The sequence below is a fragment of the Haemorhous mexicanus genome, chromosome 2 (assembly GCF_027477595.1).
Source record: "Haemorhous mexicanus isolate bHaeMex1 chromosome 2, bHaeMex1.pri, whole genome shotgun sequence".
Classification (NCBI taxonomy): Eukaryota; Metazoa; Chordata; class Aves; order Passeriformes; family Fringillidae; genus Haemorhous; species Haemorhous mexicanus.
This window is the reverse complement of record NC_082342.1, coordinates 28,906,813-29,037,579: the sequence shown is the minus strand read 5'-3', so window position 1 is coordinate 29,037,579 and position 130,767 is coordinate 28,906,813. Positions and strand designations below refer to the sequence as shown.

General features: G+C 45.6%; 2 protein-coding genes and 2 long non-coding RNA genes across 6 annotated transcripts; 1 reads left to right on the top strand and 3 right to left on the bottom strand.

Moving 5' to 3' along the window:
* The first annotated feature begins 33,674 nt into the window (after nucleotides 1–33,674).
* Nucleotides 33,675–94,290, top strand: ARHGAP31 (Rho GTPase activating protein 31). Its single transcript, XM_059838040.1, has 12 exons — nucleotides 33,675–34,545; nucleotides 70,090–70,192; nucleotides 70,681–70,825; nucleotides 75,304–75,386; nucleotides 76,001–76,108; nucleotides 77,822–77,967; nucleotides 79,255–79,453; nucleotides 81,211–81,335; nucleotides 83,749–83,808; nucleotides 84,643–85,263; nucleotides 85,589–85,899; nucleotides 86,787–94,290. The coding sequence occupies exons 1-12, from the start codon at nucleotides 34,446–34,448 to the stop codon at nucleotides 89,244–89,246; spliced, it is 4,461 nt and encodes a 1,486-aa protein (XP_059694023.1). The 5' UTR covers nucleotides 33,675–34,445; the 3' UTR covers nucleotides 89,247–94,290.
* Nucleotides 94,291–99,976: 5,686 nt separating this feature from the next.
* Nucleotides 99,977–106,534, bottom strand: UPK1B (uroplakin 1B). Its single transcript, XM_059838039.1, has 7 exons — nucleotides 106,370–106,534; nucleotides 105,638–105,838; nucleotides 104,055–104,129; nucleotides 103,235–103,345; nucleotides 102,771–102,950; nucleotides 101,940–102,023; nucleotides 99,977–101,313 (listed from the first exon to the last, which is right to left on the bottom strand). The coding sequence occupies exons 1-7, from the start codon at nucleotides 106,436–106,438 to the stop codon at nucleotides 101,263–101,265; spliced, it is 771 nt and encodes a 256-aa protein (XP_059694022.1). The 5' UTR covers nucleotides 106,439–106,534; the 3' UTR covers nucleotides 99,977–101,262.
* A 4,850-nt stretch (nucleotides 106,535–111,384) lies between these two features.
* On the bottom strand, nucleotides 111,385–111,962 carry LOC132324252 (uncharacterized). Its single transcript, XR_009485554.1, has 2 exons — nucleotides 111,709–111,962; nucleotides 111,385–111,455 (listed from the first exon to the last, which is right to left on the bottom strand). It is a non-coding gene; the product is annotated as an uncharacterized LOC132324252 (long non-coding RNA).
* Nucleotides 111,963–123,229: 11,267 nt separating this feature from the next.
* On the bottom strand, nucleotides 123,230–126,892 carry LOC132323136 (uncharacterized). 3 transcript variants are annotated; one of them, XR_009485265.1, is made up of 4 exons: nucleotides 126,434–126,892; nucleotides 125,308–125,757; nucleotides 124,969–125,031; nucleotides 123,230–124,299 (listed from the first exon to the last, which is right to left on the bottom strand). It is a non-coding gene; the product is annotated as an uncharacterized LOC132323136 (long non-coding RNA). The 3 variants fall into 3 exon arrangements; XR_009485267.1 differs by having other exon boundaries at nucleotides 126,575–126,892; XR_009485266.1 differs by having other exon boundaries at nucleotides 126,670–126,892.
* Nucleotides 126,893–130,767: the final 3,875 nt, after the last annotated feature.

Genomic DNA, 130,767 nt, shown 5'->3' with positions numbered 1-130,767 from the left:
ATTGCTAATCAAACCTCTAAAGGCAACAATAAAGAAGACAGCTGAAGAAGCAGCACAGTGTTAAGTTTCCCTCTTTAAGGTCCCCATCTGCTTCCACAGTGGATGGCTAGTAGAGGGGAATAACACATTTGCAGGTAGCAGAAAAAGACTCTCTTTTCATTTTCCTGGAGATTAGATTTTTACAGTGTGGCTCATTTGACCAATTGAACGCAAATGCAGTTCCTGGGCCTGCCACGTTTCAGGCTAAAAGGATTCACAGTTTGATCAAACAGTCTGACCTTTTGTGCACTGTGGGTCTTTCATATTCTTATTCCATTGCCACTATAATGGCAGGAAGAACTTGTGTTTCATGAAAGCATCTTTTTTTTAGATGAATGTTTAGTCTTCATTTAAGGAGAGCAGGGGATGTGACGTCCACATCTTATGTCAGTGCTGTTTCCTGGCTGACCATCTTTGTTGAAATTCATGCTTTTCCTCCAGCCCAAATTTGTCCAGCTTTCAGTCAGTGACTCCTGCACTATTTCTTTTCTGCTAGATTAGAGAGACCCCTTTAGTAGCTGGCATTTTCTTCCCATGAAGGTACTTGTAAATTGCAACCAAATCACTTCTTTGTCCTGGTTTTGATAAACGAAACAAACTCAATCCTGAGATCTCATAGAAAAGCACTTTCTCAAGGTCTCGAAAGATTTTAGTTGCTGTTTGTTTTTCTCTTTCATTTTTCAGCATCCTTTAAAGGATGGACACCAGAGCTGAACACAGTATTCTCCACTTTGATTAATGAGGGGAGACCCCATTGTATTATATGGCTTCTGTGTGAGGGGAAGTGGAGGGACAGGCACTGATCTCTCATAGCTGGCAACCAGGACCTGAGGCAACGGCCTGAAGTTGTGTCAGGGGAGGTTTAGTTTGGATACTAGAAGAAGGTTCTTCCCCCAGAGGGAGGCTGAGCACTGGAATAGGCTCCCCAGGGAAGCAGTCACAGCACCGAGCCTGACAGAGTTCAAGAGGCGTTTGCACAGCGCTCTCAGGGACATGGTGTGGCTCTTGGGGTGTCCTGTGCAGGGCAGGAGCCAGACTCCATGATCCTTGTGGGATCCTTCCAACTCAGCATATCCTGTGATTCTGTAATACTCTCATGTAAACATAAAAGAACCCTTCTACAACAGAGAAGTAAGAAACACTTATTTCTTCAGCATTGAAAACTCTCATTATCTCTCTTTGTTAAACAGTGGTACAAGATGATCATTGCTTGTCTGGCTTTGCCACTAGATCTTCTTCAGAGCTGACGTGTCACAAGACACTTGTGGTAGGAATAGCTTGTGCTCTTTCTTCTTAGGTTTTCATTGAACCATGTCAAAATGCATTGTGTCTGTAAGCATCCACTTGCTATTGAATACAGTTCAGGGTCCATGATGGCTTTTTTCTCATATTTACTACTCTGCCAGACTTTATCTCTCTATAAACTTTACTGGCCGTGATTTTTTTATTTACTTCCAGATCATTAGGCATCGGGCCCATTTCTGATTGTGGAGCTGTGTGAGACGCCATCCCCATTTGAAGAGTTGTTCTTCCCAATAACTCTCTTTAAAGGCCTTACAGCTGTTTACTCTTAACCCATTTATGATGTGCTTTATTGATGTTGTAAAATCATCACAGGTCTGTTTTTAAATCAGATTATCATGCACTACTAAGTGAACAGAAATTTGTGTGGTTAACTTCTTCAGCTAAACTTTCAAGTCCAAGAAAATCACAACAGATTTGACATGTTGATTGTCATTAATTATATTTGTGCTCATTACTTTGTCAGCAGTGGACATCTGGCCATCTGACCTACCACTGGAACAAGCTGCTTGCCTTTTTTGGCTACATTAACACAGCATCAGAGTTCTCTTGGTCTTCTGAGATTTTGCCTCCATGCCAAGATTTGTTTACTGTAGATTACTGACTCTAATCAATAGGTGACACAATGAACTCCTTTGGACTCTTGGGTGAAAGTCATTCAGATCTGGAAACATTAAAATATCTAACCTTAGTGGGTGATGTGTAACAGATTAAGACACTAATGGACTGGCAAGCACTTCTTCCCCCTCTTAAAATGTTGCTATTTTTTTTTTTTTTTTAATACAGACCAGAAGCACTTAAGTCAGTCTCCTTTTTTCCAATGTATGAAAAAATATTATCTCCACTATTCCTGAGCCTTGATAGAATTTATTATGTCCCTTAGACACTTAAAGTTCTTATTGTCCTTAACCTTACCACGTACTTGTTTTCAGCTTATGTTTAGTTTCCCTTATCAATTTTCTATATTCATGACTTCTAATTTGTATTGACTGTCATCTGTTTTCTGATACAGTATAACTCATTTATCGTACATGTCTTCCCAGTTTCTGATTTCTGCTTTGACTTTGCAGTTGAATAAGGATGATGAGCTCTCAAGGCAAAGCATCCCTTTTGTTGATTGAAAAGATGTACTTTTTTTCTAGCAAACTTTTCTGTAAGACCTGCCAATTTTCATTTATCTTTCATGCCTAATTTTTCCCCATCGATTTCACTCGTATTTTTCTTCTGCTGTTGAGAAATTAGCTCTTTGCAACTGCCCTCTGTTTGCCCACATTTAATGTAATCATCTCACAGTCATTATCATCTGTAATTTTAGAAACCTTTAAACTCTGTCAGCCCCAGCATATATCCTTATAATCAAAGCTCATTAAAACAGTGCTTTCATTTTTTCCCTTCTGCATTAGGTATGAAGAAGAGACAGGTGCTTGAAGAATAACTCACCTTATTTTCTGCTTTGATTTAGCACTCTGGAACATCCCGGTACCTGCATGCCTCCTGAGTTTTATTAGGGAACATATGCATTCAACATCCTTTGGTTCTGGATTATCAATAACTCTAAATCAAGTAATGACATCTTTAATGCAGACTGTCACCTCCACTTCTTTTTTCTGCTCACTTATTCCTAAACCAATTAAACCCATGGATTTCAACATTCCAGACATGTGAATTGTCCCACTAGGTTTCAGCAATGCCAATTATATCAATGAGAATTTCTAATCCTTTTTCTTGTTACAGAGTCTCTTTGCACTGCAACGTGAGCAGCTGAAACATTTCGTTCCCTATATGCTGCCATCTCAGTGCAGTTTGTCTGTGATGAGCGGAGTTCAATGTCACTTTTTCACTCCTGCACTCGTGGCTTGTCTCACAGGGTGTGGAGTATGTGATGTGGTGTCAGGATTGTATCAACATCCATGTTTTATAACAGTGCTAGAGCTAACTTTTAAGATGGCTTGCTCTTTTGCCTATAAGAACCATAAAAATTACTGCATTGGATCTTGGCACCTGTCAAGTCTGTCTGTCTTCAGTAAGCTCACAATAACATATTTAATGCCAAGACATGCTACATAAAGGAAGGAAAAGATGTCTTTGTTTGTCATATTTACAGCAGCAGGGTTTTGTGGGAGTTAGTGGGAAAGGCACTTCTTGTGCTTTGGTCCACAGATGATGAAATAGAGTCCAGGACACAGCTGGATCTGTGAAACTGTTCTGGAGGGAGGAAGTCCCTTAGATAGTAGCCATAAGGCAAGACAGAATATTTCTCTATCTGCGTTTCACCTAAATGTCTTTCTTGTCTCATTGCTCTCCCTCTAGCTAATTATCACAGGGTTTGTTGAAATGGGGCCAGTGGTGCTGGCCATGTCACATGCTCAGTTGTTTGGCAATAGCCTGGGAATCAGTGGCATCTCTCCATCTTCCCAAGGGTTTTCAGAGGGCAGTGTTTTGAGTTGTGCAGGCAGGAGTTTCCGAGGCAGATGAGCAACTCTCCATCATAACAGGATGCCTCGTTGCAGCCTCCCTGGGCCTGGGTTACAGGGACTGTTTGCTGAACAGGGGACAGAAAGATGGGAGAAAGTCTTCACAGCAGAGGACATCAAACATTTGTAATAAATGTGAGAGTGGAGGTTTGGAAGTACTGATACTCATTCACATATAGATAGAGTGATAATATAGATGAAAATTTCTTTATAATCCCATGAAAAAATTCTTGTTTTCTATAAATGGCCTATTCCACAGGTGTTGTAATCTCACTCATCAGTTTCAAATCCTTGGGATCACCAGGAAAGAGAAGTTGGCCCAATTGACAAGCGGTTTCCCAGTCCATTGCTGGCTTGTTGGGGTCTCCAGGAGCAGGCCAAAGGGAGACAGACAACACTGGTTCTTCCTGAAGCAAGATAAGCATCTACTCAACCAGCATCCTCTTCTGAAAGGGAGAGACTCTAGGGTTACACTCCAGCAATGGCTGATAGGGAACCAACCTAAGCAAGGAAAAACAACTCTCCCTAGCAAAACACACGCCTTTATCAGAAATTTGCTAGTGGTCCACACTTATCATTAGACTCTCAGCCACACTCTTTTATCACTAAGTGCAACACCAGACAGAGATGCTTTTTGCTCATATGCCTCAGCCTGAGCATAAACAAACAAACAGTAAACACCCACGAGGGCAATGAGAGGTTTATCTGGGAAATGCAGTGTGTAAAATGGCAATTACTCTGAAAACTGCTTCTGGTGTGTGTTCACAACACAACTTCTGTGCAAAAGCACCTGGGATATTATTGTCCAGCTTTCTGCAAACCATGGTTTCCATTGCCATTGGACATGGGTCAGGATGGGTATCTTATTCCTTTTCCCCAGCCAGAAAACATTTTCTCTGCCTGCCTTCATCTCTTCCCCTGCCACATTCAATACATTGTGAGTGTCAAGTCACCAAGTGCCAGCACTTGTGTCACTCCGGGCTAAGGAAAAGGCCAGGTGCCTGCTGCAATGCAAATCATTCAGGAGATGCTTGGTCACCTCTCTGCTGAGTCAAGTGTTTAAAAGAGAATACATCACAGGAAGGGGAAAATCAGCTGTTCCCTCAGCCTTTCATCTGTGTCTGAATGATAAAATGGGAGAGGAGCTCAGTTCCATCTGGGCAGTATTAATCGTGGCTGGATTGTCACCGGCGTTACAGGCGAAAGGGTTTAGCAGTAGTGTGGGTGAAGAGAAGCATATTTGTCACAACAGCTTAGGGCTCCTCTGTGCTTTCAGGGGGGTCTGGGTTGAAACCCTGGGATGATGAGGGTGTCAGGTTGCTGTTACCTTTCCTGGAACCCTAACATCCCAGTGAAGACTACAGACAAAAAAAAAAAAAATCACAGCACTGCATTGCAATGTGCCTTGATGGTGTTAAAAGAGCGCTCTTGGAAGGAGCCAGCTTTAGACATGGGCACCAGAATTCCTAGTGCCTGAGCTCTGAGCAAAGCATGATTTACACCCCAAGCCCTCCTGTGCAAATGTGCTCCATGCCTTCAGATCTGAAGTGTCAGGATTTATTCTACCAGTCTCTGAGATAATATGACAAATTTGCATCTTCAACCAGATCTCACAAATTTCACCAATCCCCCCAGAATGTAGTTCTACTTCTTTCCATCACTAGCAGCTCTCTTTCTTCCAGCAGGAATAAGAAATTCATGGTAAATAAAAGAAATAGCAGATAACACTTGTGTGTGTAAACTGTCCAATGGGTGATATATTCAGCCTGCCGTGGGAAGAACCAAGAGTATGACCAGAAGTTTAGCTTGCAATGGACAGAAAATCCTACAGGCTTTTATAATGGACACACTACTATCCTTCTGCTACAATGTGCAGTGATTTGGGAACATTTGTAGGCAAGAATTTTCCAAGGTGATACAGTCCAGTCCCTGCTAACAAAAGCAACTGTACCACAAGGCTTCTTGTAAACTGATCAAGAGTAGCCCCATGTGGCTTGACCCCTTTCTCCCTTGGATTCCCCATAAGGCCAAGGGCTATGAAAGACTTCAAAGCATATAAACAAAGAGAAGATACTTGCCATAGTGGCAGAGAAAGTTCAGCAGCTGAACATTGATACATTCAAGGGAATCATCTCACAGAGCCCTAAATGTTACAGAACCCAAATTAGCTGTCCCTAACAATCAGGCTATTGAAAACTTGTGCTTCATTCCAATGTTAATCCAAACCAAACAGATGGAGGAAAAGGAAGAACAGTACAGCACTCCTATATGTGTTGGTAGAAATATTTATTGAAACTTATGTTTGTAAATGTAGAATTTTCATTCTGTGGTGGCTTGTGCTGACTGAGAGTGGTTACAGCTGTTCCACAGGATGGTGAAACTGAATGCTGAGTGAGTGCTTTTTGTCTTTAAGACTGTCTATAAAGCTCACAGTTTTAAAAGATGCTGTATTAAACACTAGTTATTATAATAGTGTACAGATGCAAAAATGCTCCAGGCCCAGAATTTTCACAGTGTTTGTGTTATTGAGAAGAGTTTCAAGAAATGCTAACCCTACTTTTGGTCTTCCATTTGCTGATTTATATTTCCCTAACCTTACTCTTCTTATGTGCATCTTCTTTAAACTAAGAGATCACATCCTTCTCAATCTTTCTTTAACAGGAGCGTCCCAAGCGGATAATCATTCATGTCACCCATTCCTGAGCTACTTCCATTTCTACTGCTACCACTTGAAGGCTGGTGACTAGGAATGAACACAATATGCCACATGAAAGCACACTATTGATTTATTGAATGGCTTTATTTTTCAGTAATCTCTTTCACACACACTTTATGTCTATGGATGCTGGAAGAGTAAATGGATAAAAAATGTCTCTCAAATGCACTAAAATGGAAAATCTCAAGTATAATCTCTTCTCTCCCCTGGAAAAGTAACACATCTGACACCCTTTGTGTTGCAGAAAGTGCATATCCATCTTGGATTTTTAGAGAGATGAACTTTTGACTTTCAGTGTGACTTACAAGAAAGCTGGTATTTATTGTGTCACTGCCCATTTGCAAAGTACCTGAGAACTGGGATTCAGTTAGCTGAAAATGTGAATAGCTTTTGTTGGGCTGGGGTATGTTAAAGAAGGGAATGTTAAAGGACTTTTCTGTGCCAGTAACCATTTCTGTAAGTGGATTTTAGCAGTAGGTATCTGTAACTGTTTTAACAAAGTATTCTTCTTTCAATATAAAATATATGGGTCATTCATAACAGTTTTAAATATGATAGCATAAAAACATATAGCTAAGCTGAATTCCTGAAATCCAGAATATTTACAGATGCTCTCAGACTAGGTAATACATTCCTCTTTTTCTTTATGTCTTTTATTCTGAAATTTCCCCTATGAATATACCATACCCTGGAATGCAACACATTAGCAAAGTTTATCATACCTAAAAAAATAATTTTAAGAGGAGATCCTCTTTTACACCATATCCTGTGGAAAATAAATATCAAGAACTTTTAGGCAGTCAACAGTCACTCCTTCTGGCCACCCCTGGCCTGCTCTTTGCAGCCATATCATGGATCCCTAATTAGGTGCACTTGGACTTTAAGTGTAAAGGAACATTTTCCTTGTGTCCCTAAAGCAGCAGTGTGGACACACTCACAGGCAGCTGTGGACTGAATGCTGGCAGCCTTCCTGCTGACTCCCAGGTTTTTCTGCTCCTGTAAGGACTTAAGGCTGAAGGCTGTAGTCGTACAGGCACTTTGACTCCATCGATCTTGGCATATGCCAGTGTAGATAAAAGAGCGTATGGCCACGTGCTGGGGCTGTCTGCTAGAGCCAATTGACAAGAAATAAATAAAAGCATAACAGTTGCCATTATCACCAAGTGTCTCCTAGACACCCTCACTGACCAGGAGCCCTGTCTCACAGAACACGTAACGAAACAGGCAGTAAGATGACTTTGCACCCATCTTGTTGTCTGTTGTCTTCTCCAGAGTCCAATACTGGAGATGCACAGCCACACTGCATGGTCCAAATGGCTCAGGAGTTAGCCCTGATAAAAACAGGCAGCTGTGTGAGTAATGACAAGTAATTTACTCTATTTTTGGCATTGAAAGTCAGCTGAAGTTATCATTATTGGTGTAGAACTAATCCAGTCCTGGAGAGCAACCTCAGTTTCCATTATAGCCGTGACTACAGAAATGAACATGAGAAATTTGCAGATCTTGATTATTTAGTCAGGACACCACTTTTTTTAGCAGGTCTCCTGTACATGAAGATCTTTCCTGCGTGCTTATAACAAGCCCTGAGCCATTAGTATGGACTTGCAAGTACCAAGTATGAATCCTTAACTCTGCGTGTATCTTGGGGATTAAGAACAGTTGTGCCTCTGAATTTTAGCCAACGTGTGTTTGATGTCAGCCTACCTATCAGCAGGCAGCACAGGAGTTAACAGACAGGGATGTGAGAAATAACGTCCAAGGAAGTTAGGGCTCCATGCAAACACCTCTGGATTGAGAGTTTGCTAGACATGACACATTTCAAAGCAACGTGGAGAACTTCTCAGTCTGTTATTTGACCTTGCTCGTGTTTATCACCAAAGAATCTGAATGTTTAACAGTGAATGCATCCAAATCCTAGAGTAAGGCAGCAGGGCTAGAGACAGTTCTTCTCTAAACAGCTCCTTTAGCACCACACTCTGCTGCTATGACCAGAGATAGTGCTGTGGTGGGAGCATGAGGAGATAAACAGATGCATAAAATAGATTAAATGGTTCAGGATGAAAAGGTTCAGGTCACCAACCATTAGTTTGATGGGTCAAGTGCAGTCCCCATCCGTGTATGTTTCCAAGACCAGAACAGACAAAGCCCTGAGCAACTCAATCTGATCTCATAGCTGACCCTGCTTAGAGTGGGGGATCAGACCACATGATATCCTGAAGTCCTCCCTTTCAATCTGAATTCAATTGCTCTGTGATCCTGTTGCCAGGGTCCCAGATCAGTGTTCTGATGCCAGAGCTTCTTCAATCTGTCATGCTTTCTTAGCTTGACTCCAATCCTGCTATTAGTTTCACTCCTTGCAATGAACACTTTAAAAACCTGCATTCAATGAAGCCAAAGGTCTCGAAAGAGAATATCAACAGGGAATCTGTGGCTGTGAAATTCACAGCCAGAGCTCTGACTGAAATTGATGAACAGTAGCTAGAAACTACCACCAACTTTCCCCAAACACATTTATGTTTCATTAGAAATAGCAAAATATGGTGCCTGTTTTCCACGCATGACATCACCTTACAAATATATAGCTTTCAATCTTTTTCAAAGTTTCCCCCACCCCTACCTTTGCTTTATTTAGATATGATCACTGAATCCTAAGTTCTGTTTCATTTCATGTGGACCATCTCTCATCAGTCATATTAAGCAATTTTATCCTATTTGATTTCTAATACAAAAATGTTTGTTTGTTTTAATACACCTTCCTCAGGCTAAACAAACAAAAAATTAGAGAAGAATCAAGTGCTTCTTTTATTCTGAAGAATTAAAATCTCTAAGGGAACAAGCATTTCTCATGAGCATTTGTTGCTTTGAAAACTCAGTATTTGTTCAGGAAAAAAAAAAAAGAAAATAAAAGAAAGGCAAGCCTTTGATGAATGTATTAGCAGTTCATTCTAACCAGGATAATAAATGAAATGCCCTCAAAGCAGAAAGAGCCCAATAGCCTCTTAAAACAGATAACTGCATGTGATAGCTTTTTATGGACTGATGGACTTGGCACAGCATGCTCCTACCCTGCTTCCTCAAGACACTTTCCCACCTCCAGCTTAAGGCTACTGTGCTATAGAAATCCCTGCACCATGGCAGGAATCTCTGTGAATGTCTGCAGTGCATATAGGGGCTATATATAGTCTGAAATCAGGTTAATTGCATATAATAGTGCCCTTCACTCTCTTTGTCAAGTTTATCATTGCTGAAAGACGTCAGCCTGACAGCTGCTCAGGCTGAAATCCCCCATCTTCCACAGGAGAGTGGAATATTCTCCAAATGTAAGACTCCAGCAACTTTTCATGCCTTCTGACGAGTTTGGGTGTAAGGGGGACAACTATGGTGACAGCTTTAACCTTGACCATTCCTCAAGAGCAGCAGGAGAGGATTGTCCACAAGAGGCAGCCATTGGTAGCCACAGGTAGCCACTTATGGTTATTTTGAGTGGAGGAGATTTGAGGTAGTCACATTATTTCAAAGTCAGAAGTTTCACACATTTTTATGTGCATGCATTTTGATGTATATGTATCTCTGCCACTCTGTGAGCTCCTGGTAAAGCAACCAGGAGGAATTATTATCACAGAGGTGATCACAGCCCAGGTGGTGCTCTCATTGACCAGGCACAGTCCCACAGCACCAGGCAAGGTACTGATTGAGGCAGAGCCCACTGACAGCCCCAGGCAAGGCAAGGTGATGAGTAAAGTCCTGGCTCCCATCAGGGAACGAGACCCAGCCTTTCTACAAGGTGGACCCAGTATATCTCCAGAAAAAGGATTAATTAAACCAGGACAGCACTGAGCACAGGTACACAGGCAGCATAACCCAGGAGATTTATTGAAGCTCAGGTCTGGGCTAATGGGCAGAGGTAAGCCAGCCAGGGCACTTCAGGTCTGTTAGAGCCCTCAAGGCATGGCAGATAAAAAGTTGTAAATAAAGGGGAGAACCATTAAACAGAAAACATGAACACTGAACCACAGGGAGCTGGCTCAGAGCATCTTGTGAACAATTGCCTTAGGGCTCTGAGGGCTGTGTGTGTACTGATTATTCCAAGGTATTTTTGGTGGTGGTTTTGTTTGGGGTTTTTTTTTTTCTGTTGTTGTTTTGTTTTTTGTTTGCTTGGGTTTTTTTGGGGTAAAGGGTGGAAAGTATTTTCTTTTTGCTTTGGGATACAGGCAGTAATACACAGACACAAAGGATACACATCACTCAGCAGAACAGATTCAACACAGTATGGCAAGGGACATTAGGGAGAAATTCGGGGTGGGGGGTGGGCAAAAGGAATAGTTTAGCCTGTGCAAAACAACAGAATTCGCGCAACAACCCAGCAGGTGAAAACAACCACCACTGCCAATTGTTGTGTGTCAAGGCCTAAATGGATCACAGTCAGGAATTAATTTCTTTCCAAAATATACATGAAAACATGGTGCGTGCCATCAGCGTGTCATACATCTTAGAACACATCTCTGAGATCATTTTTTGGGAGAGTGTACTGTGATGAACAGAGCTCTTCCAGCATGAAAACTTCTGCTATTCCTCTGGCTCCTTTGGATATGCCCCCAGGAGATGGGGCCTAGGAGCCTGAAGCATAAGGTGTGAGGATGAGGCAGCAATGGGGATTATACTAATCAGAAAGATCTTTATTTCTGTCTGGAGACATGATTAGGATTTGCCAACTTCTTTGGGCCAGTCCCTAGAAAAATGTGGCATACCACTGTCTCTGAGCTCTCTCTGCACACACTTCATGTGTTATTTGCACAAGAGGAGGAGACTTAGACAGCAGATGCTGCAGAAAGGGAATCAGTGAATATTTATTCAGATTCTGCACAGCTGCTCATCTCCACTCCTCCCCCACTGTCTTTTGTTTCTTATTCATGAGGATGGGTCTGAGTGGGGTTCTGTCTGACATGTACGTTTGGGACACAGCTGTGGCGGGAGGGTTTCTGCATTAGGAAGCAGAAATCTTGTAATTAAAAGCATTCTGACATGTAGTTCAAGAGCTGTAAAGCATGGCACATCAGTGAGGGAGCCACTTACACGGCCTGAATGGGAGAAGGGAGCAAACTGCAGACACCCCCCACTGAATGAAGTCTATTTGCATGAACCACTCATGAAATAATTACCAAGAGCAACAAAAAGCGAAGTCTGTTTGCTAATGATTCATGAGCTGGATAAAGGCTTGAATTAGTTGGATAATTTATTTGTAAAAATAATCTAGCCAGCTGTAATTAGAAGGCTGGATAGAGTGATCTAGAAAGAGAAGGCAATCATTCCCAACAGCACATGACCTTCCAGAGGATATTACTGTTTTTGAACAGAAGCATTCCTAAGAGCCTGTGAGCTCGCCTGGGTGCAGGATGGATCTGGTGGAGGCCTAAGAACCAGGATGCTCTTTTTGTAATTTTAAGTGTAGAGATCCTTTCCTTTCTTGGCTTTGGCCTATTTGAGCAGTTGGTACTATTCCCAGTGGCTTTTGGGTGTAGATCAAAGCATTGCTGAAATCACTTTCAAGTCAAGCAGAGAGCATTTGGAATTAGATCAGCAACTAGCTTCATTTTAAAAGAGTCAGAGATTTTCTGTTGAGAGAAAAAAGTCAGCTTGGTTTTTTTTTAAACATAGTAGGGCATTAACTTTCCTACAAGTTTCTCCAAATAGTTCAGGTCTTCTCCCCAGCCCCAGCTCTTACAGAGGCTGAGACAGGGATGCCCCTTGTGTGATGCACCATCCTCTGGGGACAGCACCCCTAACCCACAACGAATATCTGCAGCACTGCTCGTTTTGCCTGCCAAAGCCTTGAGCTCAAATGGCTCCTTGTCTGTCAGCTGGCCTGACCCTCACACCGGTGGCAGAGGCTGACAATTGTGCCTTGTCCTCGTCTTTGCTGCAGGGCTGTTCCCTTCTCTGCTGGGAGGGGAACATGGAGGTGAAAGAACTTGGCTGGGCAGCGGGGAGAGAGGAAAGGGGCCACAGGCAGGTAGGAAGCTCTTTCTGGGGTGATGCTACCAGGAGGAGTAACCCACCTATTGCTTTGTGCAGAGCATTGTCCCGTCATCCTCACCGAGAAACAAGCCGGCTTTTGCTATGGACCTTCCTCTCAGCCCTCACCTCCAGCCACACACGCATGCTGACAGCATCAAAATGGTGAGGCAGCCCCTTAGGAAGTTATCTGCCTCCCCTGGGCCAGTGAGAAGTTCCTGTCTGACCTCAGTCTCCCTGCTTCAGCCTAGCAAGCTGTGTGACTGGACCCTCCTCTGTTCAAAAGGAAAATCCTCTGGACAGAAAACAAGCACTGGCTGACCCAAACATCAGCAGTTGTGTCAAACTCACCTCTGCTGGTCTGTAATTTAATCATTCCTGTCTGCTGGCCTGACCCTGCAGGTTATTGTTGACCTGCTCTGAAGCCTTTGGAACAACACTTAAAGGGGCCTTTCCTTGAAATTTCCCTGCAATGAAATGTTAAAGGGACTGTTGCAACTCTCAATTGCATGAGGAAGCAACAAAAGAAAATATGCTAACCATGCCCTTGGTTTTCTAACACAGGGCTCTTCAAAGTGTCCTCCCTCTAAACTATAAGACTGTTCCCGTACACAGAAGAGGTGACAAAACACTCTTTCCTACTCATGGGGTGCTGCAGTTCAAGCCAAGCCCTTCCCAGCCTTCCCATTGCTGGAGTGAGCTCCATCCTCCTGCCAGGGAGGGCCAAGGCTCAGCTGGTGCCAACCAAAATTGGCTGAAAGCTTCATATAGGGGTTAAAAGGACCTCACATGGGGAGAAGTCTATTTTTAATTAGCTTTGTAAATTGGTGTAATCATTTTAATGATTTGGAGATTGCTCCTCTAAGGTATATCTGGGAGCTACAGTGGATTTTTTATCTCTCCCAGGGGAAAATCAGTAACATCCAAAGAGATGCAAGTCCCTTAGATACTGAAAAGCAACTGTTTGTTGCTATCTATGTAACAGTCCTGTGCAGAGGGGTTTGAGAAAAGGGTGGGTGGGAAGGGTTTCCACCAGATCAAAATAAGGCTGTGAATCATCAATGTCACACTGCTGTGAAAATGTGTAAGACCATACTAAGATGTATGGCTAGACTCCTGCGAAGAGCCTGGGCAGCAATCCTTCAGCACTGGTGATTGCTATGAGCTCATCCAGACAGCTGGCATCACACTTCAAAATGTTTGTGCATCAGCTGGGCAGAGCCTGGGAGGAGGGTGCCAGCAAAGGTCAGTGGTCGAGAAAACAAGACATGTGAGAAAAGACAGAGAGTACTGCCTAAGCTAGAGAAAATTACATTGCTTGAGGAGGGGGATGTCATGCAGTCTTCAACACATAAAAGGCCACTGCAAAAAGTATGGGGTTTTTTTTTTTCTTCATATTTTTGCCGGGGAAAGGAAATGTAATGAACTGCAGCAAGAAGAATTTAGGGCTACAGATGCACTGAAGTAGATTGTCTTGGATGGGTGAGTTTCCATCATGGTAACATTAGATAAGTATCTGCTAGGAATGGCCCAGATATAGGTAATTCTCTTTTGGGCAGAAGATTGGTAAATAAATGTTTGAGGTCCCTTTTAATCCATATTTTTTTACTAGTCAACATTCAATATGATAAAGCCTCCCACTAGTCACACACAGGGGGATAGATTTCTGAAACTGGAATGCAGGGATAAGGAATGGACATTTGTTCCAAAGGTTGCTGAGCCTTGAAAAGAGAATCTGAGAGTTTCAAAGTCAGAATATGGCATCAAAAAGGATTAATTTCATGCATTATAATGCCAAGCAGGATGCTGTCCACACATCATTAGGAGTCAAGGCTTTTAAGAGCTGCTCTACACTGGCACAGAAAGCAAAATTTGCCCCAATGGCCTGTGTAAAAGCCATAAAAATTAAATTCTCCCTCATGCCCCCTTGCAATGCACTGGCTACCGAAGAAGATTTGTTTGTCACCCTCCAGCCCAGGTGATGGTCGCCTTCCAGCGGTGCTGCCAGAACGGCAGAAAGGTGCACAGAATGCTTTGGGATGGAAGTTTCTCCCCACAGAGCCATATGGCCACAAGCAGATAACGCTGTGAGCAGCATTCATTAACAATTTCCAAATCTGCAGCAGCTGGAGCGTGGGATCATTTAAAACATGACTGATTTACTTCCTGCAGCCTTGAAAAGGAGGGATCGGTGGGAACCCAAACGCACAACGCATTTCTCTGAACTTATCAAACGAAGCCACATGCATCTCATTAGCATCACACACACACGCTCACAAAGTTACCTCTTGGGGAGGGGACTGGAGAGGCTCACAGGACAGCTGCTCGATGGAGCATTGGCAGGAGACCAGGTATCCCAGTTGCTGGAGTGGCTCCAGAAATCGAGCAGAATGGAGAAAGTGGGAAGAATATTTATAATAATCCTGATGAAAACAAGCGTTGAGCTACTATTTTATTTGAGCTGCAGCAAGAACAACAATAAAAGCTCTGAGGTAAGGACCATTCTTTAGGCAAAACTGTTCTGTGGAGGTTTGTAATGAGCTTCACTTACCTAAAAATAGCGTTTAAGTTAACACAGTGTACCCTTATTTGTGGGACAGTGATCCATCTTTGTGCCCACCAGATGTTGCTTCATTAATTATTGACAACAACATGGCATTTCTATCGCACTTCATAGCGTTAAGAGAGTTTTATAAATAGACAGATAAAAAATTAATCAATCAATTTTGTTAGACAATTAACTAGCATCCACCATTTCAGTCTGAGGTGATGCCAAGATTTTCCTTTTTTCAAAGCGTGCAAGAAGAGAGAGACTGAGCTTGCCAGAAAAAAGAGAGAAATGCTTCCAGCCTAAAAAATGTGAAATAATTTCTGAATGTTAAGCAATGGGGTTAAATGTTTAGAGCTTCCAAAAATTTTGGGCACTGGGATGGAATTCATCTCCCTCCCTTGATTGAATGCAGATGTTTGCATCTAGGCTGATCATTGTGGACCTCCTTTATAGTCAGCAAAAAGAAATGAACCATGCCCTTCAAGAGCCTGTTAGTTGTGGCTGATTATAGAAAGAGATATTGTAGATGTCAAGGTCTGACGTAGGCATTGCACAGCTGGGGGAGACGAATCCTCCCCTGACATCTCCTTTGAAAATCTGTCAGGGAAAATATTTTGAGCTCCAGCCCTGGAGCTGCTGCAGTTTAGAGGATGCAGGATGGTACCTCAGGGGAAGGATGGCCAGGCACGTGGCGGGCACAGGTCCCAGCTAGCGCAAGAATGGCACTCGCTCTGCAAAGGCATTGCGTAAGGAGGGCACCTGCCAGAGGGCAGGGAAAGAAAGTTCTGCTCCTCCAGTGCCTCTGCATGGCCTCTGCCTCTGAGCTGCACTGCTGCAAAGAACAAGTGTCTGAGAGCTGGGTTGTGAAGGAAACTGCTGCCCAGGAATACATGGGCAGCTCTATCCTGGCTGCTTGTTTTGTGTTGAAGTTGTGGCGATGCTGGGGCTCCTGCTGGTTGCTGTAAGCGCAGTGGGTCGTGGTCACTGGCTGCTGTGTACCCTGCCAGCCTGGCTCTGTGCCTTGCTTGGCCTCTGTGGGCTCAGAGGGACTGAGGCAGTAACAGGAAGAGTCATTCCTGATAAATAGGAACAGTACTCAGAAAGAGATTGCAGAAATCCTTGCTCCGTTGTGTCTGCAAAAGGGCGTCAGAGCTGCTGATACACTGAGATCTGTGGCTTCTTCCAGCCATTTCTCCACAGCGAATGAACTGGCGTTTGTTTAAATGTGCAGGAACGGGAGCAGAGAGAGCAAGGTGCTGAGGAACAAGAGAACAGAAAGCTGATATTGTGCAGGGAATACAGCATGCCCTTAAGGCTGAGAGATTTGTGGTGTAAAGCACCAGGCTCAGGATCCTCTCTCTGCACAGCAGAAATCAGCACTCACCTGAGTTTTCAGAATTTCACCTTCCAGCCGACAGGACTGCAGAACTGTTAGAGGAGACATAATGGGAGGAGAAAGGGGAAGGAAGAACTCCCATACACAGGGACAAAAATCCTATTTCTTCCTCTTGTTTTGAAGACCAAGACCACAACAGTTCTTACCTTGGGGACAGCAGCATAGATCCCACCAGTATTTCATAAATTTCACAAAAGACTTTCCCTGTCATTTTGTTTTAATATAATGTACAGTCACAGCAAAATGCAACAAATGTTTAAGGGAACAATACCATACAAAGCAAGAGCAGCACTGTTTATCATTATCAAGATCATATTAACAAGATAAGAAGATTTACCTGTTGTGTGTTGGGAGACCAAAGACATGGCCATTGTCTTTTCAACTTTCTCCTTTATAGGGCTTTTTTTCTGTTCGTCTGAGTTGCCACTCTCCAAAATATTCATGTGTTATTTAAAAAAAGTATATTAATGGAAACTTGTTAAGAGTACTTGTAATGGGTTAACATAGATTTATACACTTTCTAAAGAATGCTTAAAAATTTTGGAGTTTGTACTCCTGTGCAGTAGTCCTTAGTGGGGATTTCACTGGCTGTTCCCAGGCTTGGAGATGGACATGCAGCTCCACAGGCTGATGGCAAAGATGGGGTATGTAGGAGAAGGCTACAAGCTCTTTTATGAAGTAATGGCCATATTTCTTTTGTATTTCACTCTCTCCTTTCAAAAGAACTCTATATACTTTCACATTGATAGTAGTATCTTGATTATGAATGATCGTTCACCATTCTTTTGATAGTCTTCCTTTAAACCTCTGTCACATTACAGATGTGTTAGCTTATCAGCCACGAAATTTTCTTTCACAATCACCACCAACTAGAAAACACTAGAGATGCCACTGGCCAAGCTCCTGTTTCTGCTGGATTTTCTCCTCTTTCTGTGGTTGCACTTGGTTTCTAGAAGAAACTGTACCCTGTTTGTTTTGTGCCACAAATGTTTGTGGCACCCTCCTAGCAGACAGAGACAATTCCTGTCTGGAGGAGCTCTTGACTGCAGTTAGGAGAAAAAAAATGCTTCAGAACCCTTATATATTTAGATCTATGTTTAAATATATACAATGTATATACATAATATATTTTCTAATTAAATTTTATTCTTTTTGTTTCAGCAGATATACACAGGGGTTCAAATTAATCCCTGGTAAATTGTGACTAATCCCTGTATACATGTTAATCTAATGTTTCCAGGCGGACGGAGAAACTGCCTGGCCACTGTCTGCACAGGTTGCTTACAGTGGGAAGGACCAGATTTTGCAAGATCAAAGGAGCTGCTCCTTGCAATTCAAGCTGAGAAACTGGCCAAACTTTTGACAGCATGCAATTTCCCCACTACATTTTGAGTATCAGTTAGGCTAAAATCATGTTTCTGAAGAGATTATGATTCTTCCCCATTCTGATTGTAGGAAATGTGGAGAAGGAAAAAAAAAAGTACATTTCAATTTTTTGTAACCCTCCAGGAGTGTTACTTAGGGCTGCTGCTCAAATCACCTGAATAATTTTGCTCTTCCCTATGTTTTCTTTTAATAAAGATGCTTCTATCAGTGCATCATTATTCAGTTCCCAGCAGCAGAACAGCTAAGAAGACTCTCCTGGTTGCAATCATTAATGGCACCAATCAAACCTGAAGCTGAAATACCCTACATTTATTTAAATTCAGCCTCCTGCCAGACTTGAGAATTAACTATTTGCACATCTTCTGCTGTTTTACTTGCATTAAGACCTTCCTGCTATTGCATCATGGACTAAGGGATCATAAGCAAAGAGATCAAAACACAAATCTTAAAAGATGTTTCTTTTCTGGATGAAATGTGACCTGGGTCTTCTCTTAGCTGTTTTTCTGCCTTTGTCAAAAGTGAGTGCAGGATAAGAAGACGCAGCACACAAGCATATACCTCACCTTTGCCGATGCAGGACGGTGACCCTTGCACAGCTCTGGGATTATACCACACGTTACCACTAGATGTCAAACTGGGTCCCAAATCTCACAAATGCCTCCAGCGTCAAGGGATGGAGGGCCCTACGTGCTGCTCCTGCTGCACCAACCGTGTCAGAGCAGATTTTAATGTTATTTCAGAGGAAAATGGTAGACAAGTGATTGAATTAAGGGGCTTTAGTTACTGCAGACACAGGGATTTCTAAACGGGTACTTTGCCCAAAGGGGCAGGATCAGGTGTTACTAACAGCTACGAACTATGATTTTGTTCAAAAATTAAATCTACCTGCTTGCACCGTTTATGAAAGAAAAAAACTAAGACAGCTCCGTAGGGGAAAAAGTTAATTTACTAGAAAGTGAGGCTATACTATTCCTTTGTTCCCTCTTGGCAAGTTTTAGTTGCTTTAAAACCAAAATCAGTAAGAAAAGCTGAGTCCTTAGCTTAGGACTGCAGCTCTAGCAGCATTGGTACACAAAGCACAAAAATCATGATCAGCATTTGGATCAAGGATTCCCCTGCATGCAACAAAACCCACAAGAGCAGCTAATTCCTTCAAGCAGCCTAATCTGGAAGTGATGGAGGTGCTGCCTTGCAGATGAGCTGCACACTGAAGCCCTCATGAAGAGTGTTAGCTACAAGCCCTGAGTTTCCTTCCTCAGGAGAGCCCTGTGGCGCTGTTACCCTGGACAGCTTTGGACTCCTACCTACCATAAGTTTGATTTCTCAGATGTGTGCTTCTTTTTGTTACCTTCAGGTTTAAATGACAGCTCTTTTACCATCCAGATAGGGTTGATTCTCAACAGGAGGTGAAGAAATTCCCATCTAACTGAATGCTTTCTCTATGAAAGATGTCACGTAAAGGATGAGCTCTTGCCCTTACCATGTGTTGGAAAATACATTTGGTTAGGTGTAGGCTTCTGGAAGGACATGGCTTGGGCTCTTTTTAACCTCACCAGCATCCTTCCTGTTTCTACCAAAAATAAACACAGCAAAGCTTTTCTTCTTTAGCCCTTTTAAACTTTCTTGGCTTTGTCACAGGTTGTGTCACAGGATGTCCCACATCACCACAACACACCACATCACCACAGCATGACATGGGCTGAGATCAGCCGTGTGTGGGGAAGTGTCTGGGCCTCTCCTGCCTTCAGTTCCTTGTCATCATCTCCCACTGGATCAAGAATGATCAAGTACACTGTGTGTAGAGCCTCCCTCCACAGCCTAGTCAGGAGGATTTAATCATCTGGCTCTGACCTTCTCATTTAGCAGTGGCACTTCTGAAAGCCGTAAGGCACCCAAGCTGCCCCCTGAGTACAGCCTCATCTCTTTCCCTGTCCATTTGCCACGCACACTGGCATGCAAAGTTTAGTCATGGCTCATGTCCCTAACTGGGTCCTCCTCAATTCCCTCCTCCTGTGCTCCTCTTTTGTGGCTGGCAAGCTGCTGAGAGGCCCCGAGGCACAGCTCTGTGAGTGAGGACAGAGGTCTGGTCCAACCTGGCATGGTGGCTGCCTGCCTCCCACATGGGAATGGAGGCTGTGGGACAGCCACAGAGCTGTGTGGGAAGGAAAGGCTGTCTGGCCCCAAGTCCTCATCCCAAGACACTGTGTCAAGGCCCAGAGCAGGTCTTGTCTGGCAGTCCTGCTTTACTACATGGAGCCGCAGGTCTGGGAGAGGAGGGTCTCCTGGACACAACAGGCTGCAGAACAAGCATGCTTAAGGAAGCTGCTGGCTCTGGTTACCCGTCCCCAAAGCTGTCTCTCCAGCCAGAAAATTTCATCTTGACACATGAGGAGGGCCTCCTCAGCAAGTGTGCTCTATCCAAACCAGCAAAGAAAGGGCCTTGTGCCAACAAAACCAGGCCAAAACTATGCAATCAGACCTCCAGCATGTTTAAAAATATCTCTGGGTCCCTGTACATCCCACTTCTCCTGGCTCCCTTTCTGTTTCTCAGCGTGAGGAAGGAATCTCTAGCTAGCTGAGGTTTGGGATGTGGTTGAGATGTTTCAGTGGAAAAAGGGCGGAACTCCTTTGTTTTTCTCTTTTTCCACAAAGTGCTCTGGCTCTTGGACAGTGCCTGTCCAAAGAAACCATGTTGCTTTTCCTCTCCACCCCCTGCCTCTCCTTCCCTCACTCAGAAGGCAAACAAAGGAGCTGAGGGATGACAGGAGCGAGCAGCAAGCTGGAGCTTTGCCGCAAAGCTCTCATCAGAGCAAGGTGTGGCCAGCACACCACAGCAGAGGCCAGCCAGGGAAGCACTTCCCTTCAAAGAGCTCTCCTTCCTACTACACCAACACCAGGACACCCTTTCGTGGGATTTCCTTACTGTGGCAACCCACACTCACACAGTATTAAAAGAAGGATCATTCTGGGGTTATCCCTGCGTCACTACCTGCTCCACTTGCCTCCAGCAACCACACAACAGATTATTGGGGCAGGGATGGGGACATGGAGAACAGGAGTGTGCCCCAGGATAGCAATGAAATGAAGTGGCTTTTGGCAGCTTGACAACGTAATTTCTCTGTCATCATTGCTCTCTCTGAATTTCAGATCTGAGGCTGTTTCCTGTTCTGAATATAATAAAAAAGTTATTCCCCTTCAATGGCAGGCAGTCTTACACTTAAATCTTTCTCCCTTCAGCATCCTCCTTAAGTGAAGGATACAGGTCTAAAGGTTACCAGCACCTGAATTAATCATGATGATCTTTTTACAATCAAGCATTAGCATGAGACTGTGCTCTTGATTTTTCTCAGGCCACGTGGTCTCACTCATCACAGCTGGCCCAAATGCCTGAAACCACAACTAGTCAAAGTTCACAGTCAGTCCATGGACAAGAGGAAGAAACTGCAGAAAACTTGCCAGATAGCCTAAGATAATAAAGAATCTGAGGAAATTTCAATCTGCTCTGGGATACTCCAAAAGTAGAAAAAGAAGTGAGATTTTCTGAATAGACAATTCACGGCAAAATTATTCACTGAGATTAGAAGCCAAATAAAAGGAGGGAGAAAGATCCAGAATGCTTTATGGTGATAGAAGGTATGATGGTATTGGCACAGGAGGAATGTACTTCCTAGGAGAGATGACAAAGAGGATCTGTCTCCTTATTGGCATTTTTCAGAAGCACAACAAGAGGTAAGACTCCAGAAGAAAAATAGAAGCCGTTTTTATCCACAACCTATAGATCCTGGGGCCCCAGAGCTGAGCTGTCACATCTTATTTTTATATCCTACTCCCAGCGTGTGAGTGTTTTACCAAGATGGTTTTTTTCTCTCGTTTCATATTTTCAGCAATTGCTATTGTTCTGCAGTCTCCAAACGGATCTGGGAACCCAAGGACGGCACGAAAAGCTGAACTCTGGGAACCACTGTACCCGGAAAGGGCAGAGCAGGAGGACTCAGAGGGGTGACAGAGACTCCAAGGTCCCCTGGAAACGTGGCGCCTAACTGATGCAAGAGTTGGGCTCAGGTGCTGTGGCATTTCACAGTGAGTTCAAAGAGGGTTCACAACCCTCAGGTATCGAGTGGCTGTGCTTTCACATGCCTGTAATCAGCAGGAGCTAGTGTTAGCCCAGAGTGAACAGAAAAAATGATGTTTGTAATTTTTTTTTTCCTTTGTTTGGAGGCTGCTAAGCACATAGTGAGTGTTGGGGGTCTCCGTTGCTATCTACTTCTTCTCTGGCCATAAAGAATGAGCAGAGCCAGCAAACATGCGAGAAATCATGTTACTTACTGCAAAGCTTAACCTGAAAGGAGATGATCTGGCTCATGCTAATTTGTGGGTAGCCTAGATAGTTTAAAAGGGAGACAACTGTGAGTTAGCACAAATTGGGGTATCTTAGAAAAGCATTTGTAGTTTCCACAAGACTGATATATGATTGTCTGAGATGGTGTGCTTTAAAAATATCAGATAGCAAAAAAAAGGATGATTGGTGTAATCTATTTTAATTATGCTTCATATTTGTAATTATTTCTAAAACTCCATAAAAATTACCAGAAAACAAAACTAAACTGCACTAAAAATGTTGCTTCCTGTTGGCTGGTAATTAAAACATCCTGATTTGAAACTAAATATAGCCCTTCCTCTAAATTTGGTAATTTTTTGCTAGACTGGGCTCTCTACACATGTAAATAGAACAATCTAATCACTCACTTTTATTCAAATCCACAATTTGCATTTACTTATGTTAGAAAATAGCAAATTGCTTTGCTTATTTATGTGATAATTATTTTTTTTACTTTGACTTGTGTCAAGCTATTTTTAGATAAAAATTGGAATTCAATTAAGATGCAGAAAGACAGCATTTAAATTCTACTTTTTATTTGATAATGGAGCTACCCAATACTTGTGCAGGACATAGAAGCTGATAACAATGATTTAGTAAGGAAAGGAAATAGTATCTGTAGGTGTGAATTTGTTTCTTTTTGGTTCATATGTCTTACAAGGTTTTAGAGCGAATAGATCTCAGTCTTTCCAGCCTCACTTATGGTGAGACGAAAGAAGAAAATCTAGTCTTGGTTCTCCAGCATGCTATGAACTTTGTAGTTCTGATTAGAGCAGTAGTTCTTGAATAAAAATAATAATGAATAATGAATAAACTTAAGAAAACCTCCCAGAACTTCCAGAAAAAGTCTGCAAATTGTAGGGAAAGGTGCTCTTGGACTTCGACAGATTTTTCTAGTTTTTTCACTGGTGACTTACCTCACATTGCTGGTGCCAGATTAAACCTTTAATACACAAAATTTCCCATTGATTTCTTAAACAGCTTCATTTTCTAAAAGGAAGGGCCATTTAATTTAAAAGCTAAAAACACAATTAAAAAACCCCAAACCACCTATGATTACACTTCTAGCAGTCCCCCCATTGTTCCTACTCGTTTCACATCTAAACAGAAGTTTCTGCAAGAGGCTTCTCCCAGAACAGGACCCATTCTGCAATCACTAAATACAGGTATTTGTTGCATCTTCCTCCAACAATTAGCACCACCTCCGCAGACATTTCATTGCTATCCCTGAGCTTCTCAGGATATCATTAATACACGTTCTGATTCTCCCTGCTGGCAACCTTTTCCATTTCATGTTCAGCTGGAGCTCAGGACTTCCTCCACCTGACTGTGCTGCCACAGCAGGTCACAAAAGGACCCCAAGCACAAAATCTCCCTGGTAGTTCAAGCGGTTTCCCAGCAGCTTTCTTATAGGTAAGGGGCTGGAGCGCTGTCTTGGAGAGTCAGAAAAGGATGTGGCTGCAGACCAATCCCTGTCACATCTCCTAAGCAACCACTGAAATAGATGAACAGTCTTTTCAAAATGGCATAATGATAAAGTGATTTGGCAAAATGCGAATATAATTTCCTGTTGACTGCTAAGGCTCCATAAATGATCTTTAGTCACTGAGCACAGAGGATCTGTGTTCTGCAATAAACAGCAAGTACGAAATAACCTCCTTCTCTATTGCAACACAAACCAAGATCACAGATTTCTTGTCCAGCCTGTGTGCACTAAATCAGGAGCTGCTACAGAGACAGGCCTTTTTTTCTCAGCTTGATATTTAAAATTTTCCAAGTTTTTTGGGCTTGTATCTTTAAAATTTCTCTATGCACTAATAATTGCTGTAGCTTTTTTGGTAGTTGTTTATCCTGAAATCTGAGAGTCTTACAAGAAACCCCCTGACACCAGGAGCTGGGAATTTACAGCAGTTGCTGTTTGACACTAATATTACAATCCAGAAAACCCAACACATACCGGGTTTTCTAATAACTCCCTTATCTCCTATGACAAAGGCAATTCCCAATTCATTCAGTTTTATTGGAGGCCTTTGAATTACTCAAATTATCTTCTGTGGTATGTTGAAGTGCAACACTGTAGGGTCTTGCATGCTGTATCCTATAGACCCTGTCTGCTAGGGGTCAGTCTGAAATGCAGATGCATTTCTCTCCTTGATACATGAATTTCTCCCTTTTACTGATTTACCTGTAAAACATGGATTGTAGCATTGGGTAGTTCCTTGTACCCTCCATTCATATACAGTTTCTCCATGAGACAGCTCTCCTACAAAGCCCATGAATCAGTGTTGTGTGCCCACAGTCTCAAAACATTATTATCTACTTATTTTTGCCCCAGCTGCATTTTTCCTGACAGCATGAGTTCTCCTAAGCTGTTCTTAAAAGTTGGTTCCATTTTCAAGTTGGAAATACTTGGTATTGTTACAAAAAGATGCTATATAACTCAAACCATTGGATTTGTCCCAGCATCTCTTAAATTGGCCAGAGAACTGTGTGTATGGGGTGATCAGTGGACTGGGAGTATGACACTGGCACTGGGGTCACATGCACTCCTGCCTTCTTCCTCTCAAGAGATTTACACCCCTCTTCTCAGGCAGGACTAGCAGTTGTCTGTGTGGTTTAGGCAGATACTTTTCTAGCTAGTCTTTCTCTGTAAATTTTGCTATCATTCTGGTACTCAGCACCTTTTTACACTGTTGAAAATGTTGGCAGCTTTTTTTTTTTTCCCCCCCAAGAAAACCTCTCTAGTGCTTATGGGTTTAAAGGAAGACCCAAACCTGAACCAGCTGAAGGATGTTCCTGGAATCTCCGTCAGGGATACACATGTCCTTTTCTGGCTAGAGATATTTTGGCTCAGAGGGCCATAAGAAGCAGCAAAGTTGGAACTCCAGGTAATGGAACAAATCCATTTTGGAAACAAATCTTTGATTTCCAGGTTCTCATAGTTTAGACTGCTGTAGATTAGGCAGACCTCTCAATCTTAAAAAATACATGAATTCTCTCTTCTCACTTTATGGCTTTTTTTGTTTGCTTGTTTGTTTCTCCCCCTCTTTGTTTTTTACTTTGGCTCCATTTGTTTAAAACAAGCAGAAATAATCTTGTTCTTGCTCTGCACACCAGTAGGGCTGGGGCTGCTTTTTCTCTCCCCTTCCAGTGCTGCTGTAGCAGAGAACGGTGGCCAAACACCACAAGAGCCCAGAAAAGAACAATGGGGTGAGGGAGAAGGGCATCTGACCACACCTGTAACCCTATATGTACGTGAGCAGCTCCTACTACAATCAGGGCAGAGATAGCAAAAGCTTTCCAGGAACAACCTGCGGCTAAAATGCGCTCTGGCAGGAATACAGGATTAGGGGTGAGGGAGAACGCAGAGCAGATCTGACACTGCTCCTTGCCATCCTGATCTGCTGTCTCTTGGCATTGCCCCCGTGTCCTCTGACACCTCCTCAAAGACAGTCCCTGGGGCAGGGCCACAGCACAGAGCTCTTAGCAAGGGGAAAAAGCCCATGGTGGAGGTTGGAGCGAAGAGGCACAATTGCTTCCCATTTCTCAGTACAGTGTGTTACAAGGGGCCCGTTGCAAAGCTTGGCCGCCTGACAGTTTCGTTTGCAAGAGCCTTGGCCCCTTTCCAAGCAATTCTTTCAGGTCTCATTGTTTGGTAGGAAACAAACAAGGGGAACAGCACTGGGTGGGCACACCAGAAGAGGGTCTAAATATAGCGGGGCAGCACGAGGGAGCCAGGCTTCCTAGCCAAAGCTTACTCTAAAGATGACAAAGCCGCTCTGCTAGTCTACAGAAAGGACACCAGTTCTGCTGTAGGCACCCCAGTTACACAGGAGAGGGCTCTCTAGATGTCCCTTGGCCAGCTACAACAATTCTACACTAGCCATAAAAGTTGAAAGCAGCCTGTTAAGCTGAGTAAGTAATTGCAAAGCACAAAGAGAATATAACCAGTTTCAGCCTGAAGTCTTCTGAGTAGTTTCTGCTATAATTTACACCCAGTCTAACTTCAGCAGGAGTCAGGAAATAATCTGAGCTACAGATTTAGGCAATGAAGTGTCAGAATGAAGGCAAGGCAAGCCCTTTTGACCTGTGATGGAAAGAAGAGAAATTTGTGCCACCTTTGATTGGAGGTGTTGAGACTCAGTAGGATTCAAACTAAATAATTTTGCTGACAGCACTGCAGAGCTGGTGACATTTCTGAAAGCAAAGGAAAAGAGAAAACAAGTGTGCTAAAGAAGTTTAAAAACATCCTCCTTAACTTGGCATATCCCCACAGAAAACACATCCCGCTAGAACAGCCAGGGCACAGGTAAGGAAATGTCAAAGGAGAAATGTGGCTTTTCCTGAGGTAGTACATGGGGGGATTTAATTTTACACATCCTGAGCGAGGGACACTCAGGCAGAAGGACTCTCCCCACAGAGATGATTTTCCTGCCCAGTACCTTCAGCATTTGAGAGCACAGTAGAAAGGCAAGTTGTTTTTCCACTTAACCCAGGGGCATGCCTGACCATGAAGAGAGATGTGGTGTGAGGCAGGAAGAAAAAACATGAGGGAAGAGGGAATATGATCAGCCTTGCAGAGAAGACAATAGGAGATCATTTGTGCAGACCCACCAGAGCATTTCCTACAGGGATGTAGCTCAGCAAGCAGAAATAAGAAACAACAAATGTGCCAGAGCCTGCCACATGCAGGAACACCTGGCCTTGCCTGACGCAGCTGCCAGCACTCTCTACCCCTCACAGCTGCCAGCCCTCGTTAGAGGTGCCTGCAAAGACAACTTTGTGTGGCTTTTGCAAACTTGGATTTCCTCTCTTCCCCCTTCCTGCCACCAGATCATGCTTTGCCCTGTTAGAGACAGAGAGAAGGGGTGAAGCAGCAGACTATCCCAGCTGAAGACCACCATCATAGCTGGTAATTCTTCATAGGAACTCATCCTTGTGCTGGATGTTCAGGCACAATAGAAGGAACCTTAGTTGAAAGCTTGTGCTAAAACAAGATATAAGTCTCTCACACAAAAGATGATTCATGCAAGTGATCAAGAGAAGACCTCAGAATAAAAGAAGTCAGGTTTTAAGTGACCTTTAAAAATAGCACGGAACAGGCTAGCTTTTATCCCTAAAATAGTAAGCGTCCCCTAAGCTATTTGTTGGGGTCTTTATTTCCAACAACAACAACAAGATTATTATGAGACAGCCCTTATCTTCTACAGAAAGTGACCAAAATGGGTGATTGCTGGAATGAACCCCTAAACCTACTTCTTTTCTCCCTTCCAGCTTAGTCCTTATAATATAGATTAATTCTCAGCCCTTAGCCTTGAATCACCATTAAAATAATGCAAGGCTGCTGTTTTTTGCAGTCATGTTAACCCACAACTTCCTTCTCCAGTGGGAACATGATTAGCAGAAAGGATGATAAGAGAGGTACATCTGAAAGTGGAAATACAGGCAGTGAAGTGGGGGCTGGTTTCAGTGTCCTCTGCGTGATGGTGAGCTGGGCTAATCAGAATTTATGCATGTGGGGTTTTTTTACAAAGTCCTACCAATGCTATTGTTTAGAACTGAGGACAGGAGAGACAAATTTTTTTTAAATTTTTTTAAAATTTTTTATTTTATTATAGGCCTCTGGCTCAACAGATTTTTCATGACTGTTAGAACAGTGTTTACAGGCTAAAGGGCTGGGGAAACTGCCACAAAACCAGTGAGTTGCAAATGGAGGAAGAGATTGATACTTGAAACTCTACTTCTATCTCTTAGGCTGTGCTAGTAAAGCTGCCAAAAAGTGACAAAGCAAGTGGTGTCTGAAGGGAGAGCTAGATAGATCTCCTCAGGATTTTCTTCCCCAGTTGAGTTTTCTCAGCTCCTAGAGACTCCATCTGTGCTCGAAAATTCTGATAATCACTTGTATTCACAGACTGGTAAGACATGAGAAGAAATGGCCTTATGGTTAAGACATTCCCCATGTTCACAGGTGCAGCTGATTGGGCTTTTTGTTGTGCTATGGAGTCACAATATCTTTTTAAGCAAGTTTTTCTATTTCTGTGGGCCTCTTTGGTTAGCTGATTGGGCGGAAAAAAATCAGGCAAAAACATTTCCTGGTTTGGTGGGAATCCTTATGGTTGATATTTGCAGTGAGGCAATGTGTTAAAGGAATCACCCTCTGTGACACACTACCTTGCTTGTACTCAGCATTAAGTTGCCAGCTGTCTCCTCAAAGTTTTTCAAAAATTCGCTGGCAGGATGCTCTCAGAAAGGCCTGTGTGACTTTGGAATGTCTCCATGGTGGAAGTTTTGTGGTCTTCTGCCTCACCAAATGGGTCATCCTGCTGGTAAGATGCTGGGAGGAGGCTCAGACCATACCTCTGAGATGAAGGAAGCTTTTGCTAGCTGTGTGGCTTGTCTGATGGATTTCTTCTCCCTGAATGTTTGTTTCACAATACTGTCATACATTACTGAGCTATCAATAGAGTATTACACAGGGAGACATAAAGCCTTTCTATAATGGTCTTCATGCTGTTTAAATAATGAACAGTTGGAGTCCCCAGTCAAGATTTAGAGATGCTCTGTGCTAGATGCTGGACAAACACAGAATTAGGCAAATGTCATGGTTCAAACAAGTTTGTGCTCTGAGTTAGGGAATGGAGATGTGTTCCTCATCCTATTTTCTGTATCCAAGACATCTCTGAAAGGACTGTGAACAGTGAGAGAAGGCAATCTGGCTAAAAACATAGTTGCATGTTTTGTAGCTGTGCTCTGTGTGGTCAGTACTGAATTATCATGTTATATTGGGGTACTTAGAACCATGTAGATTGGAAAAGACCTTTAAGATGGTTGAGTCCAAGTGTTAACCCAGCACTGCCAAGTCCACCACCAAACCTCCAGCCCCTGGTTACACTGTCATGTCATGGACAGGCAGCCAGCAGCAAGGAGACTCAGTAGCATGTGTGGGGTGCCTCCATTTGCTCCTGAGGTGCTGGGGTCGGAAAAGTAGCTGAGCAAACAGTTGCATAGGGCAGAGAGACACACAGAACAAGGTATGTCAGGGTGTGGGTCAAGAGGGTGGAAAGCAGAAAGGGAGCTGGGAGCTGAGGAGACAGGGGGGCTTGTGTGGCTGGGAATGGGTGGAATTAGGAACCAAGAGTGGTAGATGCCCTGTGACAAGGATCAACCCATAGTTTGTGGTCCAAAATGTACTCAGAGAAACAAAAGACTCCCCACCAGCCTTCAGCTTCACAATACACTCCAGCTTTGGCCACAGAGATGGGAGTAGACAGGAAACTGCTCTGGAGAGGGGCAGGAGAGGAAAGAGAGTATGCTGAGGGGTGGGGAGGGAGGGTGAACTGGCGTGTCAGAGTCTAACAATGAACAGTCTGTGTCAGGAAAACAGACGTACTCGGCAGGGCTATTTTTAGGGGTTCAGATCTCCCCCTCTCTGAGTCTGCCTCCCCCCCTCCTCTGTGCTGAGTGGCGCCTGGCAGATCGGTGGAGATTTAAAGGCCACAGATAGGAAAGAGCTCAAACACAATGAAGGAAATGCAGCAGGGAGGGGAGAGATGGATGCCCAGAAATAGCCTGTGCAACACCTCAGCCACGACCCCCAGCTCTTAGTGGAAGGGGAAGAAACACTTAGACCTAATGGCCAAAGCTTCTTCCCCAGGCCCTTGGAGCGCTCCTGGTGTCACCAATAGCTTGTCTGTGAGAACAGAGAGAACTGTAAAGAACTGTAAAGACATCATCCATGCTGTGCTCATTCACACACGAGGCTGGCTCACCACATCTGTTCTCAGGCTGAAGGGCGGGTGAGGCATGGCAGATCAGCAGTGCCCCACCTTCCTGAGTGAGCCTGTGGCCCTCAGTGATAGGAGGGCCTTTGTAACTGACTTAAAATCCTGACCCATATTTATAGGTACAAAGGGAAGGAATTAAAGCCTTTGTCCCGGCTTTCAGACTTGGGCTGTGGCACTGTGGGGCCCCTGGCCATCACACTTTGCATATGTTGGCAGAGATGAGGAAGGAATCTCTACGGAGAGATAGCTGCTATGAGAACCCTGATTTGGCTTGGTGTTGCTCCTATTCTACATTCACCTTTTTCTTTTTCTATTTCTTTTAGGAGGGAGAGAATTTCCCCCTTCTTTTCCAGTTGTTTCAACCTTGAATTCTGTTTTGCTTTCCATACTTCTTGCCTGAGAACTTTTCCTCTCCAGGTTTGCCCGATCTTCCCTGTGAAAGCTTTCACAGGAGGGACCCTGGCTCACTCCTTAGCCCTGCTCACTCAAGCTAGCTCAGAGCCCTGCCTCCTGGGTTGCGCAAATCCAGATTTCGTATTTTTTCCTCTCCGGAGAACATCGGCCCTTTCCCTCAGAAAAATCCCTTGGCTCAGCACTGATTTCAGGCTCCGATATGAAGTGCTTTATTTGTAAAGCCTCCCTTGTTTGGTTCCGGCTCACCTTACCTGACCTTCTCCTCCTCCTCCTTCTTCTCCTCCTCCTCCTCCCTCTCCTCCTCTTGGCCACAGGCTCTCTGGGCACTCCTGTAGCAACCTCCCCTCCGTCCCCTTGCTGAACCTTATCCTGGCATGGGAAGAGCCACCCCTGTAGCCCAGCCTGCCTGGCAAGAGCTCTCCTGGAGCTCCTCATGGTTTCTTTCTCTCATTGCAGCACACATCTCTTTCACCCAGCTTGCCATGCCATTTCCTTCCTCCAGCTCTCTTCCCTCCATGGGAACGAGGAGCTGGGCAGCAAATCTACAGCATCTGAAAGAGCTTCTTTGAATAAAGTGGGAACATTCCCTGTTTTGTTTCTAGCTTCTCTTCCCTCTACTTGTGCTTCAAATACTGTTTTTTCTTGTCATGGGGGTGGCAGTCTCTCTGCTTTCCCCACCAGGGTATCATGGTGGTGATGGCTGCTGGTGTGTCCTGCAACCTGGCGCTGGGCACTCAGGGTCCAGGGTCCTGCCTGGGATCAGGGCAGCAGACCACAGACCCCAAATAACCAAGATGAGATGGCAGCACCTAATTTCTGCAGTGTTCATCAGCCAGCAGGACCCACCACCACGGCTTTCAAAGATGGCACCAAGAAATGGTGCATCCAGCTGAAAATGCCTGCTGGCCTGTAATAAACACTGTGAGGTGAGGGTGTTTTGCTGACCCAGCAGTGCTGCTGAGTGCCCATGCCCTGGGACTGTGAGCCTTGGAGCAGGGCTGTACAAGGAAGGGGAGGGGATCCATGCTGCACAGGGTTCTCCCCTAACCCCTGGGGCCAAAACTCCCTTGCTGGTGACATAAGGAAGCTTTACTCATGAATGATTTTATTTATTGAATCTATTTATTTATTTATTTATTTTAAAATGAAGGCATTCTCTTCTGAAGACATTCTATTTGGATAGACTTGCAAGAGAGGAGTAGAGAAACCATATCTAAGATGAGGGAGGGCAATGGAGATGGGGCAGGAGTGTGATATAGGGGTCAGGTGAACACAGACCCTGTTAGAGGTGTGATCTCCATCTGATGTAGAGCAGTGGAGCAGACCAGCACAGTGAGATTAAACATCTTGTTTAGCTGAGGAAGGGAGTGGTCTGCAGAGGGGAGTTCAGGACTTCAAGGAAGATGGTGTGGTTACTTGCCATGGTGAACCTTTTCTCTTACCACTCGTCCTGTGTGGGGACTCAGCCGTGTGGGAAAGGGCTGGTGAGTGCAGCAGGACATGCCTCCTCCTTGAGGGGACTAGGACAGGGCTTCATCTTGCAGCCACGCAGACAGTGGGAGGATGGGCTGGCAAGGCAGGCAGGTCTGAGCGTCCTGCTGTCTGCGCGAGCTGTGTGAAGCGAGCCCTTGGCAGGCAGGCAGGATGCGCCGTGGCACGCGATGGCTTTGGTGGCGCGCCGGTGCGGGGAGGGATCCCATGCTCTGACTCAACATCAAGGTGCTGTGAGAAGCTCAGAATAAATTCAAGGAAGCTCTAAGTGTTTCATGAGGACTGAGGGTTCCTGAGAACAACCACTGGTCTGGTGGTGAGAGCTGAGTTTTCCTCCATAGCTTGTGAGGGGGAGCAGAAGGCAGGGAGGTGACAGGCCAGATATCTCTATGACACATTCTGCAAATCACTTTCCCCTCAACCCGTCAGGCATCAAGCTGTAAAATGGGGATAATGATGTTAATTGCAGTGATAAACTGCACAATCAGAGCTATAATTGGGCAAGGTCCCTCACCAGGTCCCTTGGTGTTTTTTCTTATGTGTGAAGTAGTAACATCCAACACTTCTAAAGGAAAAAAATCTGTCACCGTACCAACTGAACCTGAACTGATTTTGGCAGAGGCCAGATCTCAGACAGAGGCTTGATTTCCCTGAAAAATTACTCTCAAGTGAGTGAGGTGATGAGTTTGCAGAGGGGTTCCTCTGCCCTGTGAGAATGTAGAACAGAGCCTTGTGAAGGGAGGTGGGTTAAGGGTGTCCTTTGCCCCATTTCCTGGCCAGTTTTCCTCCAAAACAAAACTACCTTCCTTGTCTTTGGCCTGATTTTTAGTGAAAAGCTGTAATAATCTGTTTTTCATTTGTTTGTTCATTTTTTTTAACCCAGACCCATACAGCTACATTTGGCACAGAGTAAGAGGGGTCAGTGAAGCCTTAGGAGAGGTAATTTTGCCTCCCTGGGTACGCTAGTGGGCATACCCAGTCCTGTAAATAAATCTGAATTTCTGCGATAAAATGTGAAGTAAGTGCAAGGAACTGCTCTAATGAGCTGACATCTGTGTGTACTGAAAACTGGACCAGAAAAGCGTTTGTGGGGTGAAGGGATGATGACACAGACAAGGCTCAGGGCCTGAAGGCAGACCTGTCCCATTTCCCTTCTTGCTGTACTGAGTCATTTCAGCTCCTTATCTAAATCCCTTTGTTGGTCAGGGGGACCCTTTTTTGGGAGCTGACTCGAAAGTATGTGGACTCAGATGCCCGGACAGCATCTGTTTTGGCTTGCCGGGGGGGGAGGGAGCTGCAGGCTTCCCTCCTTCCCCCTCTCTTTAATTCCCCAACTCTCGGTCCCCTTCTTGCACTTCAGCTGCTCCAGCCCGCGCCTCTGGAGAGGAAGGGAGATCCTGCAGTGACAGAGTCATGTTGGAGGGCAGGAAGGCGCCTAGCAGCGAAGGACTCGGCGAGCAGAGGCAGAGATTTATTGCAGAGGCTCCCGGTCTCCCCGCTGCCCGCCGGAGCCTGCTCGGCCCTTGCCGGGCTGCGGGCTGGTAGAGCAGGGAGCGCCCGGCCCGCCGGGGGCTGCGGAGCCCCGCAGGGATTTCCTCCCGGGCAGTCCGCTATCTGCCGAGCGCCGGGGCAAATCTTCCCTCTTCCTGCCCCCAGCCCCATCCCTGTTCCCCTAACTCCTCTCCCCGCCTTCCCTCAGCCTCTCGCTCACACACTCACACTCACACACACACACACACACACACACACACACACACACACACACACGCACTTTACTGCCAAAAGGCGTCCTCCGCCCCACTCCTCAGCTAACTTCCTTTCAGTATTTTTTTGAGCTGGATTATCCTAGGATTTGTAAAACGGGGGAAAGGAGAGAGCGACTGAGCGGGAGTCGGGACAGGAAGCTGGTTTCTCATTCCTCCAACTGTCCAAAGCAGGAGGAGGGGAAGGGGGGGGAGCCAAAGAGGAGCCTTGTGCAGACTCTTCCCCAGTCCCTTTTCATTAGTCCGTTTGAACTTCCAGTCTCCTCCGAAAGCCAAGAGGAGGACGACCAGGCTGGGACGCCTTCTGCTGGAAGTGGCGACCGCGCGACTGACGAAACCCAGAAGGTGGCTGTGGAGGGTCCCGGGATTGCGCTGAGGCAAAAGACGTCCCCCCACCATCTCCTGCCCCCAACTTGCCAGCCCTGATGCGGGCACCCATTCACCACCCACTTGCCTCTGATGAGAACCCTTCTGGGCTCAGGCTATGATCACTGCTGCTGCGGGCTGCGGAGCCTCCTCTCGCCCTGACCTTCTTCTGCCACAGGAGCAGCCCAACATCTGGTGGGGATTAATGTTTACTTCTCTGGCTGGACGCTGTACGGGACCCCCGATGTTGCTCCCTGGGAGCGGGACACGGGCGGTGGTCTGAGGAGAAGAGCAAGAATTTTGTCGCCCAGCGTGAGGCCGGGGGGAGGGGGGCAAGGCAGGAGGGGGGTGAACCTCTTTTGGGACTAACCTCATGAAGAACAAGGGAGCCAAACAGAAACTCAAGAGGAAGGGAGCCGCGAGCGCGTTCGGCTGCGACCTGACGGAGTATCTCGAGAGCTCTGGGCAGGATGGTAAATGCTTCTTTATTCTCACTCTGGTTGCAGAAAAGCCAAGCGTGTGTCCCCCTGTTCTTACTGGCAGGACTGCAAACCAGACCTTTCCAAAAGCTAAGGGTTAGACAACCTGGAGCTGATTTATCCCCGGGAAGTGCAGTCACTGCCCTGTTACTCACAATGAATGAACGATCGGAAGATTGCTTTGGTGATGCATCTGCATGACCCTTGCATGAGTAGTGCTGTGTGTGTGGAAAGGACTGGGCTGGGGCTCTCGGGCTGTCTAAGTGTGTACAGAGACAGCCCGACATCAGTCGTGGTGCCCTCTCCCTTCTGCCTGGCAGTGGAAGGGAGTAACAGGCTTTTAGCGAGTTAGGTTTGGAAACCTGAACTGTGCTTCGTGTTGCCTCCTCCAGGATTTCAAAATCCACCTTAAGTCCATGAGACTAGAATTTTGGAGGACTCTGGGGAGGAACTGGACTCCAGTACAGTTCCTGTGTTGTCCTTGGACTGCTGGATGGAGACAAGACAGAGACTGTGTTATGGGGTGGAGTACAGTGTGTGGTGTAGGAGACATCTGAGCTAACACTTTCACCACCCTGCCTGTTGGCTTTCACTCCTTCTCCCCTTGACCTTCATGCTCCCAGGTATTGAATGAGAACACAGTAGCTCAGACAAGAGGAAACTCCAATAAAATAAGGGGGTCCTGAATTTGAAATGGTCAGTCCTTGATGAGGGAAGAAGCAGAATGTTTTTTCCTAAAGTGGGTTGAATGACAAGAGGAGTGGTTGTGAGTTTGGCCTGCAGAAGGACCTGCAGTTTAGCAAGAGGAAAAAATGAATACATGCCTGTTACCATCCGTGATGTTAGCATTATGATCCCGATTTAGCATTATGTTCCAATTTGAATTGACCAATTTTACCAATGTCAGGTTATTTCAAGGAAAAAAAAAAGACTTCCAGCAGCAATGTCAGCTTTGTACAGGGAGAGCTGTACAATCAGGTCTTTCATTTGCTGATGAGCATGGCTGATGAAGTGCAGTGTGGAACCGCACTGGCAGAGGGATGGGCTACATAACAGGAGTACTTTCCATTGCACAGTGAAGAGGGCAGTAAATGCATCACTAAGATGAACTGTTATATATGTGAATTTATTTAGGTATGGGGGAAAACCAGCCATTCAATTGCATTGTGGGCTGTCTGCAACAGGTACCAGATCTTTTAACTTATATAGTTCTTAACAGCAATTGAATTAAGTGTCAAAAAAATAACAGACTTAATGAGCTGATATCCCTTTGCCAGTGTGAGGTGCAGACAGATAAATTCCATTCAGTGCTACTATGGATCTCTGTGGTGGAGGAACTATTTACAGCTGTTTACAGAAGCACTGGAAAACAAAACAGGGAAGGTGGGCAAAGGCAGTATATTCGCTTGAAGCAGTAAGGGGAATTTTAAAGGCAAAAACATACTTACTGCAGTTGAAATTAGGCCAGACGAGCAAAATCTATTACCTAAAATCCCATCATTTTTTTGGTTGTGGTTTTTTATTTTTTTAAAATAGTCTTTTGAGAGCAAGAAGGAAGGACATTTCTCAAATCTCGTTTGTGGCATGGTTCACGGTTCCAATGTATTTATGTCTCCATGCTGAGGAGCAGTGGGGAGAATAGAAAGTTCCTTTCCTTTATGCAGTACTGCTGTTTGCTCAGTAGCACATCCCATTGCACAGTGCTGTGGGATCCAGAAATGAAAGACTCAGTTGTTGTAGGTTTATTGGTAAGGGTGGAAGTTGGATTGGAAGTTCCAATTCATCAGGGCAAGGGGAAAAGAAATTAAAGTATTAGAGATATTAATTTTCTTGGTAGTAGGACTCTCAGGATAAATAGGAATGACCAAGAATGCTGAAGTGATGTCCTGGGGAAAAAAGGAAGGTTGAGATGTCACCAGGACATCGCAAACTTGCACCTAAATTAGAAGAGCATTCAGGGTATGAGAGATGGTTGATTTGGGGAGAGTTGAATTGTCCTGCTAAGAATTATTTCCAGTGACAAGTCAGTGCTCCTGTAAGCAGCAGGTTTTATAGGGACATGAAGCTGTAGCTTTCTCTCTGCTTTGTTTCCTTCCCAGTGCTGTGTGTCTAACTGGTGGGATGCAGGCTCAGGCTGTTGCCTACTAAGAAGCAATGAAGTTCTAAGACTGTTCCTGGTACCTGAGAGTGGTGAGGAGCAGGAGAGCTCTTTGGCTGCTGTCCAGCAAACATTTTGTTGTGGGCCTTTCTGAAAGCAGGTTTTGAAGTGTACCCAGAAGGGTTAACTGGGAAAGAAGATGCTGTGGGCCCGGCAGGACGTGAGTCATATTGGTTGTGCTTTCCGTGCTCAGGTTTGCTTTAGGCCATCCTGCAGCGCTGTTGAGTGTGACTGGAGCTGCCACAGCAAGGAGAGGCTGAGACCTGCTTTGCTGGTGCTGGCCAGGGGAGCACAGGGGATGGCCTGTGGCTAGTGAAGACGATTCAATTTGGAATTTTCCCCTCAGGGTTAGTACATGACCTTTACAATTAGGGGGTGCTGCACTACTTGTGCGATGCTTTGTGGAGGAGAGGCACGGCTTAAGTCCCTACATGCTTGTGGTTGTTGATGAGCAGCTTGTGCTTTCTGTAAGGACCTTAGTCCCTGTGTTGTTGCCAAATTCCAGTGGAGAGAATTATATTCTGCTAAAGGTATCAGCATTTCCTCTCTTCCCATGTAACTCTTTGATGACTTGCTATGGTTCTCTTCAGAGACAGCCAAAGACCCTGCTGTCTCCCTTACCAGATCCATGTACTAAGACTCTCTTAGAAAGAACTTTATGATAATACAATAAAAGCTGCAGCAGAACTACAAAGTATTTAAAAAAAATCAAATAGGAAGACTTTAGCAGGTACAGTGAAGCCTCTCAGGAGCCAAAAACATGATACAAAGCCTTTAGCCGTAAGTTGATTCTTTCAGATTTGACACAGGCCAGTGGCAATGGGCAGATGTGGATGTCTGGTGGCTGGTTGGACACTCAGATGTGTTGAATTTACTGTGTTTCAAGTCAGTTCCTGTCAGTACCACATTTGACCCTACTTGGCCTTTTCCTGCTGGCAGTTTTTGCAGAGACACTGGTCACACTTCTTATGGGGGCAGACTGCTATCAGTGCACACAAGCATTTAAAATCATGACTCAGGCCACAAAAACCACGACACAAAATTTATGCTGGGCTCTTTGTCCTCTTTTTGTTTTCCAAAACTTCAGTGTGCATCTGGGTTATGTTTTCAAGTCTTTCTTTGGTAAGAGGGCTAGAAACTTGGGGAAAAATAAACTTCTCTTCCTCCTCACCATAATTATCAAACAATGGCTTAAATAGCGGTGTGTATGAGGACAAGCTCACATCAGACATAAAGGAATGATGGCTGGCAATACCAATGAGGAAAAGTTGTCTAATTTTACATAGTCCCTCCTGTGTCACTTCCAGCACTGAATCCACACTTGAAGGCAAGTGATCTTTTGAAACATAAAAGCTTCACTAGAAAGCAGTGTCCATGCCCAGACTTTGGACATGGATAGGAGTCCATGCAGAAGGAAGTGAATACTAATGGCCCTTTACTAAAACTTTTTACTGTGCCAAACTTTATTGAGATGTATCAGTGTAATGGGGCTAACAGAAAATAGTCTTGAAGGATTAACATTAGAGTCATGTTCTGGCCTCTTGATAACCAGTTTGGTTTCCAGAGGAGAAAAACGCATTGTGCCTCTGCTGAAGTCAGTGGGAGTTGCATATCAGGCTCTCAGTTACTGTAATAACAACAGTGTAATTTTCTGGTGACGAATGGGCCAGAAGAGAAGACAAGACACAAGTTTGTGCACCATCTTTAGCTGGGGCAGGACACTCTGAACTGCTTAAGAAAACAGTCACAAAGAACAGTCTTGCTTCTGGTTATATCACAAAAGTATTGTTAAGAGGAGGCTATTGTAAGAGTCAAAGCTGTTAAAGTGAGAGCAGCTAAATCAAAAGGAATTTTAATATTCCTCATGCTTCTAACTGTGGGAAATTCAAGCTGGGATTTCAGGTACACAGCCTGGAACAACTTCCACTCTTTAAAATGGAAATGCACACGGCATCTACAAGAATTGGATTGAGATGGTAAAAGATAATCCAGTTTTTTGTATAGGAACTGCTAGTAATCCAGACCTACCTTTGCTTCATATGCTTAGAGCCAGGTAGAACTTGGAAAAAGGCTGAATGTTTCCTGTGTTTTTTTTGGTATGCTGGTGTCTAGATGTTGGGCTGCGAGGTGCTACCAGGTGTGCATAAAGCCAAATCTCAGACTTGATGCCTTATTCTTATGGTGCAGGTCAGTTCTGTGTGTCTGAGATTCCCCTATTTGCTGGAGAGTTAATTCTGCTGCTGCTCTACCCCTCTGTGGTTTCTTCCACATCTGTTTCCTGCCTGATGTTGTCTGGTTGGGATGCAATGAGCTCAGCTTTTCCCCTCAGCCCCCTCCCACACTCCCCACAGCTCCCTCCATGGCTCTCACCCTGAGCCTGTAGCACCCTAACCCCTTCCTATCTATTCATCCAATGCAGCTTATTGGCTTTGTTTGTTACTTGCTTTAGAAAAAGGGCTACTTAGTTTGAGAAGTTTTGGAGCCACCAACTCCCTTGTTCTCCTCACTTGAGGGGAGAGAGAGCGAGGCCAGCCAGCAGCACTCCCTGAGGCTGGGGAGGGAAGAGGAGCTGTTGTCTTCAAATGCAGACAGGGAGACATGTGAGAAAACCATTACAAGTCCCTTGATTGTAGTATGGGAAAGGAGATAACAACATGGCTAGCCCCTATGACACTCTTCAGTGCTGTCTGGCTGTGCAGTGGCTGCTTCTGCCTGGTCACAACCGCATTTGAATAAAGAATATGGAAACTTTTCATTTTGCATTAGTGGTCCCAAAAAGCTGGTGGCTCTGGCCAGCCCTGGCTCCACAAGCAGGTTCTTCAATGCACCTGAGAGGTGCAGTAGGCAAAGACTTTGCTGTAGCATAGGTGGGTAGTTCAGAGGGGAAGCAGTAACAATAATTCAGCAGTAATGTGCTGGGTACAAAGGAAAGGTGGGCTTAGATGCTGCTTGCTTGTTTTGGTGCAGCCCCTTAAGCACACTGTCCTCTGCACAGTGATTTTGCCATCATGGTTTTCACTGTGAAGCTGCCTTGTCCATACATGACGGGATAAAGAGACCTGTCACTCAGGAAAAAATTTTCTTGCTTCAAGAACAGACTCCCTTTTGAGTCAATCACTAAACCTGCTACACAGATGTGAAACAGCTTTTCTGGGTCCTATGGCTTTCTTTCCACACCCTAGCATGTCTTTTGGGATAGGAGCATGCTGGGATGAGCATGAGGGTGCATGCAAGTCCATAGCACAAATAAGTGTGTGCCACACAAGGCTGCATTTGTGCTCACTTAGGACATTTTTTTAAGCTGTCTTTCCTGTAGTGATGTTTCAAAGTGAAGGCATGCCCATACTTTTGGGTAGGTGCTTTTGGTTAGTGATGTATGCAACAAGTCCTGGGAAAACTGCTGAAGAATCATTAAAGGCAAACTGGAGGAAAAAGACGAAGCTTTTATTTATTTTTTTTAAAGTCCCCGTGGAAAAATGAAAATGCCACATGCTCATTTAATCTGCTGCAGAAGAATGAAGAGCTGCATTCATCCCTCTCTCAAAATTAGATGCTGTGGCACTGGGGATTTCTGTCTCAAGAACTGATCAAGCTGAAAAGAAACCTTTTTGTGGAGCCAAATTGCCTTCAATCTAGATCTCTTTCCTGACCTACCTTACTCTGTGGCTATGCAAACACTTGTCTCCATTCAAGAAAGGAAGTGGCAGGGGCTGGGAGGAGAACAGGACAAGAACGGCCTCTTGGGCTGGCTCAGAAATGCTTTAGTCCTCTTTTTTTTGTGTGTGTGGTGTGCTGCTGGGGTCGGATCCACATTTTCTCAGTTCTGGTATGCTGGGAGGCCACATGGCCTGCACTCTGTGGGGTCTATTCCTGGCACTAGTCATGCAGGCTGTGCAGATATTCAAGGCTGCATCCCCTCATCCTTGTGACAGGAGCAAGAGGGACAATTGAACTCTGGAGTTTTGGGGGGAAAGAAGTGGGATTGTTATTGCACAGTGAAGGAGAGCTGTGGCAGTGGAGCCTGAGAGCTGAGTGCATATATTGGCAGGTGGAGGAGCTGGGCTGGTCTTTGAGGGGAAGGCAGCTCCTTGGCCTTTCAGTGTCTGCCAAAGCTTGTCTGGTGGACAAGAGATGGGCAGCTTTGCTGCCAAAATGGATACTGTGGAGGAAATTATTAATAATGTAAATTCTTGCATTTTCTCCCCCCTCTGTCACAAGTGGTGCATCACATTTTGAGTCCCAGATACCAGCCTCTATGGCAACAAGTGAGAGCAAAAAGACACTGGGAACAACAGGAACAGAAGCCATCTGCTTGCTTCTGTTACTTTGCTGTTCCTTCTTGTTTTGGATTATGTTTGTGTTACTTCCTCAATCTGTTTCAGGTTCCTGGGACCTTGATTTCTGTGTTTCTGTGGCACAGTGTTACTGTTGTTTAACATTCATGTTGCAAGCTCAGCTCCTTGTTCTGTATTGACTTTCCATTGCTAGCACTGTGTGATTAGCAGAGAACTCTTGCCTGTTGCCTCCTGCTTTACATTTCCCTTACTGAGCACTGCAGGAGGCAGATGTGTGATTTGCATGCACTGAGCCCCACTTTGATCCTGCCTTCTCCCCCTACCCCTGCAAACAGCATGAATCAAATCTTGCCTGCAGATCTTAGGTTAGGACACATATTTTGATTTAGCAAATGTTTTCTCTTTGTTGGTAGAAGCTGATTTCATCTGAACTTCGAAACCAAGGAGTAAGGACTCCACTGCTCGTGGTGTCCCAGCTCTCAAAGGTTCAGGGAAACAACTGTACTGGATGAAACACTGGCAGTGCATGGTGTGGATGTACAACAAAGGCTGATCTAGCAAGTGATGAGCGAGTCTGGGAGGTTCCCATTGGTCAGGGGTGCTTGGGTCCCAAGCTTTGGTGTAGGCCTGGTTCTAGTTTGGAGAGCTCAGAAAGCATCTGTAACTTGGGCTTTGCATCTATGACGCAGTTCTACAGCAGCAACATTTGCTGGCAGTCAGGGTTGTGCCAAAAATGTATATTCCAGTGTTTCTCCTTTAACGGTAATAAGGGAAATGAGAACAGCCTGTCAGTAATGGTATAACCAGCCCTACTCTGAAGGGCCAGGGTGGGGTGGCTGTCAGATTGACTGCCCACATCATGGCTTGGACTGGATCTCTGTCTGGAGGGTGATTAAAGGATGGAGAGCTACCAGCATCTGCCTCCAGTCCAGCACCACCAACAGGGTGCCAGATACACTTAGAGCTCTGACATGGAAACCTACAGATATCTTATTGAAATGCAAAGGCTGCTAAATGGCTGCACTGCTGGTTATTTCAAGGGCAACTAGTGTTCCCAGCCGCCTACCAGTGGCTCCTTTCCATACATTCCCAGAGCCTCAAGCTTCAGCTGTCCTTTGCTCGCATGCCAGAGCCTTCAGCTTCTCTGCTGATAGCTTCAGTTATTATGTTTTGCTTTGTCAACAACAACAAAAAACCCAAATCAAACCAACCAAACAAAAAACCCACAAAAAAAACCCCAAAAAACCAAAACAAAAAAATCTGCAGTATGTTTACAATGCACACAAAGAACAGTGTAACATAAATTGAATTTATTGTTAAATGAAATTACGTTGTGCAACAGTGCTGACTGTATTATTATAACTTTCATACTTAATTCAATAAGTAGACTCTGTTTTCTACATTTATCTGAAACCACAAGCAGACTTTTTGATCTTCTGCACCAGTGTGATTGCAGATATCAAAGTATTTAACCACGGACTTAAGACCTACCCTTTTGTCAGATGTTGGAGCCTTTGCATATAATGAAGTTATAGACACCAATACTAACCTTCACCCTCACTCAAGTGCCAGATCCCTGCTACCCCTGTGTGTGAGAGCGAGGAGGTCAGTCCCTAATGCTACAAGTCTTGTGGCACATAAGTGCACAGGGAAGTGCTAGTCCTTTTCTGTTTCACCCCCCAGCTTTGAACAGGACCCTGCAGCTGGATTAGATTTCCCATTTTCACCCAGGTGGGCGTCCTTTTGATTTTAACAGTGCCCCAAAAGGGGAAGAGCAAAACTCATGCTTTTTGCAGTTGCCTTCAGTTCCTCCAGCTCAGTTGTTGTATTCCCATTTGGGAGCAGCTGCCTGGCCTAGGCTCAAAGCAGCCTTCTTCCCTCCTGGTGTCACCAGCTGATGATGTGTGTGACAGACTCAGTTCCAGGCAATGTCAGGTTGGCTGCATGGCTGCCTTGACTTAGGTGAGCTAATGTCCATGTAGGAAGAGCTACCTGAACAGCAGTAGAAAACGTACAGAATCACAGAATTACTGAGCAGGGACTTCTTGAGATTAACCAGACCAAATCCTCTGATCAAGCAGGGTCAGCTTGAGCCAGTTGCCCAAGACTGTGTCCAGTTGAATTTTGAATATCTCCACAGAATTTTGGATATAATCTCTGTGAGCAAACTGATCCAGCCTCAGACTACCATCAGAGTAAAGAAATATTGTGTTCAGATGGAGTCTCATGGTTTTTAATTTATGTATCTTGTATTGTCAATAGGCACAACTGAGAATAGACTTGCTCCCTTTTCTTCATTCCCTTCCAGCAGGTCTTCATTCACAATGATAGATCCTTCCTGATGCTTCTGTTATGCAGGATAAGATGATCCCAGCCTCTCCTCACATAAGAGATGCTCGAGTCCTTTAATCCTCTCTGTGGCCCTAAACTGAGCTTGCTCCAGTAAGTCCTTCTTGTACTGTGGAGCCCAGAGCTGGACCCAGGACTCCAGCTGTGGGCTCAGCAGTGCTGAGCAGAGGGGAAGGATCACTTCCCTCAAACTGCTGGCAACTCTCCTCCTAACTCTTCTGATGTTCTTAGTAATCTATGCAGTTACTAGCAGAGATTTTCCTTGGTAAGGCAGTTTTTGCTGGCAATTCAATCAATAAGTAACGTGCAATCAGGACATTGTAAAGGATCCTTTCTACCTTGCCTATGCTCTTTCTGCCCTGGTTAATTCCCAAAAGGAATTGTCTTTTCATAAAGAGCCCCAGTTCTTTAAAGGTTTCTGAAGTTTTGCTGCTGTCAGCCCAAATACATTAATTTATATAATACACTGCTGTGCTGCATCTTCTGAAAGCCATGCAGAGCTTTGGCTTAATAGCAAGTCTACAAAAAACGCCTTGAAGCAGCACACCTTTCTCAGGTGGTGTTTGTAAGAGCTCCCCCTCTCCTCCCCCAAAGCCACGGTGCACAGAACCAGGGCATTGCCATTGACAAAGGCCAAGCTCCTTTCTGCCAAAGCATGTCCAGAAGACTGGAGAGTGAGAAACTTTGGTGCCAAAAAGGATACCATGGGGGAAAGTATTAATAATGCAAATCTTGCTTTTTCTCCACCCACTCTCACAAGTGAAGCATCACATTTCAAGTCCCAGATACCAGCCTCTACGGCAACGAGGGAGAGCAGAAAGGCACTGGGAACAAGAGGAGCAGAAGCCGTGTTACATCTACAGCACAGGGATCCAGCAAGGGGAGGGGAAACTCACATCCCTTTGCAGGATTCTCAGCTGTGTCTGTTGCTCTTAGAAATACGCTCTGAGCAGCTGACTTGGGTTCATAGCAATTTGTCTCCAGCTCCTCACTGCCCTCTTCTACACTCAGGGCTCAGCTAACTGAATGCCTTTGGAAATGCTATTATCTCCTGTGCTCTCTGGGGCCAGGAGCAGCCTGAAGATTGATCATCTGGAACAGGAAGCTTTGTTTAGTTCTATAAAGTACAGAAGAGCTAAAGAAAGAGCAAAAAATAAGCGCCAAACCCAGTGCAAAACTCACTTTAAGTCTCATGCCCTTTATTTGCTCTCACCCATCTGGGAACGTGAATGTATTGTGTCTTGTCATGTCATTAGATGCTATCACATGAGGAAATGGTTATAGGAGATATACCTCCATCTCTAGAACAGGGATTGAACATCCAAATGGTCAGGAGACATTCCTGATATGACTAAGCTGTGTAATTTATTTCCTGAAGAGAATCAGACAGGAGACTAGGCAGCTTCTCCAATACAAACTTCATTTAAAGGATGCCCCGGCTGGTTTACACTAAACACAGCGGCATTGATACTGCCTTTTTACCTGAAAGATGCTGAACATGCTCACAAATTTTCTATACACGTGGGATGCAAGGCTGAGAATCCAGGCTGGATCTGGGCATGAACTCACATCTATATTCACTGGCTCATCAAAAAATGCTGATTTGGCAGACAGAACACTGGGAGGAAGGGGGTGTGTGTGTGTGTGTGTGTGCGTGTTTATCTGCAGCTGAATATTTCAGATGGGATATTTTTGATACATTGGCATTCTGCATTTACCATCTCAGCAGTGAATGTGACTGTCAGTCCTGTTGCAGACAGGCAGCTTGGCGGCACAACAGAGCCATCCGGCATGTGGAAAACCCTTTGCTGCACATGCAACTAGTGCTGGCTTTTCCATTCCTCTCCTATTGTGGTGCTGCTGCTGGTGGTAGCAGTCGCACCTCAGGAGGTTCAGAGGTGGGATCAGGCAGGGTGAGCTTCCTTCTTGAGCCCTTGCATCTGTGCTGCAATTTGTGTGAAATAAATAAGCTGTCAGTGGGACTGAATTGTTTACTTTCTTTGTGCAAAATCAGAGAGGGAAACAGCTTCACCATTTTGCTCTTTCTGTTTTTATCTTCTCAGTGTGCTCCAATTGGTAGTGCATTTTCCTTACCCTTGTTCTGGTCAGGTAATTTCAGATACATGAGAACAAGCTCTCTTGTGAGATTTATTGCATCTTCTGCTTCTAATCAAGCCAGAAAAATAAAGCAACAGACTTCCTTCTGTAATACTGTTCACTCCATTCCAGTCCTGACTGGAAACCAGAAGTACAACAAGGAGGAATGCAGCAAAAAAAAAAAAAAAAAAAAAAAAAAAAAAAAAAAAAAAAAAAAAAAAAAAGTCAAAACAAATGTCCTGGAATCTCTAAGAAGAGCGTGGGGTTTGGCCTGAGGTGATGGCTCAGGGGTGCAGAGGGGGCGTGGAGGATTCTCCCTTCTCTCAAGTGTTTTCAGTTCCCTCTACTTCGCTGGTTTTCTTTACCTCCCCCTGTGCTACCCTCCCCATCTCTCTCCATTTTGATAACTTTATTGCCAGGATGGCAGTATGCACATGTTGCCAAAGTCAATACATCAAGCTCTGTGCCCAAGGCAGGCTTGGGAGCAGTAAATGAGAAGAGCTGGTCTTGATCCATTGAGTCCATCATTCTTCCCTCCTGGCTCGATAGTGACTTACATACTGCTGCCTAAGGTTCACTGCGTAAAGTCACAAACAGGGGCTGAGACAGGAAATTCAGTTCCATATCCCAGTAACTTCAGTTTGGGGTCACCCTCCGGACTTGCCAGAACCTAGATAAGGAACGGAATCCCCTGCAGCCCCATCTGTAGATCAGGTGGGTGTAGGTGACCCAGTGCCTGCTGTCCTCCTCGGTGTGGCAGGCAGAACACGGTGCTAGAGGCAGCCCTCCATCACTGCTCACAAACCTGCTTGAGGCGGGGAGGAGCCGATGTGACAGACACAGAGGAGGGCTAGGAGTCCTAATTAGTCGTAATTTCTGTCTTGCTAAAACACCCATCTGTCACTCTGCTGCAATAATGAGATTTGAGAAGATTAACTGGGTACTACTGAGGCCCCTCAGCATGGCAGCTCAGTAAGTGTGCCGCTGCTCAGCTTTAAGCCACGCTTGCTGCAATTACACCTCAAGCAGGTTTTTATGTCTGGTTAGTGCTTGCACGGGAGTGGCCCAAAAAAGTCTGCTACAGGAATGGGGTGGGTGATTCAGAGGATGGCAAGCGTAGTATCAGCTCTGTCAAGCTGCTGTCTAGGCATCATTTGGGGAAATGTTGCTATTTGTGTACATGGTAAAACAAGGACCCCAATATTTAAAAAAAATCCCTGGTTTATCTTTTTCTTTCCTAGAGCATAGGGTCTCTTTTACAAATGCACATGCTGTGCTGTGTCTTTTCCTTTGCAGAAGCAACTTCTGCTGGAGCTAGGATTTGTTTTTTATCCAGTGTCCTAAACTGTCACGTAGTGCTGTTCTGCCTGGCTCAACAGCTGCCACCTCCCAGCCTAGAGGTGGGTGGAGTGAGTCTTGTTTTTGCAGTTTGTGAAATATTTCAGGATGTAAGGCACTCATTAAATTATTGATGTTAGCTCTTGGGCATTAAACAGATGTGAATTGCAGCTCTGGATCCTAAGGGCTTTAGAGGCTTATCCCTGCCCTAATGATGGTTCCCTTTTTGGGATTTTCATGCATCTCTTACTACAGATTTGAGCTCACTGAAGGATGGTGCAAGGATTTAGCAGATGGACAAAGGGTGACTGCCAGGCTTTTCTTTGCAACACTATATACCTGTGAAGCAAATCTAATTGAGCTTTGGTAGAAAAAGGGGAAAGACACGTGCATGTTCTCTTTAGGAGAATGGGAAAAATTAAAAAAATGTGTTCCTGCCTCTTGACAGAACATGTTTGCAGGGTATGAAAAGATTTTGAATAGTTGTGATTCAAGGAACAGTGCAGGTGCACCTGACATCAATTCTTGTGCTTTAGGAAAGATACTGTAGCTTGCAACACGCCTTATTCCTATCCCTTTCCCCAGTCCTGCCTCCTTGAAAAGTGGCTGGCTGCAGAAGCGCTGCTGACTTTACCTCGTGGTGATGGCAGGGTGGGGTTGGGACTTTGAATGCAGCCCTGTCTCTGCAGTACCTTCAGCTGTGGTGGTGGAAAACAGCACCACGGCTGATGTGGGACAAGGAACGGAAGGTTACAAACGTGGCACCATGAGCTGTTGGGATCTCTGGGCAACTTGGATGGCTGCTTGCTGGTTCCCAGGGAACCGACTGCAAACAAAACTCTGTGTATGGCAGGAAAATCTGCTCCCAGGTTTGACAGGGGTCCCGTTTGTGTTTGATTGTGAAGTGTTCAAGGGGCTTCTCCCTTCACCTCTGCTTTCCCACCCATGCTCCCCTCTCTGCTTCGGTATGCTGTGGGGGCACAGAACCCTCCTGTTTGTTGTGGGGCAGAAGAAGGGTGAGGGCCATCCCTGACCCTCTCCTCCCCTCAGCAGTTTGCATGGCAATTAGCTTGTCCCTACCAGACAAGCCCACAGCCCAACAGAGCGACAATTCAGATGCTGAACAATGTCCAATTATCCCAGCCCTGGGAGCAAGAGGCCACTCCCTGACACGTGGGCTCCGTGTCCCTGGCCAGATGGCTCCTCAAACTCCCTTGGCTGGCCCAGTAACGCTGCCTGGGGAATCTGACACGTGTCAGCAGTTTTGGCTGAGTGCTTTTGCGAGCTACCAGCAGTGCAGTTGCCTGAAATATTGGGAAGAGCTCTGTGTGCACCCCGGGCAGTGCCACCCACTCCATGCCCTGTGCTGAGGCAGGGCTGGTGGCTACAAGGGAACATGGGTGTTCATGTGTGGAGGGAGATTTTGCAGCCTCAGCTTGGCTACCTGTATCCCTCATCCAGCCTGGTGACCTGCTAGAGACGTAAGCAGCTTAAAAGCACACCTTTTGCTTTTCTCTTTGCATTCCAGCATTTGTGCACCAGTGAAGGCTGAATTGCTCAGATTGCAGTTTGAACTGCTTGAAGGAGGTGGCAGGAGTCACATCCATGGCAAGCTCTGCTCCTGCCACCACCTGGCTCAATGAGAGACCTTAGTGCACCCCTTTTTCCACATTTTACCTCCCTCAGTGATTAAATGATGCTGGCATCACCTTCTTTTTGGTGCAAAGTTCCCAGTATTGTTGTTATTAAATGGGAAGAGTCCTAGCTGTTTTCATCACGCAGTACTGAAAAGTGGGCTCTTGCAGCTCTGGGGAGTTACACATTGGGTGAGAAAGTATTGGACTCACCCAGCTTGCCTTTCTCAGCAGGTTCCATAGCAAGAGCCTCTGAGGGAGGTGTGAGGAGCACCAGGGTGGCATCACATGCCCAGAGTGCTTCGTTCTGACTTGGCGAGGCTTCTGCCCCAATACGTGACAATTTAGCTTTGAAGAGAACATGACAGCCATTTGCCATCTAACCTCTGGGGTTAGGAAATGGAAAAAACAATGCAGCATGCATCTGAAATAGCAGAAGAGATTACCCTAGACTGGAACTTGGCCAGGCTGCTTCTGCTAATCTTGCAAAAAAAAAAAAAAAAGGAAACCAAGCAGAAAAATAAAAAATGCAACAAAGAATTTCTGCAAGACTTTATTTTATGGTCTCTGATTTAGAAGGGAGAATATGCAATAACACAGCTTTCCCTTTGCACACCATGGGATGGGCTCATTACTGACTCATGGATAGGACTGGCCCTTACAAGTTGCCTGCAGTAACTTCAATTGATTCTGGTTTTGGGACCAGGCCCAACCTTAATTTATGGATGGAAGTTAACGATAATGCATCCAAAGAAACAGCTGGGAGGAAAGAAGTGTGGCAGAAAATGGAAAAGGACACTGGAGGAAATGAATGGGAAAAGGGAATAAGGGCAAAAGTAGTATGGAGAAAAGCATGTGAGGAAATTCCAACATTCTTGAAAGGGAGGAGGCGAAGGCTGGAAAAACTAGTCTGAGGGCAAAACTGACTGTATTGGAACAAATGGAGACTGCTAATGAATGGTGGAAGAGAGAGGGCTGTAAGTGGGAAGAAAATTTAACATCGTGGCAGCTTTGTTAGGAGGGGTGTTACAGAGGAAGAGACACTGTTCTGGGTACAGACAGCTGAAGGATAGAGAGGAACATGCTCAGATTGTCTTGTTATCCATAACTCCTCTTCCAGATATTTACCCAAAAGTGAGACAGGGCAATTGGTAAAAGAATAATTTGTGACTTGTTTCAGCCCTTGGAACAAGCTTGGTTTTATGAAGTGCAAAGGAGATGCCATTGAGTTACTACATTGCAAGTGATGTTTTTTTTTAATCAGCTAACTACATTTTTTCATTCCTCTTTTGGCGCCTAACTGATGTTAAAATGAGCTTCAGTCTCTGACTAGTTCCAAAGTCTATGGTTGTGAACAAGAGCAGCCTTGCCTTGCTTGGATAAGCTCTCAATACCCAGTGCCTAAATGTGCTCATCTTCATCACCTGCTGAAGGATGCAGTGCTTCAACTTCCTTTGGTTTGGAAGCCTGTGCTACAAGTCAAAACTTCTCTGATTTTACAGCGTCCAGCAGGGTCCTACTTTTAGATCAGTCAGTTCATCCCCCTTTGTGTTCAGACACACCTGTGCAAGAATGTCAACTTAGTCTGGAGTTTTCTTCTCTCTGAAACAGGTCAGCCACATAGTAAAATCAGGATACAGGTCATGGCCTGAAGTGTGTGGCTCAGCTGTGTTGGCTGTGGAGAGCTGTGAAGGCAAAGAGATGAAGGACTTGTACAGCAGTACTGTAGCTATCAAAATGTAAGGAAGTTTGATTAAGTATGATCTCAACGCCCTTTTCCTGCAACACCCCTTCTTGTGTTTGCAAAGTGTTTGTTAGTGTCTCAAAGCCCTTAGTACAGCAAGATCCAGGAGCCAGAAAGACAAAAGAAACATAGTCCAGAAACCCAATTCCTGGACATATGCCTTTGAGAAATGTAGCGCATTGAAGGATTTTTTCTTTGGTTGCTTCCTCTTTCCTTGCTTCCTCCAGTCTTTGTTATTCCCAGCAACGACTTTATTTACTTATTTGCTTCTTCCCAAACCACTGTACAGATGGGGGCTTCATCAGGGAGCAGTTTAGCTGGAGTGGGCAAAACAATGGGGCTTTAATCAGGGTGCCTCCAGCAGCCACTGCTGGCCAGAGGTTTCTCTGAATTCCCATCATGGAACAGTTGCCTCTTTCATGAAGTGCCTGTGGGATGAGCACAGGATTGCTACACCCAAAGCATTTTCATGCAGCCACAGCTTTCTGAAAGGAAACACTGCTGAGGACACCGCCTGCAACGCCCCAAGCTACTGGGGTGACCAGCATGACAGAGTCTTTCTTACAGGCCTGGGCTGTGTTTGCCTTCCACATGCAATCTGTGAATAGCTCAAGTCTGGAAAATGTTTAGGAAAGCATCTAACTTTTCTCTTAAAGGAGAAAAAAAAAAAAAAAAAAAAGGAAGAAAAAAGAAAAAGAGAACGTCGGGGATGAAGAAATAGTTTCCAGTGACTTGATGCAGTGTAACCAAACTATTTGTAATAATTTCCTTTAAATTCCTTTTATATAGAAAGAATTAAATATGAAATCATGAATCAGGAAGCAGTCATCCTGCCAGCCAGTGACATGTACAGAGAGATCAGAGCAAAGTGAGAAAGACACAGAACAGCAGGAGACTTGCAAAAACCTTTTTTAGCTCTCTCTTTTTCTTCCTCTTTTTGTTTAGTGTACACATTCATGTAGAACTAACATTTCTGACCCAAAAGAAGCTGCGGGAATCTCCTGCTGTTCCTTGTCTCTCCAATGGCAGCCCTAAACCTTCCTGTTCTGATGTGTCTCATCTGTCTGTGTTTCCTGATGGATGTTGCAATCCCCAGATGTTTGGATACCTGATTCATCTCAAAGAAGACTGTGAAACATTAGGTATTTTTAAATACCCAGCTTTATAATTGCTTTGTTTAACTTTGCAACATTCTGAACTCATATAAGGCAATAATAAAAATCACTGCTGTTTTCCTTCAAAGTTTTCTGCCATTGCTGCTTCTAAATTTGTGTGCACACAATGGCTTTTGCCTTTGCACTAGCAAGGTTATAACATTCCTGTTTCCTGAATTCATGTTTTTCCAATGGCTTTTTTTCAAACTCTCTGTGAATGTTCCTATCAGGAGTGCCCAGGCTTTTGTGTAAAGGAAGATGGACGTTACCCAAGTGCTACCAAACTGAAGTTAAGAAATTTCCCCAACAAAGCCTGAACTCAGAAGAAACAGACCTTGTGCCTGTTGTCTGCAGAGGTCTACAGGCCCACAAAGCTGACTTGAGTTGCCTCTGAGTTTTGCATATCTTAGAAGCCTGCTGGATTACACTCTGGAGCTCTCTGGAGCCTTTGCTGTGCCTCTGCCAAAGTGAGAGATGAAGATGCCTCTCTGAAGCCCTGTTCATTTCTTGAACTTACTCTTCTCAGATTGCTCTGATCAGGGCTGAATTTGAAGTACAGATGCCTGACTTCAATTTCCCTGAAATACAGGGTGTTCATCTCAGGATTTTTATCTGAGTCTGTCTCTTGCTTGGCTCCAAGGGAAAAGACAATAAATACTACAGGCCAGGAGACTGCAGATGCAAAAAATTATAGGCTTTAAAATGTCACTAGCTGAGCGCATAATAGATATTCTTTGCATTTTATGATTAGCTGTTGTGTTCTGTTGGCCAGTGCTGCCTTCCTGATGTAATTTATAAAGGAGTCTCAGGTCAGGGTGAGGCAAGCCAGATTTAAAACTGGATTTCCTGAGAACGCCACTATCTTTTGCAACATTTCCTCTGTTTTCTCTGAGCAGGACAAGCTCACCTGTGTACACCTGACTGTGACTCCCACCCACTTTGCCATCTCCCCTTCCATTCCTAGCCCAATAGGACATCATCCACCCAAATATCTCCTTGCATACTCCAAAGCAAACTGGTTTATGAACGAGGTTAAGCAGCTGAATCAGGCCATCATACCCAGCATTTCAGATCAAGAGAAGTGCATTATGTGTAGGATTCATACAACTGTTTCTCATCTCTGCCCAGAGCCATCTTAGAAACTGGGATGACCCGAATGCTGTGTGTGAAAACAGTCTCTGTATGGGGCCATCTGTGCCTAGGGGACCAAGGCACTGGTCTTTAGACCTTGGCAGCTGTATCTGCACTTCATGGATTTGTATTGATGTGTTTCCTTGCAACTCCTTTCATGCGCTGCTCAGGTGGGCCACAGGCACAGCTGGCCTCACTGAATGTCCCCTGCCTGTCATCCTCTGGTGTATGAAGCTGTGGAGTAGAAGGGGATGTGCAGAGCAGTGTGGCAAAGTTGGATGGAGCAGGGCTGTAGAAGCCAAGGGATCCAGTTAGGAGCATACCCCTTGTCTGTATGTTGTGCCACGAGCCTTCCCTAGCACCGGGCTCTCATCACTCCCTGTGTCCTTTCAAGCGCTCGGTACACAAAGTCTCTCGCAGTGAGACACGGGCAGTTTAAGGGATTTTCATGCTGTCAGAAAAAGAGTGTCTTCATTTTGTTACTGTGGCTCTGAAAGGTTTCTCCCTCACCTTGTAGCCCTGTGACTCCTTACCTCCATTTCAGCATGCTGCCTTTTACCACTGAGCTCCTCCAGAGGCACAGCCTGCATGGCATGGGGCCAGCCTCTGACCTCAGTGATACTAGCATAAATCTGGGATACTGCAGCCAACTGGTATGGAAGTACTCAGCTCCGAATATTCAGAAAGTATTCCCAGCCATAAAGGGGCTTATGATTTAGGTTAGTGAAACAGCAGTTCAAAGGCAACTTCTGTGTGATGGTGATACTTGCAAATCTCTCTTGTGACAAAGTGTTTCTGCAACATTCACACTTTCCCTGTTACTACCATAGTGAGCCATGAATTAATTCCAGGGGACTCCAAGGAATGCACCAGAACTCAACTCATGCCAAGAATGAAAAAAACCCCCAAATTTTAGGTGGATTTGTCAACAGAAGGTAGACTGTTGTAATTTGCTGCATCTGACATTGAAGACAGTGGTGCCATCAGCTCCAAGAGAAGTAGATTGTGTTGGCCTAGAACTCTTCTCAGATTGCTGAGAAACTCTTGGTGAGGCTGGATATGGATCAGAGGAGTGCTCAAGTTGAAAGCTTTGATGACAGTGTCTGGATAGGACGTTTTGGAGACCTGGAGACAAGGCATTGTCTGTTTTGAGTGCGCTTGACACAGAATGACCTTCCTTGAATGAAACCAAGCTGCAGACAAATATGATCTTTTGTGAGACTTGCAGCAAAATTCCTCTTTGGCCAGGGTCCCTTTTTGCTGTAATTGAAGAAAATTAATGGATAATAAAGAGTGGGGGAAAAGCATTGTGATAGGAAAAGATCAACTGAACCTGAGAGATGCAGAGCAGAGAGCAGGAAGAGCCTCAGCTCATTCCTAAATTGGATCACATCCTTACTGTAATGCTTCCCAGGAACGTGCAGTAGAGCAGTGCTGCTTAGGCTTCTCAGGCTGAAGCCAAACATGCTATTTTAGAACAACTGAGAGGCCATGACCAAAATATTCCAGCATATTGGTGGGCAAAACAGAGAGAGAGCAGGACAAAAGCCCTGGAAGCCCTGAAGATCCCCCTTGATGCAAACAGTTCAGGTGGGCCGAGGAGCAGTGCTAGGGCCGTCCTTACTGGGGAGTGCAGGCTAAAAGTGTTTCCTGTGATGGGGCAGAAAGAAATGGCCTGTGGTTGGTAGTTGCCTCAGTTTATTTTCCCCTTTCCTCCCAAGAACTCTGCCCTGGGATGCTGTGACAGCAGGCAGACACATTTTACAGGAGTTCCCTGAGGTCAGGCAGAGCTTGCTGGACTCAGCACAGACACTCCTGCAATCTTACAGGGAGCAACATGGGTCAGGAAGGTCCCAGGTCATCTCAGAGCAGTCCTGGGGGCATCTGAGGAGGTCTCTGGGGCAGGATATGCCTGGCCACCCTATCCCTACCCTGACACATGTACCCTTGGATTTGAGAACAGTCATGAAATCTGAGTTCTGACAGCCCTGCAGTCAGTTGGCTCAGGAGGCAGCAGTAATGCATATATCTGGACTCTTCCTCCAGACAAAGCAGGGAATGTGTCTGAAGGGGTGGATATCCATCCCAATATCCAAGGAGAGCCCTGAGCCCCCAGCGTAGTTTTCCTGTGTGCCTGGTAGCATCAGCAGCTGCTGGTTTGGAACAGTCTGCATATCCTTGTGCCAGGGCAGCTGGAGGTGGATTTGTTTTCTGTTGATTTCATGGCAGTGTTGCTGCTTCAGGCCACTGCTTTGGTGTGAGGAACAACAACATCCTAGAGGAGACATCCAGTGAACTGCTGCCTGCTCCATGGCTGGCCAATCCGCATGGCCAGCGTGGGAAGCGGGCAGACCACCCTGACGGCACCAACAAAGCCATCATGTTTGCTGACATTTCAAGGGAACGGAGGAGGGAACAAGGGCTGGGAACAAAAGCTAGGAACAAAAGTCTTTGATGCAGTTTAGAGGTGCAGTTGGAAGATATGGGCCTGAATTGTAAATGTCAGAGCCAAGTGCATTTTTGCTGGGGAGGGATTTTAAACCTCCATCCAGGTCCCAAAGGTGGGGCTTGAGTCTGAATTCCAAGGAAAGAAAATTATGCTGAAAACTGAGTGTGCTGTGAGATCAAAACGAAAGGTGAAAAAAGGAAAATGATGAGTAGCTGAGGAGATGGAGGAAGTCAGTAGACAAGGAATGCAAGAAGTGTGGTATAACTGATATGTAAACAGAAAGAGCATCTCTTGCAAGGAATTCAGGCCTTTCCTCACCCGCCCCCCACCCCCAACCTCCCTTCCCTGAAATGCTCAGAAATATTGCAGTTTCTCCCTAGATGACCCCTTGATACAATCCTGTGATTATTGTGGTATTCAGTTATGAGACAATCATTCAAGAGGAAAAAAAAAAAAGAAAAGAATTATAGAAGTGACAGCAAGCCACAAAGCACAGGACCAATTCCAAACATTCCCAGGAACAGGGCTACTGAAGTCTGGTCTTTTGGCACCGACTGACTCCTAGGACAAACAACCCAAAAGGTTTCTCTGACCATCTGATCAGTGATCTCTGATTCAAATCTCCTGAGGTTTTAGCCTGTGTGTTCAGGTTTAGGATAGGACTTTGGTTAGGGAAATTTTTTTCTGGTTTGGTGGAAGCTTGGGGGAAATTTATCCTCTTCCAGAAAAACACATTTGTGTGAGATTTTCAACTCAGCTTTCTGGGTCAGTGATTCTGACAAACCAGTTGCAATTTCTGCAGGCTTTACCAACTTCTGAATTTTTGAAGGTAAGTTTCTGTTTGCCAGGAGTTGAGATACAAGAAAACTGTCTCTTAACCTTAGATCTTCCACTATCACAGTGCATGATTCAGGCTGCCAAATAATTTCTGTTTCTCCTGTTTGCACCTATGGGATGAGAACGATCCTTATCCTCTGTTAATTCATGACTCCTTGCTGAAGGCTTAGATTTTTGCTGACATAAGCAAAGCACATTCTGTGAGACTGTGCTGAGGTTTTATCCTCACAATGGGGGACGTGACATACAAGCAAGATTTCAAATGAGAGGGTTTTGTGTCCTGAGGGTTGAAAAGCAAACCATAGGACACTCACCTCCTTTTTTCTCATTCATTGACAAGAAACACATGCAATATTTTGGGCTTCAGCTTGCAAGGAACAGTGCTGCCATCCTCAGAAGTGTACAGAGAGGAGCAAACACTAGGCAGGCATTGATGATACCACTCAATGTCCATTAGAACTGGTTCCTGTTTTGCACTGAACTGTACTCCATCTTCCCCTACTGCAAGACTTCCTTTCATCCAGAACTGGAATAAAAAAGGAGAAACTACCCCTAAAATAAAAATTCTCCAAAAGGTTTAATTAAGTTAAAAATAACAATAAAGGAGCAAATATATTTCACCTTCTAGAATCAGTGTATCTGAGTGTTTGGTTGAAAAACTGAACAGAATCCATGCATTCTGGTGAAACATTTTGATTTTGTGAAACGCACAATTTCCGACTGGAAAATCTTTCAACTGGATGATTTTCAAGTGGCCTTTCTTCCCACATGCTTTAGTATCCAATTTAAACTCCAGCTGCTGGTTGTGGTCGTCCCTTGCTGTAGTGAGTGCTGGCACTTATGCTTTCCTTTAACACAGCAAACTCTTCCAGGGAATCTTTCTGTGGCTCAAAAGGCATCACCTGATAATGACATGGGAAGGCCGGTGAGATGGTTTTGTCTTTGTCTCAGTGGCCGGTGCAGAACCATTCCGTTCAGAGTAATCTCCTGTCGGATTTTGAATATCCAGGAAGCCTGCCTCCCACCCTGTCCCTGAGAAGGCAATTCTACACAATACTAAGTCTCAGGGTTAGGTGGTTTTCCCTACTCTGTAATATCCTCTCACAGTTTCATTCACTCGTGGCTGCAAGCCCTTGATGACCCTGAAGCAGCTCTTTCCCTCGATGTTGTGCCTCCCCCGTGCAGATGACTGCTGCTTCATTTCTCTCCTGGTCACTGGGCCAGCTGTGCCTCTCTACCACCAGCACTTTGTTCTTCCTCGCCAGTTGATCCCTGCAGGTCATTCGAGTCTCTGCTCCTTTTCTCTTCCTCCTCCCCATGTGCTTCACGGTATCCTGTTTTCCTTGTAACTGTAGCCACACTGCAGGGCTGAAAGACTCAAGGATTTTTCCATTAATAATCCCCACGCCCTTTTCCTGGTCGGTACACTGCTTAAGAGGGATTGAGGTAATTCATTCACGAATAGCAGGCGGTACTCAGAGCGGGGGAGAGGGTGGCAGGAAGATGTGGGCTTGGTGGGGTCTGTGTGTCCTGTGCCACCCTCCAGCCAAGGGCGGTTTTGCTCCTGCAGCAGCTCCTGGTGCCCCATCCCACTGTGGTGTGTGAGCACTGGCACAGCTCCAGCCATGGAGGGCACACCCTCCATGCCTGGGAATGCTTGCTCCAGTGTCAGCACTGCAAATTTCAGCAGCCCTGGCCAGCTCCTGCTGGGGGAATGTAGGTGGGCTTTTTTTCCTTTGCGTCTTACACCCTCACCAGCCTTTAAGATTTTGCAACTGCACCTTGAGTAAGAATTTCTTCTGGTGAGGAAAACTAAGCCCCAGTTCACTCTCTTGCAGCTCCTCTGGCTCTGCCAGACTTGGGGCTGCATCTGCTGTTGACTATAGTTGTGTACAGCTGGAATAATTTTGTTGGCCTCTGCGGCAAATTATGGACAGAAATTGGAGGTATAGTCCTTTACTGCAGTGTCCCCAGAAGGTGACTAGACCACAGATACGAAAAAAAGGAGAAAATCATATTATAAGAATGTATTTTATTGATATACCTGTAACTCATCCCAGAGGAACATTAGGAGCACTAGTTCTACAGAGTCTGCTAAGGGACAGGTCCTATTCTGGTTAATGCTGTGCACTCCTTAGTGAACACCATCCCCACCCCACCTGTTTGGCTATATCACATCCATAAAGGGGTGTGGATGTGATATAGAAAATGCTGGGGTGCTCCATTTCCCCAGTCAAGGGAAACCCTTTCCTGCTGGGGTGCATGTCCTAAGGGGACCCAACTCCTTGCTCTCCGAGGGAGGCCATGGGACCCTTGTGGCTGAAATCCTGTGAAGGGTTGGCAGCACTGTTACCCTCTGGCTGTGCTCCTCACCCTCTGCCCTGCTGTGTGTCCCTGTAGCCACAGGCTCCATGACTTTTTCTTACACTGTGGAGCAAATTGCAGACTTCCTGGTGGGAGATGGGACAAGCCCATTGGCTTCTCTAGTGGGACGATGCAAACCTTGAATACCATGGGCTGGGGGAGGCCTGAAATGATGTCTGGCTAGGTTTCCTCTTCTCTGCTATGGCAGTGACACACACAATGGCAGTCTGTGGAGCTGAAGTGATTCAGCTTGGTGTGAGCTGTGTTCTGCACATTCGTCGCCCATTTTCTCCACTGCTGATGAAACAGCACTGGCAGTGGTAGTGATTCCTCCATTTGGGAGAATAAAGAGGAAGGCAATAGTCTGGTGTAAAGGTCTTGGCATTTCCCACAGCTTATGACAGCGCTGCTGGAACGCAGGGGCTGTGGCTGTAGCTATTCTATTGTGAGCTTACATTCCTTAGCAGTGGGAAATCGGCAGCTGTAATTAGTCTCTGATGTTCTCTGCTAATAAGTGATTTTCTGCTACTTGCAAAATACCAGCATCCCTAAGACATAACTGTATTGTTTTGACCTCTTATCTCTTCTCCCTCCTCCTCATTGAGAGGGACCCCAGATGTTCTCCAAGACTTGGAAAAAAAGCCATCCACCACTGCTCCTCCCTATTACATCTCTTTCTCCAGTACTATTTTTTTTTTCCCGGCCACTGGGTAGGAAAATGGTTCCTGCTAGTCCTCATGGAAGAGGACACAGATGCCGTCAGGAAGCCCATTTATTTAGGAGGAAGAGGAGTCTGACATCAACAGGAAGAGCTGTGCAGCAGAGCTGCTCCTGCCTCTGAGAGAGGGGGGCCTTGAAAACAATGTCAGCTCGCAGTTTAGGACTGGCCAGCAGGAAACGCATGCACCCTGGTGTTTGCTGTGCAGAGGAAATGATAAGCACTACCTGGCCTGACTTGGAGCACAGATAGCATGGGGGAAAAATGTGGGGGAGGGGGAAAGTTGTTTTTCTTCGTACTGCTTCAGAGCCTGCCCTTTGCAAAATGGAAAACAAAATAAAGTGTGAAATATGGAATATATCAGGAATCTGTTGGTGGGCTTGGAAACCGAGGAACACAATTGCCAAGTGATTAGATTTACTGCTTTAGTAACTGCTTGATATTGGGTTTTTTTCCTATTGTTAGCACTGAGAATGACCTTTAGTTTGATAACCCCTGGCATGCATATTTATTGAAAGGTGAAGGGAGTGAGAGGCTTGTATCCCCTGTGGAACTGGGAGGATTTTTTGTGCAGAAAGACATGGGGACAGTGCTACCACTAGGAGCAGAAAGGCCTTGTGAGTACAAAGAAGAGTGTTGTGTAGATGGAGATCTTTCCTGACTTGTCCTTACTAGGTGAGGGGATGGAAGCCTTCTTGAGAAGTAAGGAGATACCATCATGCTGAATATTTCATTCAGCTTTATTTCTTTTCCTCTTTTACTAGTGTCTTTAAAAGCAACATTGTGCCTCCTTTCATCACTGACCATCTGACAGAATTAGTTTCTATTTCTGATGCCCTTCCACCTCTGGCAGGCAGTTGCAGAGGTCCAGTCCCTGCAGCTTAGCCTTGGAGAAACCATTCCTTGTCCTCTGGGTGCATCTCTGTAGTTGTGTGCTGACGTCCTGAGGTGGAGGTGGACAGACACAAAGAGCATGGCAGGAAACATTCTAAACAATCCTAGCCCAGGTCAGCCTCTAGAAGGCTGGGAGGCACTGTGGCACCATCTGCAAATGTTGTTCTGCCTCCTTTGCTGTCGTTGCTGATTCTCTCAGGCTCTGGAGAGCGAGCAAACTGCCCTCTTGCAAGAGATGTGAGCACTGATGTGCCACAGGGCTGGCAGATGGAGCAGTGCTGTGCTCCCTGCTGTTTCTGCAAGAAGCCCTGAAGGAGCAGCACCACATGCAGATGTTTGAGCCAGGCTGCTCAGCAGCTTTTTCTTGAGCTCTTTACCCTCCCTGGTGTCTGGAAAGGAAAACAAAATCCTTGTGAACATGGCTGTAAGAATACACTTTGGAGTATTCTGCAGCCTCTGAAGATGAAAAGATTTGGCCAATATGACCCATATCCCAGGGGCTGCCCTTCTTAACTAAACTACTGAGTGAAACCAGTCCACTGAGACTGGTTCTGGACTTGCTGATGCAGATGTCCATGCATGCTTGAGGAACAGTCCTCCAGACCAACAGCTTTCCTTGGCTGTGGGTGAGTGCTTCACCCAGCAAAGCCTTCAGCAGCAGCAAGCAGGGCAACGCTACAACAAGCAAGAGGACCAGCATGTCATGATGTGTCCCCCAGACCTATGACATTGGCCTAGCATGACTTTCACATCTTTTGACTTTGTTAGGCTTTGACTGACAACTCAATAAAACCCATCTGTTTCTCTAAGAAGAATTTCCTGGTGATGCACATGAAACCTCACACAGGCACACACGTGCATACATACCCTGAAATAGTTGTATGTGTAAAAATACATTCATTTGTGTGTATGTATGTATATGCATTTATATGCTGATATATGCACTTATTTTTCTGTAGAGTTATGTGTGTCTGATCAGATGCTGCTTCTGGCAGAATTTTCCCCATGTTTTTCAGACTCAGAAGCTGAGCCCACAGACTGCTGTGATTGTATACCCAGGGCACTACTTAGGATGGGTAGAACAGCACCTTGTTTCACCAGAAAAGCATCAGCAATCCGAGTTACCCACAGCTTAATCCTATTCAAAGAAATACTGACCTGTTTTCAGCCTCCTCTGAGCAGGGTTGGGGGGAGCATTTCTAGGTGACCTTCCACTGCCAGCAGAAGTCTTAATTCTCCACTCTGTGCTGAAACTCACACCATCATTTTGTGCTCCTGTAAAGCTGGTGAAAATGCTTCTATCATTTGTATACCTCCTTTGCTAGTATTTGCATGTCACAGTAAAAGGTGAGAGGGTATAGAACAAATTGATCTTATTTTCTTTTGTGGAAGATACTGAGGAGTCCAATGGGATTTTTTTGTATGAGTGTGTTTCTTTGGGTCAGGCCCAGGCAACCTGGCAATGAAAACACTCAGTCTAAATATATGCTCAGCAACTGAGCAAAGATGGAATGGATTTGATGCTGCTTGGCTACAAATTATAATGCTTGATTATTGCTAGTGCCTTTGCATGTTTGTTTTCAATCAGACTGACATCATAAAGCCATATTTACTTTTTTGCAAAAGTCTGTTTTCGTTTGCCTTTCACTTCTCATTTGCAGCTGTTATGGGTTTGCATTCAGGCTCCTCATCTGTCTGCCTGTGATATGTAATGATCCTCAGTGATTTTCCTGCTCTTTGCCCTAAGTTGTTGACTGTCTGTAAAACAGCCCATTTGGAATAACCTCTGGAAATTGCTGTACCGCTCTTGACTAGGAGAGCCCTAGAGGCAAGATCAGGGGGAGGCCTGAGTGAAAGAACATTGCTGCATAACCTAGTGTCAGTCTGCATCAGTCCATCAGTGTGACAGAGGGCAAAAGAAAAAGAAGGGAGAAGATATAAGTAAGTTCTGTGAGATTCAACTATGTCATTTTTCTTCCACACGAGAGCTTGGTCTGGGACCAGCTTCTCTGTTAGTTTGTATCTTGCTACCAAACGATAACTTGGGCTCTCAGTGGGGTGATGTTCTCCCTTTTACACACCTGAGCTCATTGGCACTGCCACCCTGAGTAAGCTGGCACAGCTGGATGTGTGCTTTAAAGCTTGGAAGTGGCTGTCATGTCTGCTTGTGAATGTGTGGCAAGCATGGAAGGAGAACCATGAGTGGTGGTGGACCTCCATCCTCTCCTTGAACATTTGAAGGAAAATTGCACATTCCAGAAATTTCCTGGAAAAAAAACCAGCAGAGAGAACTGCAGAGCAGCCCACTTTACTGCAGCATGGGTGTTCATGAGATAAAGCCCAGTTCCTTGCTTCATCCTGTCTCTTCTGCAGCCTTCCAATAGCATTTATTTGGGAATTAATTGCTCAGTCACCTTTGTTGCTTTGTCACCATGCCATCACTACAAAAAGTGAAGTAGGGATCTGTTGGTCAGTGAGAGATCTTTACAGAGCAGCACAGAAACTGCAGGCAGATTCCACGTCCTCTAGAGATTGCTACAGATTTCTGTGTATGGAGATGGTGTTTGTGAAGGGCACAGTACAAAGGACTTCAAAACTGTTTAACTAGTTACTGGTATTTTTCAGGTGCACATCAAGACCTAAGCACTCAGAATTTCCTTCTAACAGTCCCAAAAGAGTGTATTATAAAGAGAAACCTGGAATCCCTGTTGCCTAGCACATTAGAGTCCGAGTAGAAAAGGACTAAGGGACAAACTAACACTGACACTCAGGTGGGGAGCATTGATCCCCTTGAACTGCTGCTCTCCTGATTCTGGAAACCTATGAATCCCATGTAGGAATCTCAAAGTGTCAAGGGAAATTTTGGGTTCTACACTCTTACAATAGTCAAAAAGCATGTATTAAAGCTTACAAGTTGCCTCCAGAGTAATTTTGGGACTGTAAGAAAATGAGCTGGTCTACATCAGGTGGCAGGCCCAGGTAAAAGATGTGCCTGTTTTTTAACTTTCTTCTGAAGCTCTTGTAAATGAAAACATGGTGTGGGTTAGCATTGATTACTTGGATTTCCATGCTTAAGAGGAGAGCAGAAGAAGAAAAGAAAGTATGATGCAGAAAAGATGCCATGAGCTTGTTTATAAATCGGATGAAAGACAGCAGGCTCTCAAGAGACTTCAGATGAAGCCTACATTACTGGCTTTCCATCCCATCACCCAACACATACCTGGGCTCTTCCCTGGTAGGTTGCTTCTCCCAGCTCCCTTGAGCTGCAGCATCGGCATCGCCCTTCTCCTGCACTCCATCAGTTGGTGCAGCCTTTGGATTTGTTAGTGGTTTCAGTACATGTCACTGGAGTCGAGGTCCATGGCAGAATTCCTGTCTTACAGCTTGCTTATCATCACAGTATCTAGCCATTTACCTAGACAGAGGTCAATTCATTACATGCAGCTCCAAAACTATCCTGATGTTTTCCATACTTACACCCGAGTCCATTCCCAGACACAGCATAAATTGTCCAGTTACTCCCATCTCCAGAATTATTTATCCTGATTGCTTGTGATGTGGTAAACGAAATGCTGGACAATATCCAACCTAATCTGTTGTGGATCAGGGTTGTTAGGATTTGAATGGTTAGCTGAGGACGTGCACAGCTCATTGACCTGCCATGCAGAACCTGAGCCACTGTTTTCCGAGGTGATTGTACCACAGAGTCATAAAAGTTAGGAGTGGAGATATCCTGTTCTGTTATCTGGTCCTTTTTTTGCAGGAAATTCTCAGCAGGATGTTTTCCTAACAAAACTATTCTAGTATTTAGTACAACCTCTTTTAAAAGTGCCTGCGTGACAGAATTTGCCAGCTATGTCAAGGTAAAGTCACATTTCAGAGGGGCACAGTGACCGCCAGGGCTGAGAGTCAGCAGTCAGTGGCTGCTTTGGCAGGGCTTTCTCTTAGGCTTTCTTTGATGTGTGTGCTGTCTATGATGAGCTGGCTGGGTCTGCCAAGGGCTTTTTCATTCCTGCTTCTAACATCACAGTTGTCAGATCTGCTCTGGAAAATCAGGTGTTCCTACATGTCTTATTTAGATATGTTAGATGTAAGCTGGGTGCAATATCAATGGGGGAAAAAAAAAAATCCTTGATGCTGGTGCCATTGGCTTCACTCAAACTCACAGCTGAGCCTGCAGATTGTGTTGAAATGCGTGTGCTTGAAATCAGGAGGCCACATCCCAAAGAGCACTCAGTGTTTCCACTTCCCATGCAGGCCATGGAGGGCGATGGCTCACAGCATCCGACAGATTTGAGATCTGTTTTTCCTACATTTTTGCCCACCAAATCACAACTGTGACAGGACAGTGCTTTCATCGCAGGGAATGGCACTGTTGTGATAACCTTTGTGACATTGCAGGGCCATTTCTCACAGAAGCAGAGGGGAAAAAACACATGAAGTGTGTGACTTACATGGTGAATAAATTGTGCTGTCCATGTGGACAGGATCACCTTGGTGCCAACCATTCATCCTTTTAAACTGTGTTTATGGCAGCTAAAGGAGAAAAGCTAAGGAGAATTGTAGGTTTGTTTTTATGCCTGTTTGGTGCTGTTTACTGTCTCATGCTGTTCAAATACAAGTGTGTGTGTGTGTGTGTGTGTGTGTGTGTGTGTGTGTGTGTGTATGGAGGGGTTGTGGCAGCTTAGCTACAGCTAACAGCCAAATTCAACACTAGAATTTGAGAGTGAAACAGGTTTTGGATTTTTTTTTTTTTTTTTTTTGATTCTGTATAATGAATTTATTGCTGGTGAAAAGTATGCACAGACATCCTGGAAACCTCTGTCCTTGTAGCATTTATATCCTGACAGAGCAAACCATCCCCTTTCTCAGCTCTGCCAATTTCATCTCTGAGCAGGACAGACCCTCTGCATGGATTTTGGATGCTGTGGTCCCTTCCATCCCTGGATGCTGCTGGCAAGGAAACAGTGGAAGGCAAAGGAAATGCTACATGATGTGAAGGCAGGATTTATCTTTAGCTGCCACTGGTTAGGGCAATGCACTGGGAGAAAATCTGGTGTTGTGACTGATGTGCTGCACCAGGGCTTGGGTGAGCTGCAGGGAGGAGAGCACAGTTTGATCTGCTCTCAAGTCTGTTTCTCAACCAACCTTATGCCTAGTGAAAATTAGGCCATGTCAGCAAAAAAGAAAAAAAATACTGTGAATCAGCTTTAAAACTCGTGATTTACAGTAGAAAGTCAGGAAATGCAGAAAAATATCATATCAGACATACTGATGATCAAGTATGTTGCCATTTGTACAATGTTGTTCCTTTCCTGTGATTAGGAGGCCAACTGAATATATTAGTTTGTTCTGTTTCATTATTATTTTGTACAAAATAACAACTCTTGCTTAGTACAGACTGAAACACTTTTTAAAAGGAAGTATTTCCTATTTTAGTCATTTAAATTGAAACAGGAGACTTTTGACCTTTATTGTCGTGGTATTGACATAGCATGATAGGAAACATGCACTACTATTGAGGGCAATTGAAGACAGTGAAAAAAAAAACTTATGTATAACAAAACCAAAATGATGAAATAAAAATGTCTACAACTTTTTTTTTTTTTTTAATGGTGCAGGATTCGTAGTGGGGAGAAATGAAAAAAAAATCCAAACTATTTCCTGCAAGTCAAAAATCAAAAAGTTGGTGTTCCAGGTGAAATGAAAGGTCTGCATTAATCCTCCCAATAGCTGAACTAAAATTAAAATAAAATTAGAGAGGACATAAAACCTCCACCCTGTGGCAGAAACCAACTACCAAGGAGGCCCTGAGCATGTCTGTCACTAGTGCGTATTCTAACAAGGAGTAAGAAAGAGAAAATGACAGAAGGATAAAGTAGAAAAAAATTTCTGAGAAATATTTTCTGAGAAAATAACAGAAGGGTAAAGTAGAAAATTCAGTGTGCTGCTATTCAGTCCAGTTCAGTGCAGTGTACCCGGAGCACATGGCCCAGTCCAGGTTAGCTGACTTACTGTCTAACTGGGCACTATTCACACTGACCCCGTAGGGTCAGTGTGAATAGTGCCCAGTTAGACAGTAAGGAGGAGCTCAGCAAGCTCCTCCCTGGGTACCCCATGGACACTCAGAGTTTCTTCTGGAAGGTGGCGCTGAAAGCCACAGGATATTGCCTGCATCTCCTGCTGGACCAGCATCTCCCTTGCTCTTTGCTGGCTTTAGTGGGAGGCCAGGTGGGTCCCCTCCCACTGGACACTCCCTCTTTTCTTAGTGGCCTCTCCAGCTTGGGCTGCTTGGGGATCCCAAATGCTCAGTCCAGTGCCAGATGGAGCCTTTGTCAGGCTGGCAAAGAATGGGCACCTTGCTTGCTGGTGGGGAGGTTTGGTGGGTGGCAGCACCATGGCTGGGAAAGGATGGGAGAAGGGAGAGCCAGCAGTTCTGGGAGGTGGGAATTTCAGTGCCCACTCCTGCCACTGGAAGCTGGGAGCATCAGAAGGAGGAGAAGTGGTGCCTGACCCATCCAGAATGGCAGACGAGTGTAAAGGAGGTGGCATGAGCTGTTGTCTTGGCAAAGACCCTGGTGAAGGTGCACGTCTGTGTACACTGAACTTGGAGGTGATACCCAGGGAGAGTGGAACGAGTTACTGTAACTGCCCTTCTGGTTTATTTTTGTCTAGGGGAAGAGAAGTATTGTCTTTTGTGTGCAGTGTGTTTATAACTCAATTTCCCTTCTGACTGATGCCTTGCTCCACGCTCTCTTGTCCTCTTCCATCTGGTTTCTATTGTAGTTTTAAACGAGGACAGTTTGGCTGTCTGGCAGAACAAGCGGGGTCTGTGTGACACCAGCTGCCCCTTCCAGCTCCTAAGCCTCCTAAGCCTCCAGCACTGTGTTAATTATAGGAGTGTCAAGATTGGACTCCCTGCCCCCCATCTCCTTTCTGTGCCTGCATGTACAGCCCCTACTAAATCCCCATCCACGTCTGATCTTCCTTTGGGAGACACCCAGCCCTGTGATTTACATGCCCTGTGACTCTGATAGAGACCTGTTGTAAAGCACATGCCAGAGCCTGTACCTTCCTGCATTCAGGGTTGATCCCAGCCTCAGTTCATCAGGAGCCACATCTGAAATAATGCTACCAGCTCAGAAACTCCTGGAAGTAGAAGAGAGCTGCTCACTGCTGCTCTAACCTCACCACCCCCAAAAGCCCAAAAGGCTAAGCTTTGCAGGAGATCAGAGCTGCTCAGGAATGTCAGAGCTACAGGTCCTGCTCATAGAAAACATTTATTGTGCTCCAGTTCTATACAAGTGCTGCATTTAGGGGCTTGGTTTGCAGGAAGTCAACGTAGTCTCTTCACCTCCAGGGATCTGAGGTTGAAGTCTGTAATTTTCAGTTGCACGTGAAAAGTGTCCTCTATGGCTTTTTTTTTCTTTTTGACATCACAAAATTGCCGCAAATTTTGGCATAACTGACTGTTTCTCTTCCTATGATCCAAAGACATGGTATGGCAGGAAATCTTGTATATGATGAGTGAAAGGCACTGGCAGAGATATGTGAGAAGCCCAGGGTTGGAAAAGCAAGGAAAAATGCAGGGCTGCAGTAAGAGACACTGGCAGAGCTCAGTGTATGTTGCCTATTTGCAATCTAAAGGTTGTCTCTGCTGTGCAGTTTTCACCCACTTTCAAAAATGGGTTGGATTTTATACATTTGCAACAGATTGTTCCCCTCAGGCCCGTGTTTTTTGCTTACCAGTCCTCAACAGACGGATCTAGTCTTCTCTTCTTCTATATAGGGGATTTGTTTACCTGCCTGAGGCCTCTTGACCTAATTTACTCCAAGGAAACTTAGAACTCAGCCAGAAAATGGTGTGATTTAATGGGTCTTACTTTCAAGAGGTCAAATTAGTCACAACAAACATCACTATCTGCATTTTTAGTTGCATTTTAGTTTTCTTTTTCTTAATGCTGAGGTTTTAAAAAGTATCTAATAAAGCATGCTTTGTGCATGTACCCCATTTTTTGGCAGCCAGACACCATCATATGAGGCTTGTCTCCATGAAAGACTGTTAACCTTTGGACAAACCTTGTCATGTGGCTGTTGTGATCAAATATATTTTTTGTTCAATTAATTCTCTTTTTTGGGTTGCACGGAGTTCAATGGTTTCTATTCCCTCATCCAGACAGATCTGAGGTGGACATGGATCTGCCTAACTTTCATTTTTGGTGGCTACATGTCATTTATTCCAAGACCCCTACCAAGAAGGAAATTTTAATATGCCATGTATGCATAGCTTCTACCATAAAGATGTTAAAGCCTGATTTTCCAGAAATGGAAATGAGGCCTGAAGTAACTTGTCTTTCTCTTTTTTTTTAGCATTCTCATCATCATATGATCTGAGTTCCCTACTGCAGTTGCAGATAATCAGGACTTACTTAGAGATAGGAAGGTCCTCTTTTTTTGATGTGTCACTTGGACTTTTCTTGGAAGGTTATTAAAGAAATTTAGTTCTTCTTTTTTTTTTTGCTCTGTCTCCTTCCACACCATTCAGCCCTCATAGCAAGTAGGTGTTGCATGCCCTGAAAAGAATGCTTCCCAGGTTCTTTCCTTTCTAGAAGGCTCTGATGCACCTTCCCCTCCAAAGTCCAAGAGGAGAGAATACTATAGCTCTGTGACTGTTGTGGACAAAGCTTTCACTCTGTAGACTTCAGCTGTTCTCTTTGCAATTCCATGGTTTCATGAACACTGTTGTAGGCTTAGGGCCTCTGCCCTGAGCTCCGCCCAACAGCTTGAGGGTCTTGAAAATCAGCACAAGGGCTTTGAGTGTGACACACCATGACCAACGTACCCCTGTTATGAGTGCCTGACCAAAAAACCATAAAGTCAATTTTTCCCTGTTGTTTTGGAGAAGTTCCTTTGGCTGAGAAGAATTAGTCTGTTTGGACTGTTTGGGCTTCCAAGTAATCACTGGGACTTTGTGCACGCCTGCGTTTGGGTTGGCCAAAAGACAAGAGAAGGGACACACGAAAGGACTTCTTCTTTACTTCCCTCAGCAAGTCAGGAGGCGGAAGGGCAGCACTTCCCTGACTGACTGGCTCAGTAGCAGTGTGTCCCTGAGGTGGGTGCAAGCTTGGAGCCCTTCTCACCAGAGCCTGTGCCCTGCAGTGCTTGGCAGGGACAGGTCCACCCATAAGCTGGCTCTGGTCTCAGTGGCTCCCATGAGAAATACTAAGTAATGAAACACACTGTTTTTGTTCAGGCTGTTGTTGGAGGGCTGTCTTTGGATGCCATCTGATGAATCACATGTTAATATGCCATTATAGTCCTGACCTTTGAGCAGAAGGACTCAGGGAGGGTCCAGCCAGAGGCATTGTCTCTGGGGTGTCACAAAGATGCAGTAATTGCTATGCCTGGCTTTCCAGTCCAATCTATGGCTTAGCTGGTTTCTCTCCATACAGCTTTTGAAATGTGCAGTGCAGCAGAGTCAGCATTACAGCAGGGAACTTTTGACTTGTGCATTTACCAACTTGTGCCTATGGCTGTGTGAAGCATTGCATTAAATACACAGTAGTTTCTAGCACCTAATAAGGAAGGGCTTTCTTACTGTTATTGTTATAGCTTGGGTTGTTATAGTACTGGGGACAGGGAGCCTTGATCTGACCAAGAGAATGGGGGCTTCTTATACCTATGTAATGGGGAAAAAAATAAACATATACTTTTGGTCCAAGTCTAGATGTAAATGTTGTGCCTCAGGCTCCTCTCAGCTTTAAGACTGGTTAAGTCTTTGTCTAGTTATGCTGATGGAGTTCTTCTGAAGCCAATGTCAGGTTTTGTCAGTGTGCAGATCTAGTCAATATTTGAACTTTATACCCCCTCAGTGGGATTTATGAGCACTAAACTGTCGGTATGTAGGCTTATATGGAAGTGCGAATGCCTCTCTGATTTTTATCCAAGCCAATGAGACCTTTTGGCACAATTCAGCAAGGCTGGAGCTCTATACTGAGGAGGGTGGATGTTCCCAGGACCTCAAGCTTTACCACATGCTTTCAATTAGAATGAAAGAGCTTATTTTACTTTATTTTGGAATAAAAAGGAAGAGAGGGAAACCCTACCTTTCTTTCTGCTATGTTACTGTGACTTCAGGGTCAGTCATTGTCACACGTCAATGAGCATTGCATGGCACAACCACAGCATATCCTCACGGCCACTTTGCAGGGCCTATTTTTGATTTGCCCTCTATTTCTTTCATTGCTGTACCCTTCCCTGCACCCACAGAGAGTGGATGTTCCCTGCTGTTTTTTCATGGAATTGTCTCTCTCTGGTGACTTGTGGGAGCTGTCAGTGTGTATTCACTGGACATCTTGCTTTGCTTTCCTCTCTAGTCCCTTACGTGCTGAAGAGCTGTGCGGAGTTCATTGAGACTCATGGCATCGTGGATGGGATCTACCGGCTCTCAGGAGTGACATCCAACATACAGAAACTGAGGTAAGGGCAACGTCTGGGAGTGTCAGAGGGATTCAGGGACATTGCTCAGCACCTTTTCGGTGCTAGTCCCTCAGGTACAGACTGTGGCCAACAGAGCTCCACACTGATGCAGAAGATAAACTGTCTTTGAAGTTGCTGACCGGGGAAGACAACATTTTAGGGATTAGCCCAAAAAACCTCGGTCTCCATCTGCATCTATTAGTGGAAAAGGCAAAGAGGGTCTCAGTGCAAGTACTGAGTTACTCTCTCTCACTTTGGGACAAAGTAATCTCTTTTATCAGTTTGAGGTCCACTCCCTGAGTTAGGGATAACGGAGACTGATAGAAACCTCAGGGACTTGAACTTGGGACATAAACTGGGCCAGTCTGAAGAGACATCTCTGCTTTCCCATTTGTTTTTTCTCTAGCTGTAAATGAATACTTAGGGTGGATTACTGGCCTGCTACACCTCTTATTCGCCCATATTGTTATGCTTCCATTTTGTTTCAGACAAGAGTTTGTTTCTGACCAATGCCCAGATTTGACAAGGGAAGTTTACCTCCAGGACATCCACTGTGTGGGGTCACTCTGCAAGCTGTACTTCAGGGAACTGCCCAACCCTCTCCTCACTTATGAGCTCTACAAGAAATTCACGGTAAGACCCTTGGCTGTTCTTCTTCTCCAGCAGTGTGGATGTGCTGCAGATTCCTCCATGACAGCTGTTTGGGATTCACTCCAATGTCCTGGCTTCTGGTGCATCTATCCATATAAACACTTCTCAGTGCTCTTCCCTTCTCATCTCATGTTGGCTCTCTTCCCCTGTCCTTGTTTCTTTTCACCATTTCATGTTTATTTCTCTCAGTTTGTCTGCTGTTTCCTCCCCTTCATCTTGCTCATTTTTTCACTGCGTTGCTTCCCTGCTGCCTCTTTTTTTCCCCATTGTGCACCTCCTCCCAGCACTAATTCTCTTTCTTTTCCTCATTACTGTCCATCACTGAGTCTTCTGGTTCATCTGGGCTTGTGATCATAAACACAGGGGTGAGGTTTCCTCATCCCTGTCCCTCCAACTGTCCCTGACACCTGCACAAACTGATTGCCCAGCCCATGTGTAAAGCATCAACTTTTGTGCATCTGTCACACTTTTCATACTGTTTGCAGGGCTGCAGATGAGGATACTGGTTATGCCAGATACGGCATATCAGGTCCATCATGATCACATTGTAAATACAAATGGCAGAGGAAGGTGGCAACTGGCCAAGCAGAAATCTCTAACTTTGTTTAAAGAGATTACAATTCAAAGAGTAGTTACTTGATTCTGGAAAACAGCCATAGATTATACATGGATACAGTTGGAGCTTAGGAGCAGACTGCGGGGGAGCAGAAATATAAGACCACAAAGCCTGAATTTTTAAGAGACTTGGCTAATTTTTATGACAGATAATATTTTATTAAAAGGTGGCACAGCAAGCTATGCTTGTTATTAAAGCTGCGTGTTTCTTAGCACTCTAAATCTACTTTCAGTTTTTTATGACACCAGCAAATTTACATTCCATCACTGAGGCTGAAATCTTGCGTGCTGAAGGTATGCAGTTTCAGCTAAAAGAATTTACCAACTTCTTAAGATAACTGGTGTGGGGGATGGGAAAGATTGTTTTCTCAGTGTTAGAAACATCCGTCCTTTGTTAAGAATTTCTGTCATCCTGCTCTTTCCCATTTGCTGGGAGGAGGAGGCGACAGCCATTGCCAAAAATGTCAGATGTTGCAGAGAAGAAGTTCTGCAAAATCAGGTGCTGCTGTCCGAGTTGCCTCTGTCCCAAATCAAGCACTTCCAAGTGACACTGCTGTGGCACAGAAGGCACTGGGAGAGATCCATGGGGTCCTCACGAGGAGATGCTCTCCAAAATCTCCCTGTTGCCTGTTTTGGAAAGAGGTGTCAGTGCCAGGGGTGCTTGCTGTGGGGCAAAGTCAGATGGGCTGGCCAAGCAGGAATTTGCTGTAAGAAGTCAGGTAGCTGTTAGGGACATGACTCTGCTGGGGATTTTGGGGTGGGAGTGGCTCGCTGTGCTGCCTGACAGCCATGCAGTAATGTTAGGTGTCTTGCTGTTCCAAATTTTAAGTAAGATTAGTCTTTGTTTTAAGGTGATGTATAGTCAAATCTTCAGGAAAATCCTGAGCAGATTTGAAAAATTGACCTGTATCCTCAGGATATAAGGATTTTGAGGATATGGGGTAGGACTGCTGGAGACAGTCAGGATGAATAGGATCTTGAAAATACAGGGTATCATTCAGCCATTCACTGTAACTGATGAGTCTCATTCTTGTTGGAGCCATTTGGCCGGTGTCTTCCTGGCTATCACTACTGATTTATGGAAGAAAAAATGCTCTAAAGGAAACATTAAGATTTAAATGGAAACTTCTTTTAGGAAAGAATGTTTGCTGAAAAGTGAAGTTTTGGGATGATGATTTGCAGATTTTCAGTAGATATATTTGGTAAATAGCTTCATTCAAAAACAAAAGGGAAAACATTTCTGTAACTGTCTGAGTGTTTCTTTTACAAGTACTTTCTAAAGGAAATGTTTCAATAGTACATCAACACATCTAACTTACATAAAATGTCTTTCAGAAAAGGGTTAAATAGTTCCAAATTTTAATTATCATTTCTGTAACTAATGTTTGAGTGTGATGCTTTTGGTCAACCTTGAACAGTTGTTTTCTAAGATCTTATGCCAGCTTCCCAAAATGTTATCACTTTGGGTTGACCTAAAAAGGTGTTTTTTAAAAAATTTCTGGCTTTTCAGTTTTTCCACTTAGCCACAAAATCCATTATTCATGTAAGCCTGCTCAGAAGGGATTTATAATTGGTAACCCAGCTGACAGGAAGCACAGTCAGATACTAGGAGGAAAGAAAGAAAAAAGACCAGTTCCCTAAGGAGCAGAAAACCCACTAGGAGCGTGTGTGTGCATGGGGTGTCTGAACAGGGAACAGTGGCAGCTGTACCTCAGCAGACGAGTGCTGGTAGGAATAAAGAACACATGCTAATCCCAGCCTGACTGAGCCAGAGCTGGCTCTGAGCTGGGATAGGCTGCACTTTGAGTCACCACAGTGATTCAGAGATTTCTGTCTAAGGAAAGTCGAATTCTTAATGACTAGGGAAGAGTTGTCCTCTTGGTCATCACTATGTCAAGTTCACAGGTGTAACATCCTGGTCATGACCTCACTGGCTATAAATTTTTGCCAAATGATTGCCATCTTGTATCCTAGTGATGGATGGTTGTTTCTCAGGACAGATAAGTTGACTCTGCTTGGCTTGTTCTAGCCTGGGCATAGAGGGACCAGCTCTAGGAGGCCAAGCTTACCTTCCCTCTCTGGACTTTATTCCGCTCATTAACAAGGGCTCATGAATTGTGGACTCCCAGAATCACTAGTGGAGTTATTGGTTCTTCCTTGAATTCTGTATTCTGCTGCTGTAATCTGCAGTTTTAGAGGTCTCCTCAGGTCTCAAAGCACAGCTTGTGTGGGTCAGACATGTGGCTTGGAGGACTGAACAGGTCATGACCTCAGAGAAGCTGGTATTCACTTGCTGTCTAATCATTAGGTCATTGAGACCTGGAAGGTTGACTATGAGAATGAAAATATGCACCAGGTTAGAAAATATTGTGTACAATCTAGTTGAAATCTAATGCTTTAGGTGCACCAGTTAAAGTTTTTATTTCTCTCAGTCTCCATTTTTGGACAAGGCTATTCAACTGGAAACATTGGGTTAAGATTACAAGAGCTCTTATGCTTCAGATTTCTGGGTAGTTTTTTTTTTTTTTTTGTTTTTGTTTTTGTTTTTGTTTTAAGGCACCATAGACGCTTGTAAAATCACTAGAAGGAGTTAACTGCCTTTAATTTGGGCAAACCAGATCTCATATATACCTAACTAGTGAGCTCACTTGTTTTGATCTGCCATCACTTCTCTGGCCTGGAAACTGGCAATGTTTGGTTAGCTGATGGTTGCAGATGAGAAGTGATCTGCAGGGAAGAGGGCAGTGACAAAACCAGCATCGTCACGGGGGGTGCTGTCGTGGCTGCTGCAGGAAGATGCTTCTTTAGCGGTGGCTGGTAATTTCAGGTTCATGATGTTTAAGCGGCGGGTGGCTTGGGAAAGGCTGCTTCCTTCCTTTCCTCCACTGGCAGAGCTGACATCTGTCTGGAGGCAAAGCTTGTGCTGGCTGTGTGGGTCACAACATCTTCCTTTGAACTCGCTCCAAACTCCAGTGGCAGTCGGGTGGGTAGGAGGAGGTTCCCAGACAGTCATGCACTGTTTGGACTGGCTAGTGGCTTGTCCTCCCCCAGCAGAAATATTGAAAGGGAATAGCTGAACAGATGGATGCCAATGCAGTGAACTCCTAGGAATGCTGACAAAAGCTTCTCATGGCTCTCTGAGCTCTTGTTCTGTAGAGATTTGCTCAAGACTGAGATGTATAACTTTGATTCTGTCTAACTCTAAGAATTTATTAATCGCGCTGGGCAGGGATTCTGCTACAGCTTCTTCCATCATGAAAGATGCAAACCCACAAAAATAATCCCCTCAGCTATGTCCTTATGACAGTCAAAATATTGTTTATTCTGAAGAATACAGAACATGTATATTCAAGGCATTCTCATAACACAGCTTGAAAAACATGTTTTAACAGGTTATATTTGGGGGGTGTCATTGCTTTTTGCTTTTTCCATTATTTTCACTTCTCTCTTTCTCCTCTCTTTTTATTTTATCCATCATTACCCAAGTTAAAAAAAGTGAAAAGAACCAAAAAAATACCCCATGAAAAGCAAAGCAAAACAAACCAACACAAGCCAAAAACTCCCCTGTAGTTTGTAATTGGAGATCTAAGTCCTTGATTGCCCCTCTCCCATAAATACTGACCACCATGTCTGAATGTGTGGGCATGGTGTGCTGAGACATGGAATAACAGTGCAGGAAATCTCTGCTGTGCTGGGGACACAAAGAAACTTCTTCTTCAATAGCTCTGTAGGGTAACCAGAGAGCATTCCCTCTAAGACAGGGTGTCTTGTGTGACCCTTCTCATCCCTCTTCCTTTTCCCCTGAGTCCATTGCCAGGGTGTACTGTATCCTTGTGTCCCTGCAGGAAGCAGTGTCACGCTTCCCTGAGGACGAGCAGCTGGCACGAATTCAAAATGTCATCCAGGAGCTCCCACCATCACATTACAGGTAAGATTGTGTCCACAGAGGTGCTGATGATCAGCATGGTGACCTCACCCTCATCAGGGAATAGTGCCTGAAATAGCTCTAGGATTCATTTCCAGAAATCAATTTCCAAAAGCTGACTCACCATTTCCAAATCTGGCAACAATTTATCTGGCATTTAAATATCATTGAATAAACCTTTGTTAGAGACAGAACAAGGTGTCCCTGCTGCAGTCTTACCATCCTCCTTCCCCAAGTATGACCACTGTGGCACCCTTGGCAGTGTCCTGGGTGTGGTAAGAAGATGATCTACTGGAGGTGCCTGAGTAAGAGCTAAGAGCTCGGCCTTTGCATCATCCCATTCCCTCTTCCACCCATCTCCTGTGTTCTTTGTTCCCATCATGCTAAGGATACTTTGGTTCATGTCCCACCATTGGCCACCCCAGCTGTAGCTCAGCTGTCCAGGCATTCACTGCCATCCCATGCAGATGCTGGTGCTGTGTCTCCTCTGCCCCTTGGGCTCTGATGTGGCATTGCAGACACCTGGGGAGGGGACAGGGCTGGCTCTGAGCCTCGCTGTGCCAGCAGGCAGGCACTGGCAACGTGACACATTTTTCTTTCTTTGTGTGAAACTGCAGAACATTGGAATACCTGATCAAGCACCTGACTCACCTGGCCTCCTTCAGCAACATGACCAACATGCACACCAGAAACCTGGCCTTGGTGTGGGCTCCAAATCTCCTCAGGTACACTAGAGGTTCCTCTAATCCAGAGCAGCGTGCTGAGTTCCAAGGGCAGTGGCAGCATCTGAGCTTAATGACCTGAGGGAAATGCAAAGACAGGGAAAAGCTGAGCAACTAAAGAGTGTAGCAGAGTAAACAGCTTTTCTTCCAGGTTGAATAATCTAAGGTTTTACTGCCAGTGTCCAAGGAAGCTTGTGGGTTTGTGTGTTTCTTACTAAAAAAACTTGTTATTTGCAAGTTGAGCATAGATTTAGAAATGGGGACTTAACTCATCACTTGGGAATGTTAATTTTTGGTGGTGCCGGTGCTTCTGCAGCAGGGCAGTGAGAGACAGCAAGGATCAGAAGGGAGAAAACCAGGGCAATAATACTAGAGACCTGTTCCCAGATCTGCTTGTGCAAAATTGAGATGAGCTTGCTGGGCTTGAAATGGCAGGCAGTGTCAGATCTCAAGACCACCAGCTAGTTTTTCATGTTTGTTGTGCCTGGCACTCTGCTGTGAAGAAGCCTGGATTAGATGCAGGCAGAGGTTTGGCTGCTATGTTGTAGAGCTAAGCAGAACAAGATAAAATAGCATATGGGAAAAAACCCAAACTTTTGTATCTTGTCAAAATTCCCTTTCCATCCATCCATCCATCCATCCATCCATCCATCCATCCATCCATCCATCCATCCATCTATCCATCCATCCAATACCCCTGCATTTAGAGGAATGAACTATGCAAGGAGATTCCAGGACTGCAACTGGGCAGGAGACGGGTGATGGCAGAGCCATCAGGGTTGCCCTGGGCTGGCAGAGAACATTGGCTAGAGAGGTACAGGCCTGAAAAGCATGCTCTAAAAAGTTATCTCACCCTTCTGAATCCTAAAAATGGCAGAGCAGGTTCTGAAAATGAATCAAATGTTGACTCTATTGAATACCATAAATTGAGACTTTACTACTGAGACATTTTCATTCTAACATCTGTCCTTGTAAAAAAAAAAAAAAATAAAAGAGGTCTGTTTTTCCTTTGCAATCTTTAATAAATACAAGTTCCAGGGAGGAAAAGAAAGGAGCAAGCAATGCAACTGCAGTCTCCTCAGAGGGTTATCCTCTTGGCAATGCCCCAAGCTGTTATCTAACACACCAGTCATTAACTTTACAAAGGATCCATTGCCCAAAGATAATTTCTTCAGCAACACTTTGGCATGTCAAGATAAAGAATATTCCTTTGCTGAGAGCAAGATTGAGAATGTGGAAGCATAGTGGGGGGGGGGGGGGGGGGGCAGAGAAGAGACTATTGGGGCACACAGCAAAGTATTGAAGAAATTGGCATGGGGAAGACCTGAGCAGGGTCTAAGGGACTTCACTGAGTAGGGATCTAGAAGCAGCCTTTGAAGGCTCCCAGCCTTGAAATAGCTAAAATGGGAAAAAGGGAGAAGAATGGTACTTGAGAGTCACAGTTTTACCTGCTGAAAAATGTAAAAGCCATGTAGGGAAAATAGCACATTCAGGAAAGGAAGCAGCAGAGATGGCAAAGAAATCAAAGAAAATAGTTTTTAAAAGAGTGAAAAGACAAAGAAGGGATGAGGGCCTGTGAGGGAAGGAGAGGAAGAGGTACAGCAAGAGTGGGGAAATCATCCCAGTTGCCTTGCTTGCAGGAAGAAATCTGGTCTGTCCTTGCCGGGGGCTGTGTGTGGCAATGCTCACTACTGGTACCCCTCTTTCCTTGTGCAGGTCAAAGGAGATTGAGGCAGTTGGCTGCAATGGGGATGCAGCTTTCCTGGAGGTGCGAGTGCAGCAGCTGGTGATCGAGTTCATCCTGAACCATGTGGATCAGCTCTTCAACAACAACAGGAAAGCCAGCTCTGCAGAGAACATTGGTAGCAACCTCCCCGAGCCACTTCCTGTGTCACTTGCTACGTCGTTCAGCTCTCCTTCAACTAACATTACAAGCACAGTAACCCTTGCTATCGCCACAGACTTCCCCAAAGACACCTTGAGCCCAATATCTCACTACTCTTGTCTTCTTCATCCCTATCTTCAACATTTTCTTTTTCAATACTAGCCTCCTTTAGTGTTTTCTCAGGTTGCCTTATGTCTCATCTTCTGCATGATCTCCTGTGGCTTAACCCTTTCCCTAAAAGGAAGACCACCTGATTGATTCTCAATATTGGTCTAAGTTTCTCTCTAAGTCCGTCAGCCGCAGTCTCAGCTCTTCTGTCAGATTCCCCCAGTTACAATTCCTCATACCAACAATACCTGCCCTGCAGCCACTATTTCCACCCAAGTCAGAGGTCACACTCCCAGGCACTCCTGGGAAAAAAAATTAATCTTGTGCTCCAAAGACTTACAGCTTGTTCCTGAGGCCATTTTACAAAAGAGATGTATTTTTTTCCTGGGACATCAGTAGTTTTCAGAGGTGCTGATTTTGCTGTTTAGTGATGGTTTTGTTGGCAAAGACTGGGAAGTGAGAAGGCATGGATCCACGGTGACCTCACATAATTGTAGATATATGCGCTTTCCTATTTTACAAACTCAAAAGACTTCTGATTCCTTCAGTACTCAGGCAGTATCCACCTTTCTGCTTTGCAGCCCTGTGTCAACTCATTCTTAACCTTAACATGGCTTTGCCCCTGCCCCCATAAACAGACACTTTGGGCTATCAGTGAGACTGCTTTCTGTGGCCCTGAAATGGACTAAAAAGCTCAGCTAATGCTGGTTTTTAGAACAATTCCCTGTCCTGCAACAAGACAAGGAGAAAGATGTGGAAGTGAGAGAAAGAACTAGGCACCAAATTGGGATCACGGACTGAACCACTCCAAAATCGGGGGACGGTGGGGGTTAGATGGAGGAAGGGAGTGAGGGAGGAGTAAAGGGAATGTGTGAATCCTGGTGGTTTTCAGAGACACCTCCTTCACACAGAAGTGTCTGCAGCAGAGGAAGCAAATCCACATAACACAGCCTTTGGCTGGCAAGCACAGCCCCTGCTGGGAATGTACTCAGATGGATAAGGTTGCTGGGGAGCTGAAAGGCTTATCTGACAAAAAGCCTTTCTCCCTGCACGTGCCACTTCTTTCCCCCCTCCACAGGAGATGTTCCAGTCAAATAAAGCCAGGAAGCTCTTGCTCTCCTCACCCCAGGCTGGAATGTATTTTCTTGTTTTTCAGAGAGTGCATCAGTTGTGAAAAGTCTGACCCTCCCCTCAGCCTCCCTGCCAATGAAACTGGTGAGCCTGGAAGAAGCCCAGGCACGGAGTCTGTCTGCATCCCATCCTGCTCGGAAGGAGAGGAGAGAGAACAGCTTGCCTGAAATTGTGCCTGTAATTGGGTCCCTCTTCCACACAGTTGTTGACCTTCCTGACAGCAAGTAAGAGCCAAGAGGAGTGTAAAGCACAAACGAAAAAGTGCAGGTTCCCCAGTGTGATTGGGAATGATCCTTCTGTTAATGAGATACCCCCACACCTGCACTCCTCTAAATCTACTGCCATTACAAAAGTAAATTCAGTGTCCTCAAAAGAGGCTGAGCTGCTCCTGAGAAGCATTTCAGGTGCTGGGTTCATAACTCCACTAGTTTTCATCTCTCCATCAGGGCAGAACCTCACAGACCTCCTGCAGGAGGAACGAATTGTCTTTGCATCCTTGTGCCAGCTTAGAAGTTGGCTAAACACGGGATGAGCGTGGAGCAGGTTGGGGCACAGCTCGTCTACGAGTTCCACCTGCTGGTGGCCAGTCCAGGGCACGCCTGGTGCCACTGACCTGCTCCAGATTCTTATTTTCCTGGTTCTTCTGAATTACAGCCAAGCAGGAAGGCTCATTTTCACTCCCAGCATGGAGAGATATTTACATAGTGGCACCTATGCCAGCTATGTCTATGCCAGGAGAAGAGTCTGAATTCAGCTGAGGTTGCTGCAGTTGTTGGCACAGCTGCCCAGAATAAGTATTTATCTATTGGTCTATCTAACTGTTAATATATGGCCACTCTGCTGCCTGGTTCAAATAGATTATAGCCTCTGCAGCAGGAGGCTCATTAATCTACTGACCCAGAAAGCACCAGAACAAAGATATTTATTGGCACTTGATACATTAAAGCAAAAAGGAGTCATCTAGCAGAATACTGGCAAGAGGATAACCAGCTTAAGACAAAAATATGTTTGTCCCTCTATCCCTCTAGAGAGTCTTCTCCTTTCTCATTTGAAAAGTCCTATCCCCAAATGTTAATCCCCTTTGTAGGACTGATTTGTACTTCTCTGTGTATTGAAAGAAAAGCAGAAATATGGGGATAGAAAGCCCAATGTGGAGAGCAGGACAGGGAGTTAAGAGAATTCTTGCTCTGAAAGATTGGGAGATTGAAGGAGGAGTCAGAATGAGAATGAAGGAAGTGAAACAGATCTTCATGAAGAAATATGTATACAAGGAAAAAATTGCAAGAAGCCTCTTTCTGCAAAAGCTGGGATTTCCAAGGAGACTCAGGGAACTGGTGTCCCACTTCCTCTGAGGGTTATGAGAAATTGATTTAATTCCCTTAAACCTCCTCCTGTTTGGTTAGTACATTATCCTTGCACAGGCATATATAACACCTGTGATTAAATTAAGGTTGGCCTAAGAAGCATTAATAGCTAGTTTTCATTAAGGAATCCCTTTATTTTTTGCCTCAAGACATGGTCTTTAAAGCATAACTTTGTGCTCTGAGAAATGGTACCAGTTCCATCAGTTCCCTAGAATTTATCATACATTGTGTCATTAAAACCTGTTAAAAAGGCAATTTTTCTTTGCTTTATTGCAGCCTTGAAAATCACTCTTTTCTGGAGACAAGCATGGTTGATTGTTCAATCACTGTTGCTGTAGCATGATGCCAGAGCCAACTATCTGAAGGCTTAGGTGTCTTTCCATCCATGAAATAGTTAAATCAGCAGTACAGATAAATCATTTACAGCATGATTGATACCTATGCAGCCAACAAGGGCTGGTTGTATAGCTAAGCTTTGCAGGCTTTAGAGTTAAAAGAGGTGTGAGAAGAAAAAAATGGAAAGTGTTGAAGGGAGACAGCTCAGAGGCCTTTGGAGGGTATTAAAAAGGCAAAAGCCTCTAAAGTTTGGTGATCATCTGAGCCTTTTTTCCTTCCAGGAGGAAATTATCCACCAAGTCCAAGAAATGGAAGTCAATATTTAATCTGGGCCGTTCTGGCTCAGAATCGAAGTCTAAACTGAGTCGAAATGGGAGTGTCTTTGTAAGGGCACAGAAGCTCTCTGGTAAGAACAAACTTTACAGCTGAATGTTTCTCTCTGAGGCTTTCTCCTGTGCTGTTGGTAGCATGGGACAGCCTGTATCCACTTGCCACTAATGCCATAGACTTGAGATAGTTTAATGGGGTTGTGCTTGTTGCCTGGTTTCATGCACATCTCATTCTCCTGTGATGGCAAGAAACACCTTCCAGGAGGATTGGACAGACAGCTACAGTAAATATTGCATTTTGGTACCTGATAAACGGGCTCCTGTTGTCCAGCTGTCAAGTCTGGGGACTAGGAAATGTTATGTAGGTTTGGATTAGTCCACTGTTCCAGCTCTGCCAGTCTCTGTCTCCTGAGGCTCATTACATAGCACTGAGTGAATGGCTGTCTTTCTAGGCTGTCCTTCCAGGCTGTCCTTCCACTAAAGGACTTTAAAGAACCAACTGGACTCAGTGTCTTTGTGAAAAATGAGGAACCAGGAGTGCCTTCAGCTCTGGCTCTCAGCACTTTGAGCGAAGCCATCGCTTTTGCAGAATTTACAAGAGAGAAGCTGTGTTTTCTTCTGGCTGTAATCCTAAGTTCTAACCTCTCCTGGGCTGCAATCTCTTTAAACACTCTGCTTCCTAGAAAATCACATGGCAGTGCCAGTTCCCAGTGTTAAGAAATGATGACTCAAGCTCTAAAAATCAGGAACTTGACTCAAAAGTAATCACATTTTTAAAAAGAAAGCATGCCCTTTTAATTTGAATTCACAAAGAAATGTTTTGGGTTTATATGTTCCAGATTTTTTTTAGTATCTCCAAGTCAAGGAATTGTTTTCTATAGGGAGATGAAAGTGGATTTTTTCTTTATATAATCTCATGACTTCAGGAGCTGGTGTTTGGAGGACCACTGCCTAACATTGTAAGACTTCAAATAAAACACTTAATATTGGCAACATTAGCTACCACCACATAGAAGAGAGGCTGTGTTCGGATCAGAAATTAGTGTGAAGCCAAATGCTGGATCCAGCTCTTTTTGGACCCCTGCCTTCCCCATGTTTTGCATGTACAGATGGCCTCACACAGCGTGGCCATGACAGACTTCAAAATATCTCTCTATCCTATTTTGATCATGGGATCACCTTTTCACTTTGATAAGGAATACTCTGTGCCAAAATAGTGCTAACTCAAGGAGGCCCAGGAATGATGGCAGCCCCAGTGATCATGGAGGCTGAGCCTTGTTCCAAGGACTGTACTGAGTGACAGGGGGCTGGACATTTTCACCAGCAGGACACACAAATGCACAGCCTTGTGCAGAGTTTTCAGCACTGAAGCAGTGCCTTCCTGTGCTGCTGTGTTACCTTTTTCAGTGCTCTCTGCTTACAGCCCAATCTGAGGGAACAGACGAAGTTGCTGCTGAAACTCAGCACATGCTTTAGCACAGCTTGAGTCTGTGCACACAAATCTGTAAGTCACATAAAATACGACTTACACAGCTCCTCAGCTTGAATTCTGTTCCTCCTGGAAAACGGAAACAGTGCTCAAGACGTCAGGTCTTATGAAGGTAAAAAGTAGCCAGGACTCCATATACATGTAAAAAGTAGCTGGAGTTTCTCCTGTGCTCATGTGAGAGTCAGAGCCAGAAGCCTCAATTATATAAACAAATGAAGTCCAACAAGCCTGCTGACTTTCTGCTTTACCTACTCTGTGCAACTCTGTAAACAGCAAACTTTACTCCCTGACATTTTCCAGATCTCCATGGACCCTTTTTGAACTGCCAGAGACTAACTTGTCTTCCTTGCCAGCTACATTTCCCCACCTCCCTTCCTTTTTCAGAGCAGTAACAGCTACAAGCTTCCAAACCCTCTCAGGAACAGACCTGTAGAGTGCATAGGAACAAATGACAGCTTGTTGCTGGACAAGCAAGTCCAGTGAGGATGGCCACAAAACAGGTCGCCCACTGCCCTCAGAAATTTCCCAGAGTTCTTGCTGGAGGCAGGGTATGCTCATATCAGCAAAAGAGCTGGGAGTGAAACGTAAAAATAACCCAACATTTGCTATCAGGAATGAGAGGTGATAAGGCATTTATGTCAGTTTAGTTATAAAATCCCCCACAGCCAATAGCCTGACTAAGTCGGGGAGGGGAGTGGCACATGACAGCTTTGGGGATGCTTAACTGCTTCAGAGTGGAGGTGGTGTTGTCTGGCTGGGTTAAGTATAGCTCTCCACATGTCCAGCAGGTGCAAAGCTGTTGTTAGCACTAGCAGATCCCCAGCTGTGTGGACAAGTGTTGTGGGTAATAAGCCATGTGGTAGATACATGAGGGAATGCTTGGAAATGGAAAATGTCTGCGTGGCAAGCCTGTCTATATGTATGCAGCCTTTGATCTTTATGGGCTGAAGCCTGCAAAGCCACAGGATCTGATACCTGCTTCTAAAACTCTTTTTCCACAGAAAAAGCAACTATCCGGCCTGCAAAGAGCATGGACTCGTTGTGCTCCCTGCCAGTGGAAGGTGAGACATCCATAGCCTGGCTGTACTGTAAGGGGGAAGGATTGCTGCTCTGCATTTTCAGCAGCATGGATCACAGAATCACAGAACGGTTTGGGTTGAAAGGGACTTTAGAAATCTCCTAGTTCCAAAACCCCTGCCACAGGCAGGGACACCTTCCACTATGCCAGGTGGTACCAACACTTGAGCAAGCCTTGAACACTTCCAGGTATGGGGTATCCAGAGCTTTTCTGGACAGCCTGTTCCAGTGTCTCACCACCCTCAATGGATGAGCAGTCTGTGTCTATCTCACCAGGTTGTGAACCTTTGTGTACTTCTGCCACGGCTGCTGACGTGCATCCCCACCTCTGTGTGCGTGCATTTTTGACTCTTTTCTGTGTTATTTATCTCAGTGCATCCGCCTGAGAGTTACCTCTGTGTTTAGCTGCACCTTTATTGGCAGTTGGACTGCTTTGATTTCTTTCTTGGTTATTCTGGGCACAAAGATCCCATTTGTAGGTGAAAAAGGCTTACAAAAAGGCCTGGTGTGTGCATTGTGGGCACGATGTGATAGCCTTAGACTTGGCTGCATCTGATGGGAAAGGGTGTCTAATAAAAGTCTGAGCTGACTTCCACTGGAGAGCATTCAGTCCTGTGCTGCCTGCCTGTTTTGAAGGAAGCCTTAGGCTAGAGCATAGAAAGCCTTCAGTGCCACTTGGCTTCAAATGTCTGGGGAAATCTGAGTGTTCACCAGGACAGGACTCATCCCTGGAGGGATTGAGGAGGACTCCTCACAGAGGAAGTTTGTTTGCTAGTTCTTTGCTTCCCACTGACTTGCTCCTCTGTTCCCGTCTCTAGGGGAGGATGACAAAAGCAGGTTCAAACGGTCAGTGACTACTGGAGGATTCTTTGTTCCCACCAAGATACGGACAGGAGGCACAGGCAGCTCATACGACCTCAGCAAGGAGAATGAGTGGGAGCGGGAAGGATCTGCCATGGGGGCCAAAGGAAGTTCAGAGCTGGGTGGGGAGAGAGGTCTTCCCCGGACACCGCAGGTGAAGTCACCCCCCGAGCAGCTGAAGGTTTTCCGGGTGGCAGAGGATGCTGAAAACGAGCAGACTTCAGCCAAAGGAGTGCTCATGTTCTACACCTCTGAAACAGCCACCAAGTCAGGCTTCCCCAGCAGCCTCTTTCCCTTGGAGGCCTCTCCTCATCACCAGAGGAAAGCCCTGAACATCTCGGAGCCATTTGCTGTCTCTGTCCCGCTGAGGGTATCGGCAGTCATCAGCACCAACAGCACACCCTGCCGCCTGCCCACCAAGGAGAAGCATTCCCTTTCCAGTCTAGAGGAGCTGTCTTCTCTGGTGGAGAGCACGAGCCCCTCTGCTCTGGAGCTGGGGACCCACACAAGGACAGAGCAGGCAGCAGAGCGCAAGGAGAAACAGCCGGGGCCAACTCTGCCATTGGCAGCATCCAGAGGTAAGTTGTGTTAAGGAGGGGAGTATGGATCCTCAGCTGGGCTGCTGGAAGTGCCCTGCACCTTGGTGGTGTGGAGGTTTCTCCAGCTTAAGCTTGTGGCAGGAAAGAAACTAACCTATAGCAGGGTGGGTGTTGACTTGATAGCAGGTCAGGGTGGCGCTAGTTGCAGCCTGGGGAGGTGGGTGACCTCCCAGAAACATCTGGTTGTGCCTGGAGGGAGCTCTCTAGCTTTATTAGCTGGTGTTGGCTCTTGGCAGCACTGCTTTGTCGCAGGGCACAAGTTTTCAGTCTCAAATAGTTACATGCATTTGTGTTTCTGATCTAGGCTCTCATCCTGAGGAGCTGGTGGCAGCTGGGAAACCTGAGTCCCTAGAAACACCACAGCCAGCAGCAGAAAATCAGGAGACATGTGGGCAAAGCAGCTGCACAAGCAGAACCAGCGGCGCCCAGCAGTCCTCAGAGCAGAGTCCCACCTTGGAACAAACACCAGCTTTGGAGTTCCATAAGGGACCACTCCCAGCAGACAAAGCAGAGCAAGGACAGCTCAAGATGAAGGATGTCTCCTCAGAAGGCAGCTGTGACCAGCAGGAGGTTGAGATGGCTAAGACAGAAGAAGGATCACGTCTAAGAGATGTGGTAAGGAAGAAGGCATGAGAAAGGTGGGGGACCGTGTCGTGGTGGTGACTGGGAGGTTGTTTAAAGTTTCATTGTGTGTCTGTAATTGTGAAAACTCAATCTGTAACTTCGGCCAAGCAGCACCAATAACTGACCATGTACTGATTCATCTCCCTTCTGTGAAATCACCATGTGGTGATTTACCTTTACGTAACTACCTACTGTCCCCTTTTGGTCATCTTTTCCTGTAACTGTAGAATTTCAGTCTGTACCATCTGTCTGCTCTGAGACTCTCCAGATGTGAGACTGTCCGGATGTCTGAACATTTTGACCCGTGGTCTCTGAATTCCCCTTCTGTTTTTGCTGTCCCATTTGTCCTGGACAGCCTGAACAGTCCTTTTTACTCCCATTCTCTACACACAATTTTATTTTTTAAATTCTTACTATTTTTTGCCTCCTCTGTATCTCTAGCAAAGCCTTTTCACCAAGTTTCTTACAGCGATACTCATCTCTGGACAGCTATTTAAAGATCTGTTGGCATATCTCCTTGAATAGATTATTCATTCGAGTTTGTGTGCAGTTTGGGAATGCATTTTCTCTGGCAAGGCCAAGCGAGCCTGAATGGGAATTGCTGAGAAATGGGCTGGAACATTCCAGCTACTCATTCAGCTCACTCTTTCAGTGTCTGTCCAGGCCTCCTTTTGGCTGCACCTCAGACCTTCTCCTCCATAAACCCACTTGTTTATAGATGTGCTTTCTTCCTTGAACTGGTAGCAGTCTGTGTGTCTGTGTTTCTGTACCCATGAGCCTGCTCATCCAGGAGCCTGGCTATTCTAGGAGGGCTGTTTGGGGAAAAGGGAGGGGTATTTACAGGGAAGTTGCGAGCTCCCATTTTTTCTGTTTTTCAGATTGAGGAGGACCCGACGAATGCCCTTCTAGAACCGCTGTGGCCAGAGATACAGCAGGAACTGAAAATCATTGAACCTGAAGAGGAGCTCCTGCTCTTGCCAGCAGCTGTTCCCAAGACAAGCCCAATTTCCAAATCCTCCTCTTCAGAACAAACAGATAGTCTTTGCTCTGGCCCAGGGCAGAGTCCAACACTCGCTGAGCAGAAATGTGAAAGCAGAGCACCACAGATAAATCAGGTGCCTCTGTTTGGTGCCAGTGGCATGGAGCAACAAGACAGCCTCCCCAGCTGCCAGTCTGATGCAGTTGCACAGCAGAGTGGTGCCTCAGCCCTACCTAAACTGGGCACTCTTCCAACAGGCTCAGCTACTCCAAAGAACCACCAGGCAATGGAGGAGAGCAGGAGTGAATGTCTCGCTCCTACCCCGGACTGGAAGCTTCATGGTCAATCAGAACTTAGTGAGATTGCCACTACTGACAGATTATCTTGTTCCAAAGGAGCATGTCCAGAATCAGGGAAAGAAAACGAAGGCACTTACCAGCTCCCGAGGGAAAAGGATAGTCTCACCAGAGTCCAGACTGAGAGGGAGAAACACGAGATAATGACTGCTGACGAAAGGGACACATTCTCCTCCAAGGCACTGAGTGGAGCTGGAATCCAGGAGATGAAGGAAGGCAATGCTGTTAGCAGAACCCAGGATGCTGCTGACCAGGATGAGGAGGATGCCTGGACAGATAATGTGCAGAGCTTGGAACTTGTGGAGCCTTGGGAGGATCACCAGTGGGTTACAAGCCCTCTCCATTCCCCCACCTTTAAGGACATTCAGGAGAAGATGACCCAGGAGTTTCACCCACAGAGGCAGAGAGCAGAGACAAGCCTTTCTCTGAGGCCGCGCTTCAGCCGCAGCCTCTCCCTGGACAGCAAAGACACAGTGCTGAGTCTGTGGACCACCCCCTTCTCTTTCATAGATGCCACTGACCAGCAGCAGCCCTGCACTGACATTCTGCATTCAGTGACTTGTGAGCTGTCCAAAACACAACCCATGTCCCCCTCTACTTTGGGCAAAGCAATGCAAGATGAGAACGGCCCAAGTCCTCCAGAAGAGCCTTCAAAACCTGAGTATCCCCCTATCAGGGAGAAAGCACCAGGTGAGAAAGCAGGACTCTCCAGAGTCCCTCTTTCGGAGACAGAGGGAAAGAAAGTGCATGTGAGCAAAGAAAACCCTTGGAGCCCGAAGCTTGAGTCGTCTTTGCCATACCAAAATAGCCCAGGCAGTTCTTCACAGACTAAGAACACAAAGGAGGAGTTATCCATCTCTCAGGACACTGCCCTGGGAGGAGAGACTGTCACCAAAGCATTGTGTTCTCCCGCTGAGTCACAGCTGAGTAATAAAGGTGAAGAAACACCTCGCAAAGTAAAGACCAGGCCTTCATCCCTCAACTTGGATTCACTCCTCCCAGCCCCAGATTTCTTCACATTTGAGAGCCTGTCCATGCCATCTGCCCCTGGGAGCCTCCTGTATGGGCAGAAGGAAGTAAAAAGCAGTGATTCTGTCCCATCCCTGCCGACACACTGCCCTGCTGCCACTAGGGCTGTTCCCTGGGGGTCTCGTTTCAATGCCCCCGTGGATCTAGACTTGGATTACCTGGCAGTGGCCCACGCCACCACCGGCCGTCGTAACTCTGCCCCCGTCAGCGTGTCAGCAGTCAGGACCTCCTTCATGATTAAGATGTGCCAGGCTAGAGCAGTGCCTGTGATACCACCCAAGATTCAGTACACCCAGATCCCCCAGCCCCTGCAGGCTCAGAACGCTGCTCCAGCCGCTGAGAAGAAGGAATCAGAAGGCAAGCAGGCCATCAGGCCAGCTCCACGGGTGGCATGGAGCCACCTGGAGACCCCCAAGAGCCCGCTGACAGAGAAGAAAGCCAAAGCAGAGAAAGAAAACAGTGACCCTGCTCAAAAGGACTCAGCCTGCCCTTGGCATGGCAGCCTGGGCTCTCCACTGGAGCCGTCTCAGTCCAGTCACCACCCTGCTCTGGATGCCCCTGTTCTGCGCCGGAAGCGCACCTCTGGCGGGGAGGCAGCTGGAGATAACCCACAGTCTTCAAAGATAGAGAGGCCATCAGGGTTCTCCAAACCCTCCTACAGATCCAGGCCTGGGAGGCCCCAGAGTCTGATTCTCTTCAGTCCCCCTTTCCCCATCATGGACCACCCCACGTCCTCAGCAGACTCCAGGGTATTGCTGTCACCCATCAGGAGCCCCACGCAGAGCACCTCTCTGAGCCCCATCTGCGGCGATCTGTCCGACCCCGCGCGGACAGCGCCTGAGGGGGTGACGCTGCGGAACAAAATGACCATCCCCAAGAATGGCCAGAGACTGGAGACCTCCACCAGCTGCTTCTACCAGCCCCAGAGGCGCTCTGTGATTCTGGATGGACGAAGTGGGAGGCAGATTGAGTAGCAGCTGCTCCTCCTATTCCTTTTCTGTGATGGTTGGAATGGGAGTGTCCAAGACCAACTCTGTTGCCATTTTGCTGTTGTTAAAACTATTCTGTGCAAGATGGACTTGAATCCTTTATGGCTTCCTGCAAAGCTTTTGCTATGGAAGGTCATGGTATCTTTGTCTTGCTTTTCATTCTCCTTGTTGCTCCTGCCTAGTCCCTCACTGTCTGTGTTTTTCTATGGTAAGCCAGTCCCAGGGAATTGCATTTCTCACACCTGTTCTCTAACAAGCCCAGTGAAAGTCTCATCCTCCCTATGGAAAAAAGGAAAGGTAAATCTCTGTATAATTACAATATAGAGCTGAGAGGAAACATTGTTACTGCAGCTCAGGGTGCAGGGGCACAACATCTGCTGAGGAGGTAAGTCCAGATGTTTGGGAACCCCTACCATTGTTTCCCAGACACGGATGAAGGACTTTCTGATTTACACAGTGTAAATAGACAGTGCGGGAGGCTGGGGGAAGAGGAGCTAAAGAGGAAGGTTAAGCTGGCATGACCAAATCATACGGGGCTGAGGCAGCCAAGGATGTTCCAGTGATCAACATACAACGTGAAGACACTGCCTCCAGCTCTCTCCTTCCATCAGAGTTGTGCTCTTTCCAGCCTGTGCAAGGGCTGGAATGAAAGCAGCTGGACAGGAAATGCCTAGCTGTTCTTTCAGTCTTCCAGGTCTTGCTCACGAGTTTTGTGGGCTTAGTCTCTCCTTCCCTGGGCACACAAGATGGGTGTGGCTGAGGAATGAGTGAGCAGCTGGCTGCCCGGGGGTAGAGACCCCTCAGGCTGAAAGCAGTGAAAGCCAAGCCAAGGTCACACCAAAGGCCAGTATCAACCATTTTCATCATGGCTTAAAGCCACATGACACCTCTCCAGCTGTCTCCAGCTGACCTCCACACTGCCAACAGCAGACAAAAGCAAGAGGATCTTATCTCCACGTCCTTGGGCTATTGCCCTCTTGCACCCTGACTGACATATCTTCGACCCTTGGCCTTTCATTGCCACTGTGTGGCATGTCCCCAGGTCCCCAGGTGCTTCTTCTTCATTTAAATTTCCTCTCTTATGATTTTACACTGTTTCTCTGAGGGTGTGGCTGGTTGCCACCTCCCTGGACCTCAGTGCTTTCAGATTGATTAAGAGTATGGTAAAGAGGATGATTTGTGGGACTGCAGAACAGATCATGAACAAGTCCTGAGAGAGGAATTTGAAGTGAATTGAATTCTCTCCTGAAGGAAACATTAACGTTACAGGCAAGTATGTGTTCAGATATGCAACAGCTGCCATGGGAATAGAATTAAAGCTTCCTTTATAAAGCCTCTAACTCTGCATTCACCACAGGCTCATCTGTTGCCTGATCTATGACTGTGGGTGATGGCAAAGTCAGGTACAGCCTATGCTGTCTCTGCAATTTAAGTGTCACTGGTGACTAGAGAGGAGATGGGAACACAGGTGTTGCTGCCAGCACTGAGATTGTCCCTGTAATGTGCTTGCAGGGGCCATCATTCCTGGAGATGTCTGAGTCTGCAGGCCCTCAGGTGGCTGTGATGGGCTATAGCTTAAGCAGTAAACTCTTAGGAAGTGCAATAGCCACCACAAAGAGTGTCAGCCAGAATTTCCCAAAAGACATGTGTTTAGGGCTTTCTATTGTGAAGTGCTGGCAATTTCCAGTGGTTAGTAGACTCAGCCCATGAGCTGCTAGTCTGTACAGACTGTGTCGCTTTATTAGTGCCATTGTGGCTGGAGGGCCCGGAGCCCCCCATGCAGTGCTTTCTCTGAACTCTTTGATTGCAAAAGGAGAGATATGCCAGAGTATTTTTGAGAAGTTAACGGCCCACAAACGCAAGGAATATATCTTCAGCAGAGTTTTCTCCTTCCATTTCCAAAGGGAATGTGAAAAACAAGAGGGCTTTTCCTTGTCACAAGCTGCAGTCTTTGATCCTCCCCACCACACTCTTTATTTGTGTACAGCACCACATGGGAACAGAGCAGAGAACTAAGTCTGTGCTGTCAGTTTAGTTGAGGGAAATTATTAAACCAGATGAGAGCCTGGAGTTCTTGTTTGGGTCCATGCTCTTTCACAGGCAGCAGCCTATGCTTTACGTGGGGAAGCTGTGGACAGCAAGCCCAGAATATGCAGCTTCATGACAATTGTATTATTCTACTCCCAGACCATCATATGCCTGTGCAGCCTCTTATTAAAACTAGGGAGTTTCCAGTCCTTGATGCTCCTCATAATTAGCACAGCTCCACACTGCATATACATGTCACTGCCTCTTGAGAAAGCTTTTAATCACCATGGCTGGGTTACTGACAAAGGGAAGGTGCGATACGAGGTATTTGGTAAGGCTTTAGAGGAAGTAAAAGTTGTGGAAATGATGCCCAGGTTTTTTGGCATCAACAAAAGAGTTTACTTTGGACAAGGATTTATAGTCTCTCAGGTCCTAGAAGTTTTGACTGCCAAGGCAGCTGGAAGGGAGCTAGAGAAGCTCACAAAGTAATGCATCAGAAGGAAAAGAAAATGTAATGAAACTTTGGCATGTTACAACCATTTTTTTCACCTCCTTATTCTCATATAAGCTGATCTATGAACAAGAAATGAGGTCTGGCAATTTGTATATAATACACTGTCTCAACTCAACAGCATTCCAGTCAGTAATAGTGCTTTTGGCATAAGTGGTGAAACTCCTGCAAGAGAAAATTATTAGAAATCTTTACTTGATATTAAAGATCAGCCTCAAGCAAGATCTGTATCCAGACTATACTTTTAAGGATATTTCAGAATTTGAACTTAGGTCTGGGTCCTGAATTTTAATTAAGCAGAGATGCTGCAATGATATCTCTATTTTGTAGCTTGATCCCACTGCTTATCTACAATTTCATCTCCAGCTGATGTATCCACAACACTTAAAATATAGCCCCAGGTCCTGCAGAGGCGAAAGCATGTTCTTAGTTGCAAGGTGCCCTGTGGTTCTCAGCTCCAGATTCAGCCTTCTGCAGAGTCTGTAAAGTTTGATGATGGATCCATGCTGATATGGTACCTGCAGTCAGCTTGAAAGACCAGAGCCTGGGAGTTGGACAGGGCCAGAAGACAGATGCCACCTCCCACTGAATGGTGCTGGCTGGGTGGCAGGAGCTTCTGAGATCCAGCTTTACCAAGCTATCCCCAGTGTCAATTTCAGGGTCAGACCTGGTCTCTTTAAGAAAGGATTTTCTTCTTTCTTTTCTTTTTTCTTCTTTCTTGTGTTTTTTTCTCCTTGGTTTAGGGTTTGTTTTTTAATTGTTTTTGTTTGTTTGTTTGTTTGGGGGCTTTTTTTCTGTTTTCCCTTTGAAGAATTATGAAGAAGGATAGATTGGATTTATGGGAGATGAGTCTGGCCCAGGTGAGGTATTATTGAAAGGACCTTCCTAAACAGACTGGCTCATCATCTGCAGCTCCACAAGGATCACTTCAGAGACCCTGCAGTACATTTCAATTCTCCTGAGACTATGAAAAGTAAAGGCTGTTGCCCAGTTTGCAGATGATCCCAGTATCAGACCTGACAAAATATCACCAGTATGTGTTGCTTGTGGGCTTTTACAAGTGAAAGAAGAATGGGTAAATTTCACATATTCTTCCCATGTAGTCAGAGGGTTGGTGCAGCTTCTCTTAAACTAGCTCAGAGTGAAATGGCTGAGCTGGCAAAGGTGAGAATCCCTGATGGAAAGAAGGGACATGGAAAATGTTAGCTTGTGTGGGAGCTGCCTCACTGGCAGGAGAGTAAACAGAAATGAAGGTTATATTTTACCTTATAAACCCCACTCCTCTGGGCTGTCCATCTTATGCTATCACTGTAGAAAGACTGAAGTACTTATTTTTTCACCTTTAGAGCTTCAGAGGAACTTAAGTCTGTATTAGAGAGCATCTGTGAAGTCTGAAATATTTTCCCTCATACAGTGTCCAAATGGTGCAATCAAAATATATTTTTTCTTTCTTTATGGATTCTGAAAAACCTGTACTGGTGAATATTTTAAAAATTTTTATATATATATATATATATATATATATATATACGTATATATATATATAAAAGATCATTCTATGTAAATGTATTTTAAAAAGGAAATGTAATTAACATGAAGGAATTGCCTAAATAGTATTTTACACATCTGTGAAACTTGGGCTGATGCGTGGAACTGCTTTCTGCTGCACATTTGCAGCACTGAGAGTGTGAGACCCAGTGGCTTTTTGCCCACAGAATAGCTAATTATTTCTGGTTAATCTGTGGTGGGGAGAAGGCCTGAATGTGCCTTCCTGAGAAGGACTTTGTCCTGGAAAAGGAGGGACAAGACCAGGGGAGACGAGAGTTCAAGGGCTGATTTAGCTTTCCACCAGACCTTGAAAATGCAGACAATCTACTGAAGCATATTCAACCTTTCAGGCATGCCCAGGTTTTGCAGTTGTCCTTTTTGCTTCTCTCCGTCTCTGGAAATAAAAGAATAAAAATTTCTAGGGATGTGGAGGAAGCTGCAGCTGGTCCCTCTTTTGTTTAACCTTTGCTTGCTCCTAAATGATGTAAAGGCTTGGTGATAACTAATTCTGCTCCAAGCAAGGAATGGAAAACTTCCCACTGAGTTTGACTGGAGATGGAGTAGGACTTTACCAGCCCCAGAAAGGAAGGATGGCAGAAGGCAAGAACTTTCTGAGGGCTCCATACAGCAGTCCAGACCTTGGATCTTGTGCTTGCAGGCACTAGTCCCCTTTGCATATTATCTGCTGCCAGGTCAAGAGAAGGGCTGGAAGCTGGACACTATGAAGAGGACTGTCTCCATCCCACTGGCCCTGGTTTTGTGATTATTTTTCCTGCTAGCTCTGATGAATTGCAGTTTTGTTAAGCTTTTTTCTCTGTGTGGACTTGCCTGCCTCTGTGCGTGATTGTTTAAAAAAAAAAAAGAAAGAAAACAACAGCCACAAAAGAAAGATGTTTTGCCAGGTCTCAGCCATGAGATTAAACTGGAGTTTTTATAAAAACAGATCTGTGCCCTAGTGATGTTGTGGAACATTTGATTTTTTTTCTGGATTTGGTTTATGAATACAGTGCAAATGCTTTTGTCGTCCTCTGACATGGAGTTTGAGCCCCTCTTTAGTTTTGTGAGTGGCCAGGGCACTGATCTGTGTTTGTGTGGGCTTTGATGGTAAGGACTGAAGGTTAGGCCCTGGCCACACACTTTTCTGATTGCAGGTTGTGGGAGCTGCAGTTGCTCTGCAGGTCTGAAAATTAAGTGAGGGCTTGGAGATTTCTGTGGAATTACAGTTATCTGAAATGCTTGACAATTTTCAAGGGTAAAAGAATCTTTTCTCTTATCATTGCTAGTTCTACCAGGCTGAAGTTTCAGTGATGTACAACCATGTGCTCATATTTAGCACATCTCCTGCACAATTCTGCCTTGCCTGTGATAATGCAGAGCAGCACAGAGTAGAGTATGAAAAAACTTTGTGATCCCAGTTCTTGTACAGCAGAAGTCAGGCTGGAACAGAAGTTACTGTGAAGGCTGCTGATGCATCATGTATGCGCTTCTGTTGATTTGTAAAGGACAAGCAAGAACTTTAACAAATTATTAATTTAGTTCCTTGGCTCTCATTGAGCCAATCTCTGAGCTGTAGTGTGGAAGTGAATTTTGTTATTATGTGTCCCTTATTCTATCCTGGGATCAGAAAAGAAAAAAAAAAAAAAGGGTGTTTTGTGCTTGTAGCCTCAGTAGATGTATCTGCAGTGCAGCTTGATCACTGTTCTCCCTAAAAGGCAGATGAATCATTAGGTTAAATGAAATATTTTTTTTCCTACTCAGCAGCTGAACTCAGGGCTTGACTCCCTTTCCTACCTCCTTCATGACTTCAGTTTCCCTTTAGGAAAATGCCTGGGTTGTGCTTCCTGCTTGCCATGGCAACTGGCATACAAATTGAGAGAGAAAACCATGTTTGTTGAACTCTGGAATTGTTGTTAGCCAGAGCCAATTATTAGTGCTGTATGAGAACCAGTATTTTCCCATTCTTTGTGCCACAGTCTCGCAATGACTTGGCCATAAGGCAAGGGGAGAACCTCAGACTGCCCCACAGCATTCCCATGGTTACGAAAATTAGGCCAAAGGGACACTGCAGACCTGCTCCTGCTGCGTTGGCACTGTGCCTTAAATCAGGGTGCTTTAGCACATGGCAGTGCTTGAACACTCTTTCAGCCAGTTTCTTTTGCCTGCCTGACTCAGGGCAATACCCTGTGTAGGTTGCATTGGAAGCCACAGCTACGACATTTTGGATACTTTCAGCTAAGCCAAAACAAGATTAAGCAGGTTTCCAACCTGGCTGTTAACCAGGAATCAACCTTAGCCAGCACCAAGGAGTATTTGACACTGGTGTCTCGTACAACACCATTGCAACATAGGAGCTCTGGCAGCAGGACATCCCACTGGTATCCCACTGAAATCCCACTGGATGGGGCTAAAGGTCAGCTGGCAGCAAAGGGGAGGCAGGCAGTGCAGGGAAGGGAGGTTGGCACAAGGCACCACTACCAACAAAAAGAACAGAATCATAACAGCCAAGACAGAGAAATGAACTCAGATTTCTGAGTTCATTTTCTATCTGGACAGGATAAATTATTCAAAAAACGTGCCTCACCACAAGGGTAAAGGATGAACAGTTTCAGTGCTGAGGATTAGAAATTAAGGGGATCTGCAAAGTTCAGATCTGCCCGTGTCCTGATGCCCTCAGAAGTTAGGCACAGTGTGAGTGTTAAAACTTGAATGTTTGCCCCACTCCATAATTAAACATATTTTTGTATGTCTTTTTAGCAGACTGCAGTGAGATGAGCTACATTTTGCAAACCTAGACAACTCCTAGAAATTATGTTTGCAATTTGGGTCCAGATCCATCTCAAAATGGGACCTGTTTTCTTCCATAGCACATCTGCTGCAGAGGGTACATTTCTCTGTCATTTAAATTCCTTATCTGAAAAGACAGGAATTATTTGAATTCAGTGAGAGGAAATGACTTCAAAAAAAACTTTGTAGCTGCTTAAGAAAGAACCACAAGGCACACAAACATGGGAACAACCAGAACTGGAGAAAGGAGAATAACACACATGATGATTATTCAACAGAGGAAGTTTCTAGATAAGTAAGATCCAAAAAGGAAAAAAAACCCCAACACCCAACAGCCATGAGATTAAGTTGAACCAGTCTGAAGAATATCAGGTAACATTTTCTTTTCCTCTTCCTTCACAGGGATCAGGAAGAAGAAATCAGAAAAAATAGTGATCACAACTGCTTTACTTTTTTTTTTTTTTTTTCACTTTGAGATAATTTACTTTAAATATCAACGTGCAGACAGTATGAAAGGACTAGGCTGGTTATTTACAGGGTGACTTGGATTTACAGTCTCCAGCCTCTGTGCCAGCCGCACAGAGGGAGCGTTGGTTTGGGAAAAGGGGAGCATTGCTTTGGGAAAAATAGAGAAGCCCTGCATTGGCTCACAGTGAGCAACAGCCCTGGGTAGCCAGAGCAGCTCACTGCTCATCACTTGTCTCTCTTGCAGGGCTTATCTCTGCTGGCGATCGTGCAAGAACTGCACATGACCTTGCCTGTGATGTAATTTCACCTCAGAAGCAAGTCAGAAACAGCCTCACCTTTTTTCCTGTTGAGGATCAACCCAAAGCAGTCATAATCCACTCCTCCCAAAGCAGGATCTCCTAAAGATGCCTGAGATTGCAGGGAGAGCTCTCGCAGGAGGTTCCCAGCATACCACACGTTGCAGGGGATTTCCCCAGTTGCCAAGGAGGGCAGGGCTGCCAAGGGTTGGGAGGAGGAGGATTCATTTAGGAGCTAGTTTTAGGTCATTGGTCCCAATGAACATTTGCTTGGCACGAGTCCCTGTTGGTAAGGAATGTGAAAAACTAAGATGCCAGGGCAGTGAGCAGGAAAGCGAATAAATCACCCCCGTCAGAAGGTACAGAACACCACTGTCAGCCTGGTTCCTAGTTTTCCCAGTGAGGTGGGTAGCCAGATGTAAGTATGGCACACAATGACCACTGTATGTCATACATTAACCAGCAAGGTAAAGCCTGAGAGGGTCTGTGCAAGAAGTGAGAGGAAAGGAGGAAGGGGCAGGAAAACTCGTTGGAAAATGAGGGTTGAGGCACAAAATACACAAAGGCTGCCTCACAATGTCCCATTGCCTGAAGAAACAGACACTTTCATGACTGCCAGAAACAAACATTCAGCAGTGTGAAAAACACCAGGTTACCTTTCTGTGTGTGTGGAAGGGCAGCAGCTGAGGATGTGGGATTCTTTTGGGATTGGAGGACACAGCAGTCCACCAGCTATGTACAGAGGGTGCCTCTCAGCGAGACTCTTGATTTCTCAGAGCTGGGAGTATTGCAGTAAGCTAATAATCTAAAAATACCTTTGGTAGCTCCATGAGAGAATTGAAGTGTGCTTTTGTTGCCATGAGAGAACCGTGAATATTCACACCTGTAGAGAATAAATACACAGAGCAAATCTGCAAACAAACCAAATGACTTTCACCTGCAGCAATTTTTTTTCTTCATCCTGTCTTAGCAGGATGTCTTAGTCCAGTAGTTCTCGTGCACACATGCATACTGCCTGCTCTGGAGACCACATACATCCATGCCTTCAGGAAGCAAACCAAACAGCTGAGAATGACCAGGATTTCTTTACAAGTCTCAGCTGACACCTAAGCCTGGTCACCACCATTCCTGTCACAGACTCCATCCCTTCCTCACCCTTTCCCTGGCACCTCAGGTAATTTCAGAGGCTGGAATTAACCTTCAGCAGCACAGCTTTTTCTGATTTTTCATCAGGATTTTTCATGACCCTGATCAACATCATCCTGTCATCTGTCTCATCTGTCCAATCCTCTCCTTCCCCCATAGTTCAGGCAGATAAACCTGGGTTTTTCTGGATGCACTGTGGCATGTTTGGCACTTCTGCACAGATCCACCATTGCCTGGTTTACTTGGTCACAGCTTTTATTTTTTAGTACACAAATCATAAAGTGCAATGGGAGGGAAAGGCTTAGGAAGCAGAAAGCAAATTTGAAGAACCCAAACTGAATTGACTTGAGCTGCCATTTGTGTAATAGGTCAATGGTATCATTTGCAACTGGTTGGAGCAGCTTATGCTGCAATAGTCTATGTAAAGCATTGCCAGTTTTTCCTCTCCTTCAAAATCCTGCTGCATTTTCCTCTATCCTAAATGCAGTGCTGTAATCATACCAGACTTAGATGGAGCAGAAAGGTCCCAAGCAAAAGACCAGAGGAGGAAAATAATATTTGATCTTACCTGCTTCTGTGGTCCTACAGTTTTCTCCAGGCAGAATGTCCAGTGACATCCATATTCAGAAAGTCTTACTGGCCTCTAGAAAGTCCCACAGCCAGTTGTTTCACCCATTTGCAGAGCTGCTTGAGTTTCAGGAAAAAACTCAAGCAAGAGGCCCTTATGCAGGAGGGCAGCTATCCATGACCAAGAGTTATTGGAGACGTTTAGCTGAGCAAGGACAGAGTCTCTGTGCCTGCTGTGTCCTTCCTGCTCCATTTTTCTCCTCTCTGCTGTTGCACTTGGCAGGAATTTGCAGTTTCTGGCCAGTAGCAGAAAACCCAGTCTTTGCCAATGCTCCCTAACTTTGGCAGATGCTGACTCTCTTTAGATTTCTTTACATTTAGGTTTTATTGTCGTTCTCAGCAGCACAAACATAAAAACACCCAGCCCTACTGATGCCTTGTGAAGGCTGACCTAGAACAGAGGCGAGATGGAGTTAAAGAATAAAGTAGGTATTTATTAAAAGGCCTCAATGGATGCACCTTGAGTAGTACAAGACTCAGCCAGGGCTACAGCCAAGATGAACCCAAAATGGTCACAAAAATGGACGACTGGTCACGGGGTCTCACACTTTCATAAGTTCTGGTCCACTTGCATATTGGAGTTAATTGTCCAACTATAGCTTTAGGTTATGAAGTCCCATCCTTCTTTTTTCCCTCTCTTCAGTCCACTGTTGCTTATGCTCTTGGGCCTGAAATTTGGGTTGGTTGTCCTCGGTCCCAAGCTAGAAAAGGAATTGTTTCGTCTAGCTATTGTGTGAAGAGAGCTTACCATCCCTTAATATGAAGCTCAGAACCACACACTAAAGCAGAACAGAATCAGAAAAATATGAAAGCTAAAACCTAAGGCATCACTACCACCAAACCTCCTCCTCATCCCCTCGAAAACCAAACCTTAACCACTGACATACATGGTCAATCCATAATTCAAGTCTCACAACAAAAGTGCTGAAGACTTATTTCCTTGTGGAATTTCTCAGAGTCCAGAGTCTCCAAGACAGCGACCACACCACTGAAGCAGGGGAGTGGCTGATCTGTGAGGACTGTCAGCTCTGAAGGCACAGTCATACAGAAAACTCCTTCTGTGTTGCAGGGACCTAACCTTTCTTCCTCATCTCTTCACCCTTATATCTGCCTCCTCCTCTCCCTCAGCACTCTGGCAAGGAAGTATTTGGCTGCTGAGTTTCTGTGGCACACTGCAATCTTGGTGCTTTAGCAAGATCTCTGTTACAGGATGTTACAGCCTGTCATTGTCCTGCCCCACATGTCCCAGACACAGACCTTTATTAATTTCCCTTCCCAAAGACACAATCTTGAACAAGAGAAAAAAATTCACTTCCATTTCTTTTTAATTCGTATTTTGGTGAATGTACAAAACCAAAGAATCAAGGCAGATGGCAAGCATCAGGACATGAAGCAGTACATCTTTGGAAGAGGCTTCACCTTAAAACACTTCACAGAGGAGCGCATTTCTCACAATAAATTTAACTACTGAAGTGTTCACTAGGAAAGGCACCAGCTCAGTCTGGGCCAAAGCAAGCAGCCTTTATTGAACTGAGTGAAAGCTGCAAGTGCTGATGCAAGGACTGGATTTGGTTCAATTAGCTCCTTGCTTGCATTTTTTCACAAGAGTTACTCACTGCCTTTATTTGCCATTTGTCCTACCTGATCCAGGGATGTGGGAGGGGAATGACACAGGGGGTGTGACCATTTACACACAGGGAGCCAAAGCAAGAAGCACAATAAACCAGGAGCATGGGACAGCCACGTTTGCAAACGCAACTACAGCAGAGAACCTCTGTATTCTGCACAGATGCTAGCCCGTAGATGTGTGAAATCTTGTGCAAAGTAGATAACAGCTTTTTTGAAGGAGTTGCTTGTTAGCAGGTGGAGCTTTTCCTGGACTGGCACTTGCGAAGGTAGGACCACATGCAGTAGTTTCATCAGTGACAGGAGGTAGGCTTGCATATAGGCAGCATATTGCTGAGGAGCGAGCTAGCCTTTTATTGGGCTTGACTAGCAACAGACTTTCTATCTGTGTCATGTTTTTATTGCTGACACACTTAAATGCTCAGAGAATTTGCCTTATTCTAAGGCAAGGGTGACAGAGACCAGCAAGAGAAGTTGATCAGTAGAATATAACAGAGAGGTCTGCAGTCTTTTCCCTTGCAGCATCTGTCCTTATTGGTCACAGGAGGGTACAGTTTTGTTCACATAGCCCTTGCTGGAGCATTATAATTTAAATTCAAATTAATTTTAGAGAGACATTTTTCTGGACCAAGTGTAAATGGACATTTTCTTTTCTGATGTCATCAGAGAACAAAGCAGATCACTTTTTTCCCTCATCTTATGCTCCAGGATTTCTTACACAGTGAAAGAAGGATTGTGCTTCAGGCAGGAGGCATTAAGGCTGCAGAACAAGGGGCAAAGCAGGGAAAAGAAGATTCTTTCCTGCAGTCATCAGTTCTTTGTGTCAAGTTTTTGGAGGGGCAAAAGTATATACGGGAGAGGTAGTGGGAAATCTTCAAATACTCCATGGCCAGTGGAGAATGGAGTGGGAGACAAACAAATGCACTTTCACATGGCTCTTCAGGACAGCACTGAGGACATCAGGCCTTCAGTATTCAATTCCACTCCAGTAGAACATGGTACCAAGGAGGACGCAGAACTGAAATGACAACACTATTAAGTTTCTCTGCCCCCCGTTTTCTGCTCTCCACCCCTCCCTCAGCCCCATTCAGTCCTACGGGTAACAGAGAGTGACAGAAATTCTCGAAAAGCTATGCCTGTTCAGGCAGAGGATCTTAAAGTTTTTTATCTGCACAGAAACTACACAGCAAAGAAAGAAGATATGTGCAGTATAACTATTTGACTATATCATTCTTCTCACTGGGGAAAATCTATCATGAAGCTGCAGAACTCTGAGCACTGAATACACTCATATAAAATCTTCAAACTACAAGCTCAATTATCTATCATGATGATCCAATACCCTTCACAAAGAAGCATCTGCAAGCTGTGTTTGCTGTGTTGTATTGCTGAGATGGCAGCAGGTAGCAGCAGGCCATGGCAGGCTGGCAGGCCATCTAATTCCTCACCTCTGGAAGCCAGAATGGAGGGGAACTTGTAAATGTAGCCCTTAGTGGAGCAGGCTACAGGCAGATTTGTGATGAATGAATGACGATAATCTATGGACATTTTAAATGCGTCAGTTCTGTCATTCGCCTCCACCCAACTGGGTGTGGAATAGCAAGAGAAGAGAAGAGGAAATAAAGGCAAATATTAAGTACTTACTGTCCAGCAGAGGATGGCAAAGCCAAACCAGGCAACACCCCAGGTATGTGCATTCACTGGCCCAGAAATAGCATCGTAACAACCCTGAAAGACAACCAGCAATGACTCAACACCAGCGATGAGCCTGCACTGCAAGGTGACAGACTTATCCACCCCCGAGAGAGACTGAGGTGGCATGGTGGCATGCTCCTCTCCTACTGCAATTTGGGTAGCTCAGAGTGTCTCAAAAAACCAAGCCAGAGCTACACTGCTTATTGACAACTTGCAGGTAACCCACCTGTTTCTGGCTCCAAATACAAAGTAGACCCATCTCAAACACTTCAAGGACAACTTGTTGTGCCAGCCACTTGCCAAGTACACATAGATAACCAAACACAGTTGACACAGAATTGACCTCCATAATCAAGAAACATCAAGAAACATCAAGAAAATTTGGAAGCTTGAATGCCTTCTAGAAATGCAAGCTAGTGCAGAAGCTGATGCTCATGACCCAGCAACCTAGTGAACAGGACGTAATGGTCTACTGAAAAGTCATTCCTTGTGGAGGCGAACAGCTGATTTGCCTACTCATATTGTATACTCTCATCTTTGGGCTAAGTTTGATTCTTACCAGTGGCTTGGGAGTTTTCTCTCCCCATCAGGAAAGACTTTATCCTAAAAAAATTCCTGTCCTGTTCAGCAACATGGCCAGGACTCTACAGGCATTTCTTCTCCTCCAGAAAGCTTCTGAACACCTGTAGCTTACAGTGAAGGAGAAAGGCTATTCATGGTCTCTTTCCCTTCCAGCCAGGCACTGATTATGCTAACTGGAAAAAGCAGAGATGGTCTTACATTGCTGTTATAGTAGCCAGACACTCCAAGTTTGCAGCCATCAAGGTTGACAGGACTCCCTTGTGCATTCAGCACGCAGCACATCCGTGGCCAGGGGTAGTCGGCGTCGCTGTGCGTGACGCGGAAGGCAGACGTGTACTCCTGCCAGTCGGAGGGGCCATTGACCCCACAGCAGTGGTTCTGCAGGAACACAGAAGGGAAGGGTCTCTGTGGGCCCAGGTCACAGCCCTGCACATGTCAGGACTCTGGGTAGGCATTAATCACAGACTTATGGAGCAGATTTTTGAAGTGCCTGCCTTTGACAGTCTGCTGTCTGATAAACGAGCTAAAGCGGGAGTGTGCCAGAACTTTCTTTAAGGTTCAAGGCAGATGCCACCCTCTTTATTATCCAGCAGCCCCAAGGAGGACTTGGAATTCCAGGCTTGCAGAGCATTTAGTAATTAGTGACTTTTCAGTGTTATTACCTGACGCATGAGTTCATCCCATGTCTTTGTGACCTCATTGTCACTGTTTTTGTTTGGGTCTGACTTCTGATAGCTCTCCAGCATTTGCTTCAGGAAGAGGTCTGGAGTCACCTACAGAAAAAAAAAAAAAACCAGAGAAAAATGCAGAAACTATGTAAATAAGTGGCCATGTAAAGCAAATGCAGAGTTATGTGGGGAGGGTTTGTTTTCTTGTTTCAGAGTCCTGCTGGAGAACAGGAATGTTGCTTCTCCTCTGGTTTTACACATGAGAATAAAGAGCAGCATTTGAGGAGGAGGAGCAACAAAGATCTCAAGCAGGCACTACTAGATGTATATCACAAGAGCTGTGCAGAAGCTATGGATTGCATTTGGTATGTTGGAACTAAAGCACCACAATTAGTTTCCCTCCCCACGGTATCTCCAATAATCCATGTAATCTTTCCCTCACTGGTAACACTGCCTGGGGCAACGCTGAAGATTTTCTTCTCTGTGTATGATACATTAATCAGTCAGTAGCTAAAGACTAAACACTCTATTGATGATTCAACTAACCCACGCTATTATTTCCTTAACTACAAGGTGTTAAACATTTTAAACTGTTAAAAATAACAAAACTGTGTTCAAAACAACAAAGCTATTTCTTTGATTAGAATAATGATGTTGGAGTTTTTCCTTGTGGGGTTGTCTTCTGCTCAGCAGTGGTCCTGTGAGCAGGACCACTGTATTATCATATTTACTATGCTGAACAGGGTGACTGTGTGTCCTAGAACTTGTGTTTCCCAGCAAAGTTAAAAGAATACATGAAAAAAGAAATATTCACTGAGTCTTGGTGAGTCGCTGCTGTGATGCAAGAAGCCATTTCAAATGCAAAAGTGATCAGCATCAGAATGATGTACTGTGGGAGAAAGAGAGCAGAATTAGTTCTTGGAGAAACAGTTCAGCATTTTTTTCAGGATTAAGCCGGAAACCCTGCTTGATGCAAAGCTGGCCAGGCTATCATATTCCCTCTCACCCAGCCTGAATGTTCTCGAAGCCCTTCCCAGTGCTTGTTCCAATTTGCAATCTGCTTTCTTGAAGGTGAATGACTGGAATTGTTCTCCATCTCACAGACGAGATTTCGTCAGAACTTTATGGCATTAAAACTACCCTGCTTCCATGGAAAAGACTTTGTCCTTTTCTTTGTTGTGTCTCATTGGCAACCTGTGTTTGTGTCATGTGTCCTCCTTTCACTTCCACTTACCAGCTCTAAGCTTTCCAGCAGGAAGCTGTTCACTCCTAGCAGGAGAGATTGTACTTTGGGGAAAGGGAAGGTGTGGCTTAGGGCATCATTCAGATCCCCCTGATTTTTCATCATCAGATTTCCTGAACACTCCTACACTGCGAGCAAAGATCTTTCATGAAAACGGATTACAAGTGTCACCTCTCATAGCTTCTTTCACTCTTTCGTTTCCCTTTCCAGCATAATCCCTTTGACAGTTTCCATATTTTCTTTGGAGTTCTCATGTATCTGTTCCTCCTCCTGCATTTATAATGTTCTTCTCTGATTTAAAGCATTTTTTTTCTACTTACCTCAGCTTTTGTCTCTTGTACACTCTCATATATCCTAAACCAGAGCCTTGGGTTTCAGCCAAGTCACCAAAATTCAGAGTTAAGGGAATTCTGTCTCCTCAGCTGTTTTCTGGCATATTCTCTGGCTCAGGAGTTCAGATCTCTGAGTGCCTTTTGTCTAAAACAGATACCCTGCAACCCCACAGTAATCCACAAGAGAGCTTATTTTAGGGTTTTCATCTCTACCCTTCATTAATGCAAACACCAATTAAGTTTTGCCACTGCCATACTAAATGACTAAGTAAGACATTGTACAGAGATTTGTCCACATCTCAATATTGTCTTTGGCTTATCCAAAGCTCTGTCCCCACCCCTGTAATTTCTGCCTGCCTGCTGATATCTTATGTTCTTCATTGCACCCATATTTGGTATCCTGACACTTACTAATGCCTTGTGCAGAAGTCATTACTTACCAGCTCCTAGACTGAATGGTGCATGACAGCTGAAAAGGAGTAAGGGGTGAGGAGAAACAAGGATCTAAACCACATCCCAGCTACATGTGATTGCACAAGTGCTCCTGCATTGCTTCAGGGCAAGGTCAGGGTCAAGCCAGTCCAACCTTCACTGTGGCTATCTCCATGTATTCCCTCAGCCTGGTTCTGAAGCCTCTTGGGCATGAGTCTTCACAGGAGTCACCTTCTGGGACACCACAGCCATGATCAAAAAGAACCTTTGGCTCCTTATCAGTATAAAAGCTGTCTTTGCTCATTGGTTGTTTCCCAAGGTGACCAGGGACACCAAGGCAGCGTTTGTTCAGTTTGGCAGCAATAGGAAGGTAAATTTTGCTACACTTACCACCAACAGCAAGGTCCTGCTGGCCTTAACGACTCCAATGATGCCAAGGATAGACAGGGCAAAGAGTGCAAGGCCAACAAAGATGCCAATCCAGGCAGCAGCGTAGATGTCTCTGTTTTCTGTGGCTTTCAGCAGAGGGTAGGGACCATCAGGATTAGACACAACGTAGATACACTCTGCTGTCAGGGCAATGCCACACATCTGGGAAGCACAAGAAACCCATCAGTTCAAGGTTCCCCAAAAAAACAGCAGACAGAAACAGGTGTAGATTTCCTTTAATTCAGCTCCCTGCCAAGTGGGAGCTACCCAAATCCTTCTGCCCAGCTCTACAATCTCTTGTATTGGAACTTCACAGAAGAATTGCAGGCAAATCTCACCCAGCCTTGATCTGAGAGGTCAGGCCTAGGACTTGAGGATATTAAGAAAGAATGAACAGAATAATTCCATTACTATATAGAGGGAGGTGGCTGGAAAAATGTTGGTCTGCTCCTGCTGATCAGGACCAGCCAGTTCTAAGGCTTTTTCCCTAGCACCCATCTTGATATTGTGGATCTGCCCCTGCTGTCCCTTTCCCACCCAAATGATCATTAGGACAGCTCTCCTGATCCTCTTCTCTCATGCTTTACTGGACCATGTATGTGTGGACTTCACAAGTGAAGAGGGAGAACTGCTGTTTTAAGACGTGTCATACTGGAAGGAAGCCTCCACCCTTACTTGTTCCACTTCACTTACCCCAATGACCACATTCCCAAAGACTAACAGACCCTGCAAGATGTGTACGCAATCATCGCTTTTTGCCATCTTTAATTCTTCATGCAACCTAGAAAACAACAAATACAGTCTTCAATTAAATCACCGGTACGAAACACTTCAATCAGAGACACAAACTATCTGTGAGGAGAAGGACAGACAGAACTTGCCAGCCTGTCTGTACACCTCCCATTGCTTGCTTTATAGTAGTTTCAGAGGAGACCTCCCCTGGTGTTAATCTGCTAACCCAAACTCTCCCTGATACTTGAGCTACAGAGACTGGGACCACTTTGGGAACAGCCGGTGTCTTCAGCTCCCTTTTGATGAGGATATTCATCCTCACAACAGCACTCACAACAACCTCCGCTCATGGTGTGTCATTTCTACCTGGCCAGAAACTCCAGCTGCATCTGGATGCAGAGGGGACAAGTTCAGCACCCTCACTTCACCCCTATTCCTATCCTGGGCCATTTTGACCAGCACCACCATGGGACTGAACTGGTAACCACGGTGCTCTGGCTGTATCCCACACACACCTACAGCACAGGGCTTTGCTACGAGCAACCCCACCTCCCACCCATGCTGGGAATGGGAGCTGAGTCCCCCAAGTCAGGTGTGAGTGAGGAAGAGGAGGGAGGGGCAGCTCAGGTTGCAGCTGGCTCCTGGGAGCCAGGCCAAGTAGCATTCCCACTGAATTCTTGAGAGTGCTTATATCCTGCAGTCTAGAGTCAGGTGCCCTGCATCAAATTCATCCCCTTCCAGAGAGAGCTGCACAAAGGTATCATGGTGTGAGACCTCTTGGAGAAAGAAGCTCAGACACCAGAGCTCACCAAGCTTTTCTTTCAAAGGGATGTGTGCATGGAGAGGGTAAAGGGAAATGTTGTGTTGTGCAGAAGGCTTGCCGGCCGACGGGAAGGCACGAACCTTCCCCAGGATCTTTTCGCTGCTTCAGGGAAAAAACCCCAACCCTCAGACAATTGCATTACCAAGTGGTTAAGAAAATATAAACCAGGAAAGAAAGGCTGCAGTGAGCCCAGCTTGAGCAGACAACAGCAAAAACTGCTTTAATGTCCTTCTTCTTCCTGAGTACTTGCACTTGTGCCTCTCTTTTGCTGGGGCCACTGACTTCCTGATTCTACAAGGAAGATGTTGGGAAATATGAACAGGCAAAGCTGTCAATGAAGGGGAGCTTTCTGAGGAACAGAACATTGTGAGATGTCTCTAAAAATGCCACCTCCTGCCTCCTCAGCAGCTGCCCTTTTTGAGCTATGCAGGACCTCCAACAGTGACAGATGAAAACCAAGCACTTTGTACCACTCTCTCTGCAGTGGTTTGAGGGTTAGGCATGCAGACATCTCCAGAGCTCTCACCATTATATTGGCAGTGCCTAAGTATTTTTGTATGATAGCATGTGTAGGAATTTTTTAATAATATGTGGCCATTATTTTTAAGTTGAGAAGATTTTTTAATCCCAGCCTGGTGTTTGGAGGCCAGACCCAGTATACATGAAACTGTGTAGCTCTGTATTTGAAAATATCAGGCTTGTGAGATCTACCTGGATCTCTGTCCCTGCCAAACTTCCTCACAAGCCAGGGTGTCCGGGGGCTGTCTTGCAGGTCGAATCTGAGTCTGAGCAATGTTCAGCCATGTGTTCTGTACTACAACACTGCAGAGTCTGCCAAACCTAAGATGAATCCTGGTCTCCCACTCATCTGAGAGCTAGAGAGACCACTGCCTGGCTCATGGATCTGTGCGCTGCAAACTCCAGAGATGTTAAAAAACCCTACAGTTTTTGCCATCTAAGGGACATGGCAAGCCAGGCAGCAATCCAAAAAGCAAGGAACTCTTTCCTGCTTGAACACAGGCACTTGAACTCTGACTGCTACATGGAAAAGTGGGTCTGCTCCAGTTGCATTGTATAAAGCAAGGTTGAATGTGTTACCCTGTTCAGTGTAACGACAGCACAGACACCTTGTACATGGGCTGTCCATCCAGCCCAAGCTCTTGCCTCTCCACAAGCTGTCTTTCTTCTCCTCCTTGGCAGGCAGAACCTGGCTCACTCCTGTCTCCCCTTGGGCAGGTATTATTGTAGATACATTAGCTGGAGAAAGCAAGCCCTTTCTCTAGGGGTAAGCCCACCTCCAGTGGGCTACTATGGTTGTGAGGAAAGCTGGACAGTCACCACCACAGGTATCAGCTGGAAAATGGCAAGCTTCCAGACAACCTAAGGTTCTCCCATACCTTAACGAAGTTCATTGGGATTGCAGGGCAGGGGGAAGCAGAGAGACCAGGAAGAGGAAAAGGGAATGAAAAAAGGATGTACTCTAGACCTAAAAACCCCCACTGTTGCCATATTTCTATGAATTATCCCTCTGCCTCCAAGTGATAGGTGCCAAAAGAGCTCATTTCTTGGTGTCCACTTTATTAGCCTGTGCCACATGGGTCAACCCCTTGTCTGACCTCTTCTCTCTTACAGGTGGTCCAGTATTACCATCAGCAATGAGAGACCAGGCAGGTGCTCCAAGGCCATGACATCAGCTGGGCAGCCAGAGAGCCAATCCTCCGTCATGTCCCAGAGGAGAAGCCGTGGGAGATTGGGAGCTTTCCACTGCTCCTCATGCCTCGGAGCTGCATTTAGCAAGAGCGGATTGCACAGCACTAGGCACAGGTGCAAGACTACAGAGGCATGAGGCAAACTTGGCTGGCATGCCTGAGGCAGGCTGTGCACAGAGGCACCTCACAGGCACCCCTGGGTGTGACAGTGGTGGGCAGCCCTCCACCAAGCCCCAGAGACGCAGCTGCCAGCAGCCTCTGCCTGCAGACACAAATGCATTTGGAGGTAGAGAAGCCTTCTTCCTGGACTTGTTAAAATTAGTTTTATGACCCAAATGCAGTTTCCTGGGGCTTCAAGGAAACCCCTGAGGAAACTGGAGCTTCAGCTGCAACTTTATCCAAAACTTCCACTAAGAAGGCAGCCAGGTCCTGGAATTTCGACCTTGACCTGGTGTTCCTCAGCACATCCTAGAAATCTTGCAATTTAGGTGTGACCTATCTAGGTCTGAGGTACTCAATTATCACTGCCACAGACTTTGCTCCATGCTCTAAGCAGCTTTGGAAAGGTGTCTGTTGCTCTCATTGTACCAAAACCCCCTGTGTCCCTTCTGAGGCACATACTTCTTACTCTTCCTGGCACTCTGGTCACAAGCAGCACAACCGGTTGTAACTTCTCCCCTCTCCTCTCCCCTCACACCCCCAAAACACTCCTTACCCTCATGGAGGTCCAGCTGAGCCTGCCAGAGCCCAGGAAAAGTGGTAGCCTTGCCTCCCCCTGGTACCCCACAAGCTGCAGAAAATCTATTATTGCCACGCCCTTGAAGCTTTCTTGACCTCCCCTTACTTCTTTTTCTCTCTGAGACCATCAGCCCATCTGTAGGAAACAAAAGGGAAGTACCTTTCTGCAGAGGCTGGCTTCTGCCCTTATGTTTTAGGTGATAACCTCATGCAGGCTTTGAAAGGAGACTCTTCTGGCAGCAATTCCTGGATTCAAATGGGATTTAGGGTCTGTTGTGCACACCTCGTACACATTGCTCTGGTCAATCTTTTGAAGCCTCCACATCCTGTTTTTATAGGCTGAGACAGGATTTCAGTGGCCTTACAGATGAATTCCCCCTTCTTAGCCTAGCTCTACTCCATCTCTAGCCAAAAAACCAATGGATAAGAATTCATGTGGCATTGCCCAACACAGAACCAGGTGGCATTTTGATTGCCTCGTATTTTGTGCTAGTTGTCAAGCACTGTGACAAAGGGACATCTCAAAACATCCCTGTGAGCATCGTTGGCTTCGTACCCCACTCCTGAAGATTTCTCAGCATGGTGGTGGAGCTTGCATGGTGAGGCTTCACATCACCCCTTGCTACCTCCCTTTCCCTCCGCATCCCTGCTCAGGGCGTTGACATCTCATGCCCTGGTGCAAGGAGGCAGAGACAAAGGATGCATTTGTTTTATGACTCACGGGCTCTGCCTGCCTTGGCTGAAGGGCTCTGCACCACTCGAGCGCAGCTGAGCAAACCCAGGTGCTCAGCAGCAGAGTCCTGGTCCCTGCCCGCACAGCCCTGCGGGGCAGAAGCCTGGGCACCACCCCTCCTGTCCAAGCCCAGCTGGAGAGCATGTCTCCACAGGCAGGAGCAAGATGCCCGGGCTAGCCCTGGGGTGCTGATGGAGGGAAGTCATCCAGGTGGAACTGCTGCCGGAGGTGCTGTGCCAAGGCCAGTGCCAGTGCCATGGGAATCCTCCGTGAGCCACAGACCTGCCCACACCCAGAGAGCCTGTGGACCCCGATGCATCGGCAATAAACTTACATTTGGGGTTTTTTTAAATACATTATGATGGAAAATTTATCCCCTAAGGGGCTTAAAAAGAAGGAATTTTCCAAGTGCTTGGGACACCTTGAGAATTACACAGTTTTTAAGAGGAAGTAATTTAATATGTTAATGATGAATCGCTTGAACTCCACTGTAAGAAGCTGAATGTTTTACAAATGTCAGTTCATCCTTTGTTTACTTATTTTAAAGCAAACATCTCCAGTGGACACAAACTCGTGCACTCCTTCTGCCCTGCTGGACTTTCCCCAGTGCTCCACCTCTGACAGAAAACTGCTTGTGTGCTAGGAGTCAACCACACTCAGAAATGGAAGAGGCAGACAATTATTTTGTGCTACCAGAGGAGAAAAATAAAACAAAAACATAGCTCAGCATCAAGCAGGGGTCACAGACTAATTAAGTTTCCTTTCAAAGAGATTGCTATGAAATGAAGCCTGTGTGAACAGTGGTGTGGCTGGTAAATCATCATCAAGCATAATTACCTTGTAAGTAGAGCTGGGAGGTAGGTTTTTCCTCTCTCCTTTATTAATTCAGCACAGCCAAAACAAGCAGGTTTTTTTAACTTTCCTATTTTCACAGGTGAGGGGGAACTACAAGATTCGTCTTCCTCTACAAAAATTTTTCCTTTTTTTTTCTTTTAACACTCAGATTTTCAACATATTTAATTTCTCCATTTCCTTCTCCCCAGTCTTTAGGAGAAAAAAAATATGAAACAAATTAAAAGAGCCGTAGAGAAGACACAGCCTCAGGTAACAAAAAAGGAAATACTTAATAATTTCATGCAGTTAAACTTATCCAGGTACCAGACTCCCACATACCAAACACAGTCCAGGGACTAAAATAAAAACACATTAAACATAAGAGCTGTCTTTTCTCCTAATAGACACTTCTGGCTCACATGCCTCTTTAAGAGGAAGACCATGACCAAAGCAAGGCACTCACCGCTCTCGTCTCGTGATGCTTCCAGCAGAAATCCCAACCCACCTGCAAAGCTGAAAGGCCCTTTTCTCCCACCTCCGCTGCCCTTTAAAGAGCCCAGTTTGCTGAGGAGTGTGCGGTGTGATTGGTGGGGTGCCCATCACATGAGGAACACTTTTTTTTCTAGCCAAACCTGTTCCCCAGTCCTCCTGGGACCGAAGGGTGTCTCTGTGATTCTTAGATCATATCGGAATGTCGTTGTGCTGAAAACACAAAGCTTTAAAGAATTTCTATTCTTATACTCTCAAAAGGGTGGATGAGTGAGTCACTCATACGAGGCACTTGAACTTTAAAGAGGATGGGCAAGTTGGAAGGACATAAATATACGAGGATTGCTGGGTCACTGTTTGAATGTAGGTATAAGAAGAATGCACCGAATAGAAAAATTAAGTAAATTAATTTTAATGTTTTCATTTAATTATGTAGCATGGGAAAGATCCAGTTGTTTGGGTTGGATCAATTTTTGTTTCATTCAGCTTGGGATTTTTTTTTTTGGAAACAGAAGTGCAAGTGTTGGCTACTCTGTAGGACACTGTGGATGACAGGAAAAGTGGGGAGAATATTTAATTTCCTTGGGCACTCTGGATTTTTCATGTAGTCAGTCCTATTAAGACAGAGCAAAATCAAGAACAGATATATGTATTAATTGGCCTGTGATGAACTGAGAACAGCTGAGGCTGAGGAACACAACAGAAAAGGAATGTCTCTCACCTTCCCGTCTCACCCTCCTTCCAGCACAAGTTTGCCAAAAGTCAAGATTCACATTACTGGTGCCTTGAACATGTCTCTGGCAAAAGCACAGGTGGTTGTACTTGCTATTTTTCATCTGCTGATGCAAAAACCAGCCAAATAAGTAAAAGGCTTGGGAAGGGTAATGGGAGTTCCATGATGTTAGAGCTCCTCGCAAGTCAAAAAACAAGCACGGAAATACCATGTTTATGTCCTATTGGTGGCCATCCTGGCAAATATTTTGTGTGAAATTAGTGAGCAATTGTTCTAAAGTCTTATGGATGCCTTGGTACTTGTAGACAACTGAAGAGAGATCCTGTTCTCCCATGAGGTCTATGTGAGATTTAACCCTGAAAAAAGGACAGTACTTTTGGCATTTCCATTTCCATGAGGTACTACAGCCATAAGCAAAAAGGCAGCACAGCCATTGCAGCCAGCCTCATCTAGTTGAAAGAGACAAGAAAATAGTCCCTCTGGTCTTCAAGAATACAGATGCAGATTTGTCTACACTTAAATGACTCAGACCTCCTTGCCCACTAATTTTGCTCCCTACAACCCATGCAGTCTATTTTGGTGCAGTCACCACCCCATGGTTTGGCAATGCTGGTGGGACCAGGTGTTTCACACCAGCTGGTGTCCTGAGCTCTAGGAAGGCATACTCCCATCATTGTTGTTAGACACTGAGAGCAGCTGGCAGGGGAGAAAGCAGTGCATCCATCCCCTGAGCATCACAGTTGGCCTGATCTTGAGGCAGTGATTAGACAAAAGCCTGCCATGGTAAAACACTCCATCACATCTCAGCTGGGAGGAGAAGAGGCTGCAACTGTGGAAATACTGTCTAGGGAAAACAAGATGATGAAAGAGAGGAGAGGGAAGGGGAAGCTGGCAGTGAAGTTCATAGTCTTGCCAATCACCAGCACTGAAAGTAGCTGCTGGAAGAGAACCCAGGTGCAGCTGAGCTCCTGCAGCTCTGTAGCCCTGTCCAGGACACTGCAAAAAGCTGTTAGAGTGAATCCTTGTTCGGGCTGGAAGAGTGGGTTAGGCTGGACTGTGTGGTGGCCACCCTTCAGCTGCCATCAGCATTTGGCTCTCACAGTTTGTTAATCTAGTATAGAATCTGGGTAAGAATATTTTTTATGATCTCTGGAGAGAAATTTGATATAGGAAAGGAGAGGCTTGGGATGGGGGTTTTGTTTGTTTCTTTGAACTTCTTCTGGTGTATGCCAACAAGATCAGACTATGAGTTTACATGGATGCCAGTGCAGAGCAGAGGGTCAGACGGAGACCTTGCCTGGGGAGGGAGCACAGTGGGGCTGACAAGCCAGGGCTGGGAAGCCCCCGTTCCCACAGGGGTACCTCCAGTGGGGTGCCTGCAAGCTGTTTTAGCCTCCCCTGTAGGACTGTGTCTGTGCTGGCCTACTTCAGATGGACCAACACTTCTATACAGCCAGACCCATACACTTGTGCAAGCTCTTGCACTTGGGAAAGCTCCAGTCTGCTGAGTGTGCACACCCTGCACAGAACCATACGTGTGTGTGTGCACAGGTACAAACCCATACACGTGTGTGCTTTGTGTATCCAGCCACACGTGTGCACTTATGTGCACACCTCTGCTGCGAGTAAGTTAAAGGCAAAGTGGGACTTGGGAGTGAAGACATGCTGCCATTTGGGGTTTTACCTGCAGGGATGGTCAGATGCTAAGACCACTGCCTGGCCTATTTTCAGATGGAGGTGGAAAATGGATTTCTCAGATTATCACTTGGTTATTGTAACGTGCTCAGTGGGTGACAGAGCAAAGTTAGAACATGCCTGTCACAAAGTATGCTGTGTTTATTCAAAATTGGTATGGAAGGCATGCTAGAGGATGCCCAAAGCTGCTGAGAAGGTGTTGTGGTTAGTTCCAGTGTGTTAGTTCCACTCTTCACCTCTAAGAATACTTTCCCGCCTTCCCGAATCCTTTGAATTTCTTCTCTTCATAGCATGGAAATAGTGATTTAAGGCTGAGATAAAATGAGAGGGAGGAATTAGAGAGGAAGCAAGCACACAGAGAGGAAAAGGAGCTTGTGGTCAAAGTAGCAGACTCCCAGGAGTCATCTCTGTGACCCCCACATGCCAATGTCATGCCAGAGCCACTGCCATCCATGAGCAGGAGGCTCCTGACTGCATTTGCAGTGTTGCACAGTAAGATCAAAGCTCATGGCTGAGGGACCGGGCTTGGGATGTCCTTTGTCCCTACCAATGTGGCTTTAGTGTTGGCCAAGCCTGCGCTCCCATGCACAGGCTCAGCTCGACCCACACTGTCTGTTTGTCCCAGGGAGGGGACTTCTTTAATGATTGTCCCTCCAGTACATGGTGGCAAGTTCATGGCAGCACTGCTGGGAGTAAAGCCAAGCATTCCTGTTGCAGCATGCTACAGTGGGGCTGCCCATGAGTGGAGGAGCTGCCACCTTTCCTGGTAGAGTCCCAACCTCATCAGCTGGGTCAGCAACCTCCTCCTTGAGGGCACTGCTCCCAGTAGCCCCAGCCCCAATTCCTGCCACCCAGCTTTGCTCCTGCATTCCCAGGAGGGCTGAGAACAGCTGCTTCCCAGTCCGCAGTTTGACCTTCCTTCCCCGGTCCAGATTTGGATTTGAGGCTTGTGTCTGCCACCCAAGCCCTCCACGTGCCATGGCTGGGAGCCAGCTCCTTCTCGGAGTAGAAGGGAATTCCTAATGGCTGCCTCTTCTCCCAGCTCAGTGCATCCACACAGGAGGTGAGGATGCGGGCGGTGGGGGACAGATGTCCACGGTGCCTCTTGGGTTTGCAGCTGGCCTGGCCTCCTGCCAGCCTTTTATCCTGCCTCCCCAGTTGAGTCGTGTCTTTTGCTACAGCTGCCTCCCCCTTTTGGCAACATTTTTAGCCCTTTTTTGCCACTTCTATACCTCACAACCTCAAGAGAGAGGAATAACTGTGGGGTGCAGAGAATAAATAAGTGAACACCACCTAGTGAGATCAGGGGAGAGCAACTCTGTCTCTGAAATTGTTTACCAAACAGTGCTGAGTGTGGGGAGACAAATGGCATACCATGAGCAACAGCCATGGGCTAATTATAGTGGGTTAGGATAAACCACCAGGCCACTGGGCTGGCCATCCCAGCTAAACCTGCAAACATATAGGCTGAAAAGCAGAACTGTATATATATATATATATATATATATATTTAGTATGATGTGGAATGCAGTCACTAACTTCTGTCTGAAACCCCAGCTACCTTGGGGAACAGTGTTACAGAAAATACTGATACAAGCACCTTTGTGATGCTGGTAATCCTGGGGTTTTGCACTTGGCAATGAATATGGCATTGCACTCTTCTTAGGAATGAAGAGTGCTTATAGGACACACTCTCAAGGACTGGAGTTTTTTAATATTTTGGGTTAGGAGAGGGATGCACCTTATCTTTCCAATTTTGTAGGGTAGCTTTATTCATGAGCTTGTAACCACATCTGTACTTCGGTATCATTAAAACTTGCAATTTTGGGTAGTTGCCTAAAGCCCAAGCTACTGCAATCATGAGATTGCACGAAAATTTGCACTTTCAGCCTTTCAGAAGAGAATGTTTCTCCTGAATGTGAGCAAACAGAAAGGACCAACGACTTGGAGAAAGCTGCTCTGTCTGATAAAGAACTGAGGTCAGGCAGGGAACTGCTTCCCCAAGGAGGTTTGGGCTAGTATTCATAATGATATTTGCCAGTGTGGGTAAAGGCAATAACAAATTAAATCTCAGTACTCCACCACTAACAATTAGACCAGCTGCTCTGGCTCCCCTCCTCAGTGGTCTCAACCCAAAAGCATAGAGAAGTAGTGGATTCTTGTAAAGATTAATCTTTATTGGCTGCTACTGCTTTTAATAAAGGAGACCTTCAGGGTGCCTTCTTGCACTCACTGAGAGAGACTTGGGCTCTAAATCTCACCCTAAGAATGTCTCTTACTGTGCTTACTACGAAGGGAATTTGTAGGAGAGCCTCAACACATGCCCAAGGCCAATTTCTGCAGAGGAAAATCCAGACCAAAGGATGTGCATCTTAGAGCTGCTGATGTCACCCAGGTCTTTCAGCAACCCACAGGTCACATTTTTGTACACACAAGAACCAGAAGATAAAATAAGCACGGAGGAGCATGGGAGAGTGCAGAGGTCAAGCTCTGCCTTGTCTTCCCACCACCAGCAGGAGTTTCTCCTGGCTGGGAAGAGGAGCCAAGCCCAAGAGTGACGCTCCACAGCCAACACCCTTGAGGGCATAAAGGGGCTGATAAAAGGGACACGGTGTTCTCTTGCATCTCATCTTCAGAAGAGGGCAGGTCAGTCCACTCTGAAGAGGAGCCTGGCCACAGGCAACCACAGAATCACAGAATCATAGAATGGTTTGGGTTGGAAGGGACCTTAAATATCATCTAGTTCTGACCCTCCTGCCCTGGGCATGGATGCCACTCACTAGATTAAGTTGCTCAGAGCTCCATCCAGCCTGGCCTTGAACACTTCCAGGATGGGGCATCCACAATTTCTTTGGGCAACTTGTTCCAGTGCCTCACCACCCTCTGAGTAAAGAATTTTTTTCCTAACATGTAATCTAAACCTGCCCTCTTTCAGTTTCAAGCTATTGCTTCTTGTCCTATCACTACCTGCTCGTATAAAAGTCCATCTCCCTCCTTTTTACAAGTCCCTCATACTGGAAGGCTACAATGAGGTTTCCCCTAAGCCCTCTCTTCTCCAAGCAGAACATCCTCACCTCTGGCCACCTGTCTTCATAGGGGAGCAGCTCACACAGGGAAGTCTCATGGGAGGATAGAAATCTCATTGTGCCTTGGCAAATGATTGCCTGGGATTTGCAGAGATCTTTGGCAGGAGAAAAGACTTTTGAGAAGGCAGAAATTTTCTGCTTGCCTTTGCTGTCCAGGGAAGATCTGCTAGGCAGTGTGTCTGCATTGCTCCTGGTTAGGAAACCTGGCCTCTGAAAGGCTGCATATGTCAGTGTCAATATAGCCATCAGGATGTGATCCCGCTCCCAAACAACCTTGGCACTATGATGGTCTTTTATTACTGTTGGTTCAGTTGAGTTTCCCCTAACAGACTGGGAACAAGCTGTTCTGTCTGGATCTAGGGACTGCCTTGTTCTTGCTGATGGTTAAAATCCTCTCCTCCAAAATCCCCTGTCAGTCATGAGCCACAACATGCTTCAAAGAAGTGATCTTGTTTGGGAACGTTTACTGCTTGTTTGCAAGGGGCCAAAGAAACTTGTTCACATTGATTCCAGCTTATTATTGAAGAGTGTTTGGGGATACCTCATTCCTCCCCAACCCACTGCTTGCCTCCTCTGCATTAGCTGCATCTGATGCAGGAGGCCACAAAGGGCTGGCAGTGGAGCACTGCCATCTACATATGGTTGCCTGTCAGTACCCAGTTTCCAACACACTTGCTGCAAGCATATGTCTCATTTATCTTAGCATTTCCGCCATCCACCTTGCCAGAGGGCTGGAGCACCCAGCAGAAAGAAGGACGACAGTCAATTAAAGCTGCATCACAACAGACTTGGCAGCGGGAGGAATGGGAGTAGCAGAGGGGTGTTGGCTGGTGCAACACCGTGATGGAAATAACTGGCACCCGCCTCAGGCGAGTTTATGCTGCTCCCAGGGTGACAGCCTCTGCCTTGGAAAGGGTGTGGTTGATGTCTCACACCGACTCATTGCTTTAACAGAACTATAGGTACTGTCCAAAATTCTTCCACTGAAACTCTTTCAAGGTTCCAATACCTAACGGGAAACTTCCCTGAGAAATCTGTGAGATTCAGACCCTGCCGTGCATCTGGAGTCTGACCCAGCCAAGCCTGTACCGAGCTGCACCTGGATTTCAGTTTCAGGTGGACGACGGATGAGCTTGTGCTTTAGGCCATCTAGCCCTTCTACACAGATCTTTTCACCTCTGCTTGTAAATGCTCCACGGGATGTAAATTCACGCCTCTGAATAGCCTTTAGCAAAGGCTCAGCCGGTCTGTGCTGCCCTCTCATGGGCACACATAGGCAAGGTTACGTTTTAGTCTGGTTTTTTTTTTTTTTTTTTTTTCAGTTCAAGATGCTTTTTAACCTGCTACCCTAACGCCGTTTTTCCACACGTGATTTCTGAAAAGCCAGGAAGGCTTAGGAAAAACTACTAAGAGGTCTGTGGAAGCTAACTAGGATAAGTTAGTTCAGCTTCTACCTTTCTAAAGGGCTTTGTTCTTCATTTACAAAGATTTAATCATTTAACGGGGCAAAACATAGGGAGCTGTCACTAAGCTTCTCCCATATGTGCTCCTATCTGCCAAGGCAAACATATATTTTCATCATGGCATCACACCATGGTCAAGGAGTCTCTCAAGATGGCTCTCTTACGCTACCAGGGATTCAGACCACAGGGCCAAAAGCTGGGCTCTCCAATGGGCAGTGCTTGCTTTCAATGCTGTGGGGCTTCAGCAAACTGGCAGTGCTGTCCTTCGCTGAATCTCCTTGCAAGGAGGCAGGATACTGTGCTAGACCCAAGGGTATACTTATATATATATTGTATAAACAATAGTGGGATTGAGCTGGCATTGATCTACTCTCCAGAGGAACTGTCATGTTCATGATGTTTATGTAAATTTGAGACACTGTTAAAAACCTTTGAGTCTCTGACCATTTGCCTGCATGCAATACAGCCTTCCCCCTAATGTCTACTCACCTGTCTAAACTCCAAAAGTTCCTCAAGGTGGGAACTGATTTTGTTCAAAGGCTGGTATGACCTGTTTTTTCCATTAACAAACAACTGCAGTATTACACATCCTTTATTCACCCATTTCCTGTTTTATGCTAGAAGTTAAGCTGAGGAACAGGAAGGAGGAAGGACAGAGGTCACCTCTTTTCCTTACCAACTCCCTAACCCTAACATGGATCCTGCCTCCCAGTTAATAAGTTTTTAGGTTGGAGCACATGATTCTAAATAAGGTATTTGCCTTAAAGACTTTTAAGTTTATAGTGAAGTTTCCATGGCAAGTGTAAACTGAGAGTTGCACTCCCTTAGCTACAATGCTTCCCTTTTACATTTGAGAACTGCACTAGATAGCTGTGCACCTTCATAACTCTGGCTCTGTGCAGCTGTATGTTCCTCCACCTCTTGCCTCTTTAATGACAATGAAAAAGATGCTCATTTTGGTCTTAAAGTAACAATGTCACAAAGAAAATGAGTCCATGTCATTGTTTGTTTCTTTCCTGGTATTATTTCAGTGCAGTTTATGACATGACACCAGCAGTTTCTCCTCTTTTCTGTCCTGGAAGATAGTTTATTCCAGACCCCTGGATGAATAAGCCACAGAGATGTCCTTCCTAGTGCTTGAGAACAATAGGGTCTGTGACAAAGGAGGGTGAGCTATTCCCATCTGTGAGAGGAGTTGCATGGGGAATAGAGATAATAGCCTTGAGGAACAAGAGCCACTCCATTCAGTCATACCAGGACTTTCTAAAACAGACCAACTACTGGGGTGTCCACAGTCAGTTTCTACTGTTGAATTATATATATAGAAATCACTTGCATCTGCTTTGCCTAAATTCATCTGTTCTGCAGTGACATTCCAGCCCACCGCCTTTCTTCAGGAGATGATGAATGACTACTAATCCAACCCATGTCTCTTCAACAACTCAGAGTTCTTCTTTTCATTATTGTATGTCAAACTGTGGCCATGAGCTTTTGGTGATGCTGCTACATCAGTATTGTCCGTAAGGACAGTCCCCAAAATAGGAATGCAGCCATGGATAATAATTCCTGACCTTAAGAAATGTTTCTTCATTTTCTCCTGCACTTCAACTGGATGAAAGAATGGTCAAGAGAAGTTTTCTCTGGAATACAACCTGGAGATGTCAGACAGGGTTTGATCAATTTGCCTCAGTATGTTCCCTTTCCAAGCACTTCCACATTCTCGTCTTCAGCTGGAGCTCTCTTTAGCTAAGCTCTTTGTTGGACTTTACCCAGAGGTTATTTCCTTCCATTTCAGACATGAAAGCAGTTGCTACTGCCTACTATGAGTTTCACAAGATTGTGAAACTTTGAAATCAATGGCATTTAAGTAGCCTAAAGTTGGTGTTATATAGCAGTGATTCATATCCAGTGAGTCACAATGAAATGTCTCATGCTGCAAGCAGCTGCCCATTGAAGGGAGATCTTGCCTAGGCCCTCCGCCTAAGAACCAGAGCAGAGGCTGTGTGAACTTTTCAAAGGATTTTTAATCAGCTGTTACAACCTTTTTTTCCCCATTGGTTAGAAGCAGTACACGGGCAACTTCAGTATTGCTTGGGGCAGCTGAGTCTTTTCAAGTTCCACATAGAGATGGCAGAAAAAAGAAACTGATGTTTTGGTCTAAGAAACCGATTTTACAGGGACTACACCTTCCTCCTGATTGGCTTCTCTATGTCCTGTCTTCGGAGGAGCACAAGGTTCACAACAGTCTGGGCACCATAAGACCATGCCATTTGGCAGATTAACTGGGTGTTGCACCTCTGTGCCTGTCCATGGATGAACAAAAAAATCTCTTCCTTGAAAATAATGCGTTTTCTCAGTACTCAGGTCATACTGCAGAGGAATCATCCTTGGGAACTACAAACTACCTCCAACTTCCACATCTTCCACTTTGTGACTTATCCATTGGAAGTACACAGAGATACACAGGTGTGGTAAAAAACCCCAAACCACCCTTTCTTAAAGAATGCACTTCAGTGCACAGCCATTTCCCTTGTGGAGAGGAGAAAGAACAAACAGCAGATGTTAGTCACGTTGCTTAGCACTCTGGAGGGCATTCAAATGTGCTGTGACTAGTGTGCTGTAAGGACTTATATGGAAGAGTTTCGGTTACACACGAGGAACTGCTAATTTCTTCTGAGCACTCAAGGCAAGAAATTTAATGACAGTTTAATGTCATGTTGATAAATGTCCACTTACAAAGAAGAAATAAGGATCCAATGCTTTTGGAAAGAAATTGTGGAAAAGGGACAGTCACTCTGGAATTAAGGCTACAGTAGAAGTTTCCATTTAAAATCTAACTTTTCTTCTTTTCTTCACCACAGAAAAGCCTTCTTATACACAAACAGCAGTGCCTTAATGTGAAGTAGATTTTTTTCTAGACCTAGAGTGTATTTCTCAGAATAATTTTGAAAAGCAGATCAAAAAATACAGCTGCGTGACACTACCTTAAACACTGTAATCTGCAAACATTCTCGAGGATGCTTTTTTGTTTTCATAAAATTAAGTTTGATCATCTGAGAAGCTTGAGGTAAAGGAAGTGACATTTCTCCTTAGCTCATGGTAAGCACCCCAAGATTTCTGATCTAAGTCCTTGCTCAGAGATGATATACCTACTCCTGTGCACCCCCCCCCCCCCCCAACTCTGAGTGCTGAAGGATTTTCCTTGGCCCATTGCCTTCCCCAGCCTCATGCCACCTACACATGCCAACTCCAGTCCCACAGAGCTTGTCCTGGGTACAGCCTCATTCATCTCTAGACAACTGCTTCTCAAAGGAGAAGGACCTCCCCTTAATAGAAAGAAAAGAACAGAAAACACTCTGTCTCTTTTCTGAGAAATAGACAAGACAGATGCTCACTCTTATGTGTACTGTGGGGGGGCGGGGCAGAACTCCTGCTGCCACACAGCAACTTTGTTAGCATGAGAGGAGGTGGCCAGGCCACCAAAGGAAAATTGTGGCCCTGAGATTACTGAGGAACACTGGGTACGGCCTCTCTTGCAAAACTTCTGTCACCTGTAAGAAGACTGCTTTCCAGCTCAGTTCAACCTACCTGAGGGAGGAATTAAGGCTCTTCCCTTGCATAACTCCCTTAATGCTGATATCAAGTTGAAGGCATATACTTATAGTCTGAGAACATATTACAGGTCAAAAGCTCTTTGTAAGCAAAAGACAACAAACTGCAATACCCAAATGACAGGCAGGAAATACACAGTGAAGGCTGTACCCCAAGGCAGCCTAATCCTGCTCTACAACAAAATTCAAAGACATGTCAGCTTCTCCATCTCCTGGGACAATGTGCTGACAAGTGACCATAGAGATGAGAAAGCTTCAAACACTATCTTCATCTTCCATACACTTCCTGTTCCACAGAGATACATTAGGGCAGGGCATTGTTTTTCAGCCTGATACATTTTTGGTCAAGAGTTTGTAAGTAGATCAATCTCAGATTCTCAGTGTCAGATTTTTCCAGTTGCTGGAGATAAGTAGGGATTTCAAAAGCATCTCACTGCTGCAGTGGGACCTGGATGCCTAAGCCTACATTAAAACTCTTATAAAACCAGCGAAGATTTAATCTGAATCTTGAGCCATCTTTAGGCCCACAATAACCTTGAAAAAGTCCCTTCCCTATGAATGACAGGGGTGCTTACCTGTTTTCAATCTTGAAACACATGAGTTAACTGATCCTTTTTGAGAAACTCAGATAGAAAGGAAACTCATCTCACACATGGAATTTGTATGCCAAATACTTCCCCTCTGTTATTCCCAGACTTTTGGCACCCAAGCTGTGTTGTGTAGAATCACACAACCCAATCATCATACATTATTTTTTTTTTAAATAGATAGATGCAAGTTTTTATGGTGCTCTCTTCATAGCCATAGAAACAGTCATTTGGGAATACACCACCATTCATCAGGAAATCAGAGCACTTGCCTAAAAAGAGAAAAGCTGTAGTGACATAAAAACCCTTTCTGGCATCTATTGCATATAAGACAATTTATTAAGCCAATGTAACAGTATGCTCTGTTGCACATTTTCAATAATTGTCAGGCAAGAGACAAGAAAAGGAAAGAAAAATGTTTTTTTTTACAGTGTAGAAGCAGACACTTGGATAGTATGAAAATTAGGATTGTAAGTGTTTCAAAAATCAAACACAGTTCAAATAACGTGCTTGCGAAATCTATCGACTCTTAATTCTCTGGGCTACCAGTGCTTGGTTTTAGTTTGTTTGCTTTTATTCACCTCCCACATTCCTGAGTGACAATGTCTCCTGAAAGCATAAAGGGTGTGTGCAACTGTTGCTTTACTGTTCTGGTTATACACTGTACTTACAATGATACAGGCAGGGCCACCCCAAAAAGCAGAGTGATCAGTATCCAGCAGGGGTGATTAAAGGTGAGACAGCTGTATCCACTGTGTGGAAGAGGGAGAGAGACAACTTCTTGCATTAGAGAAGCTCTGGGGGCAGTGGGAAAGCCCAGACACAAACTATCAAAGTACAAGATTGGTGCTGCTGCACAACTGGACACAGTAAGCTATCCATACAGCATGAGAAAAGAAGGCTGTGGGTTGTCCAGGGCTGCTTTTTAACTCTGCTTGCTTTTGTCCTTGCCTTTTCTGAGCTGAGAGGTTTCTCTGCACAGACAGGCAGAGTGTGGATTGGCCTAAATATGAGATTTATGCATTTATATGCCTAGAAGTTCAGCAGATCTGCCTCTTCCAGACGTGCCATATGTGCATGCAGATCCATGCACACTTAGATCTCAGTCTGTGATTCCAAACCAAAACTTAGTTGCAGGATTTAAACCCAAGGGGAAGTACAAGCATACAAAACAGAGAAACCAGGCAAGAGACAGACAAGCAGATCTTTTCCAAGTTATTGCTAATGACTACATGGTGCTGTGAAGGCATGGTGTGGCAATACCACAACAGCAAGGTCAGTGGGGGCCAAAAGGAGTGCACAAGCCCTCTTCTAGAAACACCTACACATCTTCGTTCTATTCCGATAGTTTGTCCGGTTCTGCTTGCCTGGCATTTATCATAGACTGCACCTAGGCAAAAGGAAAAGGAAAAGAGTCATTTGGGACCTTATTTGCTTTCACACTGATGCCCAGAATTGACCTTGCCATTCCTCTGGAGGTTTTGTGCTTAGTGCACCATGAACCCAGCAGCAAACCTCAAAGATGGTGCCTCTCTTGACTGACTAGGGGGTAATGAAGGCACTCTTTTCCTCCATCTGCTTTCTTTCTTCTAACCTCCTCCTCCTCCCAAGAAGCAATCCACACTTCTAACTCACTCTCAAACTACTGTCTCACTTCACTGACTTCGAATTACCTGTGTTTTAATACCCTTCAGGATCAGCAGAGACAGCTCTCTTGAATAGGGAGGTGTGGGCAGAAAAAGTGCTCTCTCCCAGTTTGGGATAGAGGCAGCTAGAGAAGGGTAACAGAGATCTCTGTCATTAAGCTTTTAAGCTTCCCTTACTTCTCAGGTAACTCCAGGGCACATTCACCCCATTCTTCCCCCACCCTCCCATACCTTTCCTTCCTCTCAGAGCACACATGATCCCTTGCACCCCAGGCACTCTGCTGCTGCCTGTGCTTTTCTTCCTCCCAGGACAGCAAACACACAGTCAGGGAAGCAGTCCTGGGCTGACCATGACTCTGGTGCGCTCAGCAAAGCTGACCCTGTCCCCACAGAGCCCCAACAAGGCACCCTACCTCCAGCAATATGAACTCCAAGGGGTCATCAGGCTTATGGATCAGCAGTTTTTCTGTGATATCCTGAGACAGAGAAAAACAGGAGGAAAGAATTATTGATCCTTGGATAGATGGGTGCCTGCACTTTCTGTTCCAATGCCATCTGCATTTTAAAAAGCAAGAATCTCTTCAGACTCCAAAGATGATCTAGGGTCCTTTTCTACTACTTTTTCTTAAGTCTATACTTAAGACAGCACAGGACAAGGAGGGGTCTGGGGAAGGGATGATTTGGTTCAAGCTAACTTTAAGCCAAGCTCCTCACGTAAGCCTCTGGAAGGAGATGAGAAATATGTATTTCACCTGAAATATCTGTAGAATTTTATGTTCCTCCACATAATTCATGGCAACTTGATAGGGGTCTCCAAAATCCTCTGGATTCTCCAATGATTCAAATGTAATCTCTGCTGCTGACAACACAGCCTCAACGGTGTTACTGGATCCATCCTGTGTGGATTCAGAGGTGTGCATTTTGACTTTGAAACCTGGAAGTTCACTCACAGGTGATCTGATCTCAGGTGAGCTTTCCCTGGATGCAGACTATACAATGAGGAGGAAATGGTGCTCAGAACGTGGTGGCTTCTTGGCAGCCAGCTGGTCTGCAGATACTGACAATTCCACTACAGATGGCTGGGCTGCAGATGCTGATGCTTCCACGCCAGGTAAGTCATCCAGTGATGGTGGGGATTCAACTACACGTGTGTGGTCCTCAGATTCCTCCACTTCAGATTCTGAATGGTGAGTGAACCCTTGCTACAATATTTAGCAGATAAAGAACAAGAGTATTTTAAACATCTACATCCACAGACGAGAGACAGCATATTACTCCATCTTCTGCAAATATGCTGCAGGCACACTTATAGCATGCACTAACAGGGTTTATTTCTGTGACTGGTCCCACCTGCATCATTCTACATGATCACAGGAACTCTACTTAAGCTCTGGCCCAAGCCTTCAGAACTGAACTATGCAGCAGCTGTATCTGTGCCGGATCCTCACTGACTAGTATTCCTAGGGTGACTCTGACTGTATATTTTAGGTAGCTTTGTGTCTATGGAAGTCCCTGCGATGGATCCCAGACCCGACCCATGACTTTTCCTTGCCTATGACTGTTGGTGACCCCTCTTATGTGCACACTGCCTGCACTGTGGTTGCCCTCAGCTCCTGCCTCATTCCCTGCTTGGTGCAGCTCCAGGTTTGCTCCCTGACAGGAGCAGCTGAAATTTGTGCAGGCTTTGCCCATCTACCCCTGGAGCAGCTGGCCGTGGACTGTGCTGTGTCCATGCCCCACACTCCCATTCCTAGACCCGTGACTGAGTGCTGGCAGTCTTGCTCTGGTTCTTTCTCCCATCCCGAGTCCCGGTTTCTGCAATGTAGCCTGAAGCGGGGTGCTGGGTGAGGACCGAGGGGGATCAGGAGCTGCGCTCACCCTCCTGGAGGCGGGAGGGAGGGCGCTGTTCCTGTTGACAACGGGGTTCGCTTCGTGCAGAAGGGAGGCGGTGGGAGGCCGGGCCGGGCAGTTCAGCCCGGGAAGCGGAGAGAGCGGTTCGCGGCCGGGGCTCGCCCTCACCTGCCCCTGGCTCTGCAGGGAAGGGTAGAGGGCGAGGCGGGGCGGTGCAGCCAGGGGAGCGGGGGGAGCAGTTCCCGGCCGGGGCTCGCCCTCACCTGCCCCCGGCTCTGCAGGGAAGGGCAGGGGGCGCTTCGCCCCCCGCCTGCGCCGGCTCTTTCTGCCGCTCGCCGCAGCCGGGGGAGAGGGTGGTGGGCGCGGGAAGCCGCGGCGGTTGCCGGGGTAACCGCTGTCACGTGCCTCGGCGTGCGGGGCGGCCGGCGTCACGCGGGCGCTGAGTGCCGCGCGGCCATCTTGGGTGAGGGCGGAGTTCCAGGGCCGGGGGGCGGCAATCCCGGATCCACGAGTCCAGCCGGTGACCGAGTGCCACCATGGCAGCTGGACCGTGGCCGGAAGTGCTGTGTCCAGTCTTTGCTTAATCATTTCCAGGGACGGTGGCTTCACTAACTCCCTCGGCAGCCCATTCCAGTGTCTAATAATGTTTTCTGTGAAGAAATTTTTCCTGATGTCCAACCTAAACCTCCCCTGGCACAGCTTAAGACTGTGTCCTCTTGTCCTACCGCATTTTGCCTGGCAGAAGAGACCAACCCCCACCTGGCTACGATCTGTTTACAGGTGGTTGTAGAGAGTGATAAGTTCCCCCTGAGCCTCCTTTCCTCCAGGCTGAGCATCCCCCAGCTGCTCCTTGTAGGATTTGTGCTCCAAACCCTTCACCAGCTCCATTGGCTTCTCTGGACTCCAGCACCTCAATGTCTTGTAGTGAAGAGGCCCAGAAATGGGCTCGATTCAGAAGAGGCAGGATTTGAGGAATGGTCTCCCGAGTGCTGAGTACAGGGGGACGATCACTGCCCTGGTCCTGCTGCTCACACAATTCCTGATACAGGCCAGGATGTCACTGGTGGTGGTGCCTGGCCCTGGCCCTGGCCCTGGCCCTCGTCCTGGCTTTGGTTCTGGTTTTGGTTCTAGTTCTGGTCTCAGTCCTGGAAAAGGACATGTCAAATAGCTTGTACAGGAAAGCAGGGAAGCAAGAGGTAGGGTAGTAGAGTGCTGAGATAAATATTTCCATGTACATTGGTGCGAGAAGTACTTTCTCCTGTCCTCAGTTTTACACAAATCCAGACAGTTTGTGTTCTGTGTGATGAACTTCGTCAGAAAAAGCAAATAAACAGACTGTCAGTTTTCCCCAAAGAAGAGATGAAAGGAGAAAGATAAAAGCTCTGCTCTGTTACCACAGTAACCAGCTTCTGACATATTCTGGTTCATGCTCCAGTCTGACAAGAGCTGGGTTTGAAACAACTGGCTGAAAATGCCATGAGGGCTTATGGGGATGAGAGAAGGGGAGATACAGGACTTCAAAAGGTGTTCTAAACTTACAGATGTCACTTCCATTCAGAGCAGTTCACTTTGTGTGTGTTTTTCAGGTTATGCCATTGGCCTTTTAAGAGAAACAGCTGCCTCACTGCTCCAGTGCCTGGTTCATGACAATGCTGTCCATATCCTCAGCCACACTGACCGCTCAGATCATCTTGCACTGGAGCACTGCTGTTTGCACTCATGGGATGCCAGGTACTTCCCTCTCTGATCCCTTCTTGCATCTCCCATTTCTCCATGTGACAGTGATGCTTCCAGACAGCATGGGACTGCCATTTCTCCATGTGACAGTGATGCTTCCAGACAGCATGGGACTGCCGGCTTTTTGTAAGTGCTGATACAGTTTTATCTGAAGGAGGCATCTTGATATCAATTGTGTGTTAGGGTGGTTGTGTGCTGAGCCATCCTAGAGCTGTGTTCTCCACAGCATGACTCCCTGCAGGACTTCTCCCATGGGTTTCTCCTCTCTATCCTCTGCTGGACAGTTCTCAGCTGCCTGCTGGCTTCAAACAGTGTCGTGCTGTGGGTAAATCTCGAGCCCCATGTATTCCTTTCATCTGTGTCTCATTGGTAAACAGCAGATCTCTCCACTTCCAACCCCACTGCCTACTGCAGGGATCTGGCTGCTGGGTCTGGAAAGCTAGGATTTTGCACAGGGAAGTAAGATGAATGACTCTATTAAATAAACATCACTGCTCTGTTTATTCTTTCAAAAGAACGGATTAAAAAAAACAGAAGATGCATTTTAAATGCATTAAAAATTCTGAGCAAAATAATGCCTTAAATACAATGCTCATGTAAGATAAATCACATGGGTTTTTTTTTTCTACACAGGCACATGGAAAGCAAAAGCATATTATTATATCATTATTTATATGGCACCATATGCTAAGTCTGGAACTTAAAGACTTTGAAATAAATAAGAAAACACCAGCTGCAGATTAGCAATACACTCCTTTATTGGGAGTCACTGTGTAACTGTGGCTATCATTCCTGCTGTTAAGTTAAAACTTAAATAAATTGTCAGAGAAATAAGATAGCCATTAGAGATTCAGTGTCTGTCTCCTGGGGACGCTTTTTCTAACAGCTGTAACAAAGACATGCTGCTGGTTTTGTCCTATCTCTGTAGTAACTCACTGCATTTGTCCCTGCAGTATTGCACAGTTGTTCAGCAGAGATGGTTGAGCTGCTCACTATAAATAATGTTGGTTAACAATGCAGCCCCTTTTGGGTTAATAAATTACGCTCAAACCACTCTTGAGCCTCTTTGATTGGTTTCTTGCAAGTCTGCAGCGGAGAGTTGGAAGAAATCACTTTCCACAGTCTGTTTACTTTGAATATTTCTTCTTATTTTATTGAGCTGTAAATATATGTATATAATAGCCAAATCCTGAAAGTGCCTATCTCAAATTCTGGTTGCCTCATCTGCTACTTGAAAATCGTAATGAGATGCATGGGATGAAACAGATCAGCAAATTTAAATGTCATTGCTTAAAGGGGCAGAGAGCCTCGGTCAGCACCATGCTGGGAGATTTGATCCTCTCCTTTGTGCGGGATTTGCTGTCCGAAGCTGGGGGTTCCCTCAGGCTGAGGTTGCTAGCCCGAGCAGGGAGCTCACCTGCCACATGATCCATGAGCTGTGGCAGCCCAGTTGATAACCCACAGCCAGGGCCTCGTTGTTCTCTGTACACTGCAGCCCCAGAACTCTCTGACCTGTGTTTTTGCACATGTGTGGCCAGACATAGTTAAAGCCTTCCTGACCTCTGGTGAACAAAGAGCAGCTTTATGTCATGGAACAATGGTCAAAAAAACCGCCCCAGGCTGTGAGGCAGAGGCTTGGGGTCCTTGGAGAGACATCTCTGCTCATCTGTGTCCTGAATGGTGACTCTGTGGGGGTCATGAGGCTGCCCTGCAGGTTCGTTCCTTACCTCAATGGTGGGTTAATTGTTCTGTTCTCGATCCAGAGGGTTTTGAGAATTAAAAAAAAAAAACAGCTGGGAGGAGAGCAGGTGTTAGTGCAAAAGAGTGGAGAAAGCCAGCTCCTGCATGAGGTAGAGGGCTGGGGTGCAAGGGGAAGAGAGGTGTCTGGGGCTGCGGATTTACATCCAGAATGCTCCTGTACCAGCAAACCTTGATGTGGGTTTACTTCTGGCAGCGTTGTTGAAGAGGAGACCTGTACCCAGGTGTCTGCACTTGTACAGGTGGCTCTGTGTGCTGGCAAATGCAGCTCTTCCCCCAGCACTTCCTGCAGCTCGGGCTCTGCCCGGATTTCCCAGCAGAGAGCAGCAGAGCCTCGTAGCTGCTCACAGGGCCTCGGTGTGCGGCAGCCTCCGGGACCTTCTGGCAGCGCTTGCCTCCGCAAAGCACAGCAGTAAACCTTCGCTGAGCTCGCAGGCATGTCAGGCACTGCTTTGCCCACAGTGCCAAGAGCATTGGTTTGGGCAAACAGAAGACACATGCTCTCAATAGTGAAGATTAGGGGCTTTCCTGAAAACCAAGATGTTTGCAGAAATCAGTGAGACCATTCTTGAAGGGGTGTTTTCCAAATTGTCTTTCTGCTCAAAGTTTCCTGAAAGGGAGTGCCTCAAGTATGGCTTCAGAAAGTGGGGGCAACAGGATAAGCAAACCTCTTTTATAGATGACCAGCACGGACTAGGTAACCTCTCAAGGTCTCCTTCAGGCCAGTCTTCAGCAGTGGAGGAAAGAGATGTGTTATTAGCTTCTGTGTTTGGAAATATTTGCTTTGGGAACCTGCTTAGCCTACCTTAGATTTAACCCTTTCTGTTAAAAATAAAGTTTCAGCTGACTGTTTTTCCCTCATTTGT

Excerpts from the sequence above, each read along its gene's own strand:
- UPK1B (XM_059838039.1), bottom strand. The coding sequence starts at position 106,438 with ATGGCAAAAAGCGATGATTGCGTACACATCTTGCAGGGTCTGTTAGTC. Across the intron at positions 102,951-103,234 it reads GGGATGAACTCATGCGTCAG|AACCACTGCTGTGGGGTCAA; the intron begins GTAATAACACTG and ends GTGTTCCTGCAG. Across the intron at positions 101,314-101,939 it reads TTGCCATCCTCTGCTGGACA|TTCTGCGTCCTCCTTGGTAC; the intron begins GTAAGTACTTAA and ends TTGTCATTTCAG.
- ARHGAP31 (XM_059838040.1), top strand. The coding sequence starts at position 34,446 with ATGAAGAACAAGGGAGCCAAACAGAAACTCAAGAGGAAGGGAGCCGCG. Across the intron at positions 81,336-83,748 it reads AAGGGCACAGAAGCTCTCTG|AAAAAGCAACTATCCGGCCT; the intron begins GTAAGAACAAAC and ends CTTTTTCCACAG. Across the intron at positions 85,264-85,588 it reads GCCATTGGCAGCATCCAGAG|GCTCTCATCCTGAGGAGCTG; the intron begins GTAAGTTGTGTT and ends TTTCTGATCTAG.